This window comes from Spea bombifrons, chromosome 10 (genome assembly GCF_027358695.1).
Source record: "Spea bombifrons isolate aSpeBom1 chromosome 10, aSpeBom1.2.pri, whole genome shotgun sequence".
In the NCBI taxonomy this organism is placed as follows: Eukaryota; Metazoa; Chordata; class Amphibia; order Anura; family Pelobatidae; genus Spea; species Spea bombifrons.
This window is the reverse complement of record NC_071096.1, coordinates 34,797,546-34,921,222: the sequence shown is the minus strand read 5'-3', so window position 1 is coordinate 34,921,222 and position 123,677 is coordinate 34,797,546. Positions and strand designations below refer to the sequence as shown.

General features: G+C 41.2%; 5 protein-coding genes and 1 long non-coding RNA gene across 9 annotated transcripts; 4 read left to right on the top strand and 2 right to left on the bottom strand.

Moving 5' to 3' along the window:
• Positions 1-17,314: 17,314 nt before the first annotated feature.
• On the top strand, positions 17,315-31,430 carry KCNG4 (potassium voltage-gated channel modifier subfamily G member 4). Its single transcript, XM_053449351.1, has 2 exons — positions 17,315-18,064; positions 30,262-31,430. Exons 1-2 carry the CDS (start codon positions 17,315-17,317, stop codon positions 31,030-31,032), a joined length of 1,521 nt encoding a protein of 506 aa, XP_053305326.1. The 3' UTR covers positions 31,033-31,430.
• Positions 31,431-36,902: 5,472 nt separating this feature from the next.
• Positions 36,903-56,827, bottom strand: LOC128467678 (solute carrier family 66 member 2-like). Of its 2 annotated transcripts, none has more exons than XM_053449353.1 (5): positions 56,588-56,827; positions 54,146-54,356; positions 52,803-52,936; positions 48,772-48,988; positions 36,903-37,101 (listed from the first exon to the last, which is right to left on the bottom strand). In XM_053449353.1, exons 1-5 carry the CDS (start codon positions 56,700-56,702, stop codon positions 36,933-36,935), a joined length of 846 nt encoding a protein of 281 aa, XP_053305328.1. In that variant the 5' UTR covers positions 56,703-56,827; the 3' UTR covers positions 36,903-36,932. The 2 variants fall into 2 exon arrangements, with proteins under 2 accessions (XP_053305328.1, XP_053305327.1); XM_053449352.1 differs by lacking the exon at positions 36,903-37,101 and adding an exon at positions 43,343-43,758.
• A 3,642-nt stretch (positions 56,828-60,469) lies between these two features.
• HSBP1 (heat shock factor binding protein 1) lies at positions 60,470-62,838 on the top strand. 3 transcript variants are annotated; one of them, XM_053448498.1, is made up of 4 exons: positions 60,470-60,621; positions 61,451-61,517; positions 61,996-62,090; positions 62,577-62,838. In XM_053448498.1, exons 1-4 carry the CDS (start codon positions 60,577-60,579, stop codon positions 62,598-62,600), a joined length of 231 nt encoding a protein of 76 aa, XP_053304473.1. In that variant the 5' UTR covers positions 60,470-60,576; the 3' UTR covers positions 62,601-62,838. The 3 variants fall into 3 exon arrangements, with proteins under 3 accessions (XP_053304473.1, XP_053304470.1, XP_053304471.1); XM_053448495.1 differs by having other exon boundaries at positions 62,574-62,838; XM_053448496.1 differs by having other exon boundaries at positions 61,451-61,522; positions 62,001-62,090; positions 62,574-62,838.
• Positions 62,839-64,227: 1,389 nt separating this feature from the next.
• Positions 64,228-98,607, bottom strand: LOC128467415 (DNA topoisomerase I, mitochondrial-like). Its single transcript, XM_053449058.1, has 19 exons — positions 98,427-98,607; positions 89,249-89,486; positions 88,949-89,001; positions 88,629-88,736; positions 88,039-88,117; positions 87,289-87,425; positions 84,755-84,870; positions 83,420-83,541; positions 76,985-77,107; positions 75,523-75,710; positions 71,639-71,783; positions 70,151-70,294; positions 69,783-69,968; positions 69,366-69,434; positions 68,119-68,233; positions 67,546-67,673; positions 66,741-66,835; positions 66,004-66,153; positions 64,228-64,457 (listed from the first exon to the last, which is right to left on the bottom strand). Exons 2-19 carry the CDS (start codon positions 89,474-89,476, stop codon positions 64,355-64,357), a joined length of 2,289 nt encoding a protein of 762 aa, XP_053305033.1. The 5' UTR covers positions 89,477-89,486; positions 98,427-98,607; the 3' UTR covers positions 64,228-64,354.
• A 1,233-nt stretch (positions 98,608-99,840) lies between these two features.
• MLYCD (malonyl-CoA decarboxylase) lies at positions 99,841-113,482 on the top strand. The gene is made up of 5 exons (XM_053449330.1): positions 99,841-100,467; positions 103,630-103,742; positions 104,172-104,328; positions 106,163-106,312; positions 112,672-113,482. Exons 1-5 carry the CDS (start codon positions 99,895-99,897, stop codon positions 113,203-113,205), a joined length of 1,527 nt encoding a protein of 508 aa, XP_053305305.1. The 5' UTR covers positions 99,841-99,894; the 3' UTR covers positions 113,206-113,482.
• A 518-nt stretch (positions 113,483-114,000) lies between these two features.
• Positions 114,001-114,731, top strand: LOC128467658 (uncharacterized). The gene is made up of 2 exons (XR_008345745.1): positions 114,001-114,525; positions 114,660-114,731. It is a non-coding gene; the product is annotated as an uncharacterized LOC128467658 (long non-coding RNA).
• Positions 114,732-123,677: the final 8,946 nt, after the last annotated feature.

Here is a 123,677-nt window from a genome sequence, read left to right as displayed (position 1 = left end):
GAAAGAATGTTATCTGAACGCGTCCATTCTGTAAGAGGAATCCTCCCAATCTTCTGATTATTAACCTATAAATGCGCACTACTATCCACATCGTCCTGGAACAGTTATGAAGGGCGTTTGCGCGGAATCTTCCCCTGCGCAAACCTGCCAGAGGAGCGCGGGGTCCCCGCTGTAGGCAGCGCGGGGGTTTCAGATGCAGCAATAACCCACATGGCTGTCCCACCTCATGGCTGGCTGTATGAATCGCTCATCAGAGAGGCCCTTACGGTTAAAGGCTCGGTACCACTATATGACGGAACCTCTGCGTGACAGCGCGGGGCCGATTGTAAAAGGCGAGGGAATTTGGCACAGGACTGTGGCTGGAATGAGGCATTTTGAAAGGCATCACATCCTATTACTGATGGTGCGGTGATATCAGTGGCGTTTCGGATCCCAGTTTTCTCGGCAGGTCACCGGCTTCCCATGTGATTGTAATGCTTTTGGACACGAGCATGGAAAGAACGCACAGTCCAGAAATGCTTAACTGGTTCACTGCCGGTGAAGTCTTTACATAGCATCTGTCCACGGGAACATCAATAAGCAGATGCTCAAAAGACACATCAGGGAAGCATAACTATTATTATTATTATTATTTTTATTATTATTATTATTTCTGATTCGGTTCCATGTAAGACACGGCTTGTCTGTTATAAAGTTACCGGGGTGATTCTGTAGATCCATCGCTTGTTCACTGAGCATGCAATCATATGCTTCCTATTAAAGTAGAAATGGAATTCCCGATGGATCGTTCAGCTTGGGGATTTTGCTTCAAACTCCAGTCAACGTGTTTCATAAAGTGAAGTCACCTGGTCATCATTAAGGTGCGAACCAAAAACAGACCACGTACACATACGTGTACTTAATACACACCTGCCTCTTCATATATTCACTCGCTAGCAACTGAAAGCCTGTGGCCCCTAGGGTATCTCTGTGGCTCCTAACCTTTGTGTTACATCACTGTGTTAATATATCTCATTCCTTAAGATTAAAGGTCTAGTAAGTCCAATATTACACAAGGTATCCCTTCTATCAGGTGAGAAATGAGTGGTCCGGGTTATATAAGAATGAGGAAACAGAAAAGAAAACAAAATAATAAAAGAAATAATAGCTAGGAAGGCGTGTTTTTCCTAGAAAGCCTCCTGGAGTGTGCACGGCTGGCTAAAAAGCCAAAAAACACACAGATTCATTACGAGACTTGTCTTGTGGTTTCTTGCAAACCAGAAAATGATGAAAGGAGTTGGCTGGAAGGCCCTGCAGGTCGCTGTAAGATAGAAGGTTGTGATTAATGAAGCATTCCCGGCATTCTTTTGGAGAAATCATCTTCCTCTCCGCACGCCAGCTGCTGAGAGTTACAGTCAATGGCGGGATATTGTGTGTATCTGGGGGTCTCTCTTTCTTCTATGCAACAAAGTTCTCTCCTCCTCTAAAATGCATGAGGTTCTACGGCGCAACCTGCTATGCTTTCAGGATGGATTGGGTTGGTATAAAATCCCTTGGGCTCCATCTGGTTTGTAAAATTACTCTGGTACTCAACTGAAGCAAGGATATCACCAGAAAGCAATAAGGAAATGTATAGGAAATGTATAGTCCCAATTTCACTTGCCAATGTGACCCAACTGATGCGGTCAACAGAAAGGACGCGGGATGAATTCAGGACCAGTGTTCATACTTTATCTGGATTTATTCTTTGAATTGCAGCGTCTTTGCTCTGCATGTACAGACATCGCATCCCATCCACAAGGTGTCAGCACAGCACTAACAATCACACACAGAGACTTAAGTGCTTCAAAACCGCCTTATAACTCAATAGAACTTAAGGTCACGTGTTTTCGAGCAGATCCAGCGCTGGCTACCATGGCTTCCAGGACTGTGACAGCACTCATGGACTGCTTGTCTCTGAGCCTTTGACCACACATAGGACCTGGCATAAACCTCACCAATAAACCAGCTGTAGAAGCTTCAACAAGTCAAACAAAGGGAGAACTTTACTTGCGCCTCGTGGAAATGTAGAGGTCTATGTCTATGTCACCTTCAGACACATGGCTGGCTTTGCAACTTTCCCAAGAGCTTCTCTCTTGGTTTTCTAGAAAGATGTCCTTGCGGGGCAATTAGTCCAGGTCCCTGTCTTGTAATTAACTTGTATATTAGTTTGTTTAAACTGTGTGATGTAGTTGGGGGAATCTTGTTGTGGCATTAGAACGGTGAGTCTCCCTCCTCTCATCATGTAACGCACTAAGGAGAATAGATCTTTGGTTGCCTTTGTATTAAAACACGTCTTATATGCCTAGGGTGATATCGCAAGCTGATCATCGCTGGTGTAGAACTACAAGGACTCCAACGTGTCAGTGATTAATGATAGTACCACCTCTGCTGCAGTCCTTTGCCCCTTATACCCCAGGAGGACAGAAGATTTCATGACCTCCCTACCTATCATCTGCTCCCCCTTAGCATTAATGATGTAACACATTGGCTGAGTGTCCTTGCTGAAGGTATATTTATAAGCACGGTAATACATAACAGCTTTTTAGAAAAATCAAAACAAAAAAGAACAAAAACATGTGCGGAATGAGATATTTTTATAGATTTTTACAGACCAAGAGCCAATTAAGAAATTTGGGAACAGATGGAGGAATAATTTCTGCACACCTTCCAGATGAAATGTCACCTATGAGAAACGTACACTAATTATAACGGAAAATGTATATGTTGTTGATACATTTCTTTAAACCGTTCATGAGATTTTCAGACTTCCGTTAGGGGGCTGATTGTGAAGCTCATGTCTCACAAGGCCCATCGAGGGCACGGATCTAAACCTCCGCTCCTAAATTATCTAACGAGTTAAATACAATCAACACGATACAAGACAAATAGACCGATTAGAAAGAGTAAGTCGGGAGCGTGCCGGGAAACGGAATGTTCTAAAAACAAGAAACATCTTAAAAACCATTAAAAACTTCTAATATTGTTTATTTAAGTACCTATTCTTATCATATCCTCATCATGCTGTAACATCCTAACTCATGTATGGTAGTCCCTCCTAAAGGGACTGTACAAACGGGCTTTACACATCCCAGGTTGGCTTTGTCACCTAAATAAAGCGAATAGACAACCTTTTCAATCAGACCTACGGCAGGGAAAAGTCTAGAAAATAAATAAAAGTTCTCTTTACGCTGACTGCTTGTTGCAGGACTCTGATGCTATTCTGTGCTTTTGGTGCTCGGGCAGCAGACGTTTAAAACACCCCATCAAGCCAAAGCAAATAGGCGTATTTTCAAACAAGAGTATTAAATGGTCAGCCTTTTATAATCGAGAGCATATTGGATGCATAGAACGCGATGCTTTGTTTTGTAAATGATTTTGGTAAATGAGTTTAAAGACACTTCAGGGGGGACGTTTGCTTAGCGTTTGCGTTTTATTGCAGTCCCAGTTAGCCATGATGTTTGCTACTAGTACATTAACGAAGAGCGTCGCGTGCACATTAACATGGAACTAATTGCAGGAGTCCTATCATAAGCTTCGGGAAATAAATGGCGTCTAATTTGCTGGATTTCTCTCTCGCCCCTCTTTTTTGTTTTCACCTAGACCCCGGAGATCTGTTTCCAGTCGTTTTTTTGCTTATTAGCAGGCGAGGGGCGCCTGACATTGGGAAAAGTACGCAGACTGCTGGAAGAAGCAGATTTTATGCCTATTGGAAAAGCAATTACGAGAGTTCTGTATCGTCAGCAGAACTTACATATTCTTATACAATATTAAAACGGAGGCTCGTGACATTGAAAAGCCGGCTTGTATTCTGCGATGGTATTTCTCGAACCGCGGCAGTCATTTGTTTAAGAAACTCAAATAAATTGCTGTTGATCCCCCCTCCAATGAACTATATGCCATGCAAGTGGTCAAAGGTAACCTTGCCTAAGGCATTCAATGGGAGGTTATCCAAGTCTGAAGAAATCAATGGGAGGAATCCCAGTCAGAAGAGAAAGACTGGCGCTAAGCAAGCATCTAGCGAGTAACGCCTGATACCAAATACGTTACTGATAAATAACCATCAATGATCCCATATTACAATTTAGGTCTCAGCAGGAATATATATACATCGCCTGCTGCATCCTCCTAAAGTTTGAATATGAGAACCCAAAGTTAGCGGCCACTTACTAAGCCCACTGTGTCTATACACTGTCATTGCGGAGAGCTTTCAAAGTGAGATATCGTACGGATCAACCAATGATGGGCTCAATCCATGGTTCCTTTGATGGTTTTTATTGGGACTGCGGTTCCTAAAACCCTTTTGCCAACTGATACTGCGACACACTTGTATGATAATTTGTGTAAGAAGAGTTGCCACAATGTTTGGCCAAGTGGTAACATAGTTTCACTGTACGCAAGCAGTACTGCCAACACATACACCTTCCTCCATCTCTCATTCACCCGTGGTTTGGGACCCCTAGGTGTCCCCTCAACCTATAACTGCTCTGACTCGCCTACTTATTCATCACACATAATCAGAATTTACACTTCTCCCCCCCCCTGTGGTATGGTTGTTGTGCTTAATTGCTTTTAATGGATTCCTATATTTTCCGTTAGTCGGGCATGCTTTAATCGGACTATGTTGCGTTTGTAAAATGAGATGAGATATGCTGGGGCAAAAAAACCTCAACTCAATGGCAAAGTGATTAAATCCACCCTCTACTCCAGACAGATGAGTTTAATTTGTGAGAAGTACGAGGAATAATGAATGGAACACCGCAGCCCCCCATCACAAGTCGCACCTTTATGCTTTGGAAATGTTGGGATCACGTTATATGAAGGGCTTTCCTTCTGGAATAGAAGAAAACCCTTGTCCTGCCATACCTTGTCAGAGAGATTGTGACATCATTAAGAGCTAAATCACAGAAGTGACAGCTAGGTTCACAGGCTCACAAATACGTTTCAGTTATAAACCAAATAAGAGGTTGTACAGATGGGCTTATAATATAATATTTAATATATATTTACTGTCAAAACCCAGTTTGATTAAAATGCCTTTGGCATCACAAACAGCCATCTTCTCAGACTCTTTGGAATGTCTATGGAAAAGCAACTTTCCAGACTTGTCGGCAGCCCTGTGTCTTTGTAAATCTATGCTTCATTCATGTCATATTGATCCCTCGAGTTCAGATCTATGGAAATGATGTGTAGGCTCCACAGGGGCTTATCTCCATTTTAATTTCCTGATGTTATTTGTGTGTGAATGACACTTCTTTCTTAATATTGTCATTCATACGGTGCTAATGTCACCTTCACTACGGGAAGAAGCACACTCTCTGCTTCAAACAAAAAGATCCCCATTGATTCTGAGCGCCTCGCACTCTCGGCGATGAATCTACGGGAGAATAACTAAGTGTATGAATGCGAAGAGAGGGGACTTCTGCGGCGTTAATGATACTGGTTAATGGTGCATTGTCCCCACCATGGAAAGCTCAACCGCTTACAATGCCCCTTTTGACTGTGAATGAGCAATTGCATGGTGTAATATATCTGGAATAAATCAGGGGTCTTTCACGCTCACTGCCTCGGCACACGGCAAAGGCTGATTTATGAGAGTACAGTAACTTACAGAAACCCCTTTACCCTTTCAAGATAATCAAGGGGCAGAAGACATTCATACAGAAGGTTGTAAGATAAATTATAATACATGGGCTGATTTCATTGCCTTTTGCATGGGAATGGGGTCTGGGATATTGTTTGTTTCGCTAACCCAGAATTGTTCATTATTCTATGGCAAAGCTATCCAACTTTTTGAATGCGGAAGGCCGTATACCATTCGGAAACATTGGTTGAAGGCCCCACATTATTGATGAAACACCAGATTTTAGGATAATCTGAATAGGCCCCAAAGAGCATGAGCACTCTTTGGGGGTCTATTCATCACCCCCTTATGAAATTGTTGGATTAACTTTGACCCCAGTTGCACATTAGCGTAAGCTCTCAGGTAGAGTACACTTTAAGATACATATGATGTAAATTATATTATCATTTAGAACAAGATTTCATGGAAAAACCTCTATAGAGGTCATGCCATTGTTTACTATTCACCCTCTCTCTTTATAAGAGGTTATTACAATAAGTCAAATCCTAAAAAGTACATTAAATAATAAAATACGTGGGGGGGTCATTCACAACAACAATTATTTAGTGATTAAAAAGAGTGTTTTGAATTTTAATTGAAATTGATGTCATTTTATATATTAAATGTACAAAAAAGGAAAGTGATACGTAATTCGTTTGCCGTTATGAGATATTTGATTTTGGGGAGATTTTAATAAAAATCATCACTATCCGGAAGGTATTGTTTATTTCTGTTATCTACCCTCCAGGATTCGGATCTGTTGTCCATCGTGCTGAATTATTAACACTCGTTTTTTGAGTCTAGAAATATACATTCTAGGTTTCAATGGAATAACAAAACTCTTTTGCATAGAGCTGATCGCAAAAACGATAAGAACATTTTATTTTCGCCTAAAATATTGCTGGCCACGTCTATCAGATTAGTTTGCCATGTCAGGTGGTAGAAGAAATATAATGAACTCACATGAGACGAAGCCGAATCCCCAATGGTCCTAATTACGAAGTCCCCTTGCGTCTTGAATAATGCAACCGGAAAAAAAAAGAGGGGTGCGGGCATTAGATTTCATTATTATTTTAATTCTCAATGTGGGTCTCTAGAGCGGAGCGAATTACCTATAGCGTGATAATCAGTAATAATCATTAAAACAATATTTCTTAGAAACCCCTATCCTTGATATTTATTTCTGGACCAGGTATGAACGGAGGATATGGTTCTATGACATTTAATTAGCACCAAAATGAAATCTCTTTTCAGACTGTATCTTACGCCATAAATGTTAACCGGCTAAAACACTTCTTAGGACACCATTTAATGATTAAATAGACAAGAACCTTGTTACTACCTGGCTTCACGGTACAAGCCTATGAATGTTTAACCCCTTAATGACAAAGCCCGTACATGTACGGGCTCAAAATGCATTGTTTTCAATGGGTTTAGGGACCGCCCATTGTTCTTATGGGGTTAAATAATGCCAACTTGGTGGGTTTTTGTCTTACTGATTTGTACCAAAAACAGCCCATTGGTGTCATCTTGCCTAGCCAAAGAAGGACATTTCACCCTTTCTACAGCACCAATAAACCGACATAAGCACTTATAACTCATTCGGCCTTCGTTAACAACCTTTATATATTCTAGAACAATGCAAAAAAAAACCAAAAAACGATTATTTTAATTGATTTCACCCCCTGGTTTTGCTAGACTCTGTTTACACTTTTGAAAATCTATGGTTGCCTGCAGTCAAGGCAATTTTCCTAAAATCTGCTTAGCCTCCGAGCCCAGATCCAGCACCCATTCTCTCTCGCCTTTCGTCTGAAGCAGCTGGCGGGCAGCCCTGGGCGTTTGTAATAAACAGTAAAGGCTGCGAGATAACAAACTCACTTGATGGAATTAAAAGGCAATTTTCCAATTGACCAAGGTAGCCAATTAAGCTGCCAGCTGGGATTTAAAATAATTAGCCCCGCTGTGCTTGTAATGTGGCAAGGTGAGATCCGCCAGGCTTTTTATAGAAATGAATGTGCATGAGCGTCTTTCTAAGAATGACCCGACACCAACCAGCCAACGTACATGCATGAATGTATTCTATATCATTATTATTCTATATATATATATATAAGAACATTCCTCGATGGGAATCCCGCAACATGTTCTCTATTTTTTTTTTTTGCTTTAATCTTTCTTTTTCTACATAATTTAAACCCAGTTTGACGGTTACACGCCATTCCCTTCTCAGGTCATACGGCGCATCCCTTTAGATTACAAGGCTAGTTAAAGGGACAAGGATGAATGGCACATACGTGATCGCATATGGATGAGCGTTAGCAGAAGCAATATTCATGGGCTGCGCTGCAGGAGGCCTGCGATGCCTGTGCTTCTTCATACTACGGTAACGCAGAGATCACAGAGAGAGAATTCAAACATTGGCTTTGCTCCTTGGTTTTTGATTCTCACCATGGAAAGCCTCCAGAAATTAACATTTTAGTTCCGAACTGCGCCATGGATGATTTTTGTTTCACTTTTATGCTTCTAATTCATATATTACGGAGTGTCGGAGGTCTTGCTATTAGCTTCCTTCGGCATAATGGATCCCGGAGCACCCTGCTAAGAGGTTTCCGGAATTTGATTAATCAACACCTACAACAGAAAGTGATGAAGAGGAGAGGATTCCAACAGACCTTATTTTTTATGTTTTTTTGAAGATTGAAGGTGACCCCATCCTCTGTGCATTGCTTGTCATAAATGTAATTTATTTAAATGAAAAAGGGACATTCCTGGTCTTTAAAGAAGTAAAACAACACGTATGGAACCCCCGGTTTAGTGGTTGTGTACATTGTCGGTAGCTCGGCGCGTTGGCTGCTCCTGCTATCTTTCGTTGGAAAGAGGATGGATGCCGGTCTCTTGGGTAGTTAAAGAGATAATGTTTCACCAACAGCTCGGCGCGAGTGATATTTCAAACCATGACAGGGTTCCTTTAAAAAAAAAAAATCCATCAGCGCGTTGTAACAGGAAATTCAATGCAGACAAACACAAAGCATTCCGAGATAAACGAATTCTAAAGTTGAAGGGCAAACTCCGTAGTTTCCATTCTGGCATCAGGTGTGTTTGCGATCCGTAACTAGGATGGGAATTGAAGATGAAACGTAAGAGGTACACTCATTAAATGCGGGTACTTATATGCGTTTGTGTTCAAGGACAGCGTCATTAGAGATGTCTGAGATACGAAAAATGGAGTTTGGCCCCCATCATCTAGAAGTAAATGGGCAGTATAAGCGGAAAATACACCCTGTAGAGCTTTCCGTGAGAAGGGGACACCGGCACTAATTCCTCCGGCCAGCCTGGTCTGAGTTTCCATCCCCAGGTTTATTTAGGACCGTAGACCACGCTACACTTGCCGGAAGGCTTCCTAGTGTAATTGTAACGTAACGACTTTGAATGTTTGTAGAGTGCCTGTCACATCCTGTATCCGTCCCGGTGTGAAACAAAACGTTACATTAGCACGCATCAGACTGTGTTTCAAACTAAACATGTTTATGCCCAACGACAATGATAATAGTCTGTGTAAATCACTTCATCGCATGGGTCGCTTCTCTTGACCTTTTCTTTTGAACGAAGCATGCTGAGATGAACAGATTTCATGATTACGGCACACAGTAAGAAGAGCTGTATGCACTGGCAAGATGCAAGGAACACTCTGCAGAAACCGCTCCGGATGATAAAGAACATTCATCTGAGATATTCCCGCACGGGATGTCGGGGGGGGGGGAGCTGGCCAAAAGTTCATCTGTGAATCCAGTTTAATCCATTAGTAGATGCAAAGCATGGAAACCCGGAAGAGAGGGCATGAAACCCCTATCGTCAAGCACCGCTGGTGTGTCTGGCTTTAGGCGATAGTACGATAGTATGCGGAATATTTTGTATATGCAAAAATTGTAATTGGATGAACTTTTTTATCTTAGTTTTTTGATGATGTGTAGAAGGAGGAGGTAAAATGGTTGGCTGCATATGTTTGAGACCAGGGGATATCCAATTATGTGCGTATGGATGGATTAAGATGTAATGGGCAAGAAGAAGAAGCTACTATCACCCATTCTTGCACAGTTAGACGTAATTCATCCCTTATAATTGCAAGACTTTTTTTATTCTCTGCATTGAATACAGTTGTCCACCTCGAGGTCCTTGGCCACCACCTTGAACAAGTATTTGAAGGGAAGGGTTAAGCAGCAAATTGACTTTTTGACTCCAAACATGGATCGTCAGCTTATTATGGAGCCTGTGAGAGACTGCATCTATTTAATGTATAAATAATAATGAATTTGATCAATTTATCTAATAGATTCCCTTGGTACATTCATTATTAATGGTCTCTCATTTGCAGAATTTGGAAGCAGCTCGATATTTCCTTCTGCTTAACAACTCATCCCAAATCTCCTACAGAGTGTGAAACAGAAGAACAAATTAACAATCTGTAACGTCTGTATTTTTTATGTATTAAAGCGGCAGAGAAGTTGATTTGATCAAATACTATTTTACGGCAACTTAGCCTCAACGTTAAACCGACAAAACAAAAATAATTGTGATAGGGCCCCTTATAATGAATCTCTTTAGTGAGTTACATTCCACCAACATTCTAAATCTTAAGAACTTGTAATGAAACCTATTTTAGAAGTTTGTTGGTAGCAAGCTTGAACTGTTTGGACAGCATTTCATCCCTAAAGCAGATTCTGTTCGTTATATTAGTCGTGTAAGTTGTGCGTAGTGACAGCAGTGTGGGTGTGCATGAGACACAAGAAGGTCTTATGAGATGTGAGGACGGCACACGCTGACATCTGCTCCTTACTGACCCGGCTCTGTGAGTCTGTATCAGAAAGAAAAGGAAAGAGAGGAACTTTCAGAACCTCTAATGATGGGAATCTCCTCATTTTCACTGGAACAGGGCCTGCGGGCATGACTGATGTGTGCGAAGTTTGACCCCTCGCTTGTCCTTAGAACGTAGACATGCAAATACAGACTAGGAGGGACATATTTAATGTGACACCCCCACAAGTCCCATATGTAATGTAAACATTTAATCAGTTTGAATGCCAGGCAAAGAAAGATTATGGAAATTAATCCCTTCGATTCTCCGGGGGGGGGGGGATGCAGCATTTTCACTAAAGAGTCTATGACGTCTCTACAAAGAGATTCACTTTGGGTGCTGATGTCCAGAGTAACACTTGGATTTCCAGTTGACTCAGTTCACTTAGTGAGATCAGGCTGGCCTCGGGTTTAGTACTAGACACTGGAACTAGATGATAATGCCAAGAACAGGGTTGTGTAGAGTACTAATGTTAGAAAAAGCACATGGCATTGGAAGACTCAATGAATACCAACCCCTGTCCCAAGAGCTCAGGGACATTGCCACCATTACTGATTGAAAGTAACCGACCTTAATGCTGTACCCTGAGAAATTAAAATGAATTGCTGGTAAAAATGTAGATTTACTCATAAGAATTACCCAGATATGTTGAGAATATCTTCGCAGTATGTCTAAAATGGAGAAATGACACAATGAATCAACCAGAGTCCATTCTTCTCCTTATACTCTCATTCTCCATCTAATCTGACAGCCTGCAGTGTCACATTTCTAGATTTCCTTAGAAGAGATTAATTATAAAGACTATCTTCTTGAGTCTTCAGATTATGGTGACATATTGACTCAGGGACCGATTGACTAAATAAGATCAGATGAAGTCTCACCCATGAGAACATGATTGGGCAGATACCTATTTTGTGTCTATACTTAGAAACACGCATAATGAGTGCCTGCTAATAGAGTTGAGCATATAATGGTGAAATCCATATGACACGAACCAGCAAGGTTACCTGCTGACATAATGGATATTCTTTTTCACCGGACTTTCTGACAGCTGAAGAGACGATAGGCTTACATTCTGATTCAATAAAGCATTTTATACGGTATTTCTTTTAGAGAGACGTTTGAATGAGGGGCAGCTAACACGCAGATCTCCAGCAATATGGAACTCCGCCGGACTTGACGAGAAATGCTTAAGGTTTGGTATACCTCTATATCACGGACTCAATTATACTCCATCAGCACAGGGGTTTATTTTTTTTAGGTTCTCTGGATTGTATTTCTGAAATACGAATGAGAATGTGTCAACAAAGAAAAAATCTAGACCTGAAACTATATGACTGTTCTCATGAACCCTTGAATGCCAGACCTAGAACACAAACAGCCCACTTGGATTTATCAACAGGGGTAGATGAAGGGCACAGGGCCACCTATTGACATTTTATGAAAGGCTATTCCTCAGTATTTAAAGCAGTCCTTCCAAAGAACTCATCTCCCGTAGTCATTTTGCTATCAGATTAAGAAGACACTAAGGAACGTGATGTGATGTCCAACAAATAAATGACACTGCTCAGTGGTGACCATTCCAAGCCCAATAACGAGGAATAGATTAGTAAGAATGTAAGAATTCTAAAATTAATTTGAATATTCCGATGGATGTGATTATTTAGATTTAGCGTTCTGCTCACAATCTGACTATACTAATTGTGAGGCTTCATTCCTTCGGAAAGGCGTGCGATGTATAAAAAGGTTTGAGGCCTCTGCGCATCTTTTAGGAACGTAGCATGAGATCAGCTTTCCAATAACAGCAGATGGGTATTGGAAAAGCTGGCAGGATAATAAGTATCTTGACATCAAGAGATCATTTCAACCCATGCTGTCAGGCGTACCCAGATGAAAACGCATCTGCAAGTCCACATGTCGAGCCTTTAATCTGACTCGTAGAATACAAGGAATTAGTAATTCAGGTAAAAATTGACACATCATTTTTAATTTAAAGTATAAAAAAAATGGAATTAAAAATAGTTTATTTTGGTTTTTTCACAAAAGTAAGCATTCTGTAGGGACCGGCCATTTAATGATGTTTAGGTGGTCACTGTGGATCAAGAGACTATTTCCTTTTGTTAAGGTAGCAGATATTCTATTGTTTGGGAAAAGGTTGAAATGTATATTTGTACAGAAAGAACCAGCGGTATTCTGAGCCCGGGGTGTATCACATAATCTCTCCTGTTGTCTGAGAGTCCTGGTGAAAAATTGATTAGTGATTACTTTCTACGTCCCATTGTCTGTGTCTTCTTGATGTCATAACATTTCCACTAAGTATCAGGTGGATCCGAAAGGTTGTTACACGTCCTGTTACCAAATGTCAAAGGGGAACAACCAAATTATCCTGATAATCTAGTTTTGATGACATAAAATCAATTCAATTATAATTAAAACCAGGTAATGCTGTGGTTTGACCCCCTCTAACCTGCAAATTAGACACACTGTAGAATCGAAGAGCAATCCAGGGTCATTAGCGGCCCCCACGCAATAAATCCGGCTTTGGGGTTTCAGGGACTAGAACTATGTAGAAGCAACAGGGGGTAAACAAGAAAGATGGGACATTTAGGATTGCCACAGACTGAAACACCTGCCCTGTGATGGAGTACATAATGAAGCCCCTCTGAAGCTTTGATGATCTTCAAATCAGCTCTCGATGTCTGCCTTTAGACACTTCATATTCCCTGAATAGAACGGATGATTCAATCGAGCCTGATAGTGGCCACGGAGTCACTGGCAGTGATAATCAATATGCGCTGCCGCGATAGCAGATTAATCTGCCCATAATGAGAGCAGACAGCTTCTGAAACATGGGGTGCCATCCTGACTCAGAACACCTGTTAAAAACCCATTTTAGCCGGGTGAAACCACACACACGCAGCTTCGTGATACGTGCCGGTTTGCTATCGCTAAATCAGACACAGAATCGAAGAGCAGCCTCGTTAAGTTTAAGGGCTAATGAAGCGTGAGTTATTCCTTCTAGTGCCAGATTCGTTAAACGTACGAGTACAGTAGGTAATGCTGCTGGAGCCCTCTGTCAGGATGGCTCCGGACGCCAGCACTCGAGCCTAATGACTCTGAGTTTCCCAGAATGAAGCAGTAGTCAGAAAACTTTTTAGTTGAGCAGATGAAACCTGACAGTTCCCGTGAAGTTTGCTCTCTTACCAACTTTTGAAGGTCCAAGAAGGAGAAGAGAAGGGTATGTGAGATGTATTTTTATTTAACAGAAAGAATGGTTCACAAGCTGGGCTGGACTCATTTTAGGAAACCGGTAACCGAAGCTTCTAGAACTTTATTTATCTATGTATGTAGTCAATCCTACCACCCAACAAACCAAGGTGGTCCCAAAAAGCAAATATCAAATCCATGGGCAGCCACTGGAGTGAGAGTGAGTGTTGCTCGCAGCCCGGCTGAGGGTTCTGGAAGCTTTGTGCGGTTATGTTCCGTAGAATCGTACTCTGATGTAAGAATCTTGGGCTGCATGACTGTAAGTGGCTGCAACGTTCTCAGTGGTGGCCAGAGTTCTGTGACTTATAATTTGTAATAATTATGTGCTTCCAACCTACGCACTGTCATATGCTAAAGCATCGGTTCTCCTATAATTACAATGACTGGCTTAACACATTAAGTGATTTACTAATCTAGGTGACGAGTTAGACTTACCGAGAGCCAGGAATATCCAATCATATGACTCAAGTTCCAAATAGACTACACACAGTAATATGTTTCAGAAAAGTGCCGACATCGCTATACAATGAATCCCAAAGCTGGTGGCCGAGCGTATGAACATAATCACTGATTCCCTCAGCAGACATTGCTTGTCATGTGCTGGGAAGCAGAACTCCCTAATCCATTGAACCGGACAGCTTTTATTATGAACCGCAGACCATACAATTCACTAAATGACGTTCCTTTGATTAAAACCTTCTTCAGGTGTCCCACATACTTCGGCGGCAACTGCCTGACACTCATCTGGTAGATCCCATCCTTTTATGTGGCTGCGGGCCACATGGCCATGCGCTGCAAAAGTGTAAGTGTAATTTATCAAGCAGCCGCACATAGGAGGCAGCTGCACGTACATCGGCCGTTGGCCTTAAAGTGGCAGACCCATTTTAAATTTGCAGTCAGTAACGGTCTCTGCCCCAGTCAATGCAATCCTGGGATGTGGATCCATTCTGTAGTATTGAGAGGGTTGTTGATGTGCGGACCTGGGAATTCTCCGGGTTTGACCTGGAGTCTCGTGGTGAAGTGCTGTTTCCCTGGCTCTCCGGGTCGTTCTCCTCTTTTCCAGCTACCATTCCTTGTCCACTGTCCCTCCCTATCGCCAAATGATTTACGGCTGTCTGTGGCTAGCCGTAGCTCCGTGCGCAGCTAACTTCACCCCCGCGTGAAGTCGTTTACCCAGAAGAGGGAGAGCTCTGTGTAACCTACCCTGGGTATGTTGACATGGAAAGTTTTCTTTCTCAAACCCTTAGCTTTTAAAAAGAAAAAAAATATTTATTTTTTATTTATTCAATTATTCCTAATTTATCAAGAACTTCCTTTGGAAAAAAAACAATAATGGGGTTTCTGTAACTAACAAAATTCATTCAACTGTTTTTATTAATCTGCAGAAACCAATTTACCCCAATTTATTCAGTTCATCCGGGACAGAAACCAAATTTAATCACACAACAAAGGCTTTAACCCCTTTGTCACCCACGCTTTTTCAGTAGCATACCCAGACCACGCACACGTCCTCTCCGTTCCGTTAACAATGCTGGATGCTTACAGTTAATTGTTAATATGATATTTGGGATGAACTGAAAATAAAGCCACATTATTTCCAGAACGTCTGACCGTGAAACTAATTTCACTTAATACGCACTTTGGTTTGTGTTCTTTGTTTTATGGGGATTTTAGTCTCATCAGCTAAAATAATTTAAGGTTCATTGCGATTTTTAATAAGGCAAATTTATACTGACTTTGGAGGATGCAGAAAGCATTCACGGAGAGCTGTAAAAATATCTTATGGATTGAGGACATGTAATCAGCGGATCCCTGGACGTTACGCAGAGCCTAATACCTAATCGGGAGCAGCCTTGTTTTCTGTACTTCTTTTGGTTTTAACCATATTACATACTCATGTCTGATAAAAATAAGGCCAGGGAATAGACAGAACATCACGCTATCTGTAGATTAAATGTTTATATTGTCCCGAACCTATAACCGTTATAACTCACCTCCTGCGAGGTACGCCGCAGAAGCAATATGGCTGCCCCGTTTATGTTCCGAATTTTATTCAAGAACCGCAGCAACAGTAACCACACGATAATTTAAATAGATTTTTTTCATGTGCTATCTTAATAAATGCTCTCTTCCCAAGCCACCCAATGCCTTATTTTTTTAAAAAGTCTATTCCCTTAAAAACCCGGCAGAGCCAGCTGCTCTTCCTAAAAACCTTGGGATGATCTATCCTGGGATTTTTGTTTATTTCCACTAATCTGAGCTGTAATTTGTGTCACCGTGATGATGACCTGTAGAAAGTAATCCTGGAGCCATGGCTTTATTTATGAATGCTTGGTAGTGCGTCGTGGAGCGGCTCTCCAGCTGTATAATCTGCACCCAGCAGCTGTTGCTGGAAGTAAGCGCTATATGTTAGCTGTGACAAAAGAGAACATAAGGCAGAGTAATCATGCAAATGGGACTGTACTGATAGTCCCGGGGAAGATAAGAGCTGTATATACACCTTCTATTTCATCATTAAGCATCCTCAGGAGAGCAACCTGAAGCTCCCTCATTCATTCACCTAAGTGAGGCTTCTTAGTGAGCGATCTCTATCCAGCACAAGCGGAAAGGGATAAGGTGGGGTGGAGATACATGGAAGACTGTGTTTAAGAAGGTCAAAATGCAGGGTATGTAGACAATGGTAGAAGGAAAGGCTTATACAAAATATGAACAGAGGCTTATCACAATGTCCTGAAGTAGTATTGTGTTAGGTGCAGTAAGTTATGAAGGAAGGAAAGAAGAAACACGAGAGGGGAAAAAAATTGAAAAGGCATATGAATTCATGATCAAAGAAAGAATAAAGAACAGGCACGGAAAAGAGACAGCGCAGAGACACACCGAAGAGCATTCCGAAGAAGAAAGGGACAAAGAAAATGAAGATTGTGTCTGAATAAAGAGAGGGAACAGAGAAGATTGTGAGTGCTCAGGGAGTGTGAGAGATCTCGGTAGCAGAGGGAGGAGATAAGAGGAGATGTGAGGTGTGTGACTTGCTTTGAGCAGTGAGCACATGCAGTATGTGTGAGAGGAGATGGCATGAAAGGATTTGTGCTGTGAAGAGCATGCAGAATCCGGTACCTTGGACGTGGTAAGTAAACTCTGCTGCCACTCACCCTGCATGAATTAGAACTTCATCTCTCAACAGAGAGAAACACAGCGGGCCATTAAAAGGAACCGTGACTTAGAAATAGCATTATTTACGCCAAACAGCCCATGTGTATATGTATAACTCTTCTAATGTAAAGTATAGCTCACCTTACAATATCTGAAAAATTCATCAAGCCGTTAACGCAACTCCACGGTCTCCTGCCCTGCAAAGTTAACTTCAATTTTAGAAGCCAACATCTATACCTTCATGTCCAAGAAAAGGCCACTCTATGTAAACTATCTGAGGACCACATTGATCAGTCATACAACATGCTTTAAAAGCCGGTCTTTAATTTTGTTACTAAATGACGATTCTGTAAACTTCTTTGTTAACAGTTCCCTTTTTGGAAGTAGCTGATTCTTAACCAGCGATGCCTATAATCTCTGGAGGTAGTGAACAAGACTATAGTAATCTGAGTTATACGTCCAGCAGTACCCTCAATAATTTTTTTCCTATAGCTGTCCAGTCGCAGACACTTAAAGGAGTGAAGTACCAAAGGGCTAAAAGGATTTATGACCCAAATGAACTATATACAGCGAACCTAAAGCGTGAGATCATTATTAATGTGGGGGGAATGAAATATCTTATGCCATGGAGTACTCTGGATGAATTCCCCATGAGCAGACTTGGGAGGTTGAGGTATTGCAACAGCTATGAAGAGATCACCCAGATTTGTGATGACTTTGACGAGGACACCAATGAGTTCTTCTTCGATAGGAACCCATGCGCTTTCGGGATGATCGTCAGCTTCTTGGCTGCTGGAAAGTTGAGGCTATTGAGAGAGATGTGTGCCTTGTCTTTCCAGGACGAGCTGACCTACTGGGGCATCGAAGAGTCCAACCTGGAGAGATGCTGTTTAAGAAAGCTTTTTCAGAAACTTGAGGAATTGGCAGAGATAAGAAAAGAAGAGGAGGCACAGAGAAACAGGGAAACCATATTTGTCCTGGATGACAGTTCCAATGTTGGACATTTCATGAGCAAACTGAGGGATATGGTAGAAAATCCACAATCGGGAATCCCAGGGAAAGTGTTTGCTTGCCTGTCCATTTTGTTCGTGGCCACCACCGCTATAAACCTGTGTATTAGCACCATGCCAGAGCTCAGAGCTGAGGAAGATAGGGTAAGTAACTGATTTGTCTGGGTATGAATAAATCTGTACACCAGGTGATATCATACACAAAAGTATCTTAAGCACCTCATTGTCCTATATGCAAGAAACCTCTTCGACCTTTCATTTTCTACCACTGGTGCAGGAAGGTCGGTCCTCTGATGCCCCGCTCTGTAAAGCAGACATGTCTCTTTAGGCTCCTATTCATACAGCTTGGAGATGTCTCAAACTTACAGAACAATTGTTTTTATCAATTGCATCACACACTCTCTCTAGTTAGACAGCCTTCCTATAAATTGTTTACTTTCCACATTTTTTATTGTGTCTCACCTCATTCTCCTTCTTTAAAGTATACAACGTTTTCACGGTTTTGTAGTTAGCGGTTTGATTTTAACCAATGGTTCTTTTATTTTACCGTTAAAGTAAACACTGTATACTAAAGCAACAATTATCTAATACGATCGCAGTCTTCACAGGTGCGCAGGGACAAAGTAACAATCTCACTGCGATAGATCAGAGCTGATCCATTAACACCCAGTTTTGTTATTAAACACTTTCTAACACCCATAACATTAGAGATAAAATGAAAAGAGCTTTTCACGGGATCGTAATCTCACAGATTATCGCTGTAGTCAAAGAAAGGGGCACTTTGATGCTATTTCGGTTTTTAGCACCTCTAATGTGTTTGAGACGCTTCTAACACTCTGTGTTTAGCCAGAAGAGTTTTGTTACCATGTATCAATTCCACAAAGCAGGCAGAACATTATGTCCCTTATTCAGAAAGCAGGAGAGAGATGTGGGGTCTGACTGTTTGGGGTAGTTAATTGATCCTTGGTCCCCTGATGTCAAGGAGTTATCTTATTATTTCCACCTGTGGCCACTGCTTGTGACCCTCGAGTCTGTTTCGGGTCATGGATGATAAATTAGCCTCACTTCTTCACAGTAGGTATGTTAAAGAAGAGAAAAGAAGAGGAATCGTGGGGAAAAGTTAAATGAATGCCATAGAGAATAGTACTGCATTTTTAATAAAAATAGAGTAAAAAAAGATGAAAAGGGGTAATAGATACTTGGAATAGCCAGCCAGTGGAGGTAGCCAAGGCTAACACTGCAAATGACTTGAAGAATACTTGAGATGAATGTAAAGCCACACGGAAGAACAAATAAGTAATGTGAGCTCCAACTGTGGTTTAAAAATGTGCTGCTGCGGTCTTTTTAAAGTATTACATGCTTCTATGGGTTAATCAGAAAGAAACACATGACAGTGTTTTATTGGTTGGTTTGATAATGAATGGGGTAACACATTCAGCGCTGGAAGGGAGAGTACAGAGAATCTAGAGCTATGCTCACCCCTTTGGCACTGAAAAGGTTAAAGCCGGCAGAGGCTGTGAGTGAAAGCTGTCCCCCGGTGGCTGATGTGAATGAAAGGATGTTTGTTACAGGGGATGACTGGAAGCACGAGCGAGTAACACACTGCGGGATCAGGGAGCGTTTCTTTCTGTTGAAATACAAGTTCCAAGTTTGTTTAGCAAGGAGGCGATCCCATCTCTGCCTTTGCGTTAATGTAACCCTGGAACTGGAAAGGTGTGATCGGTTCAGACTTTGATACTCGGATAGACGCTGCATGCTGTACTGTCCAATTTCATCAGCCGGTGGGATGCATGTCTTTCAGCTGTTATTTGTAGGAGAGCTGAACTCTGTTAAGACTATTACTGAATAGAATTGTGTATTCCAGTTAATATGAATTGCAAATTTATGACATTTTGGCAAATTTGACAATTCGTAGAAAGCCATGAAAATGAGACCAGACCTCTCTACGAAGCTGACCAAAATGAAGCAAATTCACAAGCCTTTTTACTCATACTCTCATTCTTGTACACTCTCTCATGCTCTCTAAATGTTTCCCTACATTCCCTGCTTTCACTTCTGCATCTTGTTCTTCATCTTTTCTCTTTTATCTTCTCCACATCTCTGCGGATATAACCTGGAGCGAACTTCCGCCAAAATGGTGGTGCTTCCGGTGACGTCCTATCACCTGATACACAAGGGAACACTACTGTTTTGGCGAAAGTTCAGAAACATTGAGAAAGCGTGACAGAGAACAAGAATGAGAGTGTGAGTGAATGTGGGCACTGGGCAATGAATTTTGTTCCCAAATTAAAAATGCCCCTGATTTTCGTCCAAACTGAATGAGCAGGGAATATAATTTGTTGCCTGAAAACAAATGTGCAAAAAATGAACCAAAAGACTTGTCTAAACGGTAGTACAGTATTTAAGGGCACAGAAGAGGTACCAATCGAAGTTCTACTTACAAGACAAAAATGTCTGGGGCAATAAGGCTCATTTGCCAGTCTCCTAGACACCGGTTCAAATTTGGTAACAACAATGACCCAAAGTCATGCAACTTCCTCCAAAAATATTAAGTAATCAAACTGTGTGTCCAGCTGTGTATGGAAGTCACCTTATCGCTGTAAAATTTTATTCAATTGCATATTTCAAAAATGTAAATGAATTCTACTATTCATTTTACTACTAAAAGAATTGAGGGCGAAGGTTCAGTCTTAGGTCAATCTGATGGATGAAAACAATATTCAGGAACAAATCAACTTCCATCTTACAAATTCAAAAGGAATATTTGATGGGAATAATTTAAGAATCAGATGGCAGGAAAAAAGAACCAAAGAACAGATTTCTGATTTAGTTCCAAAGTTCCGGTTCACTGCTTGCAATAAGAAATAATGGCAACATTTAGAAACAATCCAAAAATCGCTGAATGATCCCACAAAACAGGTCCTTGAAACACTTCTCAGTCAGTCTCTCGCTTCTGAAGTGAATCCATTAGAAAGAAAACTGTGCTACATTAATGCTGAAAGGCACTATGGAAACAATCAAGTTCTTATAGAAGAGCGCTTCGCTGCCAGCGTACTATTCAGTGAGAAAACCGGGTATAAAATACCCAAATACTAACAGCCGCAAGAAGTACATTTTTCTTATTTGGTGGGTTTATTAAAAGATACATCAAACTCATCGATGTTCTCTTAAACCAAGAGAAATCACAATTATGCGCAAATTTTCTATAACAAAAGTACAGAAAACTATTTATTAAAATATACGATTGTGTTGTTGGGCCACTTTACTGGTGGAGAACCATCCGGCCAGAGCATGGCCAAGTGTAGGATAGAGGGAATGGTGTCAAACATAATGGTTATTTTTGACCAACACATTGTCAGTCCAACCACCTTCTCTCTAGTTGACCTGAAGAAGGTAATGGAGTATGACTCTCTGTAAAGAGAAGCGATCATCGGCTTCATCACTTGGTACTATGTGAAACTTAGAAGTCCAATACGCCAGCTCACGCCCCACCAAATAAAATGTCGTTCCACCTTTGGTTAGGGGCTGAAGCGCAAATAGGTCCCGGGGCCAGGTCCAAAGAGAATACTTGACCAAAGAGAAGACTTGACTCCACAGCCACCATGCTAGACGCTTGACGTGTTTAGCACACACACACACATGCTTATTCCTAAGCAGCCCCTGTGTGAACCTCTCAACAAACCGGTTAAACGTGAGGCTTCCCATCACTGCATATGAATTTGCTGTTGGAATTAACTTGTTTCAATATTAATAATGACATCAGCTGACCCAGCGGTAGGTCAGGGAACATTTCCTTTAATGAAGGCTTTTAGCATATTGAAAAACTCCTGTTTACATGCCTTGAAAGATGACTATTGCTCGGCGTAACGACTGCGTATTCCCACGCCGTACACAAACCTTATTACTTAGTAATGATACAACTTCTATGTATCTGACACCTCTCCAAATACCAATTATTGCATGCGCTACTTAGCCTCCGAATCGCAGGGTGTTATATAAGGAGCCGTTAACAGGCCCCAGATAAGATATCCATCACGACCGGGTTTATTTCTAAAGATAGAAAGACCATTTTCTGAAGTCTTCGAACAAATCTATCTCTGATGTCATTATTCATTTATGAGGTGTAGCTCACATGCTAAATGTCTGCCTACTTTCATATTAAATTCTTCCCAGTTATATAGTGCCAGAGTCAAATGCAGGACGTCTTAGACAAAAATCATTTTAATTAGATTATTTTCAGACGAACACTGCGTCAGAGCAGTTTTTATAACTTGAAAACAGCTAATAACGGGTCAGAGTGTAAAAAAATAAAAACTCAAAGCGAGTGAGAGGTTTATCTACCCATCACCTCAGAGAGCGCGTCATGTTTCTGTGGGCAAGTATGAGTAAACGTGTTGCGTGTTCGGCGCCTGCTGTACTAAGTCATTGACGAGCCAGGACGCCTTATTGCCCCCTATAAACAGCTGTCCATCAGACCAGCACAAGCAATGGATCCCGCTTTTCTATAGTACTGATTGATATGATTGAGTCTATGGTATAAGTCTGACAATCAAAGAAAGACTTTAGTGAATACTGTTATTTGCTGCACTGGGGTGACGCTCAGCGAAAAGCAGCAACCTTATTATAACTAGGCGTCTGCGATCTCTGCCGCACTCCAGGCTGCCGGGGCTGGCCGCGGCAGATGGGATCCCAGAGGTTGCCCGTCGCTGATAAAGTATTTTCCACTTCCAGTTTGTGTAAAACAACTGAACCAGAAGCAACGCATTCGTTCCCCGTCCTCGCGTTGTATGCGGCAATGGCGTTATGGCAGGACGAGGCAGCAATACTAAACGGCGAGAGGGTATTATCGCTCCGTGCTCGGCAGAGCCAGACTGGGGCTTTCCGTGACGCTCACCCATTCCCGCGCCGCTGACGGATGGCTAGCTATCGGTGCTAAGCCTGTTCTTCCATGTCTTCCATTTAAAAGGTGTCCCGGTTACAAGATAAAAAGAAGATCTGGGAAAAAAAGGCAGGAGTTGTAGCGCATCATTGATGAGGCCTAAATAACCACAGTGTTACAAAACGGAATAACGTTGGGGTGCAAACGACGAGCCCGTCCCCCATCACGCTCCCCGTAGGGCCATCGGCCATGTTCTTCAATCGTTATGGAATGATACCAAGGCATGCGAGGGGCTCGTTTAATCACATATTATCTGTCTAGAAGGCAGCGCACTCAATAATGTGCCGTTCCCATCTATCTATCTTGAATACCTATGGAATCTGCTGTTTTCTTGTAGCTGAAGGTCCAAGTTTCGTATACACGCTCCTAGACTGGTTGACTATGGAGGAAAATATCCAGTTCAAGTGAGGTTTTACTAATACCGGGGCAAAAATGAAGGCTACAGAGGTAGAAAATAGAATGTTGGAAGAGGTTTTAATAAGGTTACCAAAGATTCAGATGTGGTCCTTTGTCCATTATTGGCGATGTGAAGCCTCGCAGATATACGTAGCTTACTTGCAAGTTCTCATAAAGACATCACAGAGGACAGTCGTCTCTTACAGAAGCCCAAATAATGATGTATAGGGCATCTCATCATCTCGGAACACCCCGCATTGATCTGACGCTAATGCCGGGGTCACAATGATGAAGTAAAAGGTAAAGAGAGAAGAAAACTGTATCTTCATAAAGATCTGTAAAGCAAAACAGCCGACCGGTGCGCTCGTATATGTAAAAAGCCTTGGATAAGCTGTCTTTTCAGCGCATGGGGACTCATTTTCCTTCGCACTCGATCTCAAGACCCACAGCGGGAAATAAAGGGTGTTGATGATAAATATCCCCTTAAATGATATATTGTACAATTGGAAATATTTCACGCTGCGGACACATTTCCGAGCGTTTGGGAATGCACGGAATCAGCTTGTGACGCTTCTATTACAGATATAATTTCTGTGAAACGGATCTCGTACTCGTACACTTTCCTGTCCTGTGCAAATTCCATTTAGTTTCTTTCTACAGAGGAAGCGCGCAGAACGCGGAGGGCATCGCATTATTATATAGCTATATTATACGCTATACGCTATTATTGTACGGAGATGGAGCCTCGTTGTGTACATAATATTCTGTTTTGACATTCATGGCCTTACAAGGAAGCAATTTCCAGCACGCATGATATTACTATGTTTTTTAAAAAGCTATTTGAAAGCTCCATGCGAAAGAGGATCACGGGGGGGGGGGTGGCGGTTGGATTATTTCCGTAGGCAGTAAACCCCCTATTTTATCACATCAGCCGGGCGGCGCGATTGAAACTTCCCACCCCACCATCAATTGCGGCATTCAGGGGCTCAGTCAGGGCTCTTTCATCGGAGAGGAAATCGTTTTAATGACATAACATTACATGTAACGTGAATGAACGTTAGCGCCAGGGTCCCGGTCTGTAATCAACGTGCGGTTCCAGCACCTTACTGTACTGCGCCGTTCATCACTGATATACCTTTCTCATTCATACCACAGCGAAGGGTTAAACTATGCTGTTAGACTTTTAATAGGGATATACAATGTATACCGCGTAGCTGCAATATTTTTTGGCTTATTAGCTGAATTTTGCATCAATCTCCGCCGTATTTCACGCGTTCGGATGTCTTTTCCCACCGCCCAGGGCCCATCGTTTTCTTTTCTTGCAGACTTCAATGGGGAAATTACAAGAATCATTTGGTCTGTTCCAAAGAGCTTGCACTTTGTCAATATAGGACCTTAATCAAAGTTTGTCCCGTTGGAGTTAACGCAGTTCCGATTTCTTGGGACTGTTATGGCATCCACGTGGCACGGCAGGTACTGTTTCCCAACCGTATACATTGTTAAAAAAAAAGGAACATTTGATCTCTCGCTGATCCTGCTCCATCCACTGGCTTTCCGAGTCACAGACCGGACATTCCGAGCTGCGTTTGTCTCCCTCCTGTTATCATTACGGGCCAAATGCTATTAGCTAATCCATTAAGTGAGTTAATTAATAGCACCGGCTATTACTCAGCGTGAGTTTATGCTCAGGGAATCATTAAAATGATTTCCGCCTCCCGTGGCATAAATCCTGATCAGATCTGTTCATCTTCCGCCCAAACAAATTTGTTACCGATACTGTCATTTCTTAATTAAAATGAATCATTTTAATGGAAACAAAATGTTGTTACAACTGCCAGCCACGGAAGATCAACTGTTGCTGGGATTAAAACAAACTCCTTGTCACATCTTTGTATTCTTTTGACGAAGCTATCACTTTGTAGCAGGAAACTTAAACAATCTTTATTTGCTGCTTAAAAAAAAATAATTGAAATATGTATTTTAGATTTGCTTTCTCGCACTTCTCTAAGGTTCTCAAACTCCAGACCTTCCGAGCGGTGCCGGTGACCTGGAACTCTGCGCCCGACCACGAGAGGGTCTCTAGCACTAGCCAAGCCGTTTTTCGAGACATCTGCCGGGTCGTATATTTAAAACCCATGGATTCTACGTTGTGCAGAACAGTCTTTAACCCCTTAAGGACAATGGGCGGTCCCTAAACCCATTGCAAACAATGCATTTGGAGCCTGTACGGGCTTTGTCATTAAGGGGTTAAAAACGAGAGACCCATCAGTATGAATTCAATTCATTCAATGTATGAAATCTATTCTAAGATCTCAGAAGAGATGGCTTTGTGAATCCACAGGGCTCCAGCTACTTGCAGCACGGGGGATATCTTCACTTGGACTACGCTTTAAAATTGTACATCTACATAATCGTATAAAGATTAATTGGCAAAGATAATGAGATTTCCCTTTTTTTTTACATTTATTTTTTTTGTAATAGTTAAATGATTAATAGTTAAATGCTGTATGGTAAAGATGATTCAGGAAAGTAGTTTTTCCACGAGACATGCGCCTTAAGGCTCTGTCTACTGTTACTCGCGACCCGAGAGAGGGCGAGCCGTCTTCTAGAGTTCTCGTCATTAGAAATTAATATGTATTGTATCGTCTTTCCAGAAGCAGATACATCCCCGCTGCTCTGTTCTTGGAAAGAGGAGCGCGGTATTAGCTGCTCTCGTTATTAACAGACCCCCTTTTTTTTCCTTATTCAAAGGGAAACTCATAAATATTTCAATTTCTTTTGCTTCTTCCTAACTAAAGTTTCATCTGAGGAGCGTTTGCAGCAGACGGTAAGAAGGATGGATTTAATTGGATGAAGTTCAGCATTTCTGATAAACGCATTATGCTCGAGTTCAGAAGCCCACATACATGTAAGAATCTGGTTTGATGATGTCATAGAAGCAGGGCCGGCCCAAGGCAAAATGCCGCCTGGGGCGAATTTTAAAATGCCCCCCCCTTGTCTACCCTTCCTCTCCCTCCGTCCCTGCCGCCCCCCCCATTATCTACCTTTCCTCCCCCTCCTTATTATCTAACCTTACCCCCCCCCCCCTTGTACTTACCTTTCAGCAGTCCTGCGGCGAGTCTCCCTGTTCGGTCTCGGTGCCGGCTTGTAAGGCTGAGCGCCGGAAATGAGCGCCGGCGCTCAGCATTACAAGCCGGCACCGAGACCGAACAGGGAGACTCGCCGCAGAGGAGAGAGAGAGGCGCCCCTTTCTCTGTCTTTCGATTAAAAAAAAAAAGGGGCTTGGGGCGGCAAAGTGCTGCCCCTTCAAAAGTGCCGTCTGGAGCGGTTGCCCCACTCGGCTCCATTGTCGGGCCGGCCCTGCATAGAAGTAACAGCAAACCTCAAACCACTTCCTCTATATTTATACATTTGATGCTAACACAAATGGTACAATGTGCAATATTGTATATTTTGGTGCTGAAAAGGTACTTGGTGGAGCTTTTATCATAGGCAGAAATTTGAAAGCCTTGGTTAAAATAACCCATATTATAAAGCAACTTATGCTAGACATGAAAAAAAACATTAGCCACCTATAACAAAACTGACTCCTAAAGCAAACAACTATCGTAAAACATTTATAAATAAAAGAGAACGTTTCCTCTAAAGTAATGAAGCAGCCACATGGCCAAATGATCAGATAAGCTACTTAATATCCATTTTATCGGACCCCAGAGGTGCCGCAACCAATTACCTACAAATATTAAAAATGTTAGAGGTGTCGTCCAAGGTCGCCCTCTAGAAAAGTTATTAATAGTCTGTATAGGTCATAATGATGCTCTTTCACAGGGGGCATCGTGTTGCATGAACATCTGGCAATGTGTTTTTTGGGATGACCTCCAACCAAGAATGGAGACTGGTCCATGTGGGCATCATTTGTGTAAAAGCAGTAGGCATAGGGAAAGAGAGGGCTCATACTGCTGATACACTGTATCATTTTATAGACAAGGTTATGACTGTGGGATCGCACTGATCACGTCTGTCCCGGGCAAACAGTGACATAAGCGACATAGACACAGTCTCTCGAGCTAACAATACAAACATCACACATGATAGCAGCCAGCTTCAGAAGAGACAGGACCATGTCATCTGACAACAGGTATGACAGCCGGGTAATCAAGGGTGAATACGGAACCCGCACTCAGCAATAATACAACTACTTCAGAACCCCTTTACTACACCTGCAGCCTACCTTATGAGTTCAGTTCTTAGAGTATATCGACGTCATGACTCCTTCGACCGGGTGGTCTTCAGATCCTGCAGCGCTGGATCTGCCTGAGAAACAACACAGACCAAATAAGTCTACAAATATTGCCAGTAATTATTTATTTTTATATATATATATATATATATATATATATATATATATATATATAAAATAATGAATCACATATAAGCATGGTTGACTGCTCCTCATTAAATGTTTCTTTGGATTTCGGAACTAAAATACCTTTTGAACCAAAAACCCCAAATTACATGTACTGAAAAACAAATCTCGTAAGCCGTTTCACAAAAACATGTTAATACGCACGGGAGACGAGTCCACTTTAAAAGTAAAATACATATTCTGACTTTATGAAAGGGAAAATCGGCATACCGCTGGATTGACAGTGCTCATGTTTAGGATCGCTGCGTACGGATAAACCCCTGAAGCCCTGACAGGTTAATTGGTGGCATTTCTGACTTGGCACTTGTTATTTCAGTAAAGTGTGTGTGATAACTGCCTAAACCCCATAGTTACACTGTCAATTTTCTGCGCTCCTGCTATCCCATTCATGTTAGCAGCCTGAGTTCCACTGAGCAAGATAATTATATCCTGAACCAACCATTCAAAATAATCTCTCTCACCTCTCCCCATAACAACTTTAGAACGGTTGCCTGTTCCTTTTCATGTAATCATATCAAAGCCTGGGAATGTATTCATTCGTCACGAACAAAAGCCATAGATGGAACTTTTTACTTCCATGGCGTGTAGAGGAAAATGCGTAGGTGATAACTTTGGTTTGGCCAACGAAGAAGAAAAAGATTCATAAAGTCACAAGCGTTTGGGACCTTGTTTGTGTCTTCTTCAGATGAAAGGAAAGAGGTATTGGGTTGATAATTGATTGCATGGAGTTGGGGTAGAAGATGGCAGGCTTTAGATCTGAAGAGGTGTAGTTGAGGACAATCGCTTGGAGGGACGATGCTACATGGGGTAATGGTGGGAAGAGGGGAGGTTACGTGGGGTAATGGTCTGGAGGGACGATGCTACATGGGGTAATGGTGGGAAGAGGGGAGGTTATGTGGGGTAATGGTCTGGAGGGACGATGCAACATGGGGTAATGGTGGGCAGAGGGGAGGTTGTGTGGGGTAATGGTCTGGAGGGACGATGATACATGGGGTAATGGTGGGCAGAGGGGAGGTAATGTGGGGTAATGGTCTGGAGGGATGATGCTACATGGGGTAATGGTGGGCAGAGGGGAGGTTAAGTGGGGTAATGGTCTGGAGGGACGATGCTACATGGGGTAATGGTGGGAAGAGGGGAGGTTATGTGGGGTAATGGTCTGGAGGGACGATGCTACATGAGGTAATGGTGGGCAGAGGGGAGGTTATGTGGGGTAATGGTCTGGAGGGAGGATGTCACATGGGGTAATGGTGGGCAGAGGGGAGGTTATGTGGGGTAATGGTCTGGAGGGAGGATGTTACATGGGGTAATGGTGAGCAGAGGGGAGGTTATGTGGGGTAATGGTCTGGAGGGACGATGTTACATGGGGTAATGGTGAGCAGAGGGGAGGTTATGTGGGGTAATGGTCTGGAGGGACGATGTTACATGGGGTAATGGTGGGCAGAGGGGAGGTTATGTGGGGTAATGGTCTGGAGGGAGGATGTTACATGGGGTAATGGTGGGCAGAGGGGAGGTTATGTGGGGTAATGGTCTGGAGGGAGGATGTTACATGGGGTAATGGTGGGCAGAGGGGAGGTTATGTGGGGTAATGGTCTGGGGGGAGGATGCTACATGGGGTAATGGTGGGCAGAGGGGAGGTTATGTGGGGTAATGGTCTGGAGGGATGATGCTACATGGGGTAATGGTGTAGATGTGGACCATTAACTTGGTATTAGTTTTATTTTCTTTTTACTGTGTTATTAATAAAAATGTGGGACCTGATAACCCATTAATGATAAAATGAAGCAATTTTCAGCTATAATATAACAAGCCACTACTTACTTTTTTTTTTTTTTTTTTTAACATGGAGATATTCTACCTGAAAGCGACATTTTTAAGATGAAGTATCCCAGCTTGTGGATTTCTTATTCTGCGCTTCCAAAAATAGCCCCAGGACTCCAGCATCATCATCATTAAGTTCCTTGTCTCCATCTCCAAGACAAGTGACATTTTACCTACTCTATAAAACACGGGTCCCATTTTAATTCAGTTTTTGCCGTCCCTGATATTCGGATCCCATTTTCCATGCTCGCTTGATCAGAATTAAAGTGGAATATGTCACTTATCTTTGATGAAGAACCAGAGAGCAACCTAATGGATTTTCGTTTTCATTTTTCTATGGCTGCCATTGGAACAAAAATGGCAAAGCATAAAACAATAGGATGGAAATTTTCTGTAGCCTCACTTGTTAAAGGTGCTGTTCCACGGTTAATTGAGTACTCCAGGCTATAAGCAGATCTGTCATTTTCTTTTTTAGGCACACGGTGAATGCAAAGTAGTCTGCTTATAGTACGGAGTTTCGTGTAGTGTATAAACGGCTAGTCTGGCTTAACTAAACGATTTAAATATTTAACAATTCTCTAAAAGAACATGCATGTGGCATTCATTTCTAGTCCACAATGGGGCTTTGAATGACTTGACCCTTCACATTTAAAGGAACACTTGAAGTCATTGTGAACTTGATAGCAAAGAAGGATCTTCTGGTTAGAGGAAAGCAAGATTCTTAAATGAATATTTCATCATAATCTCTTTTTGTCTCAACAGGGTGAATGTTCCCAGAAATGTTACAGTATCTTCATCATTGAGACTGTTTGTGTGGCTTGGTTCTCTTTGGAGTTCTTTCTACGGTTTGTTCAAGCGAAAAGCAAATGCCAGTTCTTCAAGGGACCCTTGAATATTATTGATGTCTTGGCCATCTTACCATATTACGTCTCGCTCGTGGTAGAGGATGAGAAAATGACTTTTGACAAGCCTGGCGGTAACTCGTACCTGGAGAAGATCGGGTTGGTGCTCAGGGTTTTACGTGCCTTGAGGATACTGTACGTTATGCGACTTGCAAGGCACTCGCTTGGACTGCAGACCCTGGGGCTGACGGTTCGGAGGTGCACCAGGGAATTCGGCCTGCTCCTGCTCTTCTTGTGCGTGGCTGTAACCCTGTTTGCTCCGCTCGTCCACTTAGCCGAAAACGAAATGGGAAGAGGCCAAGAATTCACTAGTGTGCCCGCTTCTTACTGGTGGGCTATAATCTCCATGACAACGGTGGGGTATGGGGATATGGTCCCTCGGAGCATCCCGGGGCAGGTGGTAGCTCTGAGCAGCATCCTAAGTGGCATTTTAATTATGGCTTTTCCTGCAACATCAATTTTCCATACCTTCTCTCGCTGTTACGCAGAACTGAAGAGAGATCAAGAGAGGTTACAGAGCCGTCTGATGAGGTTAAGAGACGCAAATCAATCGGGTGAAAGCGATTCCTTCAATGACACGGACAGTCTGGTCTCAGAAGACACATACAAGTATTTTTACACCGGAAAATAGACGCTTATGGAAAAATGGAGTTTCTGTTTGAAGAGCATTGTGTGCAGGAGCGCCAATAACATGGAAACTTTGTATCTTCCAGAGGACGTTTGAATTTGTAGCGCTTCTAAATAATGCTGTAAAAAAACGTATCCAGGAATAAGACTGGTGTGCTTTGTCCAGTAAAGCAGGAGGTCAGAAACCTGGTCTTCAGTAAAAGTGCTCGACGAAAAAGAGAATAAGGAGAATAAAGCTCTAGGATCTGTGACACGTCTATATCTACCAGCCTGTTATTCGAGGATTTGTGCATTATTGACATAAGGTTTCTAGTTATATGATCTGGATTTATCACACTTTGGAGAAACAAAGTTAACAATTTAAAAAAAAACCTGAAATAAAAAAAATATATATTTATGCTCCTTGTCTGATCATTTTATCATCTTATGGTGCTGGATGCAAATAAATGGAAAGAACCAAAGTAGGTTGATGTCTAAGGGCTCCTTGGACCCTGGGGTGTAAGAAGAATGAAACGCATAGTGTTTGAGAGATCTGGCCCCCCAACCAAGGCTTTGGTATTTTGATTAAATATTAGTACGGTGGGTAGGGGGGGGCCCAAAAACCATAGTACATCTACAATACACAAATGGCTTGTCCTCAAGGGAAATCTGACACTGCGATTCAAGCTGCGATATTTCATTGCGACTCTGCAGTTTTTGCTACTGTAGCTGATTATTATTGAATTAAAATGTGTTTAATGTCTTTACTTACCACTGCAATGAGCCATGCACATTTAGTAACTGGCATCGCTTCAATTAAAAAAAGATGACAAATATCCCAATTTTTGGGTTTTAAAGGAACGAAGTACGATTTTTATGAGCGCCCCACAATATTTCTTTTAATTAGTAATGAATGAGCGTTTCGGTGGAACTCTCAACAGAGATTGGAAATAAAAACTGTATTTCTTCCTTTTTTTTAAATTAATGAATATTAAGTTCCATAATCGTCTGTGCTTTAATCAACCGAGTGGAAATAGATAAGCATGGGTCCGTTACCAATTTTCTCATTAGCAATTTTGCTTCAAATAAAAAGATCCTTTTTTTTTTCTTTTAATGTTGAAATATCTATTCAGAAAATCAGGCCATAGAAGAAAAGTTTTCGGCCCTGGAGACGTTTCAATCCATCAGACAAACTTATCTTATAAGAGGGATAATGACTCTTACATGTTATCTTTGAATGCGTTTTGATACGATTCCTTTCCACAGCGGAACTGCTGCATGGATCGCGTTCTATACAAGCAATAGAACATGCGTACTAAAAAACGGTGATATCGAATACAATAGATGCCTTCAAGCGGGTCTGGGTACTATTTTTTTCTAGAAAAGCAGGACATAAATAATAGAATAAACTTTGATATTTTAGAGCTTCTTGATCTAGCGAGAAATCTGATTGTCTTTTGGAGTCAAGAAGGAATTTTTAGTCTTCTTTTGGATCAAAAGCAGGAAGGATAGGTAGAAGGGTAGAACTCGATGGACTTAGGTCTTTCTTCAACCTAAAATGGCTATGTTACTAAGTGTTTACCGAGGTGGCTGTAGCTCAGATCCACTCCGTGGAAGGGTTTTATTATTAATGTTCCGTCCTGCTTGTTTTTGGATATTCGGGGCTGGGTTCCCCGATGGAATATTATGCCGGTGATATGGGCAGCAGGTACTTGCATTTCTATTGAAGTTGCATAATGAATGGCTTGTTGATAAGCAAGTAATAGATGTGTAGAAAAAAAACAAACAAATGCGATTTCAAGTTATCTGTTTTTGATGGGAATAAAGTGATGTATGTCACCTATGTCACACGGGAATACTATGAAAAACGAGCAGACTGGGTCAGAAATAAATTAAGAGTCCACTAATACTATTAATAAATCTATTCTCCTAGCCCTGTTTTGCCAGAAAAGCTTTCATAAGAGTGATGCGATGAAAAATCTGCGCTCTAAATAATGCATACACACACGTATATTTTATCCAGAATGTACAGTAAATCTGTATGTATTCACATCAGCGAGAAGTAATGCATGATAACGCCGGCTGCCCATAAAACACGCAAATGAATTCATTTGTTCTGTCGTCATAAAGCAGTCTAAAGCCAGGAAGTTTTATGCTGCCTCCTGATCTGGGGATCTGAAACATTAATTTACTACATCGGCGTGAGACAGAGAGCCGTTTAAATAAACATGGCATTGCAAAGCATGTCTGATTATTAAGAAGCTGCTCGCTTCTCTTTCTCAATGCTGTTATTCATTGAGAACATAACAAGCAATATATAACAGGTGAAGAGGGCCCTGCTCAAACAAATTTACAATTACAGGATGCTTTTAGAAATAATGAACCATTTTTGGTCAAAGTCTACAGAAAATGATAAAAAAAAAGCCACATAAAACCCAATAATGACTCAATCACAGCACAATTATCATAGTCTTATTTTTTAGCATTTATATAATATTTATAAATATGATGTTGAGGTTAACGCAAAAGTTCTTAAAAAAAAAAAAACATACAAACAATTACGGCTTAACTGCAAAAACTGCTGAAATCCGAACTCTCGCAACTCGTGTAAAAAGGCCTCGGCTGCAATGAAAGGGTTAAACGGGGTTATATCATTACACACGGAGACTATATACAAATATCCATCAGTCTAAAACACTGCGGAAGCACTCCGAGTAATGGTTTTCTTTTAATTGGCTAATGAGTTATCTTATTAAGATGGATAGAATGCAGTCTGTAATGGAACGTGTCTGAACGGCATGCAAATCACTGATCAATAATTGAACCGGCAGATGTCAGTTTTATGTTACAGACACAGTGACGTGGAATGGTTTCCCCGCTTTAGGAGAGCTTACAATCATCTGGCGGTGCGGCAACAGCAATCAAAAAAAAGGAAAATGTAAAATGCTTTAAATCCCTTATATGTGGCATTTAATCATCTGATCCAACAAGAAGACGCCGATCACAAATTAACCAAAAGCAGGTAGACCAATAGACAATGATTACCGTGACCACGCAACGCATAACGGGACATACAGACTACCTACTAACCCAATGTACGATCACAATATGATGGACTGATGTACATTCATTGCTAGGGACTACACAGCGATGGCGAGATGTTTGGCCCTATGATAACCCGGAGCGTAGACGTTCTAGAATATAAACCACAGACAGAATCTCAGGTCGGTGTAAAATCACCCCGCTGAGCCGCTGTGAAGCTTGATGGAGAGTGACATCTCACACCATCGCTGTCCACGCGCGTAGAAACCAACCGAAGGTGGTTTGTTCATTGCTGTAAAGGTATTTCGACTCTTATTAGTTCCATCATAAAGGATCTTTAGAACGGAGACTGAGCTGCCGCAGCCACTCATGAGATCAGCAGTCATGAAAACCATATCTGCTGTAAGATTTATGCCGAAGCTGGACAATGGGTAGAAAATACAATGTACCATGACCAGGATGTCATTGCTACGTACAATGGATTGCTCTTGGGATATAAAGTTGGTGTTAATCATGGAACACCATGAATTCATAAGACTTTCTTGTTCCCCAAGAGGTATTGCAGCAGCTGAGGTTTCTCCCACTATCTGCTGGATGTGCGAGTCGGTGGCTTCCCAAACGCCTTCCACTTAGGGGGGAAATGCCCACGGGGCTACAATATTCCAGATTTCCGGACCAGCTAGGATCATTTGCCTCCCCATCCACAAAAGCCCGAAACTGCCCCCTGCTGACTGCAACAGAACATTGAAAACAAACACAATTATGCCGGTGCTAAAGGCGATAATGTTGAGGTAGGAGGCCATTAGAAGAGGCAAGAGCTGTAACAAACAAAGTGCTCTAGACGGTTGTATATCACATTTACAAGACGGGTTTACTGAGTGATAATTCAAGAGAACGCTACCAGCAGACTTGTTTAATGAGGCCTGCGGCTGCTCGCTGTGTTAGAGGAGATTATAATCCCTGGTGATCGAACAGAACCTTGCAATACGAAAGACGCGATTCCTCCTTTTGCTGTGTAGGACCCTGTCAGACCCTGGTAGGTAAAGGGCTAAACCGAGGCATAGCCCAAACCTGGACAGTAGAGTTTACCATCTCTGCCGGGCAGCAGTATAACAACAAGGAGTACGGAACTTTTTGATGTCTTGAGAGTTCACAAAGAACTTATAAGTAGGAACCATGTTCTTCTTCAGGTGTTGACACCAATCCAACTGATCACGTTAAGGACCATGGCCGCTGGCCCAGGGTGGCCTTTGCTGCAGCCTCCGGAGGACTATATCGCATATCCTTGTAATGTGTTGGCGTAAAACGACACTGATCAGCCAGGGGTTACTGTTTTCTGTAACCATTCATTGATTGTATTTGGAGGTCTTTGTGTGGCCAGAAGATTAAAGCAATTTCATTAATCTCCACTCACAGAAGTTTATGTTTTCTTACTGATTTGTAATAAAGGTTTTATTATATTTTACAAATCATTTCCCTAGGTAATTTTGCTGGGCTGGCTTGTGTTGGGGGGGGGGGGGTTCAACCGTTAACCAGTAAAGAAATAATAAGCTATTTAAAACTGTATTTATAATTTGTTTTTATTATAATTATGTCATTATAGCTATCATTATTTGTATAGAACCCTCACACTCCATACTGCAGTACAGTGATGGGAAGAAGATGCAATAACAAATTATAAAACATAGAAGAGCTTACACTCAATGTTGGACTACATTTCCCATAATTCCCAGAAAGCCTACAGTCCTATGACAAATTCAGAACAATACTATAACCTGTTTATGTCTAGTTCCTGGAGGCTAGAAGTCTTTTGAGCTATACTTGGACGGAATTGCACAAGTCTGAACTAAAATCGATACCTAAAACCCAACTCTAACCGGTAGACGCCATCTGTGACATCTCACAATGATAACGCAATTTGCCGCATGAGAAGCTCACTCCAAGTGGTACGAAAAAGACAGCTATAAAACAGAGCGAGAACGCAATGAAACAAGCGACTTTATAACACAGAGACATTTCATTTGTAACAAAGTCATCTGTTTTATTTTCTGAAGAATAAAAACTGGTGAAAAAAAAATCCATTAAAGCGTTTGCTGCTTTATGGGCTAATTCCGTGCGGTTATAGTCAAGCAGACCTCTTTACGGAGTTAAACTTGGCACGGCATGCAGTGTTTTGGTAAGGCAAACGTTAATAGCCTCAACAAGCCCAAGCGAGAGATCCTGTTTTGGAATGCTGATGGTGCGATATTGGAGTTTTCTTCTAGCCCTTCCTGTGTTTTATTTATTCAAATATTGCTATTGACCCGGCCAAGACAGTGCTTCCCATGCTCCGTATACTTTTAATGAGACTCGGCTTGGTTGCATTAGATCTGTCAGTCTACACTTTGCCCTCTGTCTGGGACTAGCTTCAGGAAGGCAGGACACATAATGCCTGGAGATCTCTGCCGGGCAGAGCAGTATTTACTTGTCACCAAGTCCCAAAGCTCTCGATGTTCCCGGCACACAATTAACGCTAGGAAGCATGTCAGGCTGTCTTCATAGTGTTTGCAACAAAATAAAACTTTCAAGCTCAATGTATCCGATACAGAGTTACCATGCGGGCAGCGGCTAAACAAACACTAAAACTAAGTGTGATGAGAAACGATGTCTGTGGATTCTTTTTGTCCATTTTATGTACTTCTCCTTGTATTAATGCATTTGGTTACCTAACAATTTTGGGAGAAGAGTTCCAATGTGGGGGCACAGTTGGGGGGCTTGTGATGGAATAAAAGGATATAATTATACAAGCTGTTAAGTCAAACATCTTTACCGATCTCCTGGGGAATAATGTGTGCGTGTTTTCATTACTCACTATTTTCCGATGCAGGTTGTTTCATCATATCCTCAAATGCCTTTAATTATCTGGTCACTGACGTATTGTCTTGGGTACAGGTGTGCCGTACGTATCTTTCTTCCCAACAGACAATGGATGATCGTGTGCAACTGGGGGCAACTCCTTCCTGAAGGCCAAGAGTTCATTAGTGCTGATGGACAAGGTTGACAGAAGCAACGCCTAAAAGTGAAAAATATGATAATTTTCTTTAGTCAATTACTCCAAAAATATATATTTTAATCTTCTCACAACATCAAAATCATGATTTACGAATTGCTCATGACCGAAATTATGTCAGTGATTGAAATTCACCACATTAATTCAAATCAAGAGGGCTCTCATCTTTAGCACATGAGTAAAGGTATTTGCCAAGAAGATTACTGTCGCGAAAAACATGTTTGACTTTCATACCACTGTTCTTACAAGATGCCCCCACAGCAACTGCCCCAACACAATGCAAATTAAGCAGCAGGTCATTCCATCGCCACCATGGTAAAACATGGTGAGACACCCAATGGAAGTTTGCCAACTGCGCCATTAGGTGACGGGCCACTGCATGGACCCTCCTAGAAAGGGGATGATCAGCCAGAGGTGTTCAGTATTTAATTAGATGACAAACATATCGTATTTGCTCAATTATAAGGCAACCCTGATTATAAGATGACCCCATAAACTTTAGACCTTATTGAAAGAAAAAAATGAAAAGGCTTGAATATAAAATGATCCTATGGTTTTGTTTTTGCCATAAAACATTGTTTCATCAACAATAAACAAACAGATCATCTGCCCTCACTCATATGCACACTTACACTCACTCATGCACACATTGTGGGGGTAGGACTGGGGGCAGTAATACGGGTGGGTAATTTAATCCATATTTCATGTGTACAAAATCTTGTGAGGGTCGTTCATTAGTGTGTCCACATTTTGGCAAGTCTGAGGTCTGAATAAAAGATGATATTTTTTCAGGAAAAAAAAACAACTAGTTTTATAATCGAGCAAACATTCAAATTGAAGTAAAAGCAGAAAAATAAACAAAGCAGGTGTCGAGATGATGTCATTCCAAGTCAATAGACTTGAATAAATAAGCCTGTGTTTGTACACTGCACTACCCACACTGTTACATAGGACACAATCCCTTTAAAGGGCAGGATTCAATTAGCCGAGAAGCATTTATCACCTTTTTATCTCCAAATTCCTTCACCAACCATAATAGAAAATGTGAAAATAAAACCCAGAGTCCCATTTCTCAAGGGTAACGGTGTCCATCTTTAAGTGTTTAACGCCAAATATATTGGCACACATGATAGAACAGGATGCTTTAAATACAAGGTCGGGATCATTAATAGGACTGCAGAGTCATTTATCCCAGATGTATGGATAAATCAGCCCAACTGCGTAACCTCGCACTGTGATACTTTTTTGGAGGAGATAAAACCCCCATTTAATAAATAAACTGATGACATTGCAGCATACTGTTACTGTTATTTTGAAGTGACATATTGCCTCCTTTCTGTATCGAATCGTTCAGCTGCACTATCGGTTCCCTATGAAATAGAAAAAGAGGGCATTTAGCAGATTCCGTAACCCACTTGCGGTAAATAAAAGCCAACAGAAGGGCAACAGGTGGTGCAACTAAATGGGGCATACAGACCTGCGAGGCTGCATTGTGTAATAGGGAGCTGCTCGTCCTTGGAGTTGCATTGCAATTTTTAAATTAGCCCCATCGGGGCCTATTTATAAGGTTTTCGGAAGGACGCTGGCTTGCAGAGAACAAGTTGCATCAATTTTTCTTTTTCCATGGTTTTGTGATGATTTATCATCTCGTGCTGCACGTGGCATATGGGAATGCAGCGTGTGGACTCGGCACGGCGCTTATGGATCTCTATATAGTAACACGGATGCTTGCTTGGGAGCATTAATTGTCATACTTTAATTAAACATGGGATTGTAAGATGAGCTGCACTACATACGGAAGACCTTGCAACATTTTCACCACTGTCCCAAGCCATTGTGCGGGACATAAAATTGTCACATCATCCAGTCGCCCTACTGGGCTTTTGGTCTGTATATCCAAAGGCTACTTCAGACATGGAAAATGCAAGATGATAACAGCAAAGACAACAGAATTCCCAAGGTCAGGTTAGAAATTGCTAAAAAGGCTTCGGTTCCACTTTAATGCACCAGATGCCCCTCAACTGAATGAGAGGGGGAAATGCAATGAATAATTTTCCATTCTGACGCTGGAGCGTTCAGGGTAATTGATAGGGCAAAGACCTCCTTAAAACAGATTAATCGCTGAAGGAATGGATGTCTATGATGTAAACATAGCAAAATGCATTGATATGGGTATACCGCAATCCACACAACGCACTTCAGCCTACATTGGGGAAAGGGCGAATGGATGGGCCAGAATGGCTAAACTGTAACATCCTTTAAAGCATAGCTTTTGATTACTTTTCCATTCATTCGACTTCAGTTCCAGTTCACGTGTATTCTCACGTGTAGCGATGTATTACACTTTTGATATTATATGACGCATATGGGAAGCCATGCTCTGAAAAGCTATATATGGCTAACATCAGATTAGGCCAAATCGGCAAACATTTGCATTGTATAAATGTAGAAGAAAAAAAAATGTAATTAGTAACTGAAAAATCTGATAATCTGATAAAAAAAAAAAAAAGCGGGCAGTAAGAAAGAATCCAGGAATGAGAAGTACTGATAACAGAACAATTTGAGAGGTTCTGTGTATTCATGGATCGGAGCGACGATACGAAGAATACTCTTAAGAGCAGACAATCGCGGCTATTGTAAGACAGAGACACAAAAGCTCGGGTTGCCTTTAGGAAGACACATTGTTTTCCAAAACACGATGAAAAAACACGTTTTCACGACGTCCTTTGTATTTAGTATTTCAGGAATTAATTTCCTTCAGATGATTACATTTGTGATGCGTTCCTCCACTAATGAAATAAAAAGATGTTCAGCATTCTGCAGACCTACAGTAAAATACGTTCACAACGATCTTATCTGCTGCTTTACGTAGCAAAGAACTGGAAAGGAATGCTAAATAGGATAGATACATAGATTTTATGTTAAACATTTGGCTACAATTTCACATAGTCGGAAAACCTTATTTTTTTTATACCGCTACATTGTAATATTGCATGTTATTTCCCTACATTATAATTTTAAGAGGATATCATCCTATAAAGCAAAAGTATTACTGCTGTTCACATATCTACATAACTTTGAAAATACCTCCTGTAATGCTCGACAGGAGATGTCCAAACCTCCATCACCAGAGTTTATTAGACTTTGTAAATTGCTCCCAGAGCTTCTCACTAAACCTACGTTTATAGGATCAAAGAACGTTACACACATTTGCATCGGATATTAAGAGCAGTGCATCAAGTGCCGTCTCCAATTAAAATAATATCTGTAATTCTTTCAAAACAATTTAACCAAATGTAGTTTTACACCCAGATAAAATGCAAATGTTTAATGTTATACATATTGATAGAAGCTTCATTTATATTCGCTCTGCCGGAGCGGGGAACCTTACCAACAGCAAAGCTCATAATTATTAATCTTTTCAAGATGTTGTGATGCTATGCTACACACATTATTATTGCGGGTCAGTTGAGTGTATCTGTGGCTTTATGAGCACATATATTACTTATATTAGCTAGAACATTTAGAGTTTAGTTTCAAAAGGTAGTTAAGACCAAGCCTTAATCTAGGCATTGGGACTTGCCTATGATGCCTACGAGGCATCTTTGATACCAATGGGATATCTTTAGTAACATTCTTCTGTACATCTACTCTAAGCTTCTCAGCTTATTTGGTGAAATCACCACTGTGTCCATATACTCCAGGCTGTACATAAAGACAGTGTTCCTCTATCACCATGTTGTGGTAACTGTGGTGTTCACACATCTGGGCTACTGGTGCAAGCAGCGTCCATGGCACCTTAGGGTATTTGTAGAGGTGCCTTATGGTATTTACAAAAGGGAACCTCGTGACAGCACTGTTTGTCTTCCTGGCCTCCTCTTTGTACTGGTGAAGGTAGGGTCTGTCTTCTTCTCTGTACTGGTAAAAGTAGGGTCTGTCCTCTTCTTTGTACTGGTGAAGGTAGGATCTGCCCTCTTCTTTGTACTGGTGAAGGTAGGATCTGTCCTCTTCTTTGTACTGGTGAGGGTAGGGTCTGTCCTCTTCTTTATACTGGTGAAGGTAGAGTCTGTCCACTTCTTTGTACTGGTGAAGGTAGGATCTGTCTTCTTCTCTGTACTGGTGAAGGTAGGATCTGTCCTCTTCTTTGTACTGGTGAAGGTAGGATCTGTCTTATTCTCTGTACTGGTGAAGGTAGGATCTGTCCTCTTCTTTGTACTGGTGAAGGTAGGGTCTGTCTTCTTCTCTGTACTGGTAAAAGTAGGGTCTGTCCTCTTCTTTGTACTGGTGAAGGTAGGATCTGCCCTCTTCTTTGTACTGGTGAAGGTAGGATCTGTCCTCTTCTTTGCACTAGTGAAGGTAGGGTCTGTCTTCTTCTCTGTACTGTTGAAAGTAGGGTCTGTCCTCTTCCTTCTACTGCTGAAGGTAGGATCTGTCCTCTTCTATGTACTGGTAAAAGTAGGGTCTGTCCTCTTCTTTGTACTGCTGAAGGTAGGGTCAGTCCTCTTCCTTGTACTGCTGAAGGTAGGATCTGCCCTCTTCTTTGTACTTAGAAAGCTACAACCAATAACTCCTCAGAAACACTAAAGCTCCTATAAGTCATTCAGAGAGTTTAAGCCACATTACCCTGGCAACAAATCTTCTAGCAGCCATATACTTTTGATTATTTTCTAATTTATATACAGGTTTTACCCCAGAACTGGCAGCAGAGCTGACAATCTTTTCTTGTAACTAAGGGTCAAGGATAAATCTACCGAAGTTAATGATCTATGATGCTAAGCAAGGTCACTTATTTGCACAGGGAATATACAGACCGCGCCAACTGCATATACCAACAGAATTCTATAAATATGCAACAAGGACTCTTGTAATATTGTTTTAAGTAATCATTATTCATTCTGTAGTTGTCTGCTCTGACATTTGCAGCTGAAGATGTTTTCTTTGCTTGCTGGCACAGTATATTCTATCCCACATAGTTGCCATCTGGGACAGATAAGATAAGAGACTGAATCAGAGCACAGGGATGGAAATAATACATGGGATAGCGAGCCAAATTATTAGCATATATTCCTTTTCAAGTGACTTTGACGAATATGTAAGCATATGAAGATTAAAAACATGGTAACCTAGGCTACGGTATTGGGCCCCAGGCAAAGTGAGGGCCCTTCGCACAGGCCACAGCGAGTACTGTAGAACAACCCATGCTTACAGTGTCCACTTAATGATGTGATTAAGATATAAATGCTGGGACCCAAGTTTGGTAAAATGTCAACACACCTGAACATTTAAGCTCCTGAACATCTAAGTAAAACTACTGTCTAGATGTATATGTCAATGGTTCACTCAACACGTGACATGGGAGCCATTAATGTATGACGTATACATGTAAAGCCCAACACATTTTTTTTTATTAAATTTCATCTCGAATCAATGAAAAACTGTGACAGTCTACATCTTATTTTAATGCTGCCAGCTAATAGTCAATCAGGAGAGCGAGCCATCGTTTTGGCAGTGCCATGTAGCCTTGTGTTGGATAAGGATAAATCTTGCCTCCCTCACACCTCTGAATACTTTGAGATATAATTGACCTGTTCATTTGATTACGGTATTGTCTGCTGGTTTGGTGCTATCCTGGTGATTCTGACCTGGCTGATCTCCTTTGACCTCCATAGCTTGTCTGGTGATTTGGCTTGGCGCTGTCCAGTTGACCCCGCTACTGACCCGCCTGACCTATCTGCCGGTCCGAGTCCCTTCCCCGATCGTTCTCTTCTTTGTTCGGTCTCAGCGTTTCGGGTCCAACACTCCCGACGTTGAGAGGCACGGGAACAATTGCCCTAAGCACTGTTCATCAAAAATAATGTTTATCCTGATTTACTGCACATGTCTCCTGACCATAACTGACCCTCTCTGTTGGTCTGTGAAATGTTTCCAGTGGCTTGTGGGTAGTTATAATATTTGTTGGAAGGAAGCAGCTCATTAGTATTAGTTTTGGTTGAGCTGTATGCCTGGTAACTTTTTTGAAGCGAAAGTAACGGACTGTCTCACAGGTATCTTCTAGGTACATATTGGCAGTGCAAGCATTATTACTCAAGAAGGCTGCCCACAAAGTCCAGGACCCAGGTAAGTAGCCTCTGCTTTCATCAAGGGTTAGATCTCTTTACAACTGTGATCCCATAGAAACCCATAACAACCCAACTTGTGTTATCATGTTTATTAATGGACAGATGTCATGCTGATATGTTTGGCATTAAAGAATCTGTAGTCTGATGTTTAATATAAATATATGTTTTCTTTTTATTTTCCAAATAGAAAGAAGGTTCTGCTGTGAAACTGTATTTTTTTTAAATATATATTGTAACCTCTTCTTTTTTAATTGGCACACAGTGTATAATTTGTCTCCTTTGGTTTTTCAGTAGGTAGCTGCATTCGTTCTCAGTCTTGAATAATGTAACCGGTGGGCTTTCTCTCTCTTCCCTTCAGAAATCCCACTAACCATCCTTGGAACGTTGCTTCTGATTATAATGAAACACTTGAAAGAGGATAGCCGCGTCGATGCAAATCTGCAATGTCCCGCACATCCAGAACTGAGCCGGGGTATCCTTAAGAACAAAGTATCCCGTCTTGAAACAGTCCCCCGCCGTCCACAGCAAGACCATCTTCACACTAGTCAGAGAAACAAGATGGCATGGAATTCAGTACAATATTCAGATCATGTATACAGCGCTGAATATACCGAAGTCTATCACACAGCTGGATGAGGATCCACCACAGTCTAACACCAAATCCATGTTAATATACCAGTTTCTTTGATTTCTCTCATCAGGGGCTTGCTTCACTTTGACATTGTTTCACGTAACAATGTATCATCTCGTCCTGGCCGCCACGATATTATGGTTGATTGAATCGGTTCTATCCAAATGTATTGTAGAACCACAAGACAATCACAAGACGACTGTGATTCTATCCTCAAATTCTATTCATGAGGATGCGCAAGTCATTTCGTTTTCTGTTTCGAGCGCATCTGGTGTCTGATGGTTCCACCAATATGTCCAGCGTCTTCTAAGCTCAATGAGCAAGCTTCGTAAAGCTGGCAGTTCAGAGACTTATACGTTTGACTAAGCGGGACTAAAGAAAAGGCAGGTGCCCCAAAATCAGTCCTCATAAACAGAATCAAACGTAGGGCTGGGGAATTAAACTGGTACTCTGGAAAGGGTATCTGTTTAATTAAGAGTTTTTAAGATATTTTTTATCGTATTATGTAGCGCTTTGATCGTATTATGTTGCGCTGTAGGATGGGTAGACAGGACATAAGTAGTATATAAGATAATAATTTGACTTACGGAATAATACTACTACTGATTTACTGACATGTTTTAGTTACCATACATAAAGGGCTGGACTTTCTTGACTCCTTAAAGCAAGCTTTGTGCTAAAATTGCCCGTCTAGCCTCTACATCCCACATACATTTGTCACACATACATATATATCGTGGCGTGTTTTTCTCCAATCGTGGCTTACCGTGCCTCGGGTTGACTAAGAACTTTCGGAAAAAGAAAAACTTTTTGAAAAATATTATTGCTGCTCACAAAATCAGCTTCTTCACAGCATGAGTTAAATCAAAGTGTTTTTAATGGATACGTGTTTTTTTTCCTCGGTGCCTTTTGCCCTCAAGAACTCATTAATGATTTTCTAAGCACTCTTAAAATAATGACTTTCTACCAAGAATTCAATAGGATTTTAACCCATTTCATTTCTCTTTTTATTTACTCTACCCTAAAAGAAAAAAAAAAAATGATCTAGGTGAATACTTGTATTATAATAATAATCCTTACTAATGTGTAAATGCAAACATATTTTAATTTACTCCTTCATTTAGGTGAGTGAAATTATACATTTTATTATGAATGAATTCAGTTCCCTGTACAAATAAATATATATGTTTATTTCTATCGGGAACATTCTCATTCAAATAATAATGGTGATAAACATGAAACAACCAGCAGGAGCCAACCCCATTGGTTTCCATTAGGACTGCTCCATGTTTTGCACTTGGTATCTGAATTGCCCTTATTATGGCCGATGGATTACGGAACTTTTGGATAGACGATGTGGAAGCCTTGTAGATACCAGAAAGATTCCGCCGAGGAACCATCATGTAACTCTATAAAAGCTCACCACTGGAGCTCTATGAATGCAGTCCAGATGACGTTATTAATAAATATAAACATAGGACGGAATATAGAAGTAGTCTGGTTGTCTAAATGTGATCATAGCTCTATTAGTCGGTGTCCAACATAAGTTCACATTAACCTTGTGCATTCCAGAGAGTGGGAAGAAGTAAAATATAATAGCTATAGTGTTCTTCTGTCCATATTATTGAGATGGATTTTAGATATAATCATCTTTACCCCACAGCTTCCATACTGAGGATAGTTCCATGGTGTAGGGTACTGTTTGTTATCACTGTGGAAGAACCCGGTCATTTGGATAAAATACTCACCTGGTAAAATCTTCTTCTTAGTTTAATTAACAATAATCTCCTAACATTTGTTTAACAAAAATGCCAGCAGGATGGAATTTAGTGATTATGCAGATGTTTCATTACACGCAACCTCCTTCCTTAGCTGCGATGGAATCATTAGATGTGGTTGATCGACTTTTCCAGACAAATTAAATTTGGTAATAATCCAATGAGAGGGGAAGCCATTGGATGACAAAAAAAAAACAAAAACAAACATAATACATCATATGATTTGCTTGATGTGAGGTCTCCATCCACCTAAGAAGTGTCAAAGACATGGACTTTACCAAGATTTTGGGGGAAACTACTGTGTCAGGTACTTTACCCTCAAAATAACTAGGATGTGGATAAAAAAGAGGTTTGGAGATCTTCAAAAAGAAAACAAGAGACCACGGCAATGAATTGATTGTGGTTTGATCAATGAGAAGGCAGTGGATCTTCAAAAAGGCAGAAGGCAGAGACGCAAGTAGGAAGATGGCTTTCATGTGGTAAACAAGCTTGGATGTTTCATGAATGTTGTAAGAAGGCAGGATCTGCAAGATACCAAACATCCCGGGGGACAGGAACCTGAGTAAACTCTAACGAATTGACGTAATTAACTGCCCTACTACCGAGACGCTTTTTAGATTAAAAAAACCTTCTTATTTTATGACTTTGAAGATATTGTATAGTTTAAGATGACGATGTGGGTGATTGAAGCGCGTTAGCTCACACCTTAAAGTAATTTATTATAGACATTTAAAATCCTTTTTTTTTTGTGGAATTGGACATTAACAAATTCGTAGAAAAGATTATGGAAAACCCAATCCTACTAATTGTATTGTCTGATTCCAAAGCACTATATCAACGGAGACACTGAATATTATCGACCGGCTTTCATGTCCCCGGCACCTATCGTCATGTTTACCGTACAATGTGGGGTGCGTTTCCACAGAAATAACATACTGAACAGCATGTTTGCCGCTGCTCAACCTGATTGATGAATCGCAAAATAGGTTATACCGAGCTGGACAAAGATTAGGTGTAATGAAAACATATGGGCCATCCATCTACCTTCTCTGAACTCCAATGGTGTATAAACTGTTCCTCGTCTGCAGCTGACAGGATTTCATTGGTTTAATTAACTAGTTAATGTCAGCCGGTGGGATCTATTCACACATGGCCAGAACATGCACAAAATACCCTAGGGAGTCCAACGCAAATTACATCGAGAGCTTCGGGATGTAAAGGAACCCAGCGGATATTTGCAGTTGAGCTACCTTTGTTAGGATCCACCAAGCTTCTCTTTCTTTGTTGTCCCAGCTGCTCGGTGAGCAAACATCCTAAGCCATGCGGAGGCGATGTTCACCCCAGGTGAATATCTATATAACCGTGTTTTTAATCATGTACTTGATGGGGCTGATCGGTCCAATGAATTCTTTTTTTTGGGGGGAATAAACCCAAAAAGCAGGTAAAGCCTCTGCACTCACATTGGTACAGGCATAGCATCCACAGCATTTTAGGCTTGGCCACAAAATGCGTAAGGAGTTTAAAGGTTTCCCTCATAAGGCTCTGCAGGAATATTATAAGGTGGTTTCACCGACCAGAATACAAGGATAGCTCTAAATAAGCAACCAGGAATAAATAGATCCCTCACCATTTGTTCTTCTCATGCCACCAGTAATGGTTTTGTGTCTTTGCATTTTGGATGCACTCCCAAAGTTAACAGCCAACTAACAAGGGGACATTGAGCCCACTTTATATTTCTGAGAAGACCCTAACGTATGTATATTTTTATAAAGAAATGTGTGTTGTTATTTAAGGTTTTTACAGCATTAAACTTTCGGTACTAAGTGAACCCCTATTCCTTTGGGCTTCAAAGACTGCGCGGTAAGACGGACTCAGACGGAAGTCACTAATTCTCTGCCTGCCGCAAAGCTTCATTAAAACCGTCTCACAGGGGAAGCCTTCCAGGCAAGCATACAAATCAGTAGGAGTTTAGCTAATGCTGTGCCTAGCCGTGACACATTTATATGGTACATGCATCGGATTTTGTATGCTGAGTTTATTTTTTCATCCTTATTTATGTGGTTAAATATGACATTTATTAGACTGGCTTGTGTACTCATAAATGTGTCACTTGAGATTCGCCTAAAGCCACAGACTAGAAAAAATGATGTTGACTCCTTTTGTCTATAAAGTGTTTTTTGCTTCCATACGATAGATTGCCAGTCTGAACGAGCCAACGGAGGTTCACCCCGAGGGTTCATAATCCTTAATGTTCCTTTCAGGCGCTCAACAGGCAAACTTGTGAATAATGTCTTTGTATTCCGAGCTGGTTGGAGAAGCATATGAGGTACAGAAGTGGGCTATTGTTGGTACATAAAGCATTGTTTAGATCATGGCGGACTCAAGTCTGGTTTCCAGTATGGTTTTACCCATCTATACATCGCTGAATAATCTTTTGTGCATTTCCAGCATCTCTACTTTGACAGGTCTTACATCTTGTCTTATCTATATCTACCGATCTATATTTATATATAGAGAGATATAGATAAAATAAGAACTTTTGTTTATTACCCTTTAAAAGCCCACTTCCATTGGTCTGCCATGGGTTTAATTATATTGCTTCCCCGCTAGCTGAGAAACATTTGTAAGGTAGCCGATTCCCTTTGCAGAAAAGCTCTGGATAGCGGTGGTTGCGAGTATCTCTTGTGCTGATATCATGCATTTCAGTTCAACATGTCTGTAAACTGATGAAACGTTCTATCTATTTATATTGATTAAAGTAAGGTTTGTAAAGATATTTTAGTTAATTTACATTTTTATGCTTTTATTCCCTTTTGTTTTTTTTTTCAGTCTGTGGATAGGCTGAGTTTTAATTTAATAAAATTAAATCATTCCGTGTAAATGGTTACCTTTTTATTTGGTCTTGTTTTTAATAACCAAGGAGGAGCGTTCATGTAACGGAGACGTAAATGCACTTCTTAAATGATAACCTACAACCACCGAGTGCCATCTCAACAGGTAAAACAGGTAACAATGTATCGTCAACATAGGATGTCCAAAGGGACTTTGTCTTCCATGGTACCTTTTCATTTACAGATAATCGGAGGTTTCTTCTCTTCCATTAAACTATCTAAACACCATAATAATCCCTTTCGCTGCATCTTACCTCATTCCTCGCGTGGAGCGGTTCTTGAAGTTCTGCAGCAGTTGAGGAACACCGAGCATTGCCTCCGTCAACAGAGCAACCAACCCCATGCCTTCCACAAAAGTAGAGACATCCAGGAAGACATAGGTGAGGAGAGCGCCTGAGATGGTGAGGGAGAAGACGAACTGCAGGTAATCTTCAAATCGACTCCACTTCCAAAAGTACGCAGGCTCAAAATCTGTAGACAAAAACAGGTAGATACTAGAACGATGGTGCATACATACATGATCATCACTTTGTGGGCAAACTACACGCCTGTCCACTTTCAAAACAAACTATTATCGTCACTGAGTTCCACCAAAGAGATTAAGTAAAGTGAATTTCCTATAAAGCAGAGGAAGCCTTCGCTAGAGTGGTCCTTTTGACGGTTTGCCAAGACAACTCAACTTTATAGTGCATCAAACATCTGTTTCTAATGGTCTTCCGTCTCCCAACCATCACCCACCATTCATGAAGCCTTCATTCAAGAAAACCCTAAAATGTGAGGACTCGTATCAATGTGTTTGTGTCTCTCGCTGAAATAATGTAACGCTCTACACCATTTCATTATATAATTCAAACAATTTCCTCCAACATGATGATTTTAAGAACCAGCGTCTTCATATAATGTTTTATTTTAGAGGTAAGTGGCCCAGCGGGGTAAGTGCTACCTCAAAACTATACCAGGTTTGTCGTATATCATAACAAAAGGGATTCCTCGCTGTTTGATGATTATCTTCTTGAAGGGTAAAAGCATTCGATAATTTTGCTACCCAGACGACTGAAGATGCTTTTTCAATGAAAGCTTCCCGGGAAGTAAAATGATTATTCAAAACAGCCAAAGAAGTGAAAAGTTGTCTTTTTTCCCCCAAATTAAACTGATTTGTGAGAAAAACAATGAATGTGCGCTACACGCCGTTCTAAAGTTACATAGCTTGAAGTTTTTCATAAGAGACAGACTAAGGACTTGGGAAAGACGTTCAAGGAACTTCGCAAAGAGACATTACCTGGCTCTTAAAAGCAATGGCTACGTTGTTTCCTTTACTAGCGTGCTTGCCTATGGGGGCCATGCTGTCACGCGCTTATATACAATACCTACTATGTATTTCTTAAAATAGATCCATTTTATTTCCTCTGAACCATTAGATTGATAGAAACGTGTGCTCTTCTGCTTTCTTATGGGATGGTCAGTGGCTTTCACAATGATGAAATCAATTAAATGTTACCGTCAGTGAAATGAAATAGTAATCTCGGTAAAGTGACATCTAATATAAGCTTACAGGGAACCCAGGCGAACGGGAAACCTCTCTGGGATATTTACCGCAAAAAGCACGTTTATTAATACTCTAAAGCCAGCTAGGGGGGGAATCTCACCAACTCAAACGGGGAACACTGACATCTTTAATGAATATACATTAAAATAATTCCGGCGTCTGTACGCAGGATAGGCTGAATTTTATACAATCCATTAAACACTTAATAGTGAGGAAGATAAATTAACCCCAGATCACATGGTGAGTATAAATATATATATATATATATATATATATATATATACTGCTTTCCCCGGGGAAACTATGGCTTTAACCCTTTGAAACTTAAATGATGAGCTGTTCTTCCCTATCAATATCAACATTGAGCACGGATAGGAACAAGTTTACAAAGGCCCCCTACCGGTCTTATGAAAAAGCTTTGTAACTATCCATTGGGCATAAATAACGGTCTGTAGGTTGTATTCTGATGACATTACTTAAATCTGGGTTCGTCTGTAGATTGTAAGCTCTGTTGAGGCACCTTATTATGTCTATGTTTGGTTCCTTGAATAACGTTATGACGGGATATAATGTGCTCCAGTTTGTCTGGATTTATCGGGCTCTGATCGCGATTGCTTGCTGTTAGAGTCGGCTCTGAGCGGCGAGCATTTATGGCCATAGCTTTACTTGCCAATAAAAATCTCCATTTGTGAAAACTAAAAAGCTCTTTGATGGATTGAAACACTCGGCTATCCCTGTATCCTTTGAACCGTAATGATTGTAAAAAGCTGCACCGTGGGAAGTATTTGGTTTTCTCACCTGAGGAAGGGGAATGCTTCCTAAAACATAGAGGTTCGGGTCCTGGCAATGAACACACTGAACACTTAACCAGCGAGAGGTGGCTCTTAGTGTAATTTTGTAATGAATTTTACTCATTCATTCGCTTTCATTTCTTCTGTGTTTCTTACTCTGGTAGCTTTCACCTATCCATACAAATGTGAAAAGAGATTTTGAAGCAATTTAAAATGTTCCTGGGATGTGTTATCGTAAAAATGCCTTAAAACATAAAAGGCTTATTGGAGTCTCCTTCACTTCATCGCTCATTGGCTATCACTAAACGAGGTCACGGGTCAGCCGTGATATTTTTACTTTTACTATGAATAACTCTTTAAATGTGAGGGTGCCCCAGATGCGCAGGTGTGATGGCGTAAGGCATATTATATAACTTCTAGTCAATGAAAAAAACGTGTTTGGTTGATTGGCTATTTTAATGGTTTCCATACCTAACTAATTTGTTTTGTGGTTGTTTGGACTTTGGTCCAATCCTCACCCAGGTCTCTCCAGAGGAAAGCAAAGTAGCACCAACAGCCAACTTCAAGGGCACAGAGAAACGGGGCAATCTTCATGCCTCTAAGAGGGTTTCTACCCCCAGTTGGTATGAAGGGGTTGATATTTACCCCTCTGTAACAGAAGGGGACTAATACATACCTCGTATACCCCATACTACCCTGGAAGTGGCTACCTGTGATAGCCGTGATTATACAGCATGTTGCTTTTAATTGACACCGATATGCTAGAGCGGCTTATCTGCATAGCGTACATATTACAGGGTATACCTTCCAAGATGGGGGTTAATATCAGATGTCAACTGCGGCAGGCATTGTTTAATCTGATCACCCAATTAGTACAGGCTAATTAGTCTTATCCTAATGAGGAGCTGCTTTATGAAACGTTAATGTGATACCCTCTAAAATCATTTTAATTGAAGGTCTGTGACTGGAACCTAAAGATTAAAGTGCCAGAGAAAGAAAGTCGAGCCGGAAATGACTACCCCATGTTTATCTAAATACACTTTAATGAGCTTTCATTTCAATTGCATAGTGATTTTTTTTAGCATTTTTGAGGATTGAGATGGTTGAATGCAGTATGGATCGGTTTGTCAATCATAAGGCCACCTAACACTACAGCCAAGTGTCCCGATTTTCCTTGGGGCAGCACTGCCTCCTGTCATTATGCCCCACTGGACACTTGATGACATGCACCCCTCTTACAATGGAGGGCATCAGAATAACCAGTAAGGATAGCTGGGTTGTGGTTTTAATGGAAGATCATGATGTCTTTTCCTTGTGACACCCCGGTGAGTTTTTACGAGCAATAAAAGGACGATAGGCTTTAAAACTCTATAGATCAGTCATATTTCATACGGGGACGGCGCTTTACTGACTGGTCAGCTGGGACCGGTCAAGGGTGAAATACTCTCCCCGTTGATGAGGACAGGGGGATTAAGAGCAAGTGATATTTGCAAATAAACAGGCAGCACTATTCGGTTAAAAAAAACAAAGATAAAAGACAAGTGCTTTAATAATCTTTAGGGAATTAATCAAAGATGGAACTGCAGACAGAAAAAAATCCCATATATTTGATATACAGTCAGGTGATTACAGTCAGGAACAGTCATTTTAATAACTTGTAAGTAAAATGTTCTTTTATTGTGTTAAATCGATGAAAACTGTCAAAGCAAATTAATTAGAATGGAATCAATAACCTGTCGGGGATCCTTGAAGAAAGTCCCCCGGGCGGAACGGAGACCCTGGAATTTGAAATGAGCTACTAACAAAAGCATACGTTAAGGTATTTCACCGCGTGGCCGGTCCTCGGCTTCCGTATTGATCATTCTGATTCATGGGAGGACATGTTTTATTTAAGGGATTCCCATTCTCTTGGCCTTTGAATGAAATATAAAAGGTACGTTTCTCTTACCCGTGAAGAAATGCCGCTTGGTGGAGACGCGGTTGGCCGTCTGCATTGAGCAACACAGCTTTAGCATGGTCAACATAGTGATTATCATAAGGATGCTCTGTAACAGGAGGGGGAACTCAAAAAACTTCCCAAACCTGGAGGGGAGAACACATACTTATTGTTTATAAAGTGAAAAAAAAGTTTATTTTAAATTAAATAACTTTTCAGATCTCAGAATATATGTTTATCTCAAAGCCTTCACTGATAGCACACAATTTCTTACACGGAATAATAAATCATAGCCAGGACGCCAGCTTTATCTGTTCTTTTAGTATTCTACAGTCACGCGCTCGGCCCTTATCACTGGCACGGAGATCAGAAGCCACTCATTAACGGGACTCGTATTCATTCCAAATGCATTTTTCGTGGGCAAAAATAATTTGGGAGAAGGAATTGGAAGCTCAAAGAATCATGACAATTATAAGAATTGCATTTAATTAAATGCCCTGAGACAAGCAGAATGATTTTAAGCTAATCATTAAAAAAAAAAAAAAATCTTTCGCCGGCAATGTTGAATATACATGTCATCAGATATCATAATTACAACAGCAACAGGATATAAATTGACGAGAATAAATTCACTAATTAGTAGAACAACAGGATGTTCTAGCTGCTAAAAGTCATTTTAGTAAATTTTAAACCGTTTAATGTCACTCGACGCCTTACGCGGGTCCATGACCAGCAGTGAAGAGGAGGGTGACATAGATCCATACTAAATAAAAATGATCATTTAAGCAGTCTTTTTATTATTGTAACTGGTTTATGAAGACGAAATGTTACCGTAACCTTGATAGGGTTAACAGAGCGCTTTATGAATGCAAATCTTTAACTTTATTCTGGTAGGTTTGACCCATCCAGGAGATTTTGGAACCATTTAAAAGGTTCCTGGGGTGAGATTCAGACCTCTCCCCTCTCCACCATGGATTGTGGCTCTTAACATTCCCATGTTGGCCAGTGTTTTACAAACCAACCTCATGGCTGATTCCTCCTGCCCTCAGATGACCCCTGTTTGTGTAAATTTCTAATCATTGACGTAAAAATGCCTTAAAATATAAACGTTTATGGAGTCTCCTTTGCTTCGTTGCTCGTTGCTCACTAAACAAGGTCATAGGTCAGCCGTGACGGTTTTGCATCATGAATCCCCTGCCAATATCTATGCTTTTACTGTAATAACTCTTTAAATGTGAGGGTGCCCCCCGATGCGCAGGTGTTCTGGCATAGGGCAGATTGCATAACTTCTGATGGTTCGTGGCAGCCAAGGACACATCAAGAGCCATGCAGCGTAAAATAAGATTATATCTTACCAAAAAAATATTCTGAGAATGTTTGCAACCAGTAGTACCAGGCAAACCAACGTAGAGAAGCCGTCGGGATTTGACGTCCTCCTGATTTCTTGATACTGTGGGATGTACGGTAACGCTCCACCAAATATAATAAAGCAGGAGGAGACCCAAGACAACAATGGCCAGCCGTCCTCTGTGACATCTCCAGGGTCCATGTCCACACGTTTATCACCTGGAAGGAAAATTGCACGATTAGCTTTCATCATTAGAGCCCAAGTGTCAAACTGAATCGAACCACATAGACCTGGAATGCCAATCTGTTAACATTTTTGTCCTTACATCTTATTCTTCAAAAGGCCAGCAGCCACCTGTGATGGCCACTAGCTGGTTATGAGTCCACAAACTGCTGGTGATATAGCTTGATCATTTATATATTGAATATCTCATACTATAGTATACTGTATATAGACATTACTGTTGAGTATATAAAGTTTGAGGTAGTTTGGTATAATTCTGTACTTTGTATAAAGTAAAAGCTACGGGAGACCCTTTTCCTGTGGTTTCTGGACCCACACATGGACTCCCCTCACATTAGTTCCAATTGTGTCTCGTCCGACTTGCTAACCAATCCATCAAACCTGTTGACGTAGAAAGCTGGTGAATTTGGGCTCGGTTTCCATTAAGCGTTTGCACTAAAAGTCTACACAAATAAAAAATAAAATCAAATCAACTATGGGACAAAACTCAGTCCAAATTCTAAAACAAGCAGAACGACTGAGGTTAATAAATTTTTTTTTTACATTACTTTATCTGATTCTCATCCTTTTTTTCCTTCTTGCTTGTTCTACCTCTCTATCTACGTTGGCCCAGCACTGCCTGCTTCACTGCTTCCCAGCCCTGTCCTCCTGCTCCCCCTATCTGCCATCCGACGCACATTATTCTCTCCTCATGCGTTATTTGCCATCAGGATCTGCTGTAACAGATCGGGTTGCGCTGTTAGAGCGTGTAGAAGGTCTATACGGCCCCATACGGTATAGTGGCCTTGGTCTCCTTATACTTGGCTCCGAAGTACCCTTAGCTAACTATTCAGGCAGGAGTAGCCATGGGTAGCTCCGCAGCTGCCATCAAAGTACAATTTCCGTGTTGCTTTGCTGTTACATGTTGGACTCGGTTCTAAAGTGGGACATTTCCCAATGAACGGGATAAGAAAAGAATCATTAGTATCGTTCTTTAGGGGGACGAGATTCTGCCCCATAGAGGGCAGCATTAGGAAGTCCTATTGTACAGGTATGTTTCTGTATAAGATGTATCAATGATATTTTGACCCAAGCAAAACATTTTTAAAAGTTTTATTGCAGCTTCCAGTGATGCTTGAAGGCCGACTAACCCTCCGCTACTCTGATTCCATTTTTTGTACGCAAACAATAATCGCTGAGGAATCCCAGACATGTCAACATGACACAGGTACGTATGTCCTTTAAGGTTAGTGTTTGATGTACAATCACCGGCTTTAAACCTTAACCTTCAGGGGCATTACAACTGATGAGCTCCACCAGCAGCCAGCACAGCGACCCGGAGGATAACAGACTGGTAAATGACGTACAGAGTAGTGGATCCCCGGAGCAGTAGCCCGGCAGAGATTCTGTATAACAAATGTGAGATATTAACATGTCTCTGAACACACAAAAAAATCACCATGGATACAGGAGATCAGATTTTTAAGTAAAAGGTTTGTATTTATGTTTAATAACCCCATGCATTAAGTCTAAAAGCGGGCACAAATGTACGTCCTGTTTATAAACTGCCTAAAGCACACAAAGAGCACGATTATAAGCCACGTAAAACACGCACAAAATAATCCTTCTGCAAAAACAAGTTCCGACACACCGTCAGCGGGGAAGGGCCGTCTGCGAGTTTCCTGAACCGATTACAAAAATAAATGTTCCAGCCACTTCTCTTTGCAATAATAACATCAGTCTGTGGCCGTCTGTCCTATTTATTCCGCTCGGGGCTGCTTCCCACCCGCTAAAGAACACGCCGAGAAATCACAGGACTGTGATCCTTTACTGGAAATAGTTACAAAGTAGGGTGAAACGTGTGGATTTTATCTGTCTGTGTAATTATACTTTGACACTTATTCCTTTCATTCCATTCATTATTTTATTAGTTTTAAAACAATTATAAGTTTCAGTAAACTGTTTCTCCCACTGGTTCTACTATTGTTATCGCTCTTGTCTGTCGTACGATCTATACGAATAACGTGCTTCGTAAATAGTTTGTTTCCAGCAAGAATTTACGCTTTTTAGTAGATAGAATGATCTAAATTCGGTGTACAGTGTACCGGTGGTGAATTTCTTGATTAAGGTTGATTCCATACGCTGTCTCCCTTGTCTTCAGCTTGTGTTTTAAAGGCATTTGTAGCGGGGGGGTCGGTATGTCTGCCCTACGAGGGGTAATACTCACCGGGCAGCTGACTCCCGCAGGATGCTGGATGATGGAGTTTTGAAATTTCGGTCAGACAGGTCTGGGCTGGACGGGAGGAGGAGGAATCGCTGAAAATGTAAACAGCTCGTAGCATAACTTCCTGCTCAGGATGGAATTACAAGTTAGCAGCATTGGGCATGATCCGGAGCAAGAGAGGCTAATACAGCTTCCCCGGCCACAAAGCACGCAGATACCACACATGCCGTCACCCACACTGTATGGCTGCGAATGTTAAAGCTACACATCGCGGGGCAATTCAGCAGAAAGGGGGTTAAAAGTTAGTGAAACATTTGGTTCACGCTTCCTGGCATTTAAAGCAGGATTGTGTAATATAGTGAAATATGTAGCTGCGTTTAGCTAGAATCTGGGTATGTCGAAACGTATATTTTTAAATGATCTGGTCTTTAAATCCAACATAGGGTAATCCTATATCAGTCATTTCTAACAGAGTCACATCATATGTCTTGGTTAGCTAGGTTAGTTCATCTGTGTTCAAGTAGGAAAGGCACCAAGGCTGCGAAGACTACAAGGACAAAGCTCTAGACGGCGAAGCCACGACATCCAGGCTATAGAATATGGAGCCGACTCCGAGGCTGGCTCAACACTTAATGTAAACCCCCTGAGGAGTCGCAGCCGAATGGGCTGTCGGGACCCCAAGCATTTCTTCTACTCACTATCGAAGTGCTTCTGAGCTGATGCTTATAAAACGCCTACTCCTGAGCTTGATTTAATATCAAGAATGCACGATGCAGAATAAAAAAGCCAAGTTTCTGTACACGCGACCTGAATGACCTTCAAACATACACTGCGGTCTCTATTTAAATGGGATTTACAGCAATGGGCTCCTCGTGTAACTGTAGGTGAAATCAAATTAAATCATTTGTGCTGGGGGTTTTTTTCATACTCGATCAGCAGGTTTTAATGCTTCTCAAGTATTTTTTTTTTTTTAAGATCACACCAATGAAGCCAAGTAAATACAGTTGCTCATTCTCTGTGTGGGTGTTTAAAACATTTAATGGTGTCTTAATTGGGTACTGGCAGGATTATTGAGATATGTCATTCTGAATCCATAATATGCGAAACGCGCTTACGAAATATGTTTATTTCTAAAACTCGAGGACAAAAAGGGTCTTAAAGTTTTTATTTCGTGATTTATGTTCCCTGTAATACCTTTCCTCTGTATGAGGTGGGGGGTGGGGGGGTCGCACAGAGATATTACCATGAAAAGGAATCATTTTTAGTAAAGGGAGTGACAAACGTTTTGTACAATAAGTTTAACAGCTTGTAAGGTGGCAAATGTTATATTATTTAATATTATAATATTATTATCTATCAGTATTAAGGGCCTGGCCGATAACATACGCACAAAACTTTGTAATTAAGCGAATCCGATTCTTTTATATTCGACGCCACGCAATGATTTTCTAATTAAGGTACCTGTCACCGCAAACGATACGCATTGCTTTGCCATTGGAAGCAGGCTAATTAGATCTGAGTCACAAGCACCAGCATAACGCTACGTGATGTGACAATGCAAATAGCCAAACGAACGCATGTGATTATTGCGCAGTCAGACCTAATTAAAGACCCTTTGATCATTTAAAGGATCGGTCACTTCGTTTACATTTTAAGAGAATGTCAAGTGGGTTGTGATAATCTTTTCTGTTGAGTTCGTAAACAGATGCGTGATTGTGCATTAGACAAGAGGAAAAGCTGTCGGCTTTCATGATTAATATCTTTTAAAGCGTTAATATAAATGTTGTCAGGGTGCCAACACTATGCCAGATACTATCCTTATCCCCGATACTTTCAAACACAAATATGCTTCATCCGCGAGAGGAACCAAAGCGGAAATGACCAAGGACCCTGGCTTGTATGGACATAGCTATAGTTTCATATACGCACCTTCTTCCACTTATTGTATGAACCCACAATGGCTCAGCAGAACATAGGGCAATCCTCGCTGTACCTCCTGAGTCCCTGTCTTTCAATGTGAAGCGTATGAGGTGAGTAAACTGAGCTTCATAACCTTATGCTTTTCTGTTTCCAATACACAGTCCTAGGCATTCACCTGTGCGCACCTGCACCTGTTACACTTGTAGCCGCTGTGTCACCGCAGCTTTAGTTACACTTTAACTAACTGCTTCGCTTTTTCCAGCTGGGGTCTTGGATCACTGGGTTGGGAGCAGCCATAGGCAAAGTGTCCATGGCAAGGTTTGTGAAGGTCCATAGAACATCTGCAAATTGTCCACCAATGACCCCAGTAAACTTCCACCATGAGCAATGTTGGTGCCTACCCCATTGGCTGTGGGTCAAGTCTAAGTTCTCTCATAAACTGGCATTACTCTCCAAGAAGTCACTGGCTCCATCGCATTATGTTTGGGAACATCTCTGTAGATGCTAGATTGTTTGGGTTCTTAAAAAATACAAAAATTGTGGGTTTAAGGCACATATGCTTATATGCCAATGTTTTATGGCGCTACGACGCAAGTTTTACAAGATCAATTTCAACAGGTAGGAGGAGGTTTTATAAAATGCCGTGACTTATTTGGACAAAATATCAGTTCCACAAAAAGAATAGCCAACATCTCAGCCGGTGGTAGCCTCTTTGGTAAGTAAACAAGTACTTTTATTAATATCAAAATGAAGAGGGTTGAAAAAACAGAAATAAAGCCACAATAACTCACTTTAACATGTGGTACAAATGGCCGCTGAGTCACATAAATCCATTTCTCTCTGTCTTTATGTGTGGCGAAGGAAACGTGTCCTTCTTATTTAGTTTGATGTCCTGGTGAAACTGTGCGACGGAATTAAAAATAAACATAGCATGGAATGAGTCGCATTGGAGAGGCTATAAATAGAAATAAAAGACTGATCAAGGCAGGTGACGAAAAGCGTGGCGTAACGGAGGCCAGGGGGCCTACACAATGAATATCCCCCTTACCTGTTTTCATGTTATATACTACTTATTATGTCCTGTCTACCCGCTGTGCAGCGCTATGGAATATGATGACGCTATATAATGCAATAAATAATAATAGTCAACATTCCATGCACAATGAAGGACATTGGTGGGTGTGGTCAGAGGCGTGGCTTAGGGGACAAGGCTTTACCCAAACTTTTTGTGATTGACATCTAGTGATAGCCGTCTATATAAAGGCATTTAGGATGGGAACAATGTGTTTTGTTTCTTTCATTTACAAACATATCCTCTGTTGTTTATACAAACATTATATGTGATACATTTATACCCAGCAAGCATTCATTCCCTGAGAGGAACTGTACCTCTTAGGAGGACTAACAGAGCGCAGTATTTACACGTGATATTACATGTGAATTCATCACGGTACACACATGATACATGACTAGCCAGAAAAGCTTGGTGTCAGCTCATTGTTTCTATATACTACATGCCATATAAGTTGTGATGTAAAGGATCCAACCAATGACACCATATTTTAACGGGACAATTTACAATCAAACAATGGGACTTATTTCTCATACATGAAAGGAGTAAGTGTTACTGCTAAACCATTAAAAATCAGAATAGAATGGAATAGGAAGGGAGCTGCCATTACTTTGTATTTAATAAAGATTTTGCTTGTTTTAACAGTAACGGATGCCAAAGAATGATTTCTCGTAATTCTCTAACGCTACCGGATATCGGTAAATGCCTCTGTTCCAGAGAAAGATGTTACAACAGTGACTCCATAGCAACCCAGCAAGTTCCGTTTATGAGCTTCCATCTCCCTGGCAACAACAGTCAGCTGTCAGTCCCGGAAACGCACTTTGCGTTCCACGCCTCACTTTATCCTGACCAGCTGTCGCTTCTCTGATTGGTCGCCGCCGAGGAAGAGATAGAGAAACAGCACGAGATCCCCTGCTGCTTCTCGCGAGGAATTCCAGCTGCATAAGCGAGGAGAGGCCGCCTTCCTGCGGGTGCTGAAGCTGCAGACAGAGAGCCCAGGATGTCCGAGTCTGACCCGAAGACCGTGCAGGATCTCACCGTGGTGGTAAGCGAGGCCTCCAGGCGGTACAGCGCAAAAACAAATACCGCTAGGCCTTACTGAAAGGCTTCTGCACTGCCGCCCGGGCCTGCGTTGTACCTCTCTCTAATATGAGCAGGGCTGGGATACATTTGGATGATGGGAGTTGTTAACCACGAACATCTATTGGAACTGGGTGGGAGCTGCTCTCTCTTCCTCTTCCTCCCAGATCTAAATACTGCAAAGTATGCCTGTAGGGGACACTGGGTCCACACACTTGGCACCAGGATGTAATGTGGCATTAGTTAGAGTTTCCGTGGCACCGGGTAAAGGGGATAGACGTGTGTGCCATTACTGAACACAGAGCCCCGGCACCTTCAAAATAAATGTGAGTGACGTGTAGTTACTCTACCGCCAGTGGCATGTCGGTGACTTCTTGAGGCATGTCATGGCCCGCTAGCTGTTAAACATTAAACAGACTGAGACAGGCCGATGACAAGTGCAACGATTTAGGGGCCATAGCTGGACAGCCTGCAGTTATCTTACATTCAGAGACAAATCCTCTACACGCAGGGAGCTGACTAATAATCTCATGGCAATGACTATATCGGTAATATTGATAAATAAAATGAACATTGTAACCCATCGGGTGCGAAGAAGCGATCACTCGCCCCTTTTGCAGTCAGTTGTTACATTTTTCATGACAATATGACGCCGGCAATCTGACAAAAGCCAACAGTTCTGTTATTCTTAACGAATTGCAAAATTAGTTAATTTGAAAAAACATCAGCAAAGCCGACTTCTGCAATTAAAGTTTCAGTGTTACTTAAAACTTTTTTCTTTTCTTTAATTACAGGTTCAAAACCTACTTCAACAAATGCAGGACAAGTTCCAGACCATGTCAGACCAGATAATTGGGAGGAATATCCTTTTGGTCTACTAGGTGGAAATACTGCAGCAAAATACCCCATAACCCCCCCCCCCCCGTTTGAAATCATTGGGGGTCTCTTTATGCATGAGTGCTTTAGAGGTCTTTTTAGACTCCAAGCAGGTCTTGTCCAAGCCAGCTTTGGGGTTGGGGTGGTGAATGAGCATTATATATATAGATAGATAGATTCTAATAGAAGCAAAGTTAATTTATGGGTGATATTAAAATACATATGATGGCTGGATCCCCCCTTTATGATAGATGTCAGGCTCTTGCGTCTAGAAATCAGCCGTACCTCTGAAATACATTAGAATATTGTAAAATATGGCAGACCATTCCTCGAACCATTTCTACAAGATGAGCAATAAAAGTGCTAAAGGTACAGATTTTATTTATTTATATATATATATATATATATATATATTCATTATTTGTTGTTTGGTACCCGAGTTTTGCTCCTTAACTATAATTACTTGACGATATGAGCACTCGGATCGATGATCTGGAGAAGAATATCGCTGATCTTATGACGCAGGCAGACGTGGGAGAGGAAGAAGACGCAAACAAAGTACGTGGAAAAACCTGTACGAATTACCCAATAATGTGAATTCCCCAGATATGGTTTGGGTCTTACCTTAAAAGCAGTTGTAAGTTAGACTGCAACTCGCAGCTGGGAAACTCGGAACCGACTTTTTAGATGCTGAAAAAAAGCAAAAGGGAATCGGTGAGAAACACGCACTGTTTACAACGTCGCGTAACGAAATAGTAGGTCGTGTGAGAATATACCATGAATATTTATTGCAAAGAAATATTAGGACTGCCTGCTAATGCCTCTTTTTAATGGGTGGGTGGTCTGGTGGTCGGCAGCTAGCCACCTCTTGGCTAGAATATATGTATATAATGTACATAATTTATGTTACCAGAGTGTGTAGATTAAGTGGGCGTTTTAAATGTCTTGCCACACACCCAACACGCAAATATAATTAGAATATCTGCTTTGCATCAGGTGTCCAGTGTCTACGGCATCTTATTTACTTTGTTTTGTATTCAGCAGCCTCCCATGAAGCGAGAAGACTGAAACTGATTTTATACCGAGAGAGAGGAGAGGAGACCCGGATCATTTCCCCGCAGCACTGACTGTATAACATTTTTGTAAGAACAGTTGTGATAGGTTTCATTTCTTGTGTATTGTATATTTAGATTGCTTTGTTATTATATTATTTGTGATGACATTTTGTTTTTCACGCATAAAGCGAAATAAATGAATAAAAATGTATGTACATGAACTTCAGACAAATCAATAAAAACTATTAATGTGTTATTAATGTCTCCAAAGATTGTTGGAAACGGTTATTCCCCTTCAGTGCTAAAGTCAGACATATCGGGTCTCTAACCGTTACATCTTAATGTTTCCAAGAGTGAGAGCGTAGATTGGAACGCGTGATAGATGGGATAGGAAGCGATGCGAGGTTATAACCGGCATTAAGCTAACAACCATCTTTATTAAAGGAGAAGCTGCCGACGGGTAACGGGCTGACCTTTTCATTGGCCAAAGTTACGTCTCTACGGGAAACTAAAGGGAAGGAAAATCTATTATAGATAACGGGCTATACCTGGAGAATTGTTCCCAATGCAACTTCCATAAGTATTTATTTACTTGCCATTATAGCCTTAAAATGAAACCTCTCTAGTTATTCTGTAACGTCAGTGAAGTGTCATCTCACCCTCCCTGGAGACAATCATTGGGATTTCTACTATGTAAGCAAATAAGATACTCAACTAGGGGATTTAAGGAGCAGTCATTCACGTTCTCCAGTCTGCACGGAATTGGGTTAAGAGAATGCCTTTATTCCAACAACGGTATCTGTGTTTATAACAAACCCAGAGGAACTAATTACTCGATCTGTTACAAACGCTGATTTGCCATGTGAAAGTATTCCGCTGTTTTTAATAAGTTACATAGTTACATAGAATGAAAGGTTGAAAAAAGTCCATCAAGTTTAACCTTTCTATCTAACCTTACTCTTAATCCTAAAGGCAGCAAAAACCCTAATTAAGCTACTTTGAATTCTGCCATCGGGGTAAAAATGACTTCTTGACTCCAACAGGCAATCAGATTTCTCCTTGGATCAATATGTAATAAGGTCCCTACTGATATGGGATTATGGAGTGGAACACTCAAGTTTACTCATTTGTATTCATCATGAGTCAACACCTCTCGGTTCTTGTCCATTTCGTAAACAGACTTAAGAATGGCTCTGGCATGGGATCATTGGCCGTGTCCGTCCTGTCCTTAGACTGCTTAACCTGTCAGTAACCAGTCTTCCTCTGAACGTGAGCCAGAGAATGAATGTGATTCGTGCAATTTATTATTAATACATACATTGTCAGGGGCTGGCCTTGTTATAAGAGGTAGTCTTTCTATAGACTATCGGAATTCCACATTTAATTTTCTTGCATACACTGACCTCTAGTGGGGAATTATTTTAAGATCCCAGTGAAATTGGCATTTTTAGATTATGATAGAAAAAGCAAGTTTGTCTTTTTGTCTAGTGTTACTCGAGAACTTGGTAAGCAGTTTTGGTTTTTCACGCACACACTCATTCTGTTTGCCACTCACCCATAATGCTACGTTCACTCCGTTTCATCCAGCCACCGAAGTAAACACTCAAAATTCCAGATTAATCCACATATGAAAACATGTTTATTTTGGGTTATTAAAAACATAAAACAGTGTTAAAATAAGTGCAACATTTTTTTTATCCGCATAGTGCAGTTACACTACACGAGTTAACCAATTTGTTCTTAAAATAAATACAAACAGGGGCAAGGTCAGAAGATAAAGTCACTTTCTGTCATGTCAACAGCCCAGGCAAATTTGTCTTTGTACGTCTTGTTGTAGATCTTTTCCAGCCCAACATTCCATTTCTTGCACCTTAAAAATAAAAAAGGTCACAGTTTATAGCGAGCAGGCTTCACCAAGAACCCACGGGGGCCAAGAGTGCCACCTTCGCTGTCTGTTAGTCCCTATAATCCAAGTTCCCTACGCCATTCCCCTTTTCATGCGTTTCATTCCCCCAATCAGTCCCGCTTACCTTTCCCCACTCTCTATCTAGATGCCTTTCTATCAATTAAGTAAGGTTATCCCCATCAGTTTACAACCAGAACCCCTTTCCCCGGAACATGGCTCCAGGTTCACTAACAGCCTACATGTACCTGTAAATTTACATACCACCATCATGGCTGAGCAACTGCACCCGGGGTACATTTACCCGACTCCTGCAAGTTGCGATTGGCCCCTGGTCCCTGCTGTAGCTTTGCTCTTTACCCATACGTCCTCACCGGTTATCTGTGTAGCCATAATCGACTGGCACAAATGCCAATAGTATAGTTAGGCACAACTGTATAGTATAGTCTGTAGTTATAAGGCATATATAGGTATATCCAGAGCAAGTGTCTAGAGATCCGCTTCATTTAGTGTTTCTGAAGTTAGAAATGTTCTTGTGTGGCTTTTGGATGAGTAAAAAAATAAGAAAAATAAGAGCTACGCCAAGCTGGAGACGTGTCGCTTGACCTACTGCACCGCTAGAGCCATGAATTGGAATGAATGCGACGTCGGCGGCAGCAGCAGCCCCGTTACAAATCACGCCATATTCCTCCTCTCGCTCCACTTACTTTGAGGTCTGATTAGCTTTTCTGATAGCAGAAGGTCAAACTAAAACCCGGCTTGCGTCTGCTGTGAAAACCATCAAATGGCTTTTTATATACGGCATGAAAGTTTCCGTGGACCCCGGTGTTTAATGCCGCTCTGATTCTGTACCGGCGACAGTCAAAGCTGCATCCCACTGGCCTACCTCACACACAAATTATCGGACTCGCTTCAAATGCAAATGCCCCGTCTGATAAACCGCTGCGATGAGACACTCAGCCAGAGCCGCTATGCGCTTTACCTCTCTAGCTTCTACTTTATAGTTATTTCAAATCTGACAGGTAATTGTCTAGCGACACAGCGGCTTCCCTATGCACTACGGGGTCCGATCGTAGGCGTCCACTCTGAGTGATAATGAAGGCTGAAAGAATGACTCAAACTAATTAGAATTCTAAGTTCATCACAGCCACAGTCTTGTTGTCAAAATGACTCTCCCACACCAATTACAGACAACGATAAGGACCGATATAATGTAACAGGAGTCCATGTACACTTGTGCTGGACTTTCCTTATTATGTGGATACAAGCTTTAGTGTTCATAAAGGCAGAGCTGTCACACATTTCAAGAATTCAAACAGCCCAGAAAGTTCCGTGTTCATGCGTCACAACAGACCGGAATGTTACCCGTTACTTGTGGAATTAGAAGATCTTAATGTTTTGCAGAATAAGTATTGTCATTTTTCTACTAGTTAACAGAGACAAGAATAACCGACACAGACGGTATGAAGATCAGATGGGACTATTCTTCAAATAGAGAGAAAGTCAGACTTACCAGGCCACGGTGATTCTGGGGTCCAGATAGTTCAGCTTGGAGGTGCTCAAGGCAATCTGCTTGTTCTCCTCTCGATCAGTTGCCTGCACCTCCAGTTTCATGAGCTGCTCCTCTGCTCTCTGCAGCGCTTTCTTCTTGCTTTCCACTAGCCTGCACATAGAAATAATGAACCGGTCAACAGGTGGGGAGCAGTGATAGCCCTGCGCAGAAGACCCCAGACTCAAGAACATTTTCAGGCGCTCCCAGTTTTGTGGCGTATGTTCACTGGTCAAGTACGATGGATTAGCAAGACTTATCCCAAAACTGCACAAATCTCTTTCCTACCCCTGACCTGCACAATGCGCCACATATTAGACGTTTAATAGCGTGGCAAGTAACTATTGTGACCCTCCAGCAAGTCTCTTGCGTTTAATGTTAAAACAAAGTCCAAAATCTTTATTGTAGCAAAATATTCAATCTTTTCTTGCTTAAGCAATGATCATATACCTCTCTTTATAACAATCCAATTAGGTATCACAATTAGCCTTTAGTGCTTCTATCACTGCTTTTAATTGGAGCCGGAGACATCCAGGTTCAGATGCGCCGGAATCAAGTGTTACGGCCAGACCGTGTAACAGAGCCCCATAGGTATTTATCTCGCATGTTTTGTGTCTTTCTTTTAGATTCACTGTAATTGTTCTTTATATAGAAACGTCGAGAGCGTCTTAACGACTGCGCCGCAGGCCACAAATACTCACTTTCTCAGCTTTTCAGAGTCTTTCTCCTTTGCCTCTTTTTTGGCTTCTTTCAGCTCTTTCTTTGCCAGTAAAATCTGTTCCTTCCTGGCATCAATCTAACAGGAAGAAACACGACACCTGAACACCGCTCGCAAGCCATTTGGAAGATGTTTGCAATGTTTTATGTGCTACAATATCACTAAATTAGATTGTAAAGTAATATCCTATGTTGCTGGCTGCGGCCGTTTATGGACATCAAACGCGTGTTGCACAAATAAAAGGATTACGCTGTCACTCAGGACGGAAAATAAACGATGTTAAAAGGATATAGCAGAGGTGCTGCTACAAAATATGGGCCAGCAGCAGCCACAAATTAATAGATCTTGATTTTCCTTCCCTTAAAAAGAGTACAAGTGTCAAATTATCCTGCATCATACCGAACGCTAAGTGGCACTTTTATGGTTAATGTTTTATTGATTAGGAAATCACGTTTGTACAGATATATTGTGTCTGTAAAAAAAATATATATTACGAAGGACCTGCTTCTGTCAGACAGCCGCAAATTAAAAGTTGTAGCTACAATATGCCGCTTCAACAAAGTACTTTGTAACAAAGTAACACTTTTGTATTTTGTAACATAAGATACAGTTTAATATATATCACTGAAAAATAAATACTTTCTAAATACGAGACTTTTCCTAAGAAGTGAGATTGGCGACGCATCGTGTTAAAGGTGGTGGTGTATATATGCTATACGGCATATCCTTCCGGGGCTATATGCCCCCCCCCGAGGGATGGCCATTTGGAGGAGAAAGCCCCGTTTTACCTTGGTCCTCATGTTGGCCATGGATTGTTCAAAGGTCTTTGGTGGCGCCCGCTGATGGTTGCACAGAACTGCAACCGCTCTGTTGGCTCTGTTATAAGACAGGATCTTTGCTGGGATACTTTCATCGGCTAGAGGAACGGAAACAGTATTCTTGGTTATTTCAAGATGACCGAAGCTTAACACGCTCTACCAAACCATGCGCAAGACTAAAACAACTTCACGCTTCGCCGCATGCTCAAGATGTTAACCAACTGGTAATGGTGGATGTTTCATGAATACGTTTTAGATATACTGCATCCATGAGCTTCTATTTAACCTTTATAGTGTTGGTGGACTGTTTCATAAAGCCTTTTGCCTCAAATGGAATGTAACGTACTGTTTTAATGTAGAGATTCCAAGGACAATTCATCATCGCGTTCACAGCTTAGAGCTATAGAGGTCACAATGGTACAAAGACTCTCTGGTAATCTATATCCTGAAGTGCGTATATAATGAGTATAAGCAAAAGGCCGCTTGCCGGTACTGTTCATATGTCACTGCTCTTACAGCAAACAAAAGGTAAGGCTCTCTTACGGTCTGTGAGTTCCTGTAGCTGCTGCTGTAGGGTAACGGAGGCGTTATAGGTCCTGAAAACCTTGGCCGTCAGACCTTCCATCAGAGACTGAAGATGTTTATTCAGCATAGGCGTCTGCAATGAAAGCCGAGACTTAGTAAGGACCGGCGTTGGCAGCTGCGCAAGACAACGTCTAATCACAACTGTGATAATAAAACGCTTTATTTATATAGCGTAATTGGCGCAGAGTCATGGAGCCAAATCATTTCCAACAGCTGGCCAGATGTTACCGAGAAAAAAACCTCCTTTCACCGATAGGAGAACTATGGTTAAAATATAAAAGTGATTTTAATATGTATATAGGAAACTTTTGGAACACATTTTTGTAATTCTGATGTAAATATGTTTATAGTTTGATTTAAATCATATTTTGGTGCCCATAAAACATTTTTACCAGGTTTAGCTCCAAAGGTAGGGGCATCCAATAGAGTCCTCAAGGGTTACAATCCTGCCAGAGTTTTAGGAGCTCTCTAATTAAAATATAATCAGATGACTAGCTCTGGGCATCGCTGCCCAACGTATGATGTATCACCCTGAAAATACTAGAGAACCGGCGCAGGGCGGTCCGTTGAGTCCAAGGCATGAAATGGCATTGCATGGAATGTCTGGTTCCAAAATATCGTGAGATGCCACCGTTTGCTTGGTTTTCAAATCCAAGTTTAGCTTTGGTGCCCCAAGACAATGATTGAGAATTATGGGAATTCGTGGAAATGATAGTAAAATAACAGAACAGGCGTGTAAAAGCTAGCCCTCCGTATATTAGGGAAACAGTGCCTTATGGAAAATGTATGGTGGGATTCAAAGACTGTCCCCACCCTTAAGCATGTATAAGATATAGGGCAGTGTAACCTCCACTAAAGGACAAATAGCTAAAGGGCATTGCGGTGAGCATGTAGACAATTCCCTTTCCCCAGATATGGATGAGGTAGAAGGGTGCCTAGTGTTTATATGGGAATGAGTCCTTTGGTTTGCTGTACTGTAATAAATGGACTGCCTTTTTATAAATCAGCGTTAAAGGCTTCCATGAACATGTCACATTCGTGTTAAAGGCTCCGCGGCTGTAGCTCCGGCAGCAGGTGTCGAGTTCTGCTCTCGCCGGGACATCTCCGCCAGATGCCACCGCACTCTGTAGCCAAGAGCTGCCAGGTTCAATAAATCTGCATTAATCAAGACCTCAGCAATACATTCGCGGCGTCCTCCTACTCACGTTTAGTCTGTCAAAGAGATCGTCTCCTTCCTGCTTGTTCTCCATAAACATCTGGAGATTTTTAAATACCTTGACAAAAGAAGGTGTATTATCAACCAACACATTTTCTCTCTCTTAATAGTACTTTTTTATTGGAATATTGAGTATTTGAGCATTTGTGGTGCGTAATACTGGACACAACCCAACTTCAGACGCGTTTATGTTCAATTTGTTGCTGAAGGACAGACTTAGAAAGTTCTAAAACATTACAACAAATCAAACTGATGCTAAAAAAAAGGATAATATTTGGGAATTCCCAACAATACTTCCATTTACTATCTCTAGGTATAAAATGAATATTTACCACAAATTTTTTTGGACAAGCAGAATAATATTTTGGGAATAGAAAGTAAAAGGTGAAACCCCCATCCGCCTTACCTGCTTTTCCACCGGCACTTTGTTGTAGTATCGGATGGAATCTTTACCCAGGAAATCAAACTCGACCACGTACTTCTCTCCATCGAGTTCCGGGTAAAGTTTAATGTGCTCGACCCTCAAGGAACAGCAACCCACGGTGTCGGCGGATTCCCCTTCTTCCTTTTCGTTACCTGCTCTCAGAGCTAGCTGCGGAAGGCAGAGGGAACAGACAAGGTCATGGAGGGAGACCCCAGACCATGTAAAAGTTAGACATTTTAATGGGGTAAAACCTATGCGGACCACCAGGCATAGTTTACGGTACTTGCAGGATTTAAGAATAAAAGACCCATGTACGGTAACAGCGAGGAATCTCGGGCCGAAGGTCATACCTTGTCAATGAAGTACAGGGCTACGGCTCGCTGCCGCACTTTCATCTCTTTAGACTTGAAGTTTTCACGGTACGTACTCCTGATTTTATTAACGTGACTTTTCAGTTTCCTGGCAATTTCATATTTTTCCCAGTCTTTCTCCCCCTAAAAAAAAATAAAAAAAAACCCCACAAAAGATGGAGTGCAGTATCTTTCTTACACAGATGGGCAAAGTTGAAGGAGAAGAGAGTTTCTAAGCAATACAGATGCTTTAAGCGACGTTTTCTTAATACCAAGATACAAATACATGCTTTCCTAAACTGTGAAGCTGCCTGCCGTTTTGGGACTCAGAGGGTTAAAACAACGTCAGAATATTTTATGGTTAAGAGGCCGTTTGCTGTATGGGATCTGGCATTTCTCTGCCCGTTTATCAGCACCTGCCTAGCACGGCTTCTTTTTTTTTTGTCAACAGCTGCCTGGTATTTAATGTTATTTGAAAGGAATTTTGGACGCCCCTGACAATGCGTGAAATAAAATTGTATTTTATTACCGGTGGCTTCAAGACTGAGCGGGGAACGGTGAAGGTTGCCAGGGACGGCATCCCGCTCTGTACAGCCACAAGCTTAAATCAATGCTTTCTGCCTGCTGAGAGTTACTCCATAATGGACATTACGCATTCATGAAGAGTAATAAAAAGGAGCTCATTGCTCTTTCCTCGCGCTCGCTTTGCCACATATTTCTCAGCCGCGGTGATGGAAAGGTTTATACAGAGGCCGTGCTGTGGCGCATGCACTGCACCTGGACCCGTTGGAGCCTCAGTCATATGTGAAGCAGCACAGAGACCACCCGGGAGTCCTAATTGCCCCCTAACTATACCCAAGAGCAGGTTGTGCAGATGGGGCTGGGCACAGGGAGCTTTGCAAACTCATGGAAGTTTATGAAATGTTGCTGTAGGGTTTATGTCCAAGGATTACATGCAGCCGCACAGTTATATCTACGTAGTGGCCTTGTAATAATGGACACAATTATCTGTGCAAACAGGTAACATTCAAGGGTCTATACTGTCCCTCTGATCACTAGGGTGGGTGCATAACATAAACCCTGTCTGCCTGGGCAAGAGAAAAGGGATAGTGTGCGCACATACTAACACCCAACGCACACACTGACACCCAACGCACACACTGACACCCAACGCACACACTAACACCAACACCCAACGCACGCACTGACACCCAACGCACGCACTGACACCCAACGCACACACTGACACCCAACGCACACACTGACACCCAACGCACACACTGACACCCAACGCACACACTGACACCCAACGCACACACTGACACCCAACGCACACACTAACACCTAACGCACAGTTTGTGTAGTAATCTGTGAGGTTTGTGGGAAGGGGAACGCAGATAATCCTTCTTACACTGTTTACGGTCTCAATGCAGATTTTTCTGCCGTAGGTTTCGCTTTCTGCTAACCAGTCAATGTAAGAGTTCGTACCTTCAGCTTGGAGTTGGCGTTCAGCATGATATATTTCACAGATCCTTGCACGTTCTCCGTCCACGATGCCAGCCAGGTAACCGTGGGATCGTGGCGGACTTCCTTCCACTTATGACCGCTTGGAGGAACTGGGATTTTTGAGTCCCTGTAAGAGCAGTAATAAACGAGAGCATGATCACCGCATGGAATTACCAAAAGATATCAGGGCCAGCGTTACAAACTAAACTGTGTGATTCAATTACAATTGGTCATTGTGGTAATAAAACATTGCTTTTAACTAAACGAATTGTTGAGAAGTCCATAAACGCAATCCCCAACGTGTATCCCGGATTATTAAATCTCCTCCGAGTAAAAGGAACCAACGACGCGTAAAAAAACTACAACTTTGAAATAGATGTTCAGCACAAAGCAGGAGTGACGCGTGAATTACCCGCCAGGTCACTGGCTCTCGACCTGGTTAGATGCACAAGTAATGAGTTACTGAAACAGTTTGGCCCCCTGCTAATGCCCCCTTTCTACCGTTCAGCCCGTCACCGAAAGCAAAGCCATTCGGCTCTGGAAGGATTCCCCCTGCAGATGGTGCTGTTGAATGTAAAATAAACATTTCCAATACTGGATCCAGATGCCAGGTTCCTTAGCGGAGTTTTTGACTTGTACATTATTATGCCTTAATGATTTATACTCTCAGAGCCATAGCTTCAAAGACACCAAGATGTCCTCAAAGTCACGTCACGTATGGATCAGGTAATGCTGGCTGTTTTCTAAACCATGTCTGGACCGTTTCGAATTCCTCGGACAGGGTTCAGAATAAATCAGACAAGGAAACACTGATACCCACCAATCAGGGCCGTGCTCCGGCCAAGCCAGAGGAAGCCAGATACACGATAAACTACATTTCCCACAGTTCTTTTACTAAATCTAGCAGAGATCCACCTGTTGGTTATACTGGCTCCAACCTCAGAAAAACCCCCATACTGAAAAAAAACAAAAACGTGAAATAAATTCACCCCATCATCACTACAATTATAGACCCGGTGCAAGGTGGGGGAGCACAGGGGCTTCTCTTTTGGGCCAAAAAGCCGGCTCCTGATTTATTCTGGAGATATTAAGTAAGCATAGCGGCAGAAGTGAAATATTATGCAGAGTATTTTAATTGCTTGGCGCACCCATGCTGGTATTTCCCTGCCTGTATATAAACGATTAAGTGTCTCTGTAACCGTTATGACATTATATCACCTCTCCTGCGAGCAGCTTTAGTTAAGAGTTTGAGGAGAGATCACAGCTGCTTCCGCCGCTATGTATCTGGTAATTATAAGCCACGCGTTGCACGGCCCGGCTTATTGTCTGTGTAAATTGGCTCAGCCAATGCAGCATTTATCAGATTTAATAGCAGATGCATTGTAATTACCTTTGTCGGCGCATCACTGTATTCGGAATACGTAGTATTCCTATGGTTTTGCACCAAAAAGGGGCAAGTCAACCCAAAATCGGGTTTGCCTTTGCAAGAGACAATTAAATGTGCATGGAACACCCCGATACCTCAACCCAGCGCATGCCATCTTAAAACAGAGGAAGGCAGCAGTTGCCGTGGGAAACCGGTGGTCCTAAGGATAGGAAGTGGGAATGCACTGATTGGGACAATTAGTTCAAATTCCCTAATTAACTAATCGCTGGGATTTTACCATTTTTCCGTACCGGCCATCGCTTGGCAATCTCTTTATGATGTTCAGTTAAAGTAAAACTAGCGTCTCGTTCTATGAAAGTGTTACAAACGTCAGAGAATTCCATCTGGATTAGAGGCATCATATTGCTAATGCCGACACTACAGCTGTCCCGGCAGCGCCGCTTTTTGTCTAATCCCGCTTTCTGCCGATTCCCATTTACCGTCCTGCAGTTCCCTGCGTGTCACCCAGACTTCGGCCGACTCGCGCAGACTTCAAGAGGCTTTGTGTCAGAAGATGTTTTGACATCGCAGGTCAGAGCGGCGAGCAGAGCACTAATCCCGGCTAAAAGACAATCTTCAGTAGGCAGATCACGGCACGCATGCGGAAAGGGCAAGGTATGGCTCCACACGGGCTGACATATAGCTGAAGGCATGATGAGGATACCGCTGTACATGACCATACCTTCACGGTTACACTAACTCGTACGTTTAACCCTTTGCATAGTTCCTTAAATACCCATAGAATGAGTTCCATGGCCGGTAGGCCAACATTAAATAAAGGCTTAATTATGTAAAGAAATGATTAAAAAACTAAATGTTTTATGTTCCATTGAATAACTCCATAAAAAAAAAAAAAACTACAAATCTCTCCTATACTGGAAAAATACAAAAGACATTGTTTTTAAAGATTCTAATTTTATCGTAAAGATACATTTTCAATAAAACTCTATGACCTAATTATCGCTCGGGTTTTTAAATTTGAATATTTCATAGACTCTGTGCTGATCCCGCGAGATAACGCTGCGTGGAGCTGTCCTCGGTACTCCCAGCTATGATACATACCGATACAGTCGAGCAAAACCCCAATTTTCCACGTTTAAGCAAACCTTGCAGTAATTGCTATCCATTTGACTTTATTTGTATATTTTTTGGCAACACAGATTTGCCCTTGAAACTTGACAAGGCTTCTTTCTGAGTTACTCACCCAGTAACACCGGAATTCAAGAAAAAAAAAATGACAATGTTGAGATTAATTTATCAGGGTACAATGAAGCGTTAAATGGATCTTAAAACTGTCATTGGGAGGACAAGCATTGACAAGAACATCACTGCTAGATTTGTGGGAGAAAATTGTATAAAAAGCCTTGGCCTTTTCGTTAATCTGTATATTATTTCTCAAGTATGAGATTTAACGGGGGCATCACGGGGTGCCTCCACCATTTTTAATTTCTTGGCTAAACACCCTTATTGGCGCAGTTGCTTTGGATAAAAGTGTCGGAGCAATGATAAGCTGTCGACAGAACTAAATGTTATTTTGCCAAGAACAGGCTAGTTTTGAGGAAGAGGCCCTTGATATATTATTTTATATATATATATATATATATATATATATATATATATATATATATATATATATATATATATATATATATATATATATATATATATATATATATATATATATATATATTTTACCCAGCAGCATTTAGCCACTTTACAGGATGGGGGGGGCACACGAGTTTAATGCATATTAAAGAACTTTAATATGAATTAAACCTGAAAATATAAATCAATTGCTTACCGCTTCCTCCATGGTCCAACATTGTCTGCCACTGATTGGCTGCTTAAAGTAGCCAATCAGTGACACGAACAAGCTGCCATCGAAATAGTTCAGAGCATGTTATCTAACAGGTAAGAATATCACATGGCTGGAGATATATTAGACAGCAAAAATAATATAAAAAAAATGATAGTTTGCTGCTCTACTTCTGAGTGACAGGGACAACGCAGCCAAATGCGACAGACCCGCAGCGGACATTGGTTATCGTATATTGATCAATCTCCATCACATAAAGGAAATAAATAGATCTGACTCAATGTAGAGGAACCAATAAAATATAATCTTCTGGACATACAGATTCAGAGAAAATGCTATTTACATTTTATGTAGCGAAGATCACTTTTAAAGGAAACCCCAAAGGGTTATAACTGCCCAATAATGCTGATGTCAATGGCTTTGATCCATTTATTACGATCATAAAAGAGGTGGAAGCATTTCCAGTAAATCAGGAGTTTATGGCACAGGTCATTTCACTAAAAAGTAAATCATTAAAGGTCATTATCAGGATTATGCTGGATTGACAAACAATTTGGGCGAGTTCTGGCTATTCCTCCCTGCAGTAAGTAGTATACCCCTTTGAATATCCCAGAAGCCACATACTTGCTACAATTGATGATTACGTCTTCAGGTAGGATCCTCTTTTTCAGCTTTCCCTGCTTGGGATGGTCCCCTCGCCCACGGAATAAACCAGGAGGCTCAATCTTGAAGTTGCCGATCCTCTCCCGGTGATGATCCATGGTACAGAAACCAAATTCCTGGAGAAGTTTTTCGTTTTCTTCTTTGATCACCTGGAAAAATCCACAGGAAAAGCAACTGAACGCCGCATCCAAAAGACAGCAGGATACGGCGCCTTCGCAGAAAGCAACTAAAGAAAAGCCAAAGGCCAGCTTAATGGTAGAGATTAGATATTTTCCCAAAATACAAAAAAAAATAACTGTGGCTCTGAGATAGTAGCAGAATTCTTATGCGGGAATTTCTTTTGCTTGTCATTTCCAGGTAGCATGTGGTAGGAGATAGCTTAGCCTAGCCAGGCGAGGCAGGAGATTATTACTCCCAGAACCTACCCTCAGTAAATACAAAAATACCAGGAAATGACCAGAAAAATTCTCTGGTAAGAGATCTGAAGGATTCTTATTTACCCCCATTTTGTTTAATTTCAGCAAAGACTATAATATAAAACATATAATATAAAATAGAAAACTATCTATCTATATATATATATATATATATATATATATATATATATATATATATATATCAAATATAAAACAAAACATATATATATATATATATATATATATATATATATAATATAAGATATAAAACAAAACAAACAAACATATATAATATAAAATAAAACAAATATATATATTATTATGGTTGCTCCAGTCTGTCTGTAGGGTGTGTTGGAAATGTACCCATGTGTTCTCCTTGGAGATCACCTCTATTTTCACAGTGTCCTGATATGCAACACGTTTACGGATTTGGACGCGGTCCCTCGCAGCCGTGTGCCCATTAGAAAATCATGGACGGAGAGCAGTCGACAGGCTGAGGAACGAAGTGGCAGGTGTTCCCGCTCATCAGGATTTAGCAGCGTTGGCAAAGCAGCCTTCACAAAACACACAGCGCCCGCCTTTATCTAGTGTGTCTGTGATCTAAGCAATTAATCATACATACTGAAATTCACAAATTACAGCAACTTCAAATGTTGGGCCTCATTTATCTTTGGAAGTGAAAAAAAACCATAAAACTTTGTGTTTGTTGTAACGTTTCCGAGCGGACATTTGGAAACGCATACCGAGCATTGCGGGGAGACCGGGCCACCTAAAGCAAGCATTGCCAGAGGCCTGAAAGCTTCAATTTCGTAACATAGTTATGTTCACAAAGTAGGTTTGTCATGAAATCTGTCACTTTTCATTCCCCCGCGTAGATCAAATAATCTACAAAGTTGTCCTTTCCACCAGAAAGGTTAATGTGATCAGTTACACGTTATTCTAGTCTCTCTCAAAGCCATTTGTGTGAAAATTAATCTACGGGCGCCAGGTAACGCGGCATATTTTACCAGTTTCTCTTCCTTAGTCCGGTTCTTCTTTTCCTCCATTTTTCCTTTGTAATAGGTGAACATTTCACCGAAGTCACATTTCTCCATGTCGGCGATCGCTGTCCGCTCTTCTAGCGTCATTTCCTGGAGAAAAAGTTGTAAATGTGAATCAATGTATCTATATTTATTATTACAACCTAATACGCTCAATATTAAGCTTCCGGAAAAACAAAAATCGATTTAAAAAGTTGTTACAACACAAAAAAAAAAAATAAAAAAAATTATAATTTGCATTTTGAATGAAAATCGCAATTAATTTGGCAAGTGTCTGTCTGAAGACGGAGACGCGGAGCAATTTGTCGGCCGAAAATAACGCCAATGTTTAATTCAGATATTTCTCTCTGTTAAGCTGTCAATTATGGCAAATTGTAGCGCAATTCAAAATGTTAGGATCCCGTAAATTAATGCTAATAGTTATAGACAAAAGAAAATTACACAAAAAAATATGTATTAAATCGAAGCGCTAGTGGAATCAGGCCAATTACAAATGCCATAAACCTACTGTAGTCCGCTTGAGTCAAAAGGTCCCGTCCTCTATAAAAGACTTAAAGAGCACACAATTTCATTTATTTTAAATCATTTCTTGCGGCCTGAAGGAAATGAGATTATAATTCTAAGACAATGCATACTGTCGGTGCCAAGTAATAAATGGAAGCGGAATAATGGCATTTAATTCCTATTTCACGTTAAAAAAAAGTCCTGGCCAAGGCAATTATATTACGCCGGACGTTTGTTTTCCTGGCGGATTGTATTTTTGGGTTTCCAATTATCACCCGATCATAGCGATAGTCGATTTTTAGAACCGTTTTGAAAAACAAAATTAGCATAAGAGGATATTTGAAGAGTTTGCAGTTACATGGAAGGAACCATAAAAAAAAAAAAAAAAAAAAAAAAAAAAAAATCGAGTGTTTACTTCTGTTCATGGGGGAAGCAATTTTGTGTAGCACCAAGGCAATGAGCTATTCCTGAGCCATGGCAAGACCCAAACACTGCAGTCTTACTCTGCAGTCTCAGTAATCGCTTTCAAATTGTTCTCTGCTCTATTTAGCATGCATACATTAGCGAGATATCACTCCTGTGGGTTAAATACGACTTTTTTAGCTACGTAAATCAGTCCTAAGCAATCAGGTAGAGCTGCTTCAGACACTTGGGGATACCACTTAACTCCATGGGGTGGAGGAAAAAAAAACAGCGCAATCAATGCTCCGAAATTAAGAACTACGTACATACTTAGGTTAAAACGTTAAAAACAACTGCATACGGAGTTTAATGCATCGCATTCGGGAGATCTTTTAAAATGACCATGGTTGCAGACGACAGAAAGTTGATAATTACTTAAAAAAGCCCAGAACAGCAAGATATATGTCTGCAGTCGGGGACCCCCGACGGCCCTTTGAGATGGGCTGCATAAATTGTCTGGTGTTTAGGATTTTTTGATTTCCCAAGGAAAGGAGTGCAGCTGCTGGGCTATTACAAATCTTCCGCTTGGCTACGGAGCAGTTCTGTGGCTGGCGAAATAAAAAAACAGTTTATGTATTTGTGTTTGAACAGAACATGCCAGAGGTGACGTCGTTACACCGTCCAAAAGGTTCCTCCGAGGTCTCGGTAGGCCACGACTCAAATCAAATGAACCTGTAGCCAGCTGTCTGCACTACCACAAAGCGCCGCGTCGTTTGGACGCCGCACCGGGGGTTATTGTAGATGTGACGATATTTGCACACAGATCATGTTTATGCTACGCTGCGGCTCACAGTATTCACTTTCACAATAAACACTTTGTAGCTAACCAGACATTTCAAAGATGGTAGCTATCTCACTTTGCTGGTGATCTTGGGGGGTGCATAAGAGACTTGGGGTGTCTGTAGTACCAGCAGTAAGCAGTTATCCCCCCATCTGCCTTGGCACAATAATATACATTCATTATTTTATAGGGTACCAGGCTAAAAAAAAAAAATGGAGGTCGTGGACCCACTGAGCGGTCGCATCCGGATTCTAACCATTTTAAAACATCCTTATAGTTGTAAAAAAAAAATGGTATTGGTTAATACATTGTATCATTTAAAAGAAAAAGAAACGTTACGGTAACATTTTTAAAGTGAAGAGTTGGTTCTGCCATAGCTACGTCTCCTCCAATGTTTAACAACATTTGGCTTTTGTATCCAATGTTTACAATGCCCTCTACAGCGACCTGCCGGCAACATCTGCCACATCATGACAGCTAAACGGTCCCGGATGCCTCGTCTGCGGCAAGCGGCCAGATCGCTGCCCCGACCCTCAACTCCATTTGCAAGATTCACTAAATAATGCATCAGCAAGCAAAAAAAGGCATTTTGCATATTCCAGGTATTAATATTTCTTTCATACCCCCTCATATAATGCGTTTACACTTTTCCAATACCACCCCTAGACCACATCCATAGACCTTGGACTACAGGAGCATTGACGAAAGGCGCACGTTTAAGTCAGCCAGCGCCTTGGAGGTCCCAAAACAACAGAAAGAAGGAAATCCAGGAGCCGGCAGGCCAACACGTCACACATCAGGATTCTTTAGAAGGAACGGCATTAATGCAGCAAAAGTATCATAATTTACCTAATATTGCAAGACTGTTTTATTCATGATGATTTCTTTTAAAAATTAATCATTCCGCACGGAGATGATTCACCGCTCTCATTTCTGGCTCCCAGACAAGGCTGGCATTTCATCAGCAAACAAACAGTATGGAAGGGATCGCAGTGAAATATAAATTTAACAGCTCCTGAAATAAACGGCACAACCCTTCCCGGCGCCGAGAGCGAGGCAAACATCTGCCCGCGCAAGGTGCCGAGGGAGCCGCGACCCCCCCCCCATCGCGCTCGGCAAGGAACGGTGTATTAGTGCGGTGCAGCGCACCAAAAACGGAGTCATCCGCTCTATTATGTTTTAGTGGGATCCAGTAAAAAGAAATGTCCTGTGAAACGAGCAAGTCAAACACCCGAATCACATCCTTATTAGCGCCTTGGCACAGCCAACTCTTTGGCACGAAAAAAAACGGATTTGACGGCAGATAAGAACCGTTCGCCCCATCTGGTGTTGATCTGGGGTTGATGGGAGTCGGAACCGGGCGGTCGCCGGAGAGCCGGTAATTGGCTGCCGGCGACCTAATAGCTATTGAGCCGGTGTGTTTGCGCCGCAGTCTATTTCATCGGTTTCTGCATCTTGTCACAAAGTCAATAGGTACTCGTGAGATCATTAATGCGATGTTCAATAAGCGAGGTGACAGAAGCCGTTACTGTTTATAAGCCAGTCAAATGCCCTTTGCCCCTCTGTTCGCTTTATCTGCCCCTATTCACAATCTGAAGTATCTGACTTTACCCGAGCCTTCCAATGGTCTGTAAAAAACCCTAATTAACCCTCTTCAGACTCCAAACCTAACCAAATGTATTCCTTCATGCCGTTATATACAAGCCCCTCTTCTCTACCCAAGATCCACATGTTGGCCCACATACTGGGACCTGCTACATTGTGTATAATTCAGACCATAGGGGGGGTTATGGTCATACATGGCCAAGCGTATCATACATGTTGGTCACAATGATCTAATTTTTACATGTTAACCCTGCCGGTATGTTGCATTTGAAATGGCTCTTCAAATACAGATAGGAGCACGGATGTAGAGGGTTTAAAGCGACCTTGCGGATTCCCCTTCACTACTGGCATCCAGGAGACAACGCATTAAGCCGTCTACTTGACAATTCAATCACACAATCCTTTATTTACAGCGTAGGAACATATGGCATCTGTTACACGCAAAGAAAACGACACGAAAAGGTGGAGCGCACAAACTAAAAAGCATAAAAGGCATCCGATTGCTGCTAGAATTATGACCAATAAAAGCATAAAATAAAAGCAAGAATTCAGCGCACGCCGAGTGATCGCCATTCGAGAGCCATAAATATTGGGGATCCCGTCACACTATGTGCGATTATTTCATCACAGGCGTCCTTTTCCTCCATGAAACGCTTTCATATCAGAAAGGACAGAGCGGGAAGCGTTTCTTTCACTGCCCGAGAGATGGCACCCTCTATCAGCTACCAAGTCGCATTAATACTACCGGGGTTTGCGAAATAGTTTTCACCATTTGATGGGAAAATGTACTTTGCAGTGAGTTATGTTTTTGCCAGGGAAAAAATAATTCCATATATTAGTTACAAATGTTCTTTCACTACAGGAAATCATGCATTTTGTGGTCTTTTTTCCCCCCTAATAATTGCAAACAAGATCCTGTTGTCCAAAAATTGCTAACTTGCTAACTAACTGTGGCATTTTCTGTTTACCGAAGGCTACTGAATAACCAGGCTACTTCTGACGGGGTCCACAGCCAAACTCTTTAAAGCACGACAAATACTTTGTCCCTCTCCTTTCGCTGCCGACGCCATCGCTATTTGGCACCTGTTGAGTATTTTAACACGCGAGACAAGATGTAAAAATATATACAAGTAGGGAAGAATAGGGGGTACAGCGGAGAGCACAACATGCATTTTTCATGAGCATTTTTCACAAAGCAGATGTCTGGCTAGGCGCTCGCTGCGAAAACCAGCCTTTACTGACAGCAGGATCGGCCACGGGGACGACCAGGGAGCCTGACACAGGTCAAAAGACCAAGCCCACGAAACAGGTTGGCTCCAGGGGGGGAAAAAGTGCCACCTTGTCACTTATCACAGACCAGATGCACGAACGTTGGCTCATTTCCACATTCTGCATACGCCTAGATATGTCGGAAATCAAAAAATTATCCAGTTTAACAAAAAATTCTATCCTGTTCTTTACAAAAGCTGACGGAAGATCCATTTGCTAATGTAAAGGCATGGCATACAACGTACCAACTTTAAAAAAAGATTACATTTTTATGCATACCTTGATATGTCTGTATTTGGGGACAGCTAAAACCTAAATGTCGGCAACTGTGTTCCTTTAGATACTCTGTTACTGTTCACTGTGTGTAGTTTACATAAATGCTTCATATTGAGAGAAGAAAACCAGCAAACGTTAAGCTTTAGGTTATAATAAAAGGTGATTTCTGTTGATCTGTTCGTCGTTCTATATTCATATAATTAAGTCACGTGGCCTACAGGGCAGCATTTTTCTTTCAGCACCTGGAGGTTGCGTATGTTGTATTTTAGTTGCTATACGTAGTGAGTTCTCCTATCCACGATCCATCGGGGACTTCAAGCAGCTGGCTAATGGTATGACGTAAGACTTCCATTTATACCACCCATTCCGTGAAAGACCTTACATCTGACCCCACGACCGCGTTTAACGATTTCAGAATAAAATGATAAATCTTATCTCAAAAACTAAAAATAAATGAAATAACCGATCTCAAAAAAATAAAAAAATAACAACCCTGGAGGACGTGAAATAAAAATGGAGAACCAACACTCTGTATTACAGTATCATAGTGCTAATGAATATATTAACACGCTGAACTAATTAGCAATGCATTAGGAACTAAACGGAGCAGCTGCACCGGTGACTGTGAAGAACTTGGACCTTGGTAAAAAAAACCAATAATGTTCTTTGAGAGGCCAAAAATAAAGGTTTAAACCTCATGTAGCAAGTTCCAAAATGAGACCGTGCTCCATAAAAATATATTCCTCTCTTTCCCAACCGTCCCTAGAGAAAACACATTTAAATCAGAAAGCCTGAAAATATAGTCTACTGCAAAGGCTGCCTGACTGCACAGCTGCTTGGACATATTTTTCATTTATACGACAAACAACATCGGTGGTTTATGAAAGTAAAAAAAGTCTGCAGCTGGTGACAAGAATCAGCCAGTACGAAGCTGCTTACGACCCTTGCAACCCAACGGCCCCAACGACGATACGAAACAAAGTTCTTCTGCGGGTACTCGGAGCTGCTTAACGTCAATCTAAAGCAATCCCTACCTTCTAGGAATGGACGCATCTAAACGCTAGCTCCAAATTAAACCCGATACGATTAAATATGGGGGCATAGAGTTTTATTTCCACTTATTTTTCATGCCACTTTTTTTTCCCCCCACTGGATAATATACCGACCAAAGAATAACTACTACGATAATTGTAGACTTAAACTAGATAAACTAACAGAATAGTAGATCTAAAAAGGTAACTCAATATTTCTCTTAGCTTCTGATAAGTGTTGAAGCACATACTGTAATATCTTATTTAAATACATTAGAAGAGGGGCGTCCAACAAGCGGCCCTCCAGCTGCTGCAGGATTACATCTCCCTTAATGCTCTTTCAGCTAAGGGGCTGGTTGAGGAGTATGGGAGATGTAGTCCTGAAGCTGGAGGGCCGCATGTTGGACGCCCCTGCATTAGAACATAGGCTCTCTTAATGGAGACGGGGCATGTGTGTTTGTGGATAAGCAATACCTTCCTCCAGTCACCAAAAAAGTTGTTGCGGAAAATATCCTTGGTTGTGTATTCATGATCCAGCATCTTGGCGAAGAAACTGGCCACTTCTTCCGCTGGCAAACTTAACGGAAAGGGTTTTCCTACAAAAAAAATAAGCAATTTTGTCAAGCTTGTCATGGTTGTAGATCTTTAGAGCAAAGTTTTGTCATTGGCAATCCCAAGTCACATGCGAGTACATCCCAACAAGATGAGTTACCAGGGGCCCTCAAGACTTAAATGTTGATTTTGTATGAAAACGCAAGCCATACCCCCTTAAGGACAATGGGCGGTCCCTAAACCCGTTGAAAACAATGCATTTTGAGTACATGTACGGGCTTTGTCATTAAGGGGTTAAGACTGTCATTAGTAAACTTAGTTGGAGGAAAAACTGTCGAAACTTAATGTAATGTCAGAAAGTTCCCCCCAGACAGGAATGGTTACGGTTTGTGCCCCCCCCCCCAGTCTGGTATTTTTTAATGCCATGGAGACCGCATAAATCAGCATTTCAAATGATGAAGTTACCGTGTTCCTCCCTTCAGACATCAATTTATATTAATCTGTTTAATGAGGCTGTAAATTGAACCGATCGCTGGCTAGTAATTACGGAATGAAGAAGAGCACCTCATCTTTCAGCTTTGTCTTTTTGGGAGAGACAGAGCTTTATATTCCTTTACAGGCTGAGGCTTTCAAAGAAAAAACAAATATATGCGCCAAGCCAAAAAAATGTTTTTATCAAATCCTATTACACCTCTGCTCTTACAGAGAATCTGGTGTTAGACAGTATGAACAGTACTTAGAATGATACCCGCACTAATGTGAACTTCAAAGATGGACACGTGATAGAGGCAGACAGAAAAACAAAACTATATGAAGGCAGATCTACGCTCTACGCTTACTTATTATTGATCTATAGAGCCCTAAGAAAAAGGAGAGGGGAGACTTTAAATTATTCTTTCATTCTTTACAGAAAGATTTTAAAAGTAAAAGAATGATCACTTTCACTTGTGTTAACATGTAAAACAGTCTTCTCCATGTACACATTCTGTTTTGGATTGAAATGGCTACGTCTCTGAACAGGACATTGTGTCCCCTAAGACACATCGACTCCATGGCACCTAAATATTTTACAACGAACCTTTAAAATTCCGGGGCGGATACAGTTTACGTTAATTTAAAAGGGCGAGTTAATGTTTTTGATGTTCTGGATTTTAGGATGGCAGCTCTTTATAAACAATGCCACCCTGAAATCAGGATAAACCTCCATGCCAGATCATTATGGGGTTTGATAAACGATATAGTAGTAGACTGATGTACCGGCATAATAGAACTTCACATCGGATGGCAAAGGATCATGGGGTGGCGCAAACACGGGGCCTTTATGTTCCAGAAACTTCCACTTTATGCCGTCTTCATACTTCTCTTCCTCCCACCTGCAATGAAGAATACGAAACATTATTTCGTTTCCAAATACCTGCTGGGAGACATCCACAAGACAAACAACCTCTCGCCAAAAGACAAGATGGATTCGGGCAAAGTGAAAGCGTTCATTCCACAGACACAACCGCGGGATATTTTTTTTATCAATTCCCGGGAAGATCATATGCGAGTGGAAAAGAGGCATGAATTTTGTGCAGACTATATTCCATCTTTCTATTCCCACGCGAAGAAAGAAAATAAATGCAAAGTGGAAATATTCCATTAACCCCGGCAACTCCCATACCTAGCCGTCAGTCGCAATCAAGAGGAATTCAACTTATAAACCTCGGGAGTTCTAACATGATTTGCCTTATTTACAGTCACTGTCTTCACTATGAACCATTTATTGCCCATTCTATTCCTCTCTAGCTAAATAGTTTAGCCGCTCCTATTCTCCGATTTAGATAAAGTTTACGAATCCTCACGTCTTTCAAAAATAAATGAAAATATATATTAATGTACATTATCTGTGGCAATCATAGAAAGGAAACTATACTTAAAACCAGCATTCCAATGGAAATAAAGATCAGCAACTTATTAAAGCAACCGGACACCGAAAACAAAATGCAATCACTAAGTAAAAATACTAGTTTGAAAATAACAGTTATGCTTTTTTCGTGGGGAATCTGAAAACAATGCCTCGGTTCCAAGGCAAGTCAGCCCAGGCTCTCTCTGCAAAGTCTGTGTATGAGACACGAGAATCAGTCTTTTGTGTCTATTACAAAATCTATTTAAAGTTAAAAAAAACCATCTACAAACCCTTGTGATCTCTGGTCCATCTGATTCTATCTTGTCAGACTTGATATTGAATCTGTAAGAAAGCCTTTTATCTCTGCACTGCTATGAAACAGCAAAGATAATTCCTTTTTTTTTTTACTTTATAATCCAGAAACAATAGCTGGAAGCTTCAAAGAAAAGTCAAATTATGTTGCATCCATCATGAAAATGTGTTTTATAGAATATTTGTCCAAAATCTCATTAACCCCTTTGGTTAGAACCAAAAAAAAGAGTTAGCCCTTACACCCTTGCAGGAAAGGTAGCGACAGGTCGACAGACTAAACAGACGATGTCTTTGGCCAAATACAAAGCCACGTGATGTCAAAAATCACTGGGCACATTTCTAACTTGGACTTGTCCTGGCCCCAAAGGCCAGCTGTAGGTTCGGATAACTAGTTAAATGTATTTTACATTATCCCTGTGTACTAAATGCTTCTGGAGAGCATTATCAGTGTGCCCAGATACCTAAACGGTACCTAAGGGCCACAGTCAATACAGAAATCTAAAGAAATTGGGCACCGCGGGAGCCGGTCTATAGGGTGGGGGTCTATACACCGGGTCTACAATCGCGCATAAAATAAGCATAGCTCTCTAGCTATGCAAGACGCATTTTCATAAACAAACTTATAACCAAAGCTTGGAATCTACAAGCCATAAACTGAATTTAATTCTAGTCTGGAAACCACGATCAGGTACGGAGAAACCCATTATAATGGATTAAGTAATTAAGGTCGCCGTTTTCTATAAGCGTTCCAAGTCTACACTGTTTTCTTAAAGCCTAATCAGGAAATAGTCTGCATTAATGAGGACCAAGGCAGGTTTGCGTTCACCGGAGGGTTAATGAGGGGGTCACAGCGAGACACATGCCTCGCCTTGGGTTTATAGATTGTATGCTCCTCTGCAAACTAAAAACGCATCTCCTTTAATCCTGTTTCCTTGCCCAACGTATGACCTCCCCCACTGCACAAGCGTCAATGGAAATACATAAAATGTCTAGCTTAATAGAACAAAATAAAAACAAATCACCATGGATTGGTATTCCCTACTAGGCAGTTGCTGATCTATGTATAGACAAATATATAATCGAAAGGAAAGTACAAAGGGGCAAATTAATTAATGGTAAAATGATTGCGTCTCACATTACATTGACAAATGTTTAGTTTGTGCAACTTCACCTTTTTTTGTGTTTCCACTATTTCTATGTAAACAAGTTATTTAAATTATGGTTTGGAATAATTAAATTTGTGAGGGATGTGTTAAACCATCGCTTCAGATGTTTAATTAGATGGATTTACAGTTAAAATAAGTTGCTTCCTAAATGGTTTAGCAATTCGAGTTTCTAAAAAGTTTGAGTTACTGTTTTATTCTGAATTACATTAAAATTAAAAAGGAAAATAAACTAATCTACAGCTTCAGTTTTTGGGATTGAAATAGACTAAGGAAGTGATTGCAATTGAATGATCTGATTAACTCCCAAGCTACAAGAAGTTCATAGGACTGGTGGTAACTTATTGGATTGATGCAAACTGCCGCTAAACAGGCTTGATGAAACCTGCTACCACTACTTGAGATTCCAAAATATAGGTTGTAGTTACCATCGCCAACGCATTTGTTCCTCCTCCTCTTTCTTCTTTATTTTGAGAAGAGCTGCAGCCTCCTTCTCTTCTTTCGTTTTCTTTCTTGGTTTGCCTTCCTCTTCTTTACAGTCACTCTCCTCTTTCTTTATCTTTTTCTGATTTTAGGAGATGCAAATAAAGTCAAAGTGTAACACGGGAAAGCTGAGTAGATGCAATAATGTCATTGGCTGAGACAGAGGAATGAATGAGAATAAGCAGCTCATGAATGAACATAATGTTTGCTATATTGGACCATTCAACTGCAATTGATCTTCATTTGCTCAGCTCCCTGCAGTGGGTATAAAGACTGAAAGAAAGTATATGTGGGATGGAGATACACAAGTACCAGAGTTGGCGCCTATGTAACTGCCAGGAGCAGGTTGGCCTGGGGGGCATAGCCACCTGGGCCAGTCCATTTCTACACAGGGTTGCCAAGGGATAAGCTGATTTACAAGATAAGCTGACTTATTTGCATGTGTGCATGTCTTAATTGAGCTGGCATGGAAACTTAGTTGGGTGTTTGACCTTGGGGGCACCCTTCCACCGGTAACTACTTAACCCCCTAAACCTTATACAGCAGCACTATTCTCTTAAAGTAAAAGCATCTTTATCATATGAATGTTTCCTTATCCTTCATGGTGGAACATAATTTTCTGCTTTAAAGTAAATTATTGTAATATTTTAATGCTCACCTGAAAATTGAAACAAAATAACATATATAGAACAAACCTCTTTCTTCGGTTTTTTGTTTTCTTCTTTGGTCTGGCTTCCTTCCTTGCCTTCCGTTTTTATTTTCTTTTTCTTTGATCTGCAAAGAAATGTAATATGTGCCATTAAGTCCAGTAATTCACAATATTTGCAGAAATCCAATAACAACAAAAAAAACCCCAGACTGCATTGGATTGAATTGGCATGGTAATATTGTTAAATTACCAAGATGAATGTATCGGATCATTTGCAATCTCACACGTGTGAGGCTCAATTCTGTCCAACCATTTTCCAATGTCTGACAACACAATTTCTGTAAAGCAGAAGTGCCGAGTTAAATTAAAATTGATTAGCTGTATTTTGCCAGATGACACGTCTTTCCTATATTTGTTTTTCTCCAGTCTTGCATTTTTTTTGGCTTGTTTTATTAAAACATTACTTAAAAAAAACATGAGATTCAATGCAGACATTAAATCAAAATAAAATGCTCTAATACTAATGACATCTTTATTTATTTGAAATACTAATTTAGGCTCTAATGTAAGGTTACTTGAAAATATTTACTCCTTTCAGACTACTAAAAAGGGGACAACTTATGATGTAAGTCCTACTTAATGACGTCTGCCTCTTCTGTGTCTTCTTGCCTCTCCCTCTTTTTCCCGTGTTTTTGCGCTGGTTTGAAATCATCATCTTCAGGCTCTTCTTTGACAGCGATGCGACTTAAACAGAAACAAAGAAGAAAAAAAAAAAAATCTTCATTACGTATACAACTGGCGTCAAGTCAACACTATCACAACAAAAACTAGGAAAAATACGCTATGGCTATGTTAGCCCACGCAGCCGAGTGAAAACAGTCATAGCCCATTGTACCACAACCCCTATACCGGCCAAATTAACCAGTATCCATACAGAACGGACACTTGGGTATTACCTTGAAGAGTCATCTTCCAGGTTCAGTTCAGATGTTGCCGACTTGCTACCTCCCTAAAAAGAATAAAACATTTCATGTCAAAGATCTATTTATTTTATTGTATTAACTTTAATGTAAAGCTTATTATGTTTTAAAGGGGTCGGTAAGGAATACAAGAGAAACGATGTCAGTTTCTGTGATGCATGTATGTGAACCAAACTTCTACCATCAGTTCATATATATGATGGTATATTTCATTTTACCATCATTAAACACGTAGCTTAGCTAAGCTGTAAATAAAGCGATCACTGGACCATTTACCTTACTTTTCCTTTTTTTCTCAGTATTCTTTTTATTCACTTTGCGTTTCTCGTCCTGTTCCTTAATGGTTTCATCTTGCTTTTGTTTATCCTTAGCTTTACTGCTATCTTTCTTTTTCGAGTTTTCCGCTCCTTCTTGCAGTTTCTTCTTTTTCTTCTTATCTTTTGATTTGTTTGAGGATTCTTGGAACGGATCGAAATCATGCGGCTCCAAACTCCCTTGTGTCATTCTGTAAAGCCTGAGGATGACAAAAAGCGCACATACATGTTAATGTAACAAAAAGGTAACGCTGGCATTGCGGGTTCTATGAAAATTGATATTGCCATATGAGCCCAAGAAAAGATGGCGTCTTTGATCAAGGTAGATACCCAACATAGGAGAAAAATATGTCAAATCACATTTTTGTGAACCTCCTCCAATAACCGTATTGTTTTTGGCTGCATAGATATAGTTCAAACTGGCAATAGTAATACATGGATAACAGAGGATGGGTACATATATATCCTACTTAGCCTAGGATCCCATGTCCCTGTTACCATTTACCCTTGAATATACACCCCCCCCCCAAAATTAACTGTCCTGTTGTATAAGTTAAGTTATATATTGCCCTGCAAGCATCCTTTTCCCATCCTTAAATAAGCATGGTGGAGCCTCAAGAAGCTCCATCTACGTCCGTCTCAGAAAACATGGCTGAGTACATATTCAATTCATAAATAAAATTACGGGACACACAAGCAAGACCTCCCATAGTAGACTTTACTAAAAGTTCAGTTCTTTCGTCTCAAAACAACCATAAAAATTAATTTACATAATTGCCCAATCCCTATAAGCACTTTTAATTAAATTGTCAGCCTTTTCAAGCTCTTCCAGGCCGCCGCAGTTCTTCTGTCATCTTCTCGTTAAACTGGATTTTCATTAGTTTCTCCCTAACCATGGCTTTGTTCCCAGCTCCTGTCCCCATGGCGTTTCATAGATCAAAGCCTTGCAATTTCTGACACTCAAATCTGTTTTTGTCTCCGCAAAAACAGAAGAAACCTTTTTTTCCGGCATATCGCGCCCCCCCCTGTGATAAATGAAGAGCTCTATTAGTACTGTTATGAGATAGTGTTGTTTGTAAACACTAGTTTTCATTGGAGCGCAATTAAGTCATTAGACAAACACAGCCATGTTTGATTTTAATCTCTGTGACGGCCTCCGAAAGTTCGCTTCTCACAGACTCCAAAGAAACATTCATTGCCCAGACGACAGAGAGAACAAACTCTAATTCATACATATTGAACAACAATTTTGTGATCAGCTTCAATAAAGTTGTCAAACAGCAATTTATTTCTCCGCTGTGATACTATTACGCCTTCTGAATAAATGCAAATCATATCCGCTCCTCGCAGCATTAAAAGGGAAGTCACACTGTATTTTTATTTATTGGTGCCACATTATATAGTGCCTGTGCAAAAAGTTGGGGTTTTTTTTTAGAAAACAATGTGCATTTGACTGAAATATGTGGAATTTTTCTGTAAAGCGCTCGCCGTATCTCAGGTTGATAGAAGCAGATTCATTATTTAAGCAATGTTATGTCTTACTGGAGCAGATTTGTTCTATAATGCAGTAATGTCTTTACCGATTCACCCGTATGTTAGAGTTATTAGCGGACAAAGACACGGTATTCTATGGCTTTGGCTTCCCATCTGTAGTACCCACATAACAGAGCAGGGTTTTTAAAACTTTTCCTTTTCACATCCCAGGGTGGCTACAAACAAATAATAATGGCTGTGGAGCCAGGAAACAAAGCATCAGAACACTGCGCACAGAAGTATTCCTTTAACAGAAAGGCGATGTTATTAAGAGAACCCGGACTTGAACCGGCGACCCTGATGATCATGGCAGGTGGCTCTGTGGCCGCTGGGAATCCTGGCTCCTCTATGTCCCTGTCCGGTTTGACACTAGTTCCTGAGGCCTGTCAGGCTATCAGGGGCCTTTATGTTCCAGCGGTGCTCCCAGGCTCCGTTGCTGGTGCTTGGCACTTCCTCTCCACCTGTTGGGTTGTTGCTTGATCCGTGTATTCTGGGTTTTGAACCCTGGCTCTGGACCCGGTTTAGCTTGATCTGGTTATTAACCTTTGACTGTTCTCAGTTTATGCCCATGTACCCCGATTATTGACCTTATTATGAACTTGGCGCCGCCTGCCAGACTCGGCTGCAGGACGCTCTCAATCTATGGTCAGTCTTGTTCATGAAGATGGCACCTAGTAAGAGTGAAAGCTGCAGCCCATCTGCATCCAGGTGCGCCTACACCTACCTGCCCCACGCAGGGTCCTGATCTCAAGCCTATCCCTGCACCGAGACTCCTACCAGATCAGATACCTACAGCGGTGACAGCGGGGTATTTTTACATACATCACTATGCAACGCAGAAACAGCAATGAGTTTTGTAAGCAGTGCTTTATTTTGGTTCCAGTTGGAAGCCGTAAAATTCTACAGACTATAATACAGTATGTCATATTGATCTATGATTTCAGCCAAGAAAAGCTTTTGTCAAATCTTCATATGTATATGGTGATATGAGCCCCCCCCCCGTTGCCTTGTTGCCTTAGCAAACGTATTATGACTAATTTATGAGGCAGAAAGAAAACTAGCAAAACCAACTGGGAGCGAGGGTCTTTCGGCTCCGTAGAACAAACCTTTCTGAACCCTTGCTCCATTCAACAGAGAGCGCGGCTCGATAGGAAGCAGGGAAAAGATCCGTGTCGCACAACCATGACAAAAGCAAACAGGAGGAGTACTATCTCCATTAGATTTATATACAGACATAGCTGTGCCATCACACTGCAGCGAATCCCCAGCACGATTACACAGAACCGAAGCCTTCAGAGTTTATTTTCCCTACGAGGTTTGAAGCACACGCCGGATAATGTCAAATACTCTTCCCTTAAATCCAGAAATGAGTCGGTTCCCCTCTAAGTTTTATATCCGCAGTGACAACTATTCGTACGGCATGATTCATTGTGACATTTCAAGTCGCGCGGAGCGTTCTAACGTACCCAGTTAAGAAACAGACATTTCTGTTTATGTCGTGTTTCACTTTCCATTCGGTGACTATTTCACCGAGACACCGTGCGTCTTAAAAGTTTGTCACCTAATATTCTGAGAAAAAGAAAACAGGCCACTGTTCCTTAAAGTGACAGATATCACCTGAACAAAGACCTTGGATGTGGAATTTTAGAGAGCAAAAAACCCCCAACATTTAAAAAGGTATATCTGAAATCTTTTGAGTATTGGAGCCCTTTATTACTATACATCACTTTGAAAAGTATTTTTTTTCCCCAATAAAACAGTTTTATAGCTGTAGAACACCGAACACTCCACTATAAAGAAAGTTCTCAAAGCAGTTTTCTCTGAAAAATGACCCAGAGGACCATGGGAGCTGGAGGGTTATTTGACTTGGGACAAGTGATTAGTCACATCCAATTAAAACCACTAATTTGAATTTGCATATAATTATATTTACATAGAAAGTCATCGCAGAGAGCTGAACTCAGGATCTCTTATTAAACAAAATAAATTAGCAGATATCACCGAAATAACCAATATGTTGAAAAGATGGTAATGATACAGAGATACAATTAGCACATCTCTCCTCTTCGCTTAAGCAGAAATTAGTAAAAAAAAAATAGTAAAAGCAGTTACAAAGGAATACGGAATTTTGAACACTCCAATAATAACATAACATAATACAGAACGCACTTTATTAGTGGTTTCCAGCTATGGAAAGATTTTGGCTCCTCTAAATAAAAACATCCATGACAAAATGTCCAAGTTTGCTCCAGAGGATGAGGTATGCAGGGCTTTGCTTCTCTAAGCGGGGTTACGGATCATCTGCCATTGCCGACGTCACCCTTGTAGCGTATGTGCCTACCAACCATATATTTGAGGAGTACCAACTGAAGCATTCCAGTTGCGTTGGAGATGGACACCTATGTCAAGTCTAAGCACACGTGAAAACATATTCCACAGCAGTCAATGACTCGGTCCAGTTAGACACCACACGCTCATCTTTCCATTCAAGATCTTAGTTTATAGGACGCAAGAGCCTTTGCCACTACAACTGAGTAACAACCCAAGTGAGGGGGTCTAGAATCTTTGGTAACAGAAAAGCACCGGGGGATTCCACCAAACGATAGCACCCCATCTCCCTTATTTCTCCAACAGATCTTCTGTGTGTATGCACAGCCATTAAATTAAGGACCTCCCGAGATGCCACCAGGGTTATGAGGCATTGACCTTCAGCGTACATTCCCTAAGGAGAGCACCAAAGATACTAGCGGTTTCTATACAAAACGTTCCATCGTTACCAGTAATATCTGTCAATTCTTTGTTCATTTAGCGGCTCCCCTGAAGACTTGCGGGGATTATCGAAGCATGACCAACGTCGGCGAAGCCAAGTCAAACTACGCCCTGCCAGATGTTTTACTCCAAGCTATATTAACAGTATCCATACTGCTTCACCTGAAAACACCCATATAATATCCAAACATGTTTACTAAGCCCCTTGAATCCAAGTCCACGGTAGCACAGTTTAGCTCATTAATCACGCGTTAGGAGCTGTAAATAGAAGATGGTTCATTATATCCTAAAGATTTTGTACATAAGCCAACAAAAAAATGTAAAAAAATACATTTGTTCCTCAGGAATGATCGACCTGCCTCGGCAGCCATCATTACACCTGTTATCAAAATCTGCCAAGAAACGTGATAGAATTATAAATAACGGATATGAAATTAAGATTCATCAAATATTTAAAGCGAATCCTCCATGCCATGTTTTTGTAGTTAATAAAAATAATTAGACAATAATGCTTTGCTGATTTCATTTCAAACACTGCAAGCTTTCACAAAACACATTTTACTTTAGCGCTCTTGGGTCATACTGGTCTACGGCTTATATAAGCCATGCAATAAAATACAGAATTCCTCGGTTTTAGTTTCTCAGAAGGCCCTTCTGACTAGTGGAGATCTATAAGAAAGGCACCAAGCATGGGCTTCACATGTAAAAGCAATCAATAAGTAGTAAGAGATTTCTAGCTGGGATCAAAACATCACAAAGACAGTTTTCAAGGAAAACCTCAAAGTCCACAAACTGTTTTATAGAGTAAGAATAACTAAATTTCTCTATCCCACACAAAACTTTGTGGACATGTTTTCAGTTCCCTTTAAGGAGAACACGTAAGCGGGATTGATAAACACACATGCAGAAAAGCCATCATTCATTGGTTTTAACAATGTAGCCTCTTATTATAAACTATCATGACTACTAACCAAAACAGTAAAAAGAAAAAAAAAATGAGTTTAGAGATATTTACTCCTCTACCCCCCTGCTTATGTCAGACCCTCTTTTTTAATCTCAGGCCATAAACATAATTCAGAGCTGTCAACAATGGAAACACATTTAATGCATATATTTACCCCACTTTTTGGCAAAAGGAGTAAAGAGTTCACTGCTCTGCTAAGAATATGTTAATCGTTAGCATTGAAAGCCCCAGAATCTGTAGGCATTCATCCCAACAATCTTACAACACATGCTTTGTGCTTAATATAAACTTTCATTCTTAGAATGAATGAAATAATTAGTTTCATTCTTTCTCCAGGTTGGCACCGGCCAAATACACCATAAAGACTTTATCACTTACCTCCTCCTTCGCAAAGCCTGTTTGTTCCTGTGGTTAACGCAAAGGAGAGGCGTGGAAGCCAAGCCTCACTTTATCACCTTTCTTCTAATGACCAGTTATAATGAGTCCATTTTCATTAACCCCTTCAATTACTCCATGATATAGAAATATCACTACCTCCCATGACAGAAAATGGGACGTGTGCTTTAATTTCATGTGTTGTTTTCTACTACAGATAAACAATGCATTGTGATGCGCTGTTATCGCTGCAATATTGTTTTATAAATAACAAAATAACAAAAAGTATAAAAACCTAAACAATTTGCAAAGATTCTAGTGTCTAAGCATCCATGAATAAATAAAATACTCAAACAAGCCTGCCACAGGAAAAGTATTTTGTTTGTTATTTTTAAATGGGCATTTAACATGGTACGGCGCCAAGAGACGCACAGGTAAGGTAATCATGCCTCATTTAAATACTGTCCATAATGTCGCTCCACGAACAATAGGTTGTCTAAAATGTTCCCCAATGTTCCTTTTGTTGTACTGATTAAAAGAGGCTGCAGTCAAATAATTAAGATGCTTAATGTTCTGTAAAAATGTTGATGTATTAAAATCGTAGGGGGTTTAAAAGCCTATTTCACTTAACCAAACAAAAGCAGAGATTGGCCTAATTCCTACTGTAGCATTTTCAATTGTTTGTACATTAAATGTGTTCTTCCTATTAAAAGCCGCAATAGATCAGGGTAAATGTGCGCTTTAATAGTGCAACAAACCCCCAAGTTGGGGAGTGTCGTAAAATACATTTCCATTTCCTTCTTGTTAGGGATGATTGCAACACACATTATAATTTAAATTGTGTGCGATTCTAATCTCCAGTAAATTAGACAGATTAATAGACAAATTGCTATTTAAAATGTATTTGCTGCTACAATAATAATTATTACCATGATTACCGGTCTTTTTATCTATGATGATTAGCATCATTTTGTATATGAGGAAGGTTGGGAAAACATTTAACCCCTTGCTCAATATGTAGAGCTATATCTAGTAACATATATATAATTTAGGAGCAACCTTGATTTTTTTATGAGCTATGGAAGGTCAGGATAACATAGCAGGTTGTAACATTTTAAATCCCATAGCTACCTGACCCCCGGGCTTTTTTTAATAGTCCTGTCGTTATTTGTACATATGGACACATACGGTATTTCTGGAGCATCATTGACAGTTTATGCAGAAATGCCTTATTATTTTACCTGTGATACAAAATATAACCGATACTTCAACCAAATTTTACATACAGTTGCATGGGATGTAGCACAATAGTGTTGTCTAAGCCCTCTCAGAGAACGTTAGATACGGTTAGAATTTAATCTACACATTTGCTATGTGGCTAGCATACGGCATAGATTTATTTATCATTGTTATATGTATTATTTTGTTTCTAACCTGAAGATGGACTGGCCATATGTTTGCTTTTGTTCAGCATGGCCTTTCTGCAATTTGCCACCATCTCATTTATGATTATCCACTACAAGCTTCGACATGTATGTCCCGGCTTTTTCATTTTCACCTAAACCTTGAACCATGCACTGCCTGGGTCTTCGTTGGCCAAAATGGGGTACAACTGCATAGCTGGAGGCACTGGGGGTTTCTCGCCTATTGAAAAGTGATTACCGCTGAAGCACCAGCTAGAGTTTATGATAATCATGGGATTAAGGTCACTGTCATGTACAAATTCATGTACCAACATGTACTACTATATGGTGACTACCAGAATCACCCACGAAGGCTCTAGACATTTCATATAAAAAGTTGGTCTTCGGAGTGTTTGCCTCTTTCCGATCCATTCCAGTCCGGCCAAATGCCACCAAGAATCGACAAAAACTGCAACGAATTAGGACAGCCTCATTCATCCTTTATACAGAGTCATGATACAAGGTCAAACATGGCTGCCTGCGACCGGTTGTAGAGCTATCGTAAGGGTTTTGTTGATTTGCTTTCTGGTAGCATAAAAATAATACACCCACTTTATGCAACTTTGAGAAAAGTTAAGATATTTTGAATCGCATTTTCTTTTCTTTAAAAAAGAAAAAACAAAACAAGAAACAAGAAAAACCAAAAGCTTTGTGTTCCTCATCCTGAGTACTTTGTCAGCAGGAAGCTATTTTAGAGCACAGTAGGGAGCTCACTTCTTTTTAGTTTTCCAGTTTAAAACATTATATTTTTATCAGCAGTGTTTCATTCCCCTTAAATGTGCAGGAATTGTTTATGAAGATGGTAAAAATAGTTTGTACAGGTCTAAAGGGTTCGCATCTGGAATGAAAATAGGTCATTGCAAAGAAATCCCCCCCCCCCAAGTAAATTAGTGTTCTGTCGGCAGGAAACTATTCGGTAGTTGCAGCAGGCAGAGAATAAAAAGCGGACAAAATAATTCCTATCTGCTTACCCAGAGATCTGTCGGCTAGCAAAAAGTGCGCCACAACCTCACGAATGTTTGTCTATAATTCGTTAAAGCGAATACACAATTAGTCTTTGCATACTGTGCTGACTGCCCGCTTCAAATTCATTTTGCCACATCATGACGATAAAAAGCATAAAACGTCACAAATAAACAGAAATATTATGATTTATGGTGTGATTTATGGTGTTATTTATGGTGTTATATTTAAAAAAAAACCCATGGAAGAAACGGCACAATGCTGTTACATTTTGAAATAATTATCTGGACATCATTATGACATAATGACTGAGAACGTGTGAGGAAATCACTCAGCTCCTGGCGTAATTTGCTGAGAAGACTGAATATTGGAAAATGGGAAATAAAAAAAATTATGGCAAATATTATGGGTTTTTTTTAATGAAAAGAAATAAGATCGGGGACGTCGGCTATTTAAACCACCAATAAAATATTTCATTTATACTAAGCTATTTATTCCAGAAAATTATCTAATTAATTCGGAGTGCATTCTGCATCCAAACAATTACGAGCTGTAATATGACTTTAAAGATGAAACGGCAGTCCAAGGGAAAAAATACATACGGCGGCGTTTTTATTTGTATCGGTGCAGAAAAAGAAACGTAACATGGTGATGGGTGGCAGGGATATTGGCTGTAAATTACAACTAATCACCAGAGCTATGTCAGTGCGATGGAAGGGACATGGAGGCTCTAGTAGGTGTGTGTGTCTACACGTGACAGATTAAGGTACTTTATGAGTATAATTAAACATAATTATAAAGCTGGTGCAGCTCAACAAGTGAATGAATTATATCTGAGATGAGCAATTAATTTCATTCATCTGCAGCCTTGGATTATTCTCTCTAAACCACCATTTTTTATCTTCAGGATCTGGACTGTTGACCCCATGAGATACTGCTTAGTGATGGTGCTGCATCCACGACAGATGTAACAGTCTTACTCATATGTATTCCATAAATGACATCTTTATAAATATCCCCTGCAATACCTTTTTTTTAATGTACATGAATGTGCCCAAAATGGGTCAAATTACCTTTGTTTCTTGTTTCATGATATACTAGCAAACGCTGATCACCGTTCATTGAAAAGTCCATGTTTCCTACTCGGCTCGGGTACTACATGGGGCTCCATGGCTTGAGATACTGGAGATGGTTTAGCCAAGACAGGGAAATCTACATGGCTGATCGGGATGCGGTACCGCGGTATTACTTTGGCATTCCACATATCTGAAAGGAAACATACGGAAGATGATGGGAACCCATTAAACATTGCATAGTTTATATACTACAAATAAATGAATTAAACTTTCTTTGGAGTACATTCTAATACATTCCGGATAGAAGCATAAAGATTAGCCCGCGGTCACTCTGCTAAATATATCTTGGCAGCATGTAACGCGTGTCATATGTTCCTTAACCTTTCCTCTAGTGCCGTGTCCTGCCAAGAAGGCTTTAGGTGAGATCCATTTTTATTCACGCGCTCGAATGCCAGAAGTATAGCCTTTAAAATGGAAATAAACAGACGGCCGATACTTTAAAACAAAAATACAGTAAGAAAGTAACAAACGTAACCGTATAAAGCATTTTTACACCCGAGCAGCTTATTAGACTTATGGTTGCCCCTTTAGCGTGTGCCAATTCATGTACATAATAAAATGCACGTGACATCAGAATGACCTCAGTTATTGGCTTCGCACATTTTAACACCTTAAAAAAACCACCAAAATTACAACAAAATATTTGTTTTCATGTCATTCAAAGGCTTTTTTGTATTTGTAATGAATACTTGTAGAATGCAGATAGCGGTTTAAAATTATTTATTTTTTAAAAAAATTGACAAAACGTTGTTTTTCTCACAGAAGTGGATGTTTTCCAGCAAAACTTAATACTGTACCAATATAATATATATATATATATATATATATATATATATGCGGTATATATGATAATATTCATTATTGATGAATAAATTACTCTGAAATGACACAAAGGGTGAGGTAAACTTTGCATAATAATATATTTTAATTTGTCAATGCATAGAGTGTATATATATATATATATATATAGATATATATACCGGTTTATATATATATATATATATATATCTATGTATAGATATATATATAATTTCATTTTCTATGGAAATAAATACAAAAGTGGAAACACTTGACAGTAATAATGTATCATATAATATGTATTATCATTTATCAGGCATTAATGTTATTACAAACTTGTATTTGTGTTATAAAGGCTTTACCGCGGTTTAGTTTGTAATGACCGATTACCCAGCGGCCGCGCGAATCCACAATAATAGTTCTGCGCTAAAATTCCTGTCACAGAGCCGAGTGCCACACGCAATATGGCGGACGCGTTCCTCCGGCAGCTGTCAAAATTCCGTGGCTCTGATTCGACGGTGGGGAGCCGTGGGTGACGTCAGAGCTGGAACCCGGAAGCACTGTTATTTGTTGACAGATTAGGGCAGTCTATTAGCCCGTAGTTTATATGATGCGGCTGCTGCACTTCCTCAAGCCTCAGCTCATCCAGCATGTCGCTGCTCTGGGTAACTGTGTGAGCTCCGGGCGCTGTCGGCTAAACAGGGCGTCCTGCCATCTGCTAACTGCAGAACCCCTTAAACCTGCTGTGAGACAGGGCTGCTCCATCTCCCCCACCATGGATGACATGCTGAGTAGGTCTGTGCCCCCTCTGCCACCTTATGAGACCAAAGAGAAAAGCCCCCCACCCTCTGATGTGCAGAGCCTTCAGTTTATGTGCTATTATAAAGCCCTTGACAGAGGGGACAGGGCAACCTTCCTGGGCAAATTGGCTACTGAGTTTGGGGTGGATCATGCCCAAGTGACCGAACTCAGCGGCAAGGTGGTGCAGGCCCAGCAGAAGAGGGACACCGGCACGGTCCTGCAGGTGGAAGACAGGCTGAGGTATTACCTTACCCCACAGTACAAAGTGCTCTTCAGTCACATCAGTAAACTAGAAGGCGGGATGAAGTTTTTGGTGGACCTGCGAGCCGACATAGTCGAGAGTCTTGCGTCTAAGTTGGCAGACGGTCCTCACATTAGGGTAAGAAGATTTATACATGTATTTTATTGGCTGTGCCGGCCGTGGATCCAGTAGATTGACACGGATACGGTGACAGCTGGGGTTATTAAAGAGTTGCAACAGGTTGAAAAAGTTGCCTTATCGCCATAGCAACTGTCCAATCACTGGTTGCCAAGGTGACAGGACCACTTTCTAACCTTTTCACCAGACTCGCTTTGTTATACGTAACCTCTTTGATTTAACCTGGACTGCAAAAAAAAAATAAAGCCCCCCTCCTACTAAATAAAATAACTACTACTTTTCATACAAAGAATTTCCCCCGTTGCTGGGTTTTCGTCGCAGGAAACTAGCGGCGCCTTTAGCTCTTCTTTTAGACCATTTGTGGAATGTTTTTTTGTTTTGTTTTGTTTTATTTTATTTTTTTTGCCGACCTGTCAATCAAAATGTATACACGGGTGTTGGAGAGATCCCATTATAGATCAATAATTAGTAGGCACGCTGTTTCCTATTTTACCTACATTTTCCCCGTTTCTTGCCTGGCCTTTGGAGTAAATGGCCCATTACTAGGCTTTTTAACCTGCGTGTCACAGTATGAAGCGCTTCCTAATGTACGATTTAATAAGCGCCTTGCTACGCCAAGCCGTGCGCTGTTCTTGAAAATGAGCATTTGGTCTCCATAGAGCGGAATGTCGCGGGGCGCCCTCCCATGTGAATTAATATTCTTTGTTATGGGCTATGCATAAATCACAAGCTTGTTAAAAGACCGAAGGAAAAGGTTCAGCGCCGCATACATAGCACAGGGTTCTCCATGGTCTATTATCGTACATAGAGGAAATATCACACGCCTAAATGCATACATTAACACGTATGTGTATAGGTGCACATTATCTATTGCAGTCTTTTAGAGTGGGGGGAATAACTCCCATTATATTGAAATAATATAGAAACTTGAACAATTCCTTTTCATCTGAGATGCTTGCGTCCATTAAGTGCCAGTTCTATATGTTATACATTTAATAAATATATATAATATATATATATATATATATTTATAATATATACCGGTGTGTGTGTGTGTGTGTATATATATATATATATATATATATATATATATATATATATATATATAAACAAATATGTTCTTTGTTTAACCTTCGCTTTTACAACAAAAGCACAATAAACTCATTCCTTTACACACAATCGCATTGAAAACATTAGATTGCGGGTCCCACTGCTTGGTGGCCATAGTTCGGGGGTCCGTGCAGAATGTGCCCCCACCAGTGTTGGCATGCGAGTCCTGGTGGATGTCCGGACGGCATTTAAACAGGTAAATGACATCACTGCATCTGATTTGTGTTTAGAAGATTTTATTTTGCGATTCAATAAAAGCACATAACTCTGCATGTAATTCTGTTGCTTTTGTACCAGGTTAAAAAAAAAGAAAAAAAATAGAAATAATGTTATTTTCGCCGCGGCTGGAATTCTGCGAGACCTTCCCGGTGAAGACGTGCGGCGTAGACTTTATTTTTATAACCCGCAGTCTGCGTAAATAAATTGGCCATTAAAGAACAGTTAGGGGCTAAGCATTTACATTACCGGAGGTGTCTTCCTCGCAGAGCCAAGGTTACCAGCGCAGAGACACAAAGTGAATGAAATCAGTCCGGATAATACAGCTCCGTTGGTTTGGACGATGGCCCGGTTACCGAGCGGCTACGATGAGATTGTACAATGCTGCTCCTGGCTACCGCTGTGCGCTCCTCGGCCTGGCTTCGCTTACAGAGCATTTACGCTTCTGAACGTAACAAAATGCACGTTAAATAACAAATAATATTTACAAATAATAATTTCTTGAAAATGTATTAACGACGACAAAAACCATAGAGTGTTAGCAGAGAAGGGGATTGTTGATCGATACCAGCTGGAGGTCCCAGTATTCGGCAGGAAAGGGGACTGGGGGGTTTCACTGGGAAACATAGAAGGCAGTATGTTTTTTCTCCTTCCTGAATCGATGAGATAAAAGAAACCAAATGCTATAAGTGATGATTTATCTGAGCATGTAGCTTGGTAGGTAAAGAAGCTTCTGGTTCCTCCGTCATTTCGAGCCGAGGATCGCGTTGTCCTGGGAGAAACTGGTCCTTGCTACCAAAATGTCCATCTTTGAGCCCCAAATCCTTGATGCCCCTCGTTTCCTCGTTGGCTGGGTATGAGGGGATCGCAGCGTTCTACAGCCCTAAAAACATCATTAAATATTGTAAATAAAATCCATTATTCGCTGTAAATGTTGCTACATCAATAGATCACAAAGTCCACGAACAGCACCGGCCCAAAACCGGCCCAATGTGTTTAAAGAGGAATTATTTTTAGCATTTCATGATATATTTAATTACTGCCGTTAGATTTAGCCTTTTTTTTAACCTTTTTTACCAGGTACCTCGTTTCAAATCTAAATTAAATTCTCTTTTGCCGTTTTGTTGCATTTGTATTCTAGAAAGCAGTTTTGTTTCTTTGTTTTTGCACAATAGCCAAAAATGTTTGGCGTACAAGAAAAGACCTTTGTGTGTTTTCCGTTCTATTTGCAGCAACCAAACTCTCGAATCATCTTATTATACTGTTCTCCGTGCGTGTATATTCTGGAAATGCATTAATAAACCCTTATCGCCTTGCCCAACGCGGCTTGATCATTTCAAAAGCAAACACAATTATTCATTTTTTATGGACCCCCCCCATAAAAAATGGACCCAAACAATATTGTTTTATTATAATAATATAAGCACTGCCAGACTGAAATTGTATTAATTTAGCAATTATTCTAATAAATGTGAATTGGCTGCACCTTTAGTCTGCGTTAATAACTTGCGTGTTAAGTGGCGCCTCTTTCGCCGTTTGGTCTGGTTGCCCTGAGCGCCGCCATTATTCTTTATTAAGTTTGGAGTAAACACGCGCTTCTCTGTGTGCGGCTCAATCAGGACGATAAGCAAACAGAACCTTTATATAAGGAAATAAAACCCCCAAAAGCCCTGTTTTCTTATTTAAAATGCAGAGGCGGGGGGGGGGTTAGATGGTATTCTGATAAGGAAAATCGTGTTTATGATGGGATTAATGTATGTTATTTGTGGGGTGCAAGTTACCAGATCTGCTGTTGCCTTTCAGGATGAAACATATGTTTTCTGTTTTTTTTTGCAGGAAATGAGCGGCGTCCTGAAAAGCATGCTTTCCGAGTGGTTCTCCGTTGGTTTTCTCAACCTGGAACGAATAACTTGGCAGTCCCCCTGTGAGCTTCTGCAGAAGATTAGCGAGTGAGTTAAACGGGAGATGTTGTTAAAGTTGGTCGCTTGGAATTAGTGTCCACTTGGCTCCGTTCAGGCACACTTTGGGGCGTTTCGGTAGAGCAGATCAAGCATCTCGGTGTCTTATGGAGGTCCAGCCCCAGTGAGCTTTGCTGGCTAAATCAGTGAGAGAGTTTGAAAGCCACCTTACAAAATGAACTATTCATGACCCAGGGCCAGGCAAAGCCATTCCTTCATACAAAGAAACCTATCGAGATTGGCCCTTCATATTGCATACGGAATGAAGTGTCAGCTCCCTCCTTTATGAAGCTCGAGTAATGTCAGGTCCTCTTCGCACGAGAAGCTGTAGATTGTGGATATGTAGGGAAGGGGACAGCTAGATAGGCGTTGGAATACGGTGGCTGTCTTTAGCTGATGATAATCCTCATCGTTTCGCAGGTATGAGGCAGTGCATCCTGTTAGGAACTGGACGGACATGAAGCGCAGAGTGGGCCCCTACCGAAGATGCTATGCGTTCGCTCACAGCTCCATGCCCGGGGAACCGCTGATCATGTTACACGTGGCACTGATGCAGCAGATTTCCGGAAGCATTCAGGTGATTGGCAAACATTGGAATCACATACATGTTGTGGGAGTCGCACAAATGGCCAGGGCACAGGATAGCCGAGATCAGCGCTCTCCTCCTCCTCGGTCTTCAGGTTTCTAGATAAGAAGTTGCCCCTCTAGTTTGCTAAAAAGGACGACTCTCATTCAGCTTGATTTATTACCCGCTACTCACTGCAGCTCTATCGGCTCTGCTGGTTCCACACATATTGGGGCTTTCACCGGGAGGAAGGAAACTTTAGGTGCTTTGGAACCCCACTGAGAAATGGAGATATTTTAGACGGTATTATAGTATCAATAAGAAACACTCTAGAACATGTTGTATGTTCCTGTTCATTAAACATGCCCAGCCCCAGTGAGCTTCTGCTGCAGGACGAGCTTGGCCGGCCCTGTATAATGTATAATTAAGTCAGTGCGATTTCTTCAAAGTATCTTTGCCCATTGAACTATACATTATGCAGGGTCCACTCAGCCCTTCTTGTTCGAGAAACCTCTCTTCTTCTTGCCAACTCTTTTTGTTAATAAACTCCATTGCTGTTTAAGCGCTCATAGTGATTATGGATATTGGTGATGTATGATTTGATTTTGAGAATTATGAGTTTAAGGTCACGGATGGAAAAATCAGTAGTTTGGAAACCTATTTTTCTCTCTAATTTTCATCTAGCCTTGCGCTGCATTTTTCTCTGCTAAATAATATATAAGTTTTCCTAAGCCGGGATAATAAAGCAGGTCTTTATATATTATATTTCTTAGCAGTTCAATAATTGGACGTATTGTACAATTTTCTTGTAAAATGACCGGTACTGTGCCCCCAAATTACACAGTACATTAGTGGAACGCAGGCAGGCCAGCGTGGTAATGTGAAAGTTAAATTGTGCGGTCAAAAAGAAAACTTCAATAAGTAATGCAATCATATCTCCGGGGAGTCTGTGAATATAGAGCGTCGCTGAGGCCTCTGACTTAATAAGAAAAGCAGCCCTTTGAAAATAATGAAAGAAAAGTGTTGCTAATTTGCTGCGCAGAAGCCTTTCACGGGAAGCGTGGGTCGGGTGTGAACCCTTCCACGGACCCTGCTGGGGAGACAGGACCCGGAAGACGCATACAAAGGAAGCTATTTTATTTTAATAGAAGTCCTGATTCTTCCCATAATGGAAGAATGCGACAAACATTGCTTATCCTTAATCGGGGATATGGAAGGGAGAACAATGAAGCTCGATACTGTACTTTGAAAAGGGATATCAGAGAAACAGTGGATTTCTAGAAAAATCTCCTTCTATTGACATTTATTTATACACCATATGGACAAAAGTATTGGGACACATGACCATTACACCATCAGGCACTTTGATGACATCATATTCTAACCATATAGACATTAATATGGAGTTGGTCCTCCCTTTGCAGCTATAACGGCTCCCGCTCTTCAGGGAAGGCTTTCTGCAAGATTGTAGAGCGTTTCTGTGGGATTTTTTGCCCGTTCCTCAGAGGTCAGGCACTGATGTTGGACGAGACGCCCGGCTCACAATCTCCGTTCCAGAAGTTTTTGATGGTGTGGAGGCCAGTGCTCTCTGCGGGCACAAAGCAAGATTCATTAAGACATGGTTGGATGAGTTTGGTGTGGAAGAACTTGACCGGCCGCACAGAGCCCTGACCTGGATGAAGTGGAATGGAGATTGAGAGCCGGACCTTCTCATCCAACATCAGTGCCTGACCTCACAAACGCTCTACTGGATGAACGGGCAATATATATATATACATTGTTTATATGGGATAGCATTATGATGTCTGGTTTTAAGCATTTTTACATGTTTTGTTTTTTCTTGCAGGCGATAGTAAAAGAAATCCCTGCTTCTGAGGTTGAAGATGGCAACAAGATCAAATCGGCCATCTTCTATTCAATTAGTTTAACGCAGCAGGGCTTGCAGGGGGTCGAACTTGGAACTTACCTCATCAAGCGGGTTGTGAAGGAGTTGCAGGTTGGTAAAAGGTTTATATAGCTGTGATATAAAGATATATGGCTATTGAATGCTGTTACCTAGCTTTAAAAATATACTTCTTCCTTTTTTTTTTGTCAGGCCTACTGATGACCTGAAATTTAGTTACAAATGTATATTATTAGCCATTATCCTGCTTTTAGGAGTACTTTACAAAGTTTTGGGGTAGAGCAAACTGCTCCATCTGCCCCTAAATTAGCATTATTGAGTCACTTGGGTATTTTCGTGCATTTAGGCAAATGGCCCCAGATGTGCAGAATAATTTGGCCAATTTCCTGATGATTTAACCTTTTGTGCTTGCTTTGAACTCTTGCCTTTATTGGCTTTTAAACGGCTTTTTACATAGCGAACGCGCTACCGTTATTGCTGAATAGAACTCTCTGAACCCCGCTGCAGGCATTTGTAGAGACTAATAGTAATCCTCCTTCCCTGAGTTGTTTAGCCCGATTACCGCACTCCGTAAATGCATTTGTAATTTTTTTTTCTCGCTCTCATTATTTAACAAAGTGCATTTACTTCTGTCTGCAAAACACATTTTTCTAATACATCTGTAGGATTTTTTTTTTTTATCGTTTTTGTTTTCAACAAAAGCCAGCATTTTGCCACATTCACATATAAGTATCTGTACAATATTAGAGATTTTTACTTGGTGAGGCACAATAACGCAAAGCTTATGTTTTTTAGCAAAGGTAACATTTCACTCTATATGTCTGCCGTCAATCAGAAAATCTCTTTCAGTGTTTTATTATATATCCTTTCTGTGTGTTTTATTTAAAGCGGTTTTATTTAAATTCTAGCAAAAATATTGTGTTAAATGGGATTTTTTTGTAGTATACATTTTTTATAATTATTATCTTTATTATTATTATTAATTGTTTTATATAGCGCCATCAAATTCCGTATATATATATATATATATATATATTTTTTTTTAATATAAATATATTTATATATATATATATATATATATATATATATATATATATATATATTATTTTTTTATTTTATTTTCTTTTTAATATATTTTCTTTTTGCATTATGTTTACGTTCTGGATACAATGTGATTTGGAATTACGTAGTAACCGCGGGTTTATGTAAGGACAAGGGTTTATGGCCATAGTCCATGTAATCAAGTCTGTAATTTGCCATCTTTAAAATTATGGAAAGCACCGCTTTCCAAGTCCAGCTCTCTAGGGTTTATCACGGAATTGCAAACCTGAATATATTGCTTAATGATCTGTACAAAAACTTTATTTCATCTTAATTAGAAAAATACTAAAACCCTGGCAGTCGGATAGCCCAGGAGGAGAAGTCTAATATTGAGCCTCGGTCAGCGTCGGAACAAATCACTTTGCCAGAAACAGGAAAAAAAAGAACAATCCATAAACTCCTCACCCCAAAGGCTTGCACTTGTTCCAAAGGTTTAATGAATAGATTCTCCAGAACTAAATAAGAAAGCTGTAATTGAATAGGAGACTTGTGCTTTATAAATATTATATATGTTTTTTAACGTGATCCATTTCACTGGGATGCCTGCCCTTGAACGCCATCATAGAAAAGATGTACACACGGATTTGTTTGCTCCCCTTTTAGAAAGTTCTATTGTCCGTCTGCCAGTCGGGAGAAATGAAAACGGGCCGACAAGGTCAGGGACTCAGAAGAGATTTATCTTACTACAGGAAATATTAGTTTCAGTAAACTTTGTAACCTTTTGATTTAAGAGGATTTCGTTCCCTTTCATTCTTATGCAGTGCAAGATTTGATGTATTTTGGCCGGGTTTTATCGAATGAATGATTTTTGCAATATGAACGGAATCGTTGATAAGATTCTTTCGCCGAGCCCTGGAGAATCTATTTTCTCCAATGCTTATCTGCTGAACGCAGGACAGAGATATTCAATAATCCGGGAGAGACTATAAATAGCTGTTAAATCCTTACAATAAACGTGAAATATATATCTATATGAAATATATATTTTCTTTGAATTCAATCTTTGTTGAAAAAGGTGGGCACTTTAAGTGCCCCCCCATCCCGCTCCCCATTCTCTCTCATTGACAAGGCTGCATCTGAAATAATCGCCGGCCCTTTCACCTCCTAAAGAATCTGCCGGTTTCGGTCCACATAACGTTAAAATCCTGCGTAAAGCTTTTGCTTTCCGGACACCCTCATAATCAGCCTTTTAAATTGAATTCTTCAGCGTCCGCAGCGTCCATCGGTGCCGCGCAGCCCCCGTCTCCTCTGTATTACAGTGTGGACTCGATTAGCAGAGAGATCTTTAATCACCGTAACTAGCACAAGCCCTGCGGCCCCTGACAGGATTTATTACCTTTAGGATCCTACAAAGAGTGTCAGCGTGTGATAGGTTTCTTGCCAGAATGTAATGGTGTCTATAGCCGTGTGAGCTGTCCGTGGTGCTGAATCTCCAGCCTTAGACTGGATTGGAAGGGCTCATCGCTCCTCATGGGCCAGAATGCCTCAACATCTCTTAATATATTTCTGAGCTTTAATGCTGTCCTATTTTAGTAGCGCTATATAAAGGTAATGTAATGTAATGTAGCAAAGGCATGGGTCAAAACAGGGGGCATTGGCAAGCGTGGCAGTGGGCTGCGAGCCCAGCATTGGGGGCTTAGAATAAGCTGTGACTTGGTTATCAGGATTCACTATTGGATTTAATAGTTCTTTTCTGCAGCCGGTCCTCTATGCAGTCCATGAGCAGTAGTGGATACCTGGCACATGTGTAAGGAGTCTGTGGTTGGAGATATATGCCATATTCCTGTACTGTTTGATAAGATGTGCGTGGCTGTGAATACCGTATGTAGTTCAGGTTAATGTTAAGAGAAGATCTAAAGAGTGTCCAGAACTTCACGTGTAGAGAGACTGCAGCTTCCCATCGTATACTCATTTTTTAACCCCTCCATCACTGTGTAGGAATCCCCCCCTGTAGCTTACTATGCTGTCCTGTAGTGGTAGGAGTAGCAGTACGAGTTTCCTATTTCCCTGTGATATAAAGTAATCCGAGTGACATTTAGAGCTGTCAGCCCCATCAAGACATCAAAAGCCTCTTTCTTCTGTCATTTCTTTGTGAGCGAGACGAGTTATTTTGTGTCTGCGGCGTGATTTTTGTTTGTTAACCTCGTCGGATCTGGAGCAGCCCCCCGAGTCCCGTGTTTTTCTGGTAACGAGCTGTTGCAGGACATTGTGCGTCGGGGAGCTTTCACAAATCCTTTAAATGCAGTCGCACGTCTGTCTCACGCACACAGCTGTCTGTCATGTTGGTCGACGCGGCAGTCCCTTCGAAACAGATGGGCTTTCAGGGTGGGATGATGTTGACAGTCGTAGGATGGCTGACATCTTGCGTGTGACGTTGACAGTTCTGGATTTACTACAAAGAAAGCCTGATTCTAGAGGCGTCTTCTTCAACAATCAGATAATACAGGACTACTACCCCTGCTAGCTGAGAACAGGGGGAGGGGGTAGATTGGCAGCTCCTGCTTCATATTGAATATGTTTATAATACAATAAACTACAGAACTAAATCAGGAAGGTCATATCACTTAACTGGCATGATACAGACCTTTCAGTCCTGATGCTCTGTAGAATGCCTCATTGGTGCACCTCCCCAAGCTTCATCTCCACTCCTGTATTGTTCGATTGAATGACTTTATAACAGATAGGATCTATAGGATATAATATACGCTGGGCATTCTCGCACCTTGTTGTCCGAACCCTTTCATATTCAGAGGGTAAGTCCGTCTACCCACAGCCCGCAAAGGTGATGAGACGTCGCACCTCTCCCCTCGGTTGTCCTCCTTCTTTGTTGTCCTCTGTTTACTTTATCTCGTATGCTGTATTCTTTAACGTTTTTAATGCTTTGTCATTTAAAGTTTTGGCTTTTCAGGAGTATCTTTATGAATGGCTGCACCCATTTCACTGATGACTCCTCGCGGAGACATTATTTCGTACGTCTTCTCCCAGTTCCGTTCATTTTTTTTAGCGGAACCCACAGTGCATCGGGATTTATGATATTTACGGTAGGCATCGTTCCCGTGGCGGCCACACGTGGCCTTGTACTCATCTCACCGGCTTGGTAATTACACGACGTGGCGTTTTGAGATGGCAGCAAAGCTGCGGGACCCACTTACACCTCTGTAGGGGCCGTTCCTTTAATGATATTTGTCTTTTGACAAATGGCTAAATATTTATAGATCCCAGCGAGGAGCCTCGTCAAGGAACATGCTTAATGCATTAGCTGGTGGCATAACTTTACGTACCTCCCAGAACTTGTTTTCCGCCGAGGCGAATGTACCCCCTCAGCCACGAATGAAACATGAAAAACATTTTAAGGTTTTTAAGCTGTTTTTTCAATAAGCATTCTCTTTTATTTGTCTTGCCTGCCTGTATTCTGTCTAATGATATAATGTATCCTTTGCCTTACATTTACATTTGGCAGGGGTTTCCTTCATCGGGGACTGGGTTGGGGAACAATGGCAGATTCATGGAGACTTAGAATTTGCCGGCAGAAAAATAAAATCGGGGGGAAAAAATAAGATAATCAACATTCCATAAATACCATGGGGACAGACTTATCTGCGTCTCCTGTAACGAGCGCTGGGGTCTCGCGGCGTCCCTCGGCTAAACACTGTTGTTCCCAGAGTTGCGGTGTTTGGCTGGTAATTTATGTAATTACATCGTCTCCCGAGCCGTATCAGCCTAATTAATTTGCGTCCTGTGTCTGGACGGGGAGAGAGGTGGCTGCGCTTTTCATAATATAAAATCATTAATTGCCGCAGCAGCCTGGGATGCGCCGCTACAGAAACAGGACCGGCGCTCGCTCGGAATCTAAACGAATCTCTTCTCGCTTTAGAAATAAAAAGTATTTATTTGGTGAAATATTTTTTTTTTTTCTTTTAGAAACTTCTACGTAGCGTCATTTGATCCAATGCTGGCCCCAATGGGTTTTTTTTTGGGTTCTATGTGCCGAATTACAGACGCTTATCTCTTATCTTGTTTTATTGGAGGCTTTACGTGGCTATTAGATTATCAAAATATCGTATATACACCTTGTAGAAGTAATTTTTCAGACATGCGCAGGTAACAGGAACACTTTTCTTATTTATTTTAGAGAATTGGGTTGGGATGAGAGGCGTTCGTTATCCAAACCGAAACATCCTCCGCAAAGCAGAAGGCCCGATTAAAACACAATCTGGAAGGGTTTTATTTTAGTAGTTTCATCGTGAAAAAAGCGCAGATTTCATTATCACATCCAGACGGGGAGGTATTTGCTTACTTAAGGCCGTTAAGATATATTTTTAATGAAAATTTCCTTTTTGCTGTTCCTGCCGCTGCTAGACATGTTACTGATACAATCGCAAGCTATTTTGGGTCTGTGCGGTTTTACTGCCTTTGTTTAGGAAAATAGACTGTTCTGCGTTCCAAACTTTAAAGCAGGCCGGTAAAGTCTGACTTTTGGAACTTTAAACCGCAACGTCCGGACCGGCCATCCTTAGGCTTCCCGTAACCGTTTACTACGTAAGACTTTATAACTATATTGTGTTTTATAATTAGTTGGGCTTATTTATCCATCGCCAGCTACTACACTGAATGCGGACATTGCATAGGCCATATGTGGTGGCACCGAGGATGACCCAGAAACAATATATATAATTGATCTATTGCATCCGCGTACACATACACATACTGACCTTGGGAAATACTTGGGATCTATACAAGTCGGTTGTGTTCCTAATGTGTAGAACGTCTTACGGTGTGATATCCACAATGCATGTGTCAGGTAGAACATTTTATATACGCTTATTACACATTAACCAACATGCAAAAGCATAAGCTGAATAAATGAGCCTTAGAAACGGCCATTTCCCTTCTGGAAAACAATGCGTCTTATGGCTTGGTGCCGAGTGGCATATAGACCGGTACATCCCTCAGAACGATCATTCCTATAATAAATCAGCAAGAACCTTTCATATGCATACATCACCTAAAACATAGGAGGCATCTTTAAAGCGGCGGCTTATCGCGACTGAAAAATGAGGCAGCCTGTGACCTTCCAGGCGTGTATATTATCAGGAGGCTGCGGAGAAAGGCTATCTAATCAGAACAGGACGAGTGCCCTGCACGGCTATACTGTGAATTAAATTGAATATTTTAAAGGAACAGAAACAGCATTCTGGACCTCACTAGATCCCGAGTACGTTACGAACTTCTATACAATAGGTAGGCATGATTTGGGCTGAAAGACGCTCGTGGGCAGGCGGTTCACAGATTCTGTATTTAACACATATTAGACTTTTTGTCTAAATCACTGCATTCTGTCTTTCTTGCAGGCAGAGTTTCCGCAGATCGAAGAATTTTCCAGCCTGTCACCCATCCCTGGCTTTACCAAGTGGTTGGTGGGGGTGCTCAACTCCCAGACTAAAGATGGCGGCAAGACCGAGCTGTTTCTGGAGTCAGAGTGTAAAGAGATTTCAGACATTGCTGGCGGACCAGCTTCTGAGTCCCTTAAACGTCTCTTTAACAGCAACGAATGGATGAGATCTGAAAGACTGGTCAAGGCCCTGGAGGCACCGCTAATGAGACTCTGCTCCTGGTACTTGTATGGGGAAAAGCACCGTGGTTTCGCCTTAAACCCTGTGGCAAACTTCCACCTGCAGAATGGAGCCATCATGTGGCGTCTGAACTGGATGGCAGACACGAGTCCCCGCGGGGCCACTGCTTCTTGCGGGATGATGGTCAATTACCGTTACTTCTTGGAAAACACAAGCGCCAACAGCACTAAATATCTAAGAACAAAGCACATTGAGGCCTCGGAACAAGTGCTGAATCTGGTGTCGCAGTTCAAAAGGCACAGCAAGTTATAAGATGAGATGTATTAGCAAGGCGAACGCAATAAAAACAAGGACTTCACAACATATGGTTTTGTCTGTAAAGTGTATCGATGGCTGTGTACAGGATGAACTTAAGATTTCTCAAGGTTTGTTCTCAAGTAGGGTCTCGTAACGTGGAGCTGTGAAGAAGACATGACTCCTTCCACCTCAGGCGGTCTTGGAAAGCCCACAGAGGTCACTCGAGGATCGACGTTAAGAACGGAACACTGCCTTATCTTTCGGAATGTCCGCACGCTGGCTCTATGCGGAAGATCGTGAAATAATCTTTATTATTTCTGTTTTCAGTTTCTTCTAACCTGATTAAAGGTCGAACCGGCTGAAGAATCAGAAACATACACGAAGAGCGGCCTTACACATTCTGTACAAACAAAGACACTGAAGCGTTACTAGTATAAACTTTCACAACTTTGCTTTCTTCACGTTACGATCTGTCCAATGCTGGCACTCTAGAAGCTTGGAAGATCTACTAGATCCCAAGTGACCCAGCGTGCCGGTACAAGCACAAGGTTTAGAACTGCATTAAATCTTCTTGTGTTAAAATGTATTCTCTTGGATGACCTCCTACCTTTTTAAATACTTTTTAGCTTCCTCTCGTGGCGGGTGTTAGTTTACGGTTTGTCACCTGGAAGAAAACATACAGCTGTCGGTTGAGTCATCGCATCACGTCGCGTTATATTCAGCAAAGGTGCTGAAGTGCCAACACACCTTTAAGTGCTGAGGTTTTACTATCTCTTCGGAACCGTGTGAATTTTCAGTATGGAATCGGCAACACAAATCAACTGGCTCAGCTCAAAGTTGCTCCTTTACTCTTCTAACCTTGAAGATTGACTTGCCCCGCTTTGGTTTGGATAAAGCCGCTGTGTAATATATGTCTTCTGCCAACTCTGTGTATATTTGAAGTTCAAACAACGCGAGTTGATGCCGGAAGCCGACTTGATATTCAGACATTCAGCGCTAACATGAAGAGACTCGTACGTGGCTTTGTATTACGGCAAAATCAATATGGCGTTTTATAAGCAGCTGATCAAAAGGACAATAGTTCCCTGTGATACATCCGCAAACACCAGCGAGTGGATAAAGTTCTCCAGGATGAAAGACACAGTAAATTATCATCGCAGCCTCCTGCATTCAATCAAAGGCTGGAGAAAACTCTCTAGTGCCGTCCTACAAGTTTTGATGTATTCATTGCTTAAGACAATGGAAGTTTCTAACTCGGCTGAGAGGCTTTTCCGATACAGGTCAACAGAAGACAACATAAAGTAAAGTGACTCTGGTGTTCGTCTCCGGTTTTCGGTGTTGTGCAAATCTAGTGACTTCTTGGTTGTGCAGAAGTGTTTTTAATGAAGAAACTGTTGGCTGTTTTGCTCCAATGACCTTTAAGTAGAAATCAGGCTGTTGAGAATTGAGCTAATCGCATACAGCCGAAGAACGTGGATTTGGTTTTTGTGTAAACACAATTTGGAAGTTTGTTCTGTTTTTAAATAAAGATTTTCACCTTCTGTGGGCTCCGGCTGACTATTTAGAAATACTTTATTTCAGAGCTCTAGGAAAACAAAACTGTATGTAAATGCTTTAATGCATAGGATAGCGACGTGGTCCCTTTAATTTTGTGGGGTTTTACCCCCAAATGCATTGCCCCCCCACCTCCTTTTCCCACCCCAGCTAAATGCCGGTCAGGTCGGGTGCTGGGCCGAGGAATTCCACAGCAGATCATCCCATTAATTTCCATTGGGGGCAATTCCGCGGGTGAGGGCGGCTGCTGCAGCAGGGCTGCATTTTCTGTTTCAGGTAAGTGCTTTTCATATATTTGTTTAATTTTGGAAGAAGGCATATTGAAGTACAGAGCACCATGAAAGAACCGCTTACTATATATAACCGATATATACATATTATCGAAGTAGTTCGACGTTTTTTGGGTAGACAGTCACACCGTTAATCCAACGAGGGCTGTCACCCTGGGGCAAGAATAGCGCTTCCGAGCTTTAGGATCGCGTAGTGCCTTCGGTTACACGTTTAAAGAAGTTCCCCTGGATCGATGTCAGACGTTTTCAATCAAAATAGCATTTGTAGGTTTTTCAGCCATGTAACCTCAAAAATCAATATTTGTTCCGCGAGTAATTGTAACTGCAACATTTGCACCACATACAATTAACTTCTGAAAGCAAAGTCATATCCGAGTACCCCATGGGGGTCCGCGCTCCACAGGGTAAGGGAACGTTCCCCGCAAACCGTAATTACGGGAATCAAGGTTATTATGGACCCGGTTGCCCAATGCTGGACGTTTAAATGGTCTACAATGTTCTGGATTTGTTGACATCGGCACAAAGTGAGAGAAATGTGTGCGGAAAATACATATTCAGTGTTATATTCGCATTGCAAGCTGAGGAGCCTGTCATGGCACAAGAGAAATGTAGGATCTCTGCACCCATTTCGCCTCGGCGCCCGTCTGATTTATCCTTTTGATCGGCATGTAGTATGTAGATCTCTGGTGCTCCAAGCACCGTCATCGCAGAAGGGACTCTGCATTACATATTGCCTGCCGAATGGAACCCATTAATGTGTAGAGTTAATATTTAATATCCCCCCTTTCTTTTTTTGCGTAACAGGTGCCTGAAGTCAAGGAAAATATGAAAAATATAAAAAATGGCCTACTTAAATGTAAAAATGAATGTAACTTCATTTGATTAATGGTAGTCCTTTAGCGCTGACACAATGGGAACAGCTAAAACTGCTGAGTGGGGACTTTTGTGCCTTGGTTGAGGGGTTATTTGAAGATCTGCCTGGCGAAGTTATAAGCGCGTTCCTAAATCAACTTCACTAAAACCACTGCATATATGAGAACAAATTGAGTATGCCAGAAGAAAAATGCGGAATAGAACATCTTACATGAGATTTACCGGCGTGATGCCGCTCCTGTATTCCAGATTGCTGGGGCTGCCCCATGGCTGAATTACAATGTCCGTCATCTTACAAGGAAGACTGGGGACCATAGGGATTTCAGAGCTTGCAAGGTAAAGTTTGATCCCTGATCATAAGTTTCCCAACAATTATCCGTTAATCCATCAAGTCTTCATGCGAAGTTTTCTTCCGCATTATAAACGGAGTTTTCCGTGAGCTCTCGGGCAACCAAAGAGCTTGCAATTCATTGAAGTCACACCTGCTGCATCGTTAAAGTCCCCTAAACTCCCAGTCTCACGGAATCAGTAACTGTAACGCTTTCTGCTTACATCCCTGGGGTTGCTTGCTAGGGATGGATATAGAATACAATCTCACAAGTGTAAGCAGACCATTAAAACAATAATAACAAATGGAAGATACGGCTCTGGCTCATCTCCCAAGATTACTTTTCTGGTCTGCTTCTAGCAAACACTGTGCAGACGGCGCGCTTAAAACCCACGAACGCACAAACCAAAGCACAAAACCGTTCATACCGCCATAAGAAACACATTCCGTAAGATGATCCTTAATAGGCTATTATAAGGACTGTACGAGGAGGGTGTTTCACGCAGAGTACAGGAACGCTCTGTTTTATCTGTGTTTCCTTAGTATTCGGATAAAAGTCAGGCACTGATAAAGCCCATGAGCCACGGCTCCCAAAACGTTACTTATCCAACATTTAGAAGTCATCCAGAGAACTGAATATAGTTCCTACCAAAAAAATCAGATTCTGATTCTCAAATTCTATCAGTGTTTCTTGGCCTTAGATGTAAGTCATTGTAAACTCCTATCAACTAAAATATTGCTGGTTTTTTTTTTAGATAGAGAAAAGCTCTAAACACTTCTCACAATGCATTGTTCCCGTATTATTTTCTTACCGCTGAACTCTCACAAAGGCAACAATCCCTCTATTCAGCAAGCTTCGCTGCGCAGGGGTCAGAGCTCCTCTCCCGCATCACGTGGCCGTCTCTTGGTCCTGATGGCTGCCATACACTAACAATACATCTTACAACACCCCATATAGCATCACGCATCTCCTTCTCCTGGAGGGTGATGATCCACCTTATCAAAGCTGGAAACTAAAAGACAAATACATTCTTTTGTGCTCAACACCATTTTATTTTTAGCATTTGATGACACTTGGCCCAAAGATATTATTTTCCCCGAGCGTTTGATAGAATAAACAGCGATGTGGAACACGCGCCACACAGTAGAACTTTGATTAGATTCTAGTTCTGTGCACTCCGCACATCTGAATAAGGAATAAGTACAACTTACACTGCACTGTTAAAGTGGTTTCATGTCCACAGAAGGACGGCTGAAAGCTATGGCATCATCCTGGGACCATAATTACCGGCATCGGCCTAGATTCTCTACTTATAATAAAGGCAAGATGGGTTTCTAACATACTTGGCAGCCATGGTTAAAGCAAACATTATCTTTCATTACTGTGCCAACGCATAATGCTTCGTATTACAAGGAACCACGAATCATGCGTGTTGCGGTCCCGGCTCGTTAGACGCAACAACGCAAAAGATATTTGATGGCGTGATGTCATTGCCAGCCAAAGCAGCGGCTACCAAATGCCTCTGGGTTCTAAGCTGGCGATGCATACAAAGATCCAACATGTAGATGGGTTCATTTCTACCAGAAAACGGGAGATCTGTAAGAACATGCTAACGAAAGTGAACCGTAGGACTACATGTGTCCAGGAGGCCGGCTGCTAGGGGTATAGCTGTACTCGCAGGTAGGAAACCACGAGTAGCGCTTATAGGAAAGCAGGTGATGCCTCCGGAAGGATAATGTTATTTATTGTTTTATATAGCGCCATCATACTGTGTAGAGCCGACTGGTACCAGCAGCAGAAGGCCTGTCCTTTCATCTCGATACCAGGATAATGGCGGTCGTTCCTCTTTATCTATTCAGGGTGACAGACCACCGGATCTGCCTCCCAACCCTTCCTATAATCCCTCATCAAACACATGAGATAAATATCCGCGCGTTCACTGCCAATCCTCACCGCCGCTGCTATATGAGGCTGTACGTATACCGGGTTTATTATAGAAATCAATTAGACATCAGGATGATACGTTGGCGGTTATTACAGAATCCGTTCTCTGCTCCTCCGCTGCATCCATTAAATAGTCTCATTTCGGTGTAGCTTTTGCGCGGTTCCATTATTGTAAATCACTCGCTAACGCATTTGTTAAGAAAGAAAGTTTGTACTTTAAAGAGGAGTTTGAGAGCTTTTCAGAATGCCTACGATTCCTACTTGAGTAATTCTTCGCAACTCGCGGTACTTTACAATTTTGTGGTATCGCAATCAGCGGCAGAGCGGCGCTTCGATAATATTCTTAAAATAATACAATTACTTAGGTGCTATTGTGCTTCGATTAAGGGATTCTTTTTAAAATTCGGGGATGCAGCACATTTATTCAGCGCGGAAAACAATAGACTTGGAACAATCTTCAGTCAATCAAAGTCTTTCTCTGTAAGATTTTCATTTCAGTTTGTCGAGATGGTCGTGATTACACGAATCTTTTTCTTATTTTCTGAAACGTCTTCCATCTGCATAAAAGGAACCCAGCGTAAAGCTGGGGATGTTTATCAAGGAGAGCCGCGATATAATACCTGCCCGATACCCCAATTTACTAAAGCCCCCTGGGGGGGTGAAGCTAATATCCTTAAGATAATAGTTTACCAGAGTTAGCGTGAAAGAACGGTGTTCTCTGTACCAGTATATTATTTTTAATTTTCTATATTGTTAATATTATTTGTACTCTTCAAACTATGACTTACAACGACCAGTTAAATAAATAAATAAATCAGGATTTCTCCGGTTCAATCTAGGCGAGAGAATGCCTTGAAATGAATGGCTATTACTGGGAGGAAATGGCTAGCGCCCGCGTGTCCTGAGCCGCGGGAGCTCGGGAAACAGTTTTTGGAAGGAATTATCAGGAGATTGTTGGTGAAATTGCCCTCTGAAAGGAAGCACACCGTGCCACAGCGGAGAAGGAGCGCTAATTATTAGCCTTGCAAAGAAAACCGAAATGATTGCCGTTTCCTCCAACAACTAAAAGGTTAATACTGAGGATGGTGCTCCGTAAGCTGCAAAGGTTTTGGTTCCCTGCTTTTCTGAACAAACGTGCTAAAAATACGCAAAAGCGATGAGATGAAATGCCACCGTAATCTATGTTAATTGCTCAAAGGGTCCGTGTTTAAAGAATTAACGCTACGATACCCATCCTTTGAGAAACGTCTGCTTTAGCACCCGTAGAATCGCTTTCTTGTCCAGTATAAACGTCTACTGCTATTCCCCTATTGCCACCCTGCTCTTCTATGGAAACATGTCCAGCACAGACCCCTCGTGGGCTGGTCCTACATAGCGGATAGTTTGCCACCTGCTGCCAGATGAGGATCCGTATATGCACAACATGTACAGATATCTATTCAAATCTAGGACCTGGCAGAAAACAGCAGAATTATCTCAAAAGCAGGAGCGTTTAAGATTCAGGGGGCTGCTGGTTTCCAGGATATGTTATTAAGTTCTGTTCACGAAAACACTCTAAGAACCCTCCATATCAGCAGTGCTAATTATTTTCCTTAAATAACTAATTGGAAGGAATTAACAGGGAGGGGAGATCATACAAATCATGTAGCAACTAGCTGACGATAATACAGGGGGTGAGGATAATACAGGGGTGAGGATAATATGTGACAGTGACAGGTCTACTTGAAATAAAAAGTGAAGACAACTGAAGCCAAGATTCTGCCCCATACAACAAATTTGCGCCTGTCTCCTGTATACCGTATCACCAATTATCTTTGTTAATGGGACAGTTTCTGGTTTTGCATTGGAAATCAAGGTTACTGCCCTGAGAGGGGGCAAATTCAAACCAGGGGAAGAGGGCACAGCTGACAGCTACACATGGCTTCCAAGATAGACTTCTCAATGCCATTTACCCGGAGCCTGTAGCAAACCCAGCGAATGATAATGTGCTGATACCAGACAATTTATAGAGATGAAAGCAAACTCGTACTTTCAAACTAATAACGTCTCTTAAAATAACAGACGAGTCCCTGAATAATTAAATAATGAGAAAATGCTGCATCAAGGTTAAATATTAAAGGATGGCTGTTTTTTGAAGTTGCATTAGGAGAGTACCGCAAATTTCCACGGTACGAGTAAAAATACAGAAATCTGCTTCATAGAAAAAGATGAAAGGGTTCTTCTTTTTACACCAACATTGTTTCACAGTTATAGAAATTTGATTTGCAGTCTGAATGATTGTGTGGAAAGGGCCAAAGAGCGAAGAAGAAATTAAAGCCTCTCTCACCAAGATGATGGCCACTGATGCAATGACACATTTAATAAATTGCACCCAATACTATAGAACAATTATGCGTTAAGTACCACAAAGCTCAGTTTACGGTCATTCATAGTGATTTTCCCCAGTGGTTTCACCATCAGAGTTGGGTAGGAAGTCAGTGAATACAGTGGTTTTCTTCTGGTTCACTAGTGGAACATGACAAGGTTGTCCACTCTATGCCCTTGGAACAAAGACATCAACAGAAAGAACCCAATGCTAATCATCACTATGATATTATAAAGCGGCAAAAGTGCAATTTACAGCAGTTGGGTTCCATCCAGTATAGCTTTTGTTGGTGAAATTCTGTTCACTTGTGGGAAGGGTTGTAAAGAAACAAATTATTTGCATTTCTTATGCCTACATAACTGATGAGAACCTCTGCTGAAAAATAAGTAGACTGTAGATGGTGCCTTGCAGGCATATGTTCCTTTGGGATGTGTTTCCAGCCCCAGCACAGAGTATAATAGGTTCATCGATAAGTGGAATTAATCCTGCCGAGCTATAGAGAAAAATGTATGCTTGAAAATTCCGGTTTGTCAGCAGTTTCCTGTACACAACAAGGGCAACTAATCACTATCCACCATTAAAGGTTTATGTACGGAGATCAAACACCATACCCTCTGTGCGCATGTAAACAGACTATGTACGGTCGATAATATTGAGAGCTTATTGCAGAGTAATTATGGATGTTCTTATGTAATGTTATAGCTAGGTTTTTATATGCTGGCCAGGTACCCACACTGTACATTCGCCAATATCCCTGGATCTTAAGAGCTACTCGACAGGAGTCATTATTTAATCTTAAGAGCTTTCAATCCAACAGCCTTTGAAAACAACACACCACGGACATCTAAGATTCTAAACCAAGAAGAGACAAAGGTTAAGAGCTTAACACATGGGATGGTACCCATCTGGGAGCTTGCCATTGTTTCTCTCCATAAAAAGGTCCCAATTAGTGTAAGATTGCTGGGTCCCTACTGTTACTCCATGGCTTGTCGCTCTGACTCTGCATTTGTTACCAGGCAATTGAACCATACTGAACAGCAATAAAGGATCAGCTAGGTGTAAAAGGGTTAAGCTTCAAATGTTTCACATATACTATAGAATGTTGCAGTCAGCATTACCGTTACAAGATACAGATAAATAAATAAAAAGCGTATGTTTGCTGCCTCCCTCCAGGGATGGATCAGGCTGGAAGTGTTATTACGCTGATTGCCTTGAAGAAGGAATATCAAATGCAGCTCTGATTAAAATGCCTCTAGAGACAAGTCACCTCCTCCTCCTTACTGTCATGAAGTAACTATGCAACCACATCAATGGAATTATTAGGGTCATAAAAGTACAGAACCCCTTCTGTCTAAGATTAATTCTGAGTAGGACACGTAGCCCTGTACAGCACCGTGTATAGGAGCTGGTGCAATGTACAGTGCCTAAGTATCTGGATACATTTAAGCCAGCAGGCTCACCTCCCTCCTGATGAAGGCTGGATCACTGTCAGTATTAAAACACATTCAGATTTGGTGTGCAGAATAAATTAAAAACACACACCAAACCTTAATTGCATTTTTCCTTCATTCCGATAAAAGCCGGTTACACCTATAGATGCCTATATAATGTCCTGAAAAAGTTGGGTGCCAGACGTCACACACAAGCCCTGCTTTACAAAGAGGTCCCTAAGCTGCCACATCTAAGGAGCTTTTTCAAGTTACAAAACAGCATGAAGAGTGATACCGAAGTGGGTAAGTCGCTGTCATGCCCCTCTCACCCTTACCTGCTCTCCCCAGCCGTCCTCCGTCACTGCAGGTCTTCCAAAAGCTTGGTGATTGTGGTAGCGTGGTAGGCCAAAACCGCGGCCTAAAGTTTCAGCAAACCCCAGGGAGAACTTCCAGGTGTTGCCCAGACATCAACATAATGTTGCAGACCTGTGGATGGGAGGTGAAGCCCGCCTCCACCATCAACTATCCACCAGTAGTGTTCACACACAGAAAGTGAACCAGGTGCTTTGGAATCACTCCTCCCTGGCAACCAATCCAGAGAGGGGCTTGTTCAGCACAGGGGCGGAGTAGATACCTGCAGCACTATAAAAACCCCAGACTGTGACCACTTTACTCCAGTGTTCCAGAACGTTGGTTCCTGTATGTCCTTGGACTCCAGATTCCTGTTCTTCTCTGCTCGCCTTGCTACAGACCCTTTTTTGGATTCTCCGTTATTTGACCTTTGGCTCTCCTATTGGACCACCTTAGCTTGGACTACTGTTTTTTCTGATCCCCGCCGGCCACTGAACTATTGGACTGTTCCTGACATTGTTTTGGACTATCCTCTGCTCTTGTGCTCCTAACTCAATCCTGACAGTCACCTTCAAGAGAAGCCCGACTCGTAAGACCTTGGCCAGCTGAGTCTTAAGCCAAGAAATGTTTCTTTAAGGAACGATGAACAAGGCCACCCAAAATCAAGTGGGGGGCGATAGCAGATGGAACCAGCAAAAATAGTGCTGCAAAAAGCTTCTTTTCTGAACGGTCTATTAAACTGTAATGCTGTGGAGATATTTACATATCTGGTGATTCACAACGTGCATCTCTATGGCTTTTTATCATTATCCCACTTGGGAAAAGAGCATTCAAACGCATGTGTGAACACATGCCACGTTTATTTAACGTCTTCTGAAGAATAACAAGCAGCAGATTATGCCAATTACAGCAGTGCGATCTATACGTTGTCAGCTGGGCTATATAGCTGAACATGGCCATCATGGGGTCGCAAAGTACTTTACAGATGTACAGAGGTTCGGTACACGGGTACAGGCAGTTCCGGTTTAGAATACTGGGAGTTCAGCAGATTGTTTCACTAAACGTCAGATAATAGTTAAATCTAGAACATTTGATACTGATACATCTAGAACATTTGAGACTGATAAAGGTTAAAGATCCATGGACCACCTTTTCAGCTATGGTTAACCCCTTGACACCCTTGAGAGAAAAACATACTTAAGATTCTTGCCGTCCATCAGGTTCTAATCAATTTCCATATTAGAATGTAAGCGTTTACAGTCAAGCATCTTAAACAAAAAAAGATGCACACAAGGCACCTTAGCTAATGAGATGTTCTGAGACATTCCAAGCTTTCCATATCTAATTCATC

Bases quoted from the DNA above. Each gene is read 5' to 3' on its own strand.
- MLYCD (XM_053449330.1), top strand. From the start codon at position 99,895: ATGATGCGGCTGCTGCACTTCCTCAAGCCTCAGCTCATCCAGCATGTC. The intron at 104,329-106,162 runs GTGATTGGCAAA...TTTTTCTTGCAG, and splicing joins AGATTTCCGGAAGCATTCAG to GCGATAGTAAAAGAAATCCC. The intron at 106,313-112,671 runs GTTGGTAAAAGG...TCTTTCTTGCAG, and splicing joins GGGTTGTGAAGGAGTTGCAG to GCAGAGTTTCCGCAGATCGA.
- LOC128467415 (XM_053449058.1), bottom strand. From the start codon at position 89,476: ATGACACAAGGGAGTTTGGAGCCGCATGATTTCGATCCGTTCCAAGAA. The intron at 75,711-76,984 runs GTAAAATATGCC...GGATTTTTCCAG, and splicing joins GGACTAAGGAAGAGAAACTG to GTGATCAAAGAAGAAAACGA. The intron at 69,435-69,782 runs GTAAGGCGGATG...TCTTTTGTCAAG, and splicing joins AAGTGCCGGTGGAAAAGCAG to GTATTTAAAAATCTCCAGAT.
- LOC128467678 (XM_053449352.1), bottom strand. From the start codon at position 56,702: ATGCTACGAGCTGTTTACATTTTCAGCGATTCCTCCTCCTCCCGTCCA. The intron at 54,357-56,587 runs GTGAGTATTACC...TTTTCCTTCCAG, and splicing joins CTGCGGGAGTCAGCTGCCCG to GTGATAAACGTGTGGACATG. The intron at 43,759-48,771 runs GTAAGATGCAGC...TTCTCTGACTAG, and splicing joins CGCTCCACGCGAGGAATGAG to TGTGAAGATGGTCTTGCTGT.
- KCNG4 (XM_053449351.1), top strand. From the start codon at position 17,315: ATGCCTATAATCTCTGGAGGTAGTGAACAAGACTATAGTAATCTGAGT. The intron at 18,065-30,261 runs GTAAGTAACTGA...TTGTCTCAACAG, and splicing joins TCAGAGCTGAGGAAGATAGG to GGTGAATGTTCCCAGAAATG.
- HSBP1 (XM_053448495.1), top strand. From the start codon at position 60,577: ATGTCCGAGTCTGACCCGAAGACCGTGCAGGATCTCACCGTGGTG. The intron at 60,622-61,450 runs GTAAGCGAGGCC...CTTTAATTACAG, and splicing joins TGCAGGATCTCACCGTGGTG to GTTCAAAACCTACTTCAACA. The intron at 61,518-61,995 runs ATATCCTTTTGG...AACTATAATTAC, and splicing joins AGACCAGATAATTGGGAGGA to TTGACGATATGAGCACTCGG.